Source organism: Leopardus geoffroyi, chromosome B1, assembly GCF_018350155.1.
Source record: "Leopardus geoffroyi isolate Oge1 chromosome B1, O.geoffroyi_Oge1_pat1.0, whole genome shotgun sequence".
NCBI lineage: Eukaryota > Metazoa > Chordata > Mammalia > Carnivora > Felidae > Leopardus > Leopardus geoffroyi.
Window position 1 is genome coordinate 137881499 of NC_059327.1, and position 144179 is coordinate 138025677.

Below are 144179 nucleotides of genomic sequence, written 5' to 3' on the forward strand. Positions count from 1 at the left end.
TTCCTCTACGGAAACCCTTCTCTGATCCAAGCACTCTCACCAGCATCCACCTCAACCTTTTCACATTTTCCAGGTAAGTGAGACATTAAGGAAATACCCCTTTGCAAGTCCTACATAGCGGTCCTGCACCTGCTTGGAATGTGAGAGGGGTTGACAGATATTATCTGGGTCCTCTGTCAAAATGGAAATGAAATAATAGCTCCAATTTAACATCGTGTTACCAAATGTATTCTCATTCTCTTTCTAATTACCCCTATAAAGTTTCTTTACTAGGTAGACGTTGGAAAAGATCAAATGCCATTTCAACGAACTTTGCATGATTCTATTGTTTCTCAGAGATTACTTGAATTATCGCTGGTTGGAGAAGGGTTGGCAATAACTTTGTTATACAGAGATTTTTATTATAACACGATATATTGGAATTCAACCAGCAGCAAGGATCCCACCACCCTGGCAGCGTTATTTATAAATTGTGCTTCCAGTCCCTTTTTCCAACCTAATGAGGAAAGTGATTTGAATCATAAACAACAAATTGGCTTCCTAAGAGAGAGGAAATGAGCAAAATATAGAATTTCTTCATAATCCTAAATGTTTTGTTGTGGTTTCAGCCAGATAACAAGTTCTCTTCTATCAGAAAAACCATCACCCCTACTCAGATAGATGGACACCTGTGCTGTTCACCTGTTTGGTCAGCGGATTTGCTGGAGCAGCATGGTGTCAAAATCATGGTGCTGTGGAGCGATTATGTCTCTGTGTATTGATTTCCATCCTACCCCCATGGCGTTTATAGTTGGCATCTATCACCAGACCTTAAGCCCTGTTTGTTCTGTACTTAAGCCCTTTCCTCAAAGCCTGAAGCATTTTGGAACACTGTCAACAAATCATTTAAGAATACAGGATGAATCTTTCTATACATTTTTTAAAAAGACAACCAGTTCTAGGAAAGTATTTCGATCTTACACCCATACATGATTTAAAACATCGAAGGTCATATTGAGTACACAGAGAACAAATTTTAATGGGTAGGATTCCAAAAGCAATAAAAGAAAGATAAAAGCATAGGTAAACTTATGTTTTGTTTGTCATCCGTTCCCTCGAAACTTCACTAAAACTCTCATGACGTTAACAGATCTGCTTATAGCACCCAGCTCTCCTTCATGGCCAGTATTTTAACATAATATTTCAGCTGTCAATATCACTGTCAGGAATACAATTTATTTCATGCTTTGGGTTTATCTGGATGGACATTGTGGAGATGAAGGTGTCAGTGATTTAGTGCTGTTGACAAATGGCACTGAGCCTGCTATCCTCACAAATTCCAGTTAGTTTCGTAAGCAAAAGTGGGCCTGGCTCGAAGTGAAAATGAAAATGTTCAAATAAATTAAACATAGTGCAAGATTTCTCAATCTTTCCATGGAGGAAAGGAAAAGTGAGGATATTTTATAAATTGGGGACCCTTTTTCCAGGAAAGGCAGTGACTTTAGTCATGGGCAGGTCAGAATCACCCATGGCTCTTTGTAAAAATACCCATGCCTCTCCCCTCCCAGCCCTCCCCGCCTCCCCAGGTTCTGACGTGTGTATCTGAGGTGGAATCAAGCACTTGTCTTTTTTAAAGCCCTCACTGGTGATTCTGATGTGCAGACACTGTTGAGAGGGACTACCAATTGTCTGGATGGATCCAGAAGTTTTTAAAAAATGGACTGGAAGAAGGTCTGGCTAGAGGGTTCTTCCAGGTACTGTAGAGAGAAATGTGTGGCATAGAGGGGATGGAGTGGGGAGGTTCTCACATCAGAGCTGGGGTTCATTCATGGATGGGACTCAGGCAATTCTTTTTTTAAATAATTATTTATTTGGGAGGGGGAGAGTGCAAGTGAGGGAGGGGTAGAGAGAGGGGGGCAGAGGATCCAAAGTGGGCTCTGCGCTAAGAGGCTGACAGCAGTGAGCCCGATGTGGGGCTGGAACTCACCAACCGGGAGATCATGACTTGAGCTGAAGCCTGCCACTCAACCAACCGAGCCACCCAGGTGCCCCAGGACTCAGGCAACTCTTAACTATGAGGACTCACAGATCACTTTGAGAGTCTGATGAAAGATATAGTTACTCTCCTCAGAAAAATACACATAGGATAACCCCAGAAAAAATGTAGCACATACTCTCAAGCGCTTCTAGATGAGACTTCAGTTTTTGTTTTTGCTGTTTTAACAAAATGGAGAGAGAACACTCTCATTAGTTAAGGTAAGGTCCTTGGCCTCAAGAAGCTCACAGTCCAACAGCCAAGAGAAAACAGTAACAATAAATCAATGTACACATAGGTAAGCAAGGATTGCAAGAGTTATGGGGGGAAGGGAACGTTCTGGAATGTTGGAGAATTTGAACCGTGTGCTTTGAGAGGCAACAACAGATGAAGAGACGGGCGTGCTAAGGGGGGGGGTCCCCCCAAAAGAATGGCAGTCATCCTAAGGCAGGTTGATAAAGGAGGTCCTATTGTGGGAGCTCCGCAAAGCTGCGTTTGGAATAGAAATTAACGGTGAGCGTGCGATAAAAATGGCATTGATCCACGCTTCTTCTGGAGGTCACTGACAGGGTACCACTGGTAGGTTGAAGTCTGAGGTGGGGAAACTATTAAAATGCCGATGAATACAGTTTTATAACAGACGCAGACGAGACACCGGGAAGAAGAGAGCAAGCTGGCGCTGGGAGGGAGGCCTTGGAGTCCACTGTTCCTTGCAAGGGTCAGAAGTTGGCCCGGTGTTTGTTCTTTACGCTGAAAGAAAACCGCGGGAGAGCGCAGAGTGGCGGAGAACTACATTCAGCCAGTGGATATGAAAATGAATTTTAGCTGCTTTGTGCAAAAACCCTAGGTGTGTAGACAGAAGGGAGCCAGCCAGAAGGTTACAAGAGGTCAAGAATAAATAACCACCAGGCGGAGGATCCCAGATTCTGCCCTTCCTTTTGTTGGGTGAGGAGCGCCAGGCAAACGCGTCCACAAAGGCTTTGGAAAGAAGCGGTCCGGCGGTCCACACGCAGCTCCAGTCCCGGGTAACTATTAGGGGAGCCGAAGGGCGGCGGCAGCCAGAGGCGCGGGGGCGGGGGTGTGGGGGACTCCGCTCTCAGCGGGAAGCCTCGCGGCGGGGACCCCAGAATAAGTCGGGGGCGGGCCGCGGCGCAGCGGGCGGGCGGGGGCGGGCGGCCGAGCAGATCCCACCCCTTCCTGAAGGAAGCGCCCTCCTCGCAGCCGCTGCCGCCGCCGCCGCTGCCTCCGCCGCAGGTCACGGCCCCGCGAGGCGACCGCGGCCCCGCCGCACCGGAGCAGGTAGGCGCGGCGCCCGCGGCGCCCCCTCCTCCGCCCGGGCCGCCGGGCAGCCAGTGGGGGCGTCGGGCCCGGCTCCGCGCTCAGCCCGGAGGCGGAGCCCGGGAGCGGCGGGCGCTGCAGCGGGGCTCGGGCGGCGGGGTCCTCCCGGCCGCGGGGGCCCTGCTCGGCTCGGGCCCCCTCCGGGAGCGCCCCGGGCGCGGAGCCGCCCGCCCGAGCCCCCGCGGGCGAGACGCGAGTGTCCGGTGGCGCCGCGTGGTCCCCGCCGGCTCTCCCCCGCGCGCGAGCGCCGAGCCGACGCGCCTCGGTCCCTGCCGCCGCCGCCGCCGCCGCAGTGCTGTCCGCCGAGCCCCTGCGCCGCCCGCCGGCTGCGGTTCCGTCCCGTCCTTTGACAGGTGTCCCCACCCGCCGCCCCCTTCGGAACCCCGGGCCTTTTGTTGTCGGGAGGACTCCGGTCAGAAGCGACCCCAAATTTGGCCCCCGGGTCTCTCTGCCATTCGCTGTTCACTTTACCGTTAGCCAAGTCAGGCTGGCTCGGGGAGCGAGGTAGCCGGGAAGAAGGCACTAACTTGCTTTGCCCTGTGCACCGCCCTCCACTCTAAATGCACAGTCTTGCTTTCCTCTCCGGGGTGCACACTTGGAAAGAAATGGGGTTTTCGGTTTCTTCGCAGAGGCAGCGGTGGGGCGGGGATGGTTACCGAGGCCGTTTGGTCATCCATTGCAATAAAAAAAGTGATTAGCTTTGGATTATGGAGAAAGACCTTATTTAGTGGTTTCCTCCTCCATAAATGAATCAAATCGAGAAGAAGAGTGTTTTTCCCATTTTAAATTACATATTCCCCTTTTCTCTACCCATCCCAGTTCTCTGTCCACTCTTTCCTCCAGAACACTTTATTATATCACAAACGCTCCACTGATTTTTTTGTCAGGTTTATTCCGGCCAGACCGTCTTTCATGGCTGAGCCAGGATTTTGACTGCAAATGGGAGAACATAGCCCAGTTGGGATGGAAGCCTCTCCTCGAGTGATCCCATTCCTTCTTACTACATGCAAGGTCTTGTCTGAGAACCAAATATAATGATATGTTAAAAAAAAAAAAAGTATTGGATCCATTACAACATAACAAAGCCAAATGGTAATATTAGTTTCTGCTTCTTCATTTCTCTGCTCGAATCAAAGGCAAGTTTTTTAGTGCAGGGCTATAACTCCATTCTGGGCTGCAGTTCATCATAAAGATAGGCGAATGTGAATATATAAACTCCATGGTAGCAGTTAATAAGTTGACCTACTTAAAGTTTTCAAGGAAAAATTGTTAGGCTCATATATGTGATATTTGCAGATCAAAGAATTTTTGTCTTAGCGCTCATGCATTAAATCTGAAACTTTTTTTTTCTATGTGTCCTAGAGACACCATGTTTCTAAGATTAGCTATAGCTGTCATCTCTTAACTAGAAATGTGAGTTTAATCTTCAAGGCATAAGCACAGGAATTTTAATGGTGTATCCTTTATTTATACATTATTTAATAAATGTTTTGCAAGCTCTCCAACTTGGAAGCTCAAAAACTGGACATGGTAAATAAAAGGATAAAGAAAATTTGCTACCATTAATAACTGGTTGGTAGATGTTATGACATTGAACAAACATATTAAAGGATTTGGAAAGTGCATGTTTATTAAATCTGCCTTTAGCCATAGGCAATTTGTTTGGATTATTTAAACTGATGTTGGTGTCTTTATAGCAATTGTTTAACTCACGTATTTCTCATCAAATGCCTTTCACAGATTGCTTTGTGGAGGAGATAGTTTGCTCTGTGGAATAATTTTTTGTATGAACATAATAATGCCTAATGTTTAGTCTTTGTCATAGAACGACCACAATCATGCTTACAATGACCTTGCAGGGTTGTTGTTGTTTTTTATACTCATTTTACTGGCTTTATGATCAGAAACAGGGACAGCACTTTGCTTTACACTCTTGTCTGCACCCCTGCTTTGTTTCCCCTGTGACCCAAGCACACCTCTGCAGTACAATGGCCAGATTAATAGGGCAGCCCTCAGTCATGAAAGAGGAAAAGCTAGCTGGCCCCTGCAATTTTAGCCATTTGCTTTCACTATAATCTGGCCACTAGGGATCATTTCAGTAACCAATTAAGCAAGACAGACACTGACAAGATAATGTATTACCTCTCAGTCTTCCCCTTCACCAGAAGGATCTATAGCACTCAGAATCCACACTCCAGTGGTTATTAGGTTCTGTGAGGCTCAAATAAGATATGTACTAAAGTTCTCAAAATGAGATACAAAGACCATTACCAAATCTGGGTCTAAATTCATGAGAAGTCTAGGAACAGACTGAGGTATGTAATACATATTTTCCTTATCCTAAGGGTAACAACAGAAGTGCATCTCTCCTTATTGTAACTGCAGACTTTTCTTCCTGGATTGGACGGTGCTGTGTGTCTTTATGGTTTTTCATAAACTGCTCTAAGTACTTTCAAACTCGCTTATGAGTTAGTAGCACTTTAACAAGTCGTTGCTGTCATCAAACAGCATTTCCTGTCACGTTTGGATTTTAAAAGATAACTTGCAGCAATGGAAAGTCTTAATGCAAAGAGATTTTAGGCCCATTGGAATGGTATTTTGAGATAATAACAGAATCTTTGGGCAGTAGCCTTCAAATTTAATCCCACAGTGGTTTAAGTCAAGCCACCTCTGCTGAGTAGGGCTTAGAACTCTTTTCCCAAATAAATGAATCGTTTTCTTTAAGCATCTGTAAATGGTCTTTCTCTATATCAGTGCTGTCCCATAAAACTTTCTGTAGTGATGGAAATGTTCCATAATTTGTCCAAAGTGCTAGCCACGAGCTACATGTGGCTATTGAGCACTTGAAATGTGTCTAGTGCTGTTGAGGAACTCAATTTTAATTTTTATTTAACTTTATTTGAATAGCCACACGGGGCTAGTGGCTATCATACTGGATAGTCCAGCTCTGAATTGTCTTTACCTGTTTCCTGTAGAGATAACATTTGATGGTGATTATTCTTTAGACGAAAGTGGAAATAAGCAGTGATAGAACCAGGAAATAAGATTTCACTCTGTCATCCTGTTATTACAAAAAACACTAGCATCTACTCTAAAGGATGTGTTTGCTGAAGTTCCATTCCACTCTAAAAAAAAAAGTTTCCCTGTTTAATTTATAGATATTTGGTAGCCACAAAAAAAGCATCACCCAGAGTTGTTTAGATGCTTGGCCCTGTGTGTCTGTGTTCTTGAACTTGCTTAAATTTGCTCTCTTGCACATTATAGAATCACTTATTCTTAAAGTCAGTTTCTAGGGGTGTCTGGGTGGCTCAGTCTGTTGACTTTTGATTTCTGCTCAGGTCATGATCCAGGGTCATGAAGTCCAGCCCCACATCAGGCTCTGCACTGAGTGTGGAGCAATCTCTCTCTCTCTCCCCCTCCCCCTCTCTCCCCCCTCCCCCCTCTTCCTCCCACTCCCCTCTCCCTTTCCCTCTCCCTCTGCCTCCTCTACTGTGCATGCACTCTGGCTCTGGCTCTCTGGCTCTCTCTAAAATTAAAAAAAAAAAGTCAGTTTCTGCACTTTTAAATTTTTCCAGGGGAGGGACATTTGGAGAGAGGTAGGAGGTAGACAGTGACGCACAACCATTCCCCCTTAAAATTCCCATAAATCTGATAAATGAGTACCCCTGCCTCAAGGAATGCCTAGAGCATCACTTAAGGATGCTTGAATACACTTAGGAAATGTTCCATATAATCCTTTGTTTTTTTGAGATTTACAATGCACAATAACATGGTGAAGCCTCTAAGATGAGATGCATATACTCATTTAACTTTTTTATTACTAGTGTTTCCAAAAATTTTTCATATAACACTTACAGTATTTTTCAAATCATGTGTCATAAGTCATGAAATTGATTTAAAAGGTTAGAATCAGCATTTTTATTTTTTTACTAAAAAAAATTTTTTTTAATGTTTATTTATTTTTGAGACAGAGAGAGACAGAGCATGAACGGGGGAGGGTCAGAGAGAGAGGGAGACACAGAATCCGAAGCAGGCTCCAGGCTCTGAGCTGTCAGCACAGAGCCCGACGCGGGGCCCCAACTCACGGACTGCGAGATCATGACCTGAGCCGAAGTCGGGTGCTCAACCGACTGAGCCACCCAGGCGCCCCTAGAATCAGCATTTTTAAAAAATGAAATGGAATATGTAGTAGTAGAATAGGAATTCTCACTATGCATCCCTCTGAGTAGGAGCTGCTAGCGATTAACGAAATTTTTGGTTCTCCCACATATGGCAAATACAAGGCCACAAGGAGCATAGTGGTTAAAAGCACTACATTAACAGGACCCTTGGGTTCAAATCCTGACTCTGCACTGCCCAATCCATATATAGTAAGGACTATATAAGCAGGCCCAGTGTTTGTAGTATTAATATATAAGTGTGTGTATCCTAGATCATGATGTAAAATACTGCCTCTGAAACTAGGCTTGGGACCCACTTTTGGAAAACACTGATCTGAGACAAATGTGATCATCAATTTTAACAAGCAACATCACTGAGTACTTACAGGGCCCCATGCTGAATGCTTTACATGTATTATTTTGTTTCTCACCACAGTCCTTTGATATATATAAGCACTGCCACAATCCCACAGTACCTATATTCCAGGATGTCATAGAAGCAGAATCTGGACCCCGGGCAGTCTGGTAACAGAACCCATTTAGTTCAACCCCCTCATCTCCCGTATTGCAGTGTGACAGTGATACATAGACGGACATCTGCAGACCTGTGAGGCTCAAGCATTATACAGCATTGCACAAGTACAGAAATGAGCAGACCACAGGTGTTTTCTGTGGAAGACAGGTCCTAAATGGTGAGAGGTGGTCATTGCATTATGTGTAAACTAGGGGAGACCTCTCTGCTGCCAGTCCATGGCCTCTGAAAGCTAATGCCCTTGGTCAGGCAGCCTGGTGACCAAAGAAACACGAATGACCCTGAGACTGCCTACAAATTGTGCAGGCTTCCTTCCCTCCTAACCACTTGCTAACTTCTACGTACTGGTTGTAGCAAATAGTCACAAATGGTCTAAATAGATATGTCCATCCCATAAATCCCCCACTTTTTGCTGCATTCTAAACTTTTCAGAATCACTTCTTGCCTGTAGGTGCTTCATGGTGTGTATGTATATTTTATATATAATTGGCATATAACATTATATTGGTTGTGATGTGCAACATATTGATGAGATATTGGCATATATTGCACAATGACTAAGGAAGTCTAGTTAAAGTCCATCGCCACATACAGTTACAAGTTTTCCTGTGGTGAGAACTTTTAAGATCCACCCTCTTGGCAACCTTCAAATACATACAAACAGTTTTATTAACTATAGTCACCATGCTATATGTTATATCCTGAGGATTTATATTTACTTATAACTAGAAGTTTGTACCTTTTGATTTAAATTTTAATATAATAAATGGAAAACAATATTGTTTTAAGAATTTTATATAAAAGGAGATGTCTTAAAATTGGGTCTGGAAATCTTTTTTTTCTCCCCTAGTGTAATCTAGAAAGTAAAACTAATTTCATTTTGGAAGTAGATTTCGGTTTTCCCTAAAGGTCAGACCAAATATAAGCGATCACATGCCTGTAGACTTTGTCAGGTAGAATAGGAGAGGCAACGGCTTGTCATTGTGGTTACTTTTCTTCTTTAAAAAGTACCGAATGTCCTTGAGACATTCAAATTTGTTCAAGGCTGCAGAGTCGTCCATCTCTGAAGACAGTGATACAGACTCTACCTGTGGAAGGCAAAGGAGTTCAGTCTTTGAAAAACCACTGAAGGTCATGTAACACTTTTAGGCAAGTGTAGACAAAGCTTAAGAAGTAATTGTGGGGGCGCCTGGGTGGCTCAGTTGGTTAAGCATCCAGCCTTGGCTCAGGTCATGATCTCACGGTTCGTGGGTTCGAGTCCCACATTGGGCTCTGTGCTGACAGCTCAGAGCCTGGAGCCTGCTTCAGATTCTGTGTCTCCCTCTCTCTCTCCCCTTTCCCTGCTTGTGCTATCTCTCTCTCTTTCCCTCAAAAATAAGTAAACATTAAAAAAATTTTTTTCAATAAAAAAAAAAGAAGTAATTGTGATTAACTGTGGCAGTAGAGGAAATTAGCCTGTAGTTTAAATGGTGTTATTTAATTCTGCAATAATTATAATGAATTATAATGGTTTTCAACTGATTGTAAACATAAATGTCTCCAGAAATAACATAGCCTTACATCAAACATTTCATTTATTAACAAAGTAGACTTCTTCCTGGGTTTTTTTTTTTTTTTTACACTTATAATGGCTTAGCTGCCAAAGAAATACTTTAAGTGTTACCACTTAACACTAATTGGAAGTTTTAAAGAATAAATTAAAACTATACATAGCCGAGGTCACCTGGCTGGTTCAGTCGTTAGAGCATGCAATGCTTGATCTCGGGGTTTTGACTTCAAGCCCTATGATGGGGGTACAGAGTACTTTAACAAAAAGACAAAAACAAAACTGTACATAGTCAAAATGGACATTATATTATTTAAACGGGGCTGGTTACTAAGACAGTCTTTCAAATTAGTTTTCATTCTATTGATTCATGAGTGGAAGGTGTTAAGAAATATTGATGTCATTGTACAGCATTTCAAATAGAAATATTATTTTTTACTGAAGTGTTTTGTAAATTAGAATTCTGTAATGAAATTGTCCTGGAATTTCTAGGGGAAATATATCTCCTGGAATTTCTAAATTCTACTTTTCACTAAAACTTAAATTATATTTACATATAAACACTAGTAACTAAGATATACCTACATGCAGTAGCAGGAACATTCACTTATGGATGACAGTTTTTCTTTCTTGTGGTATTATGTTCCCACATATCTTAGACTTATGTCATTTTGAAAATTTCACCAGTCCTGTCAATGACAGCAGTGTTCACAAGAACAATATTTATCGCCCTGTAATTTTAGCAGCTAATAGAATTGTTCCTGAATGAGCAGATTATTTTTTCTATGACATTTTGATTGGTGTTTTTCCATTTTCATTTGAGCTTATATGTGGCATAAGAATTGACTTCTATGAAAAGGGGAGGGTTGCCATTTGTATACCAAAATTTTGATGGTCTCTGTATGCGTGTGAAAATAAAGACAACAGTTTTCCATTAACTGATTTGGGGGAAGGGATACTGTTGTGATCAAATGGTGGCCACATGATCATCTTTTAAGATCAGACCACTGAACCAAGTGAGCGTACAGTTACAGGGCCATAAATTTGGCAATTCGGAAATGGTGTTCTTTATTAGCTGTTGGTCACCATTTGTGAAATCCTTAGCGTGGCCCCTGGCCCAGAGTAACCTTTTTATTTTCACTGTTACGGCCCATGCATATTTGACACTAGTTCTTGACATACTGTCTCTGTTAAGGCTGACTTAACAGGACTCTGATGTTGAACCTAGGCTGACTTCAGTTTCGCGTATCTCCTGGTTTCCTTGCTTGTGGCATGTGTACCTTGACTTTCCAGTTTAATCATTGTTTCTTTTGTGTAGAAATTATGTCACATAATCTTTTTGTATCCCACCCAGTTGTCTGAGGATGGAGGTTGGCAAACTATTTTGTAAATAAAGTTTTATTGGAACACAGCCGTGCCTGCTGGTTGCATATTACCTGTGACTCTTTCTGTACTACCGCTACAGAGTCAAGTAGTTGAAACAGCCCATCTGGCCCATAAAGATGAAAATCTGTACTATCTGGCCCTTTATAGGAAAAACTTATCAACCCCTGTTCATATGATACTCTTCTTATGGGATCCGTGAAGAAAATGTGGAAAAAATGGCCTATCATATATAGTTAATTATACACAGTTAATTGCTTCCTGTAGGAGCAGATTTCACATGTGAATGACTAAATGAGTAACAAATACTTCTCTCTTCCTATTGCACTGTCCATTGCCTATGCAAGAAGGTGTCATCATCATAGGCTTAGGTATCATATAGACCTGGGTCGCTAGCTGTGTAACTTTGAATAAATTGCCTAATCCTTTTTAAGCTATTATAGGTACTGTGGCACCACTGTTGGAAGATAGTCCTCTGAGCATCCTGTGCATTTTGACAGGTCTTTACAAAGAGAGGCACGGACTGTGCTTTTGTCCTGGGTTGCCTTTTCAAGGATGTTTGTGTAATGAACAGTCTTGGATATAGAGGTAGTGTTGCCCTCAGAAGCAAGGGGCAGGCATGCTTACATCTAGTATAATAGATTTGAGTTTCCCCAGGTCAGAGTTCCTCTCCAGGAATGCTGCTCGCTGTGTGTGCAGGTATCACATGACCCTCTTTGTGGCACCTTGCAGGAATTGAGCTGGAGAACGGTACAAGAAAATGCAGGTACTCCAGCTACTGCTATTGCTGAGAGTAATAAAGTCCTTTGTCCCTGACCTGGGAGTCTTGGGTCTTATGCCAGCATCCATGAAACTGTGGCAGATAACTTGTACAAATAGCATAAAATCCCAGACCTTCCCAATTCTCAGACACCTATTCTGTGGGGTTATTATGAGACTTGAATAAGGTAGTGAATATTAGACATTTAACACAGTGCCTGGCAGATAGTAAGTGCCCAATAAATGTTAGCTATTATTTTCTAGCTGGTTATTAACTCTGAGGTATGAAGTTGAGTCCCAGTTTTGTGTGGACAACTTATATCGTAAGATAGTGGTTTTTCAAAATGTAGGTCGACAGAGCTGCGAAAACAGTGAAGTAGATTAATTTTTGTAATGAAACAAAATACAATACAATAGAATATATTAAAATATGCAAGTGAAAAATATGTAGTAAGGATAAATATTGATTTGTAAAACCTTTAGTTTCAGTTATGTGTGTGTGTGTGTGTGTGTGTGTGTGTGTGTATTTGGGGCTGTGATATAAAATATTTTTGTTTACTGTCAGTCGTGGTCAAAGAAGTTGGAAAGCCACTGCTGCCCTAATACATATATGGAACTATACAGAAAAACTTTTGTTCATGAGAGCATAGAATTCCTGTCTTAGTTCTCATTCTGGAAAAGGGGCATAAAAGGCTACTCTCCCTCATCTAGGTATGACTGCTGAGAAGGAATGACCTGAAATTCAGTTTGTTTACCGTCTGCAAACCATGTGGTTCATTTTGCCCATGATAGCAGAAAATGAATATAGCCACAGGTTATTTTCAGAAGGAAGGGTTTTTTTGTGGTTATGTTAGCATTATCCAATAGAACTTTCTATGTTAATGAAATTGTTCTGTTTCTGCACTGTGCAGTACAGTAGCCACTATGTTGAGCACTGAAATGTGCAACTGAGGAACTGAATTTTTAACTAAAAATTAAAAAATTTTTTTAAGTGTAAAAAAATTTTATTTTTGAGAGAGTGAGAACAAGACCATGAGTGGGGGAGGGGCAGAGAGAGAAGGAGGCAGAGAGAATCCCAAGCAGGCCCCATGCTGTCAGCACAGAACCTGATGCGGGGCTCGAACTCATGAACCGTGAGATCATGACCTGAGCTGAAATCAAGAGTCAGATACTTAACCAACTGAGCCACCCAGGCACCCCAACTAAAAATTTTAATTAGGATTAATTTAACTTTAAATAGCCATGTGAGGCTGTTGGACAACACAGTTTTATTTAGACAACACAAAGTTGTGGTTTCCTCCAGTACAATTAACCATGTGGTTTGGCTTCTGATACCGTCCTAGGGCACAGCACCCTTCCACTGGGTTGTTCAAACAACCATTGACTCTTGCCCATGGCTGGCTTGGGCAATCATTTGGGTGAAGAAGAGCTTGAGGAGTTGCTACCTTGGACAGCGCCACACACCAGGAGAAAATGTGAAGGAGATGTAGGTAGAGATTCTCAATCCTGGCTGTGCAGTAGAATCATCTGAAGAGCTATAAAAATTCAGGCTGCATTTCAGACCAAATCAGACATTTTTAAAAAGTTCCCTGGGTGCTCTTTCATTCCGTCTGCTGGGCAGCCTGTGCACTTCAGTGCTCCATCACGCTATCACAGACTTGCCTGTGGTCATATGGGCAGGGAAATGGGCACACGAAAGACAGTGGACCCCTCCCTTATCTTAAACAGAAAGACTCCAACTTATCTTTGGTGTTGATTGCTGAGCTGTTTCCCACCCGGTTGCCCTTGCAACAGAGGTCCCCTTGCTCAGTGGGGCCAAAGTGCAGATTTGTGCATGACAGAATTGAGCTTCAAAGAAAGAAAAATATAGGCTCTTATTGACCAATTCACATGTGCAATGCTTTCCATTTATATATCCAGCAAACCTTTATAGAGGCCCTACTGTATGTTTGAGGTAAAGTGTGCTTGCTCAGTCTCATGGGAGAGACCGACATGTAAATAGTTATCCTACAGCAGGGTAAGCATAATATGGAGAGAAGAATCACTATGTGCCTTGAGAGCACCCAGGAGCACCCAGGGTGATAGAGATAGTGACACCCAAACTGAGTCTTACGGATAAAAAGGAGTAGTCACATGAAGAAGGGGGAAGATGAACAAAAGAGCAGATACAGCCTGGGAGGAGGCCCTGGCTTAAATTTTCTGTTCCTCTAAAGGATGCCTGTTGGTTAAGTGTCCAACTGCAGCTCAGGTCATGATCTCACAGTCAGTGGGTTCAAGCCCCGTGTCAGGCTCTGTACTGACAGCTCAGAGCCTGGAGCCTGCTTCGGATTCTGTCTCCCTCTCTCTCTGCCCCTCCCCCACTCATGCTCTGTCTCTCTCTCTCAAAAATAAATAAATGTTTTTTTTAAGTAAAAAAAAATTTTCTGTCTCTCTAAGACTGAACCCCATAAGACACCTTCCTCATAGAGAAGACCCTCCCTGCAGTTTTGCAAACCTCACGGGATATCCTTATCCTAACTGGGCTTTATCATTTGTTCATTCACTCACTCATTTATTCATTCATTCAACAAGTATGGCGTATTGAGGTGTTACTATGTGCAGACATCATCTAGGTGCTGGTTATAGAACAGTGAACAAAACAGCATCTCTGCCCTCAGGGAGTTTTATTGTCTATTGGAGAAGACCAACCAGAAATAGATAAATAAGGAAATAGTATAGTGTGTGACAAATGTGTTATGGAGAAAAAGAAAGAGTTTGGAAATACCCAAGAAAGTGCTCTGAGAACTAGAAGTCTCGTAGCATGCTCTTTCTCTACAAACTTACTAGCATTTCTTACCTCTTTTTTGAAACTAGACCTGGATCCTTCAATCATTTTCTTTCATTCAAGCCTGGCCATCCACCTGTGTCCATAACCCCATGACCTCCTACCTCTTCCACCACCTAACTGTGTCAACAAGACGTTTCACACCCACCTCCCCTACATATCACATCTTGTGTTTTCACTCCCTTTTAATGTTTTCTGGTCCTCTGTTCGTTCCTCCCATTCTTTTCCTCTGCCCCAAGAGAATCCATGTCTAATAATGACCTTGACCTTTTGGCTGACTGCTCTCTCACTCTTCCATATGGGCCACTGCATGAAAAGGTGTGTCATGCAAACATGGTAGAGCACCTTCCACCCCTTCTCAGCACTCCTATCCATCCAGTTCCTAGTCACTTCATTCATTCCTTGAGGAACTGAGGACCAGGTTCCACGTCTCTGCCTCCCTGGCTCCCCAACTCTTGTCATAACCCTTGACAATGATACCATCATGGAACATCTGACCATAAATCTGGCTTCAAAATCCCCAGGATCATTTTAATAAGTTCATCTCCAGCTAAACCATAGCTGCTCACTCCCAACCCTCCACACAAATTCTTGTTCAAAATACTTTTCACATCAGAAATCTTTTTTTTTTTAATGTTTATTTAATTACAGAGAGAGCACGAGTGGAAGAGGGGCAGAGAGAGAGGAAGGAGAAAATCTCAAGCAGGCTTCATGCTGTCAGTGCAGAGCCTGACGTGGGGCTTGAACCCATGAACGCTGAGATCATGACCTGAGCCGAAATCAAGAGTTGGAGGCTTAACTGACTGAGCCACCCAGGCGCCCCCTCAGAAATCTCAACCTCAGTGTCCCATTCTCTCTGAACATCACTATACATCCTTCTAGCTGTTCCATACCCTACTCCCTCCACCTCTTTAACATCACTGAGGCATCCAGTCTCTTGACTTCCTTCAGCTGCCCTAATTCTTCCTTATAAATGCAAATAGAGTCATATCTGTCTTCATGTCCTTTCCTCAGAGGATGTGGTATCCTGTTTTCTGCATGTTTAAGGCCACCACATTACCTGAATCCTGAGTACCATCTCCTCATGCTTCCTTCAAGACCTTTGCTCTGTATTCCTCTTTGCTGTGGTCTTTTATCTCTTCCCTTTACCGTCTCCTCCTGTTAGCGAAGCATTCGCGGGTTACTTCCATAAAAATAATTCTCTTATGTTTAGTACATTAAGATCTCTACAAGAACATCTCTACAAGAACACTATACAGTCTTGTGAAATATTGTTGGAGGTATATAAATGTATTTCTCACACGGAAAAATGATCACAAAAATAAGTTTAAAAAGTATTAAGACAGGGGCGCCTGGGTGGCTCAGTCGGTTGAGCGTCTGACTTCAGCTTGGGTCATGATCTCACCGTTCGTGAGTTTGAGCCCTGCGTCAGGCTCTGTGCGGACAGCTCAGAGCCTGGAGCCTGCTTCGGATTCTGTGTTGCCCTCTCTGTGCCCCTCCCCAGCTTGCGCTCTCTCTCTCTCTCTCTCTCTTGAAAATAAATAAAACATTTAAAAAAAAGTATTAAGACAGATTTATTGATTTTGCTTTAAAATTTTTTTTATTTTTGTAGTAAAATACTCATAATATAAAATTACAGGGGCACCTGGGTGGCTCAGTTGGTTGAGCACCCAACTATTGATTTCGGCTTAGGTCATTATCTCACGGTTTGAGACTGAGCCCTGTGTCGCATTCTGTGCTGACAGCCCGGAACCTGCTTGGGATTCTCTCTCTCCCTCTCCCCTACTCTCTCTCTTTCTCTCTCAAAATATAATATAATATAATATAATATAATATAATATAATATAATATAATATATAAATAAAATTACTATTTTAACCAATTTTAAGTATACAGTCAGTGGTGTTAACTGTATTCACATTGTTTCACACTCAATCTCCAAAGTTCTTTTTTTTTTTTTTTTTTAGACCAGGAAGGTGGTATATATTTAAATCATGAACAGGATGCATTAGCTATGGATTCTAAAAACAACCTAATGAAGTGGGAACTCTTAATCCCATTTAACAGATGACTACACAGAGTTTTAGCAAATGTAAGAAATTTTCCAAAATTTGCAGAGCTAGTAAACGATAGTGCCAAGATTCAACCCTATTTTTTTTATTTGTTTGTTTTGTTTTTTGTTTTTTTTAATATATGAAATTTATTGTCAAATTGGTTTCCATACAACACCCAGTGCTCATCCCAAAAGATGCCCTCTTCAATACTCATCATCTCCCCTCTCCTCCCTCCCACTCCCCATCGACCCTCAGTTTGTTCTCAGTTTTTAAGAGTCTCTTATGCTTTGGCTCTCTTCCACTCTAACCTCTTTTTTTTTTTTTTTCTTCCCCTCCCCCATGGGTTTCTGTTAAGTTTCTCAGGATCCACATAAGAGTGAAAACATATGGTATCTGTCTTTCTCTGTATGGCTTATTTCACTTATTAGCATCACACTCTCCAGTTCCATCCACGTTGCTACAAAGGGCCATATTTCATTCTTTCTCATTGCCACGTAGTACTCCATTGTGTATATAAACCACAATTTCTTTATCTATTCATCAGTTGATGGACATTTAGATTCTTTCCACAATTTGGCTATTGTTGAGAGTGCTGCTATAAACATTGGGGTACAAGTGCACCTATGCATCAGTACTCCTGTATCTCTTGGGTAAATTCCTAGCAGTGCTACTGCTAGGTCATAGGGTAGGTCTATTTTTAATTTTCTGAGGAACCTCCACACTGTTTTCCAGAGCGGCTGCACCAATTTGCATTCCCACCAACAGTGCAAGAGGGTTCCCGTTTCTCCACATCCTCTCCAGCATCTATAGTCTCCTGATTTGTTCATTTTGGCCACTCTGACTGGCGTGAGGTGATATCTGAGTGTGGTTTTGATTTGTATTTCCCTGATGAGGAGCGACGTTGAGCATCTTTTCATGTGCCTGTTGGCCATCTGGATGTCTTCTTTAGAGAAGCGTCTATTCATGTTTTCTGCCCATTTCTTCACTGGATTATTTGTTTTTCAGGTGTGGAGTTTGGTGAGCTCTTTATAGATTTTGGATACTAGCCCTCCAAAGTTCTTTTTATCTTGCAAAATTGAAACTCTGTACCCATCAAACAACTTCCTCCTTCCTCTTCCTTCCTCACTCCCTGGCATCCACCATTATGCTTTCTCTGCAAATTTGTCTAGTCTAGGTACCTCATATAAGTAGAATCATGCAGTATTTATCTTTTTATGAGTGACTTATTTCATGTAGCATGATGTCCTGAAGGTTTCTCCATGTTGTTGGGTGAATTAGAATTCCCTTTTTAAGGTTCAATAGTATTACATTGTATGTATATGCCACACTTTTAAATGATTCCATTTTTGAAATTAGTAGTAGTATAAACACACATATATAAAACATTATATATTGGAGCGCCTGGGTGACTCAGTCAGTTGAGTGTCTGACTTCGGCTCAGGTCATGATCTTGCGGTCTGTGGGTTTGGGCCCCGCGTTGGGCTCTGTGCTGACAACTCAGAGCCTAAAGCCTGCTCCAGATTCTGTGTCTCCCTCTCTCTCTGCTTCTCCCCTGCTCACGCTCTGTCTCTCTCTCAAAATAATAAACATTAAATATCAATATAATAAATCAATATTATATCAATAAATATTAATAATATCAATAAATATCAATATAATAAACATTATATATCAAAGTTTTTTGGTGCAGAAAGATGACTTTACTAAAGAATGGGGACAGGACCCAAGGGCAGAAAGAGCTGCACTGGGGTTGGGAAGAGTGACTGTATCAAAATGTTAATAGTGGTTAACTCTAAATCCTGGAATTTTGAATACTTTTCATCTTTTTCTTGATCTGTACCTTCTAAAGTATTTATAGTGAGCCAAGGAGACAGACCTTCATCAGCTACAGTGGAGTCACCCCCATGATGGGTACCTGCCCTGCCCCCCTGCCCCAGCTCATCTTCCACCACTCCGATCTGAACACCACAAACCCCTGCTTCCTGCATACACAGTGGTCGGATGCCTGGGAGCCCCTGCCCATGCCACTCACTGCAGCTGCATAGGAGACTTCCACATCTCTGAAGACTCAGCCCAGGATCATTTCCTCCTTGCTTGCCCACCCCCTGCCCTCAGTGCTGGGTCACTTTCCCCCTTTGGAGCTCCCTAATTCCCCATACCAATCTCTGGTGCTGTGGTTTTTTCCTGATTAACTATGAGCTGCTTAGGGGCCGTGACTCTGCATTTATCTGTGTATGCTCAGCAGTGAGCCTGGCAAACAAGCTGAGCAGCTTAGGGGGCTACTGGTCATTCAGAGGGGCTGGATCACGGGATGCTCAGAAATGAGGTTGGAAAAGTAGATGAAAGACTGGCCCTTTCTCCAGTACACACTGCTGCCCCTTGGATAAACAATGTAAAGATTTAAAAATACTTTACATTTTCCTAAAAATAAATTTGATTTTAATATCATTGTAAAAGACTACATTTTTATCTTAATGATACTGGTGAACTCTGGCCCCTGTCCTTGGTCACATCGACCATGCCCGATCTCCTATAGTGTTGGGCTTATAAACGTGTGTTTGGTAAATACCTGTTAACCTCCTTGATAACCCTCCTAGCTCCCTGTGATCAAACCTCTGTTCCTTAAATTCAGCTACTTTGACGGGCTGGAACAGGAGTTATTTGGGGGCATGGGAGGCCTTTATCCTCATCCCCCACGTCATATAATAGTGACTAGCTGCCTACACTACATGTGTGACTGATCCCAATCAGGACCCTTAGGAGACATGAAGAGGTAAAAAGATGTACACCTGGCATGGCTTTGAGCACCCTGGTGAGTAGAGACAGCGAATGAATGCTTGCTACCCTTCATCTTGTCAGCTACCCTGGACTGGCAGCTAACATCGTATTGTAAGCAGCAGCTGTTCACACTAAGAAACCTTAATGGGCCACACAAATTTGGTAAAACACATTTCACAGGCTGGTAAAGTTAAGTAGTTTTGGATAGCTCTCTTACATATAAAAGGGGGATTGTAGGCCTCTTTTAGGGGGCATGAAAGGGGCAGAAGGAAAATGAACAATAGTTACAATTACTGGGGACCTTAATCAGTTGGGGCCACCTTCAGCTTCTCAGCCCACAAGGATTTATATGGGTTTTCTTAAGGAAAATGGCCCAATGTGAGTGATTCACCCAAAGCATCTGAAATAATTTTAGCAAAAATTATTAATGATAGGACATTTAGTGTTTGAAACGATACCTGTTTCAGCTGTTGAACCAATATGTGGTTCACTGGCCTGTGCTGTTTGCATCAGAATCACAATAGGGTCCTTTCGTGTTTCCATCTCATCCAAATCAGGCTCTTTTAGAGAAGCTTGGCCAGACTAGATAGCCCTGGTTATGATATTGTTGTATTGTTTTCTTTTCTTTTTGCCCAGTAGGCAACTAAAGGAAGTAACATGACTCAGATGAAGCGTTAGACTTGGAGATGTTAATGGCAGCCTTTAAGTCAAAGCCTAACTGCTCTCTATACCAGCTGCGTGCTTGAATAGGTTATTGAATGTACAGAAACTTAGAGTTTCTGTTGTTCATCAGTAAAATGTGGATTTATTTGTCTGCCTTGCCGAATAGACTGTAAGCTTCTTCACAGTAGGGGTTGTGGCTCATACATCTTTAGCAAATCAGTACAGGTACTTACCTGCTAAGGTAAGAATTCTGCAAATATTTGTCGAGCAAATCAGATTCATCTTCCTTACTTCATAGGTTGTTTTGAAGAGCAGGTGGGATGAACAGCAATTTAGTGTAGTGTTGACAGCACAGGCTCTGGAGCTAGTCCCCTGCGTCCCCATCCTGGCTCCAGCATTCCCAGGAACATGACGTTGGGCAGGTTACTGTCCTCGGTACATCTGTGATGGTACCTGCCTCCTAGAGTTGTGCCTGGTAAGCACTGAGCAAATGCTCCATACATACCAGCTATTGATATGACATGTGAAAGGCTTTTCAAATTGCTGTTCATATAAAGGTGATATTTATTCAATGAGGTCTTGCCATGTATTGGACGCTCTGAAATACTTTCAGTAGTGTGTCTTTCCCTATCTTATCTAGTGGTGATTCCATTACATTCACATTTTCTTTTTTTTTTAACATTTATTTATTTTTGAGAGAGAGAGAGAGAAAGCACGCAAGAAGGGTAGGGGCAGAGAGAGAGGGAGACACAGAATCCGAAGCAGGCTCCAGGCTCTGAGCTGTCAGCACAGAGCCCAATGTGGAGCCTGAACTCACGAACCACGAGATCATGACCTAAGCCGAAATAGGACGCTTAACCGACTGAGCCACCCAGACACCCCTATTTCACATTTTCTATATCCCAAGTAGGGTGTCTTTCATGTGGACCCTTCTTTTTTTAATTCATGTATTTATTTGGAGAGAAAGAGTGTGCACGAGTGGGGGAAAGGGGCAGAGGGAGAGAGAATCTTAGGCCGGCTCCATGCTCAGTGCAAAGCCCAACATGGGGGCTCAAACGTAGGAACCATGAGATCATGACCTGAGTCAAAACCATGAGTCGGAAGCTTAACCGACTGAGCCACCCAGGCAACCCTCAGGTGGACCCTTTTAATGACACCCATGATCACCCTGATATAAAATATAAGGTTCAAAGAAAGGCTGCCTTGACCTAGAACTGCTGTTTGCTCTCTTTTTCCATTGTCTGTTATACAGAAATAACTGTGGCCAAATCCCAGGCACTACACATTTTTAAAATTATGTTAAATAACAATGATTTCATATGTGAAAACACTGCAGTACTTTCCACACTGGTTTCCCTGCTTCCTTGAGTCTCTTGTGCACAGTGCTGTCTGCTCATCTTCCCAGCATTTCATTTTCATAATGGTCTCACCCACCCAGGAACCTTCCTGAGAAAGTATCTTATTTATATGACCAAACCCAAGTACTCGTGTTGACATTCAAGGCCATGCATAATCGGAACTCATGCTATCTATCCATTGTTTTATCTGTTGTTTTTCTTCCCATTCCTCTCTACTATAGATTTTTTCTGCCCACTTTCCTGAACACAGTCTTGACTTCTTACTTTCATTTTCCTGGTTCTCACTGCAAAATGCCCTGCCTGACCCGTTCTATTAAGTCCTACCTGCTTTTTCAATCCTACCTCTTGCTTTTTATTTATTTTTATTTTTTTATTTTGAGAAAGAGTGAGTATAAGCAGGGGAGGGGTAGAGAGAGGGAGAGAGAGAATCCCAAGCAGGCTCCATGCTGTCAGTGCAGAACCCAACACGGGGCCTGGATCTCAAGAACCATGAAATCATGACCTGAGCCGAAGTCAAGAGTCAGGCACTTAACTGACTGAGCCACCCAGGTGCCCCAATCCTACCTCTTCTTGAACATTGATCAGCCTCTTCCTATATTTTTGCATTTGCTTATATTTAATTTAGAGCTTTATTAGGTGCTGTTTAAAAATTCTCATTGATGACTCAGATTATTAACTTAATAATATTATAAGGTTACCAGTTAAGCATTGAGGAAAACTGTACTTGTTTTATATGCATAAGTAAAAAAAAATAATAAATTAACATTTTCCTTTTGGCAGCTATAACTCCACCCCACTGCACATAAATAAAGCCCTGGAGCCCAGACCATATGCAGTAAAACAAAATAATATTGTAGAGCAAGCAGGGCTACTATTGCTATTATGGGACTCATAAGTCACTACTTCCTGACTTTTATAATACATGAGACTATGGCTGCTTCAGTATATCAACATTTCTTCTCTATTAAGCCATGGATAGAGTATAGAATTAAGAGCCAGAACCCTGAAATCATTTAAGTACATAGTGGGAATCCACTAAATGTTGTGAACATGTTAGTCTGTGGTTTATTTTTGGGTCCTCACTGATGGAGTCTGATTTATATGTGTCCGTTCACTTCTCTGTACTAATATAGTACATCTTCCACGATACCGATATTTTATTAAACTTAAGATATAATGAAATAAAATTGTATTGCTAGAGGAGCGCCTGGGTGACTCAGCCGGTTAAGCATCTCACTCTTGATTTCGGCTCAAGTCATGATCTCACGGTTTGTGACTTTGAGCCCCTAAGTAGGGCTCTGCCGTGACAGTGCAGAGGCTGCTTGGGATTCTCTCTCTGACCCCACTGCGCGTGCACATGCTCTCTCTCTCCCCCTCTCAAAATAAATAAACATCAAAAAAATTGTATTGCTAGAGTACATACATATTCCGTGAATCATGAAAAATCAACATCTTCCTCTCCTTTCTACCCCCTCCCCCCCACCACACACACACACACACACACACACACACACACACACACACACACCGCGGTCTATTCTTTTTCTTCCTCTCTTTCTCATCAATGGGCATCTGAAATGCAGAGTTGTGGGCTAGGAGCTGTGTGGATGTGTGGAGGAGTAAAATAGTGCCTTCTCTCTCTAAGAAATCACAGCCTAGCACAGGAGACACACATGTGAACAACTGTGTTCTAACCGGAATATGAGGTTGAATTAAATAAAAGTAAATAGTTACATACACAAACCAGGGAAAATAGAGAGAAAGGGAAGCCTGGAAAGTATATAATTTACAACAAATCATACTTACTAAGTTTCTGGTATGTGCCAACCTCTGTGCTAGTTAATAATTTGTGGCTGTATCCTCACAGCAAATATTGGAGGTAAGTATATTAATCTACTTTTCAAAAATAAGCTGGAACGGACTGCAAAAGAGGCACAGCTGGGATTGAATTCTAGTAAATTGAAAGCTTTCAAGGGGTACTTTTAAGTAGCCACAAAGCCTTGCAGGGGCTTACATTGCCCCAGGGGAAATTAGGATTAAAAAGGAATAAAATGCAAAGAAATAACAGGCAGAAAAAAACAACTTTTTAAAGAAAATATCCTTCAGTTTTGAAGCCTCCAAAGTAATGAATGCTAATCTCTTCTTTATTAATTTAATAGCTGAAAAAGCAGGCAGAGACACTGAATGACTTGTTTTGTAAATCTCCAAATAAAACGAGTTTCTTCAGGATTATTAAGTAGATTTTAAAGAGGGGCATAGACACAAATTTCTATACGTAGTTGTGTTTCAACAGCTATTCCAGATGAACTTTAGAAACACTGTCAAATTCCAAATTAATCCCCTTGAGTTTTCTTTTTTAATTGAATTCTGGATATCTCTAAATTAATGTGGCGAGAATGACTTTCTTCACAGTTTTCTAATTAACCCTCCAGGAACATTTATTTAAGTTTTTGTGTGTCTCAGAGTTTTGTGGGGTTTTCCATGTACATCTCTTATTATAGATAGTCTTAGATATTTTATGGTTTTTTAATGCTATTATAAATCTTTTGTTTCCATTTTCCTGTATAATTAAAAGCTGTTTGAATTTTCATCTTTTATCCAACCCTTTATATGAACACTCATTAATTCCAATAATATTTTAATTAATTCTCTGATCCTGTACTAATTTTATTACAGAAAATAACTCTATTTCTATATTTCTTATAACTAGACCCCTTATTTCTTTCTTCTCTTACTGAATTGGTAAGAACTGCCAAAACATTGTTAATAATCATGGTAACAGTATTCATTCATGCTAGTTTTGCTTAATGGGAACGCTTTCTTTTAACACCCAAGAACCATATTGGCTGATGGTTTGTAAGAGATATTCATTATAGAATCCTTCTATTCCTAATTTTCCTAGATATTTTGTAAGGGATGGGCACCAGATTTTATCAGGCGTCTTTTCAGGATCCTCTTAGGATTTTTCTTAGTTGATTTATTAACATTTGTATTACATCAATAATAACAATATATCCTGGGATAGACTCTCCTAAGTTATGATTTATTTTTCTTTTAGTACATTGTGGGTTTTATGTGGTATTTTCCATTTGGGACTTTTTGCTGACATTATCCATCAGGATTATTCATACACCTAAGTATGCATATTATAACACATGTGTATTTGGGGGTCACATTGTATATATACTTTTTGTATTCTGAATTGTCTATTTATGTACTGTAACCATTTTCCTGTCGTGTTAGATATTTTTCAAAATGGGTGCCTGGGTGGCTCCGTCGGTTGAGGGTCTGACTCTTGATTTTGGCTCAACTCATGGGGTCATGGGACCAAGTCCCGTGTCAGGCTCTAGGCCGAGCATGGAGCCTCCTTGGAATTCTCCCTTTCCCTCTGCCCCTCTCCCTTGCTCATGTGTGCTCGCTTGCTCTCTCTCTCTCTCAAAAATAAAATAAAATAAAATGCTGTAGTCTTAAAAAAAATCAATTCTTCAAAACATTTTAATGCCTGTAGAATATATTATAGATATAGCTTATTTAACCCTTTCTCTGTTTTTTATTGCTTTAAGTTTTTCCTAATTTTTGCTATTATAAATACTGCAGAGATAAAGATCTTTATATATAAGCCTTCATTCATATTAATGATTGTTTCCAAAGTATATTTGTTTCCAAGTGCCACCACAATCTTAGTGGCTTAGGAGAGCAGAAATGTACTCTCACATAGTCCCGGAAGCCAAAAATCCAAAACCAAGGTGTCGGCAAGGTCATGCTCCCTTTGAAGGCCCAAGGGAGAGAATCTCTCCTTGCCTCTTGCAGCTTCTGGTGGCTCCTGGCATTCCTTGGTCTGTGGTAGCATCACTCCATTCTCTGCCTTTGTCTTCATGTGGACTTCTTTCCTGTGTGTGTCTCCCTGTGTCCCCTCCTTTTCTTATAAGGACACCAGTCATTGGACTTAGGACCCACCCTAAATCCATGATGATTTCTTCTCAAGGTACTTAATTACATCTACAAAGTCCCTATTTCCAGATAAGGCGACGGGTTAGGACTTGGACATGTCTTTTTTGAGGAAGACACATTTCAACTCCGTATACAATCTGTGAGTAGAAATACAAAGTGAAAGGATAGGAACCTTCTGAAGCCTCTTAATACTTACGACCAAATTGTTTTCCAGAATGTGTAAGAGGGCTTTGTTCATTTATCATCAGTGGTATAGGGAGTACCCGTTTATCTACATCTACGTCTGCATTAAGTATTAACATTTTTTAAAATAAAATTGCCTCTTGGATAGAGTAAAAATGGAAACTCACTGTTTTTAAGTTTTATTACATTAATTGTTGGGGAAGTGGACAAAATTTTTATATACTTAATATGGATATTTGTAATTATTCTCCTACAAAATCTTTCTTCAAGCCTTTTGCCCATTTTCCTTCTGACACATTAGTTGCTTTCTTATTGATACTGTCATCATATATGAAGAGTATTAGCCCTTTGTCATATTGCTTGTAAATATTTTCCCAGTTTGTCACTTACCTTTTAATTTTACAAAAGTTTAGCCTTATGTAGTGTCATGGATATCAGTATTTCTCTTGTGGTTTCTTCTTTTGTTGCTAAACTTCAGAAAATGCTGGGGCACTTGGGTAGCTCAGTCAGTTGAGCGACTGACTTCAGCTCAGGTCATGATCTCACCACTTGGGTTTGTGCCCTGCTTCAGGCTCTGTGCTGACAGCTCAGAGCCTGGAGCCTGGAGCCTGCTTCAGATTCTGTGTCTCCTTCTCTCTGTGCTCCTCCCCCCCCCCCCCCCCCCCCCACGATCTGTCTCTCTCAAAAATGAATAAACATTAAAAAAAAAAACTAAAAAAAAGAGAAAAGAAAATGCTTCCCTATCCAGACATTGGCTAAATATTAACCTAAATTTCCTAACTATGCTGTAGTTTCAAGTTTTATATTTTACTCTTTATTTCACCTGGAATTGATTTATTTCACCTGGATCTAGATATGTGGGTGTTGCCCCCATTGTATTTATTTTTATCTTTAATTTTTTTTAATGTTTGTTTTTGAGAGAGATTGAGAGCATGAGCGGGGGAGGTCCAGAGAGAGAGGGAGACAGAGGATCTGAAGCAGGCTCTGAACTCATGAAGTGTGAGAGCATGACCTGAGCCAAAGTTGGATGCTTAACTGATTGAGCCACCCACGTGCCCCTCTTTGCCCCATTTTAAAATTGATTTTTCCCAGCACATTTATTAAATAATTCCCGTATTCCTCACTAATTCCTTTAAAGCAGTGCTTCTCAAGCAGAAGTGATCTTTGCCTCTCAGGGACATTTGACAATGTGAAGAGACCTTTTGGGTTGTCATAACAGGGATAGGAATGCTCTGAGCATCTAATAGCTAGAGGCAGGGATGATGCTGAACATCTTACAGATGCATCCATCTGCCCCCCACGGCAAAGAATTATCCAGCTCAAAATGTCAATATGTTTATTTTTATTTATTTTTGAGAGAAAGAGAGAGAGAGAGAGAGAGGGAGGGGCGGAGACAGTGGAGACACAGCATGTGAAGTAGGCTCTGAACTGTCAGCCCAGAGCCTGCAAGCAGGGTTCGAACTCTCAAACTGCAAGATCGTGACCTGAGCCCAAATCCAACGCTTAACCGACTGAGCCACCCAGGTGCCCCAAGAAACCCCTATTTTAAAGCTTATCTTAGACAAGCAGGCTGTCACCATATTAGATATTAGATGTTGGGGTGCCTGGGTAGCTCAGTCGATTAAGCATCTGACTTTTGATTTCAGCTCAGGTCATCTCACTGTTCATGGGGCTCTGGGATTCTCTTTCTCCCTGTCTCGCTCTGTCCATCCCCTGCTGGAGCTCTCTCTCTCTCTCTCACTCTCAAATAAACAAAAATAATAAACAACTCAGTCCCCGATCAGTGCTTACATTTCCTCCCGCCTTTCTTTCTTTTTTCCAAATTGGAGCCCCTTTTTGATGTTTCATTACATCTTTTTACATATACAACACATCTCCTGCCTGGAAATTTCATGGCCTGTCTCTGCATTCTGGTTTTAATGTGTACCATATTGTGAATGTTTTCATCTTCCTATTTTCCTGGTGCCCAGCATTCCCACAGACAGGCAGTAGGAACCCTGCTGAGGCGACCGGCTTAGTGCTGTGGGCCGGGTCCCTGCCACACGTTCTTTTCTCAGGACCTCCCCTGACTGTGACCTAGCGCAACCAGACGCTCAACGAAGTTCCCTCCCGCCTTTTGCTTGTGCCCTTCCGTCTGACCCCCAATAGCGGCACCAGCCGGCAGGTCCTCGCTCCCTCTGCACCCCTGGGGTGGTGGAACCGCTCCCTGGGCTCCCTTCCCACGCGGACACCCGCAGGTCCTGCCGCTTCCCTCTTCTAGGATTTGCGCATGTTATCAATCTCTTTCACTTTCATACGCCTCTTCGTGGTGTTATTCCACGTCCGCACCAGGCTGATCGTCCCCCGTCCCGGGGAGGGGGGGGGGGAGATTTCAGTAACAATAATAATTCCTTACAACACAGTTGGCGAGGAGGATGGGCCGTTCTGAGTAAGGACGGAAAACCCCACGGAGATGCCCTTGGATGCTCGCGGCCGAAGACGTGTATGTGGCGTCTGGGCCCCACCTTTTGGGAAGACTGTGGGTGTTTTTGAGCTCCCGTGCGCTGCCTGGTGTCGCCCGGGGCAGTGCTGCCCGCTGCCCCCGTCCTCCTAAGGTGCGGATTCTGCCCCAGCCCCAGAGGAAAGTCCCAGGATCCCGCTTTCCAGCCTGAGCCCGGGCAAGGCGAGGGAAGGGAGGCGGGGGAGGGGGGGGGGTGGAGTCATCTTGCGGCTCCGGGACTCAAAGCCGCAGAGCAGATCGCTTGCAGTTCCCGAGCTTGGACTTGTTAGGGAAAAGCCCCTGCACGTGTCTTGGTTAGGCCCCTGCGGAGTGGCGGGAGTGCGGAGTGTTGGGTGTGTCTAGAGTGCGAGCTGGTGACCGCGTCCACGCCGTCTAGTGTGTCTTTGAGTGACACTCGTGAAGGGAGAGTGCTGCTCCCTTTCCATTGGGTGTCAGACGACCCCCCCTGGGAGAGTCCACGCCTCTGGGGTTGGCAACCCCTTCTCGGCTGCGTCCCACGCAGCTGTCCTTTCCGGCCGCAGCCGCGGGGTATGAGGGATCCCATCCACGCAAACTGGTGGTTCAATGTAAAAAAAGAAAGGAGGTGGAGGAGGGGAAGGAGCGCGTTGATCCTGTGTCCCAAAAACACCGGAGGAGGAGGTGTCTCAGCCCACGTGAAATTACAAATCTCAGTGCCTGGGCACTTTCAAGTGCTGCTACCTGTTGACCTGCTGAAAGTGTCCTTAGAATGATCACAACACAAAGCATTTAAAAGACCAAGTTGAGGCCGTGAGTACTCTACTTGTGGATCCTAGCCCCTCCGAAGTTGATTGGGACCCCCTGCGGGAGATCGTGACAGCAGGGTTCACTGGGGACCACCAGGAACTTGTCAGGTAAACAGCCAAAAATAGAGCAAAAAGTTTGAGCTACCTAGAGATAGGGAGATTTTGTTTAACAAAACAGAAGGGGGTGGCATACAAAGACTGATTATCCTGTGGTTGGAGTGGGCTGTCCTAGAGAGAGGGTACTGCCTGGAGACACCCTTCCCTCTCTCTGTCTTTCCTCTTATTCTTATCAACCAGAGATAGAAACTAAAGACCTAGGCTTTCAGGTGGCTAAAAGCCTAAAATGGGGGAGGGGGGGAAGGGGGCAAGCAGAGGTGGGGGGAGAGGGGAAGAAACTGCACCCTTAAGGTAGCTACAAGCCCAAGGGAGGAAAAAAAAGAAAAGAAAAACAGGAACTTTAAACCTTTTGTACTGAGCAAATGGCAGGTCTAGCAAACAGTGCTAGTCCTGGATTACTTATTTAAAAAACAAACAAACAAGAACAAAAAACCCTAAATACAGGAAAAAAAATAAATTTAAAGTATTATAGTAAATAATGTGTATGTGTGTGTATAACTAACTTAAAACAAGTTTCTATAATTTGATGCAATTGGAAATCCAAAATTTGTATATAGTTTCTATATACAGAAAATTCTCTGTAACAGAAAGATAAAAAGGGTGCTGATTGGCTTTCATGTATCTATAACCTACGTTTTTCATTAACTTTAACATTTACTAAAATGCACCAGTTGACAAACTTCTTGGGCTTAATACTGGGGCTCAAGTTAGAGTTATACCTGGGCATCCTACTGAATTTAAATATATTCCCTGATAATTTTTAAAAGGTAATAAATAAAATAGGTAACTAAAGATAAAATAGAGGAAAAAATAAGGATGCAACACTTTAACTGTAGCCTTGACTAAATTTCCCATACTCATTGTACTCAGTGCCCTAAAATATTCCATGTTAGACACAGATGCTCTAATATAATGAATAATGAATTAAAATTAACATAAGTTTTTGTCCCTTTACACATTGGCTTGATATGGGAATGCAAGCTGATGCAGCCACTCTGGAAAACAGTATGGAGGTTCCTCAAAAAACTAAAAATAGAACTACCCTACAACCCAGCAATTGCACTACTAGGCATTTATCCACAGGATACATGTGTGCTGTTTCAAAGGGATACATGCACCCCCATGTTTATAGCAGCACTATCAACAATAGCCAAAGTATGGAAAGAGCCCAATGTCCATCAATGGATGAATGGATAAAGAAGATGTGGTATATATATACAATGGAGTATTACTCGGCAATCAAAAAGAATGAAATCTTGCCATTCGCAACTATGTGAATGGAACTGGAGGGTATTATGTTAAGTGAATTAGTCAGAGAAAGACAAAAATCATACGACTTCAGTCATATGAGGACTTTCAGAGACAAAACAGATGAACATAAGGGAAGGAAAACAAAAATAATATAAAAACAGGGAGGGGTACAAAACAGAAGAGACTCATAAATATGGAGAACAAACTGAGGGTTACTGGAGGGGTTGTGGGAGGGGGGATGGGCTAAATGGGTAAGGGGCACTAAAGAATCTACTCCTGAAATCATTGTTGCACTATATGCTAACTAATTTGGATGTAAATTTTAAAAAATAAAATTAAAAAAAATTGGCTTGATAAATGGAACTCCATGGATCACCATTAGGAGAGTTAATATAGCCCAAAATAAATTAAAATAGGACCTTCAAGGATGAAAACTTATTATATAAATCTTAATAAATAAAGGAGTGATTATCCCCACTGCTTCTCCATTTGACAATCTAATTTTGCCTGTTCTTAAATCTGAAAAATAACTAATGGTGCCTTCTGATGGATTACTGTAACCTTAGTGCTGTGGTCCCATCCACCAAAGCCAATATTACCCAATATTATTGAAGTTACTGATTCTAGAGACACCTGGGTGGCTCAGTGGGTTGAGCATCCAACTCTTGATTTCAGCTCAGGTCATGATCCCAGGGTCATGGGATTGAGCTCTGTGTGGAGCCTGCTTGAGATTCTCTCTCTCTCTCTCTCTCTCTCTCTCAAATAAAAGAAAAACATTACTGATTCTATTTAATCAACAGTTAGTAAATATTTTGCTCTTACAGATGGGCTAACGTGTTCTATTCAGTGCCTATTCAACAGTCTCCCAGTGGCAGTTTGTGTCACCTCAGAAGGGACACAATATACCTTTTCTGGGTTGCCTGTGGGGTAATTTAACAGCTTTGCTATCACACAGTCTTTGCAGACCTTAACTACATCCACCTTTCTCCAGGACATTAAATCAATAGCATCCTTTTTCTTTTTTTCTTTTATTTATTTATTTTTTTTTTTAAATTTTTTTTTTCAAAGTTTATTTATTTTTGGGACAGAGAGAGACAGAGCATGAACGGGGGAGGGGCAGAGAGAGAGGGAGACACAGAATCGGAAACAGGCTCCAGGCTCTGAGCCATCAGCCCACAGCCCGACGCGGGGCTTGAACTCCCGGACCAGGAGATCGTGACCTGGCTGAAGTCGGACGCTTAACCGACTGCGCCACCCAGGCGCCCCTTATTTATTTATTTTTTAAAACGTTCATTTATTTTTGAGACAGAGAGAGACAGAGCATGAGTGGGGGAGGGGCAGAGAGAGGGGGAGACACAGAATCCGAAGCAGGCTCCAGGCTCTGAGCTGTCAGCACAGAGCTCTACTCGGGGCTCGAAGTCACAGACCGTGAGATCATGACCTGAGCCGAAGTCAGTCGTTTAACCAGCTGAGCCACCCAGGTGCTCCAGATAACATCCTTTTTCAAGAAGATTCATTCATTTGATACAAATATTAACGACACTTAGGTCTAATATCATTTAGTACTTTTGGGGTTCTGGTAACAACATATTCCCTTAATTAAAATCGACAGGGGGATGCCTGCCTGGCTCAGTTGGAAAAGCATGTGACTCTTGTTCTGGGGGACATGAGTGTGAGCCCCATGTTGGGTGTAGAGATTATTTAAATAAATATAAGCTTAAAAAAAAAAATCAGCAGGCACTTCTGTTAGTGCCTTCAAAAACTCCTTCACTGTAGAGGCTCCAGGAGGCTCTTTTCACACCTCCTGGAGTCTCCGGACCATTTATGATGGCCGCTGCTTGACCCAGGGTTTCTGATGAAAGAAACTGCCCCTCTCAGTCTCATGTTGTACACAAATGACTGGCTACCTACTGGGCTGTCCTGGAAATAGAGACTGCCACAGACCCTGAGCCTGTGCCCCACCATACTCAGCGGCATCTTATGCTTTGGATTAAAACAACACTCCACAAGCTTGCCATGTCTACTGAGGCCTCCTTAAGACAAGATGGAGCCAAACCTGGACCCTCTAGCATATTCCACCTGCAGGAGGGAGTGGCCCCTGACCTCAGTTTCTTGCCAGATGCCAGGGTGCTAGAGGAGGGCACCATTCCCCAAACCCCTTGGCTACCTGGAGAGCCTCTTGGGATTAACTGAGTGAACAGCAGTGAGAGTTCATGTCCTATGCAAATGGAACTGCCAGGCATCACACATGCTGGATGTCAGTGGAATGTTGATGCTTTCTATCCCTTAGTCAGAATGTCCCTGATGAAGAATGGGACCCAAGGAACAATATACTTAGCCAAACTTCAGGCAGTCATCTTAGCGCCGAATGCCATGGCCAATTATGGCCCCATCTCCACATTTATTATGAGCTGTTGAACCTTTGTCTAAAAATTATCTCCTTCAAGGAAAATATTTTAGAAATCTCTTGCCTCACAGATAGCCAAAATATAAACCTAAAAACTCGTGTCTCTGCATATATTAAGGCCACAGTACACAGCTTTGCCAGGACACTCCTTGTTCCCTTCAGAGTTACAGACATTACTGGTAGTAACTAAGACACATATTTTCACTTTTCAGAATACGTAATGCTGAACTCTTGAAAGAGGGCAGTCAATAGAATTTTCATGATAGGTGCCAGATAATTGGTTTAATTGAGAGGCATATGGTCTTCTCAAACAACTCCTTCTCAAATACAAGTACAACAAACTCTAAAGTTCTCTATCTTGCCCCAGACCTTAATTTATTTTTTTATTTATTTATTTTTTAATTTTTTTTTTCAACGTTTATTTATTTTTGGGACAGAGAGAGACAGAGCATGAATGGGGGAGGGGCAGAGAGAGAGGGAGACACAGAATCGGAAACAGGCTCCAGGCTCTGAGCCATCAGCCCAGAGCCTGACGCGGGGCTCGAACCCATGGACTGCGAGATCGTGACCTGGCTGAAGTCGGACGCTTAACCGACTGCGCCACCCAGGCGCCCCAATTTATTTTTATAAATGTTCAATCTCACCCCCATCTTATAGGGTTGGAGGCCAGATCAAAGGCACATACTCTCCTGGGACTCATTGACCATAGATTGTCCCACTGGCCAGACAGCTGGCTCCTCTGATAGGGGACCCGTTTCAATCTGAACTTCGACCAAAAACTAAAACAAAATCCCTGCCAGGTGCAGCTGTACCCCCATTCTGTTGACTGTTGGTCTGATTATTGCTGGTCTGGGTGCTTTCAGTGGTTTACAGACTGGAGACTCACAGTGATTCCAATGGATACCCCCTTGGAAAAGAGAGCCCAACCCCACATGCCAGACATCATTGCCCTGGCCCAGAATCTCACAGCTAGAGACGACATGGCCCCAGGTGACATTGCTCCAATCCAAGACCTCACCATTGGAAGTGATTTCACTTCTTACACTAAAATCTCCACCCCGGGGACACCTACGGCCCACCTCTCCTATGGCCCACCTCTCCTATGGCACAACGTGGACACAGGATATTTTTTGCTTTTCTTCCTGAGTTTGCTGTCTCCGTTAGCCCATGATTCTAGTTTACTCCTTGCTCTCTCCTAAAATGTACACCCTGCATTTCCATGCCTAAAGGAAAATTTGGCAGAGGTTACTAAAATTGATGGAGATCCTGCTTCCCTCAGAGGCACCTGCCAGATATCAGTCACTCCCCCCTTGACTCCCTGGGGAGAGGACCACCCACTCCCTGATGCCTTTTCCTTTTCTATCCACCCCTGCCCTAGCTTTCCACCACAATCTCTTGCCTTGTGTCTCCAGCCGTGACCACCATAAGCACTCTTTCCCCTGGGTTAAGCACAACACCTCTTGCTCACAGGTACATTATGCTCTAAATAATGACACCTTTCGGTACTATTGAGGTCCAAACTCATAGGCATAGCACCTTATGTATTTTTCCTTGTTGACTCCCCTGCTTGTTTTCCCTAATTAAACCATACCGCAGGGTACAGTGGTTTCACTGGGTATTCCCATAGTTCTTTAACTACCAGGTACTTCCCCATTTCCATCAACCCAAGAATGCCAGGCAAAACAGATGATATTTATTCCCATCATATTAGGACTTATAACCACAGGAGCAGCCAACATTAGCACCAGTATAGCAGCCTTTCTCAAACAAAATCAGATTATAACTGCCAACCAACACCTTTCACCAGTCTTTTCAAATCCTTCAAAGGCTACACAACACTTTGTCCTTTATGCAACAATTCCGTGAGTCTCTAACCCAAATGGTAACAGACTGGCCCTAGACTATTTACTAGCTAGGGAAGGAGGAGTTTGTCCATTCGGGGTACCTCTTGCTATAGGACATTATTAACTCTGGGCAGTACAGGCCAAATTATGAGAAATGGGCCAAGAGGTTAAGATTCCTCATAATGTAACCAACATCTTCCAAGAGATTCTCTTAAAATCAGAGATGACTGCTCTCTTGGCTATTGCCCATAGAGTGGGGTGGCACATATTCTCATCATATGCCTCATAGGACTTTTCCTAGCTGTCACCTTTATCAAAGTGTGTCTTCCAGTGGCTAAGTCAAGCTGTCCCACTCACTTAACATCTATCTCCACAACCCAGATGCAAGTGTTATCCATCCCAGTTACTATTGTTAATGATGTTAAGGCATCATAAGATCAGTTGCATTATAACTTTTAAAAACTTCATATTTTCCTGATGCCTCAACATCCCTACCAACAGGCTATGAGTACCGTGCCCGGGCAGCCAGGTACACATGTGTGATAAAGCTAGCCCCTTCTCACCCTCCCGACTGTGACCTAGTGACATTCAAATGCACCAGTGAAATTCCCTCACTCCTTTTGCTTTTGATCACCCCTCTGACCCCCAATTAAGGCACTTGCCTATGGGTTCTCCCTCTCCCCGCTTCTTCTCCCTGCTCCCCACCTGCTTGGTTGAGCCAACTCCCTGGGCATCCTCCCATGTGGCCTCCTGAGTGGAGTGCCGTACCTCGGTTTTCTGGGATCTGTGAGTATAATCCGTTTCTTTCATTTCCATTCTTCTCTCCATGGTATTATTCTGGGTCCACACTTGACTGATTAAACAAAACAAAACAAAAACCATTTAAGTGATATAGTTACTCCTTACACACATGTACCTGTGGTCTCCCCAGCCAAGTTGTTTTTATTTCACGTAGCATCAGATTATTCCAAACACATCCTCCATATTGCGTTTAAAAAGATGCAGCCATTTTCTGGAGATGCAGTAATTGACACATGGAAACAATTTGACTCCTGTAACTTAATGCAGAAATCTGTCTTGGGACTCCTCTGTTAAGTTTGTTTGTTTGTTTTTTACAAAAGACCACATTATTTTTATTACTGAGCTTTATGATGTACCTTATATATGTACTTTAAGTGTATGATCTACTTGACACATGTTAGGGCAACCCCCTTATTGGCTTTCATTCTAGATGAAGTTTGAATCTTATTGAAATTTTATGAAACCTACATAAAGCTGTGGTTGCTAAGCTTTAATGTGTACTAGAATCACTTGGAGAGCTTGGTAAGAAGACAGTTTTCTTGAAAACCTACCCTTCCTCCTCTTGTGATTCTCTTAAGTCTGGGTTAGCCCAAGAATCTGCACTTTAGTAAGCATCAAGGGATTTTAAAACAGTCATCCCTACAACCCCATTTAGAGACAAACTGCTGCGAGTAATTTGCACAGAATTGACAACTTTTTACTGTCTCTTCATGTATTTGGGTCTTCCTTTTACCTTTTAGCAAAGTTTTTCCTTCAAATGTTAACATCTTGCACACTGTGAATGTGGGGTTTTTTTCTATTATATCTTGTAATTGTTATTGCTAGTACACAGGAAAGCTATTGATTTTTAGATGTTTGTTTTTTATCCAGCCATTTTGTTCACTTCTCTTGTTAAATCTAATAGTTTTTCAGTTATACCTTATGCGTGGGTGAGGTGAGGGTGAGAATGGTAAACCAGCCCAGCATCAGGGAACACTTGATTTTGCCTCCTCCTTTATAACATTATACCTATTATATCTAGTTTATGTGTCACTGCATTGTCCAGAGCTTCCAGAACATTGCTAAATAAACACTCAGAGTCCACCCTTAGTTTGTTCCTGATTTTTAAGGCAATGCCTTATTATGGTTCCATGGTTAAGAATGGCTCTGGCTATTGATTTTAGAAAGATCTTTTAAAATTTATGTGAAGGAAATAGCTTACTATTCCTGATCTTAATGCTGCTGCTGCTTCTCCTCTGTCTTCTTTTCCTTCTCCTTTTCCCCTCTTGGGTTCTTTTCCTGGGGCCCTATAAATTGGGATGACAAAAGGTTGATGAACAAAAGAAAACAAACCAGTTTATTAGCATGTGAATCCCACTTACCCTTGGGAGGTCGCAGAGATGAGTAACTTGAAAGGGTGGTGAGAGCTTGACGTCTAATATAACATTGTATGTCATGTATACCTCAGTAAGAAAAACAAATTCGGGGCCTATATATCTAACCTCCTAGAAGAGGGGAAGAAGGGGCATTTCCAGAAAAGCAAACAACTTTTTGGGAAGACCAGGGGGCCCTGGGGAGAATAGACAGGAGTCCTGCTAATGTGTGACAGTGTCTGGGTGTGGAGTCACTCCTGGTAGGGGATTTATATGACAATTGAGTTCTTTGGGGAGGCTCTTCTTGTAGGCAGATAGGATTTCAGGAAGTCCAATGCCTTCACCTTGAAACAATTCTTATGTAAAACAGTCATGGTTTGAGGTGGCATATCCTGATCCCCTTCAAGTCTTACTACTTAGTGCCTTTCAGTGTCTAAGGAATAATACTGTTTTTCTTTTTTTTTTTGTTAAGGATATTAATAAAATTCTTAACCCATCTTCACCCTTCTGAAATAACTCATACTTAGTTGTGGCTCATTCTTTTCATTTATTCTGAATTTTATTCCCTACAGCTGCAGTCTCTAACTGTGAGATATTTTCATTCTAAAAAGTAGCTTGCCTGCCAAACTACAGTTGTCAAAACCAAGGTTTTAAAGATTAGAGTAAGGCACTGGCTTCAGTTTTGAATATGAACTAAATTCAGTAAAGGGAAAGTTCTAGGTGGCAAGCTCTTCCCAAACAAACCAAATTTGGTGATATTAAAACCTGTGCTGATAGAATGGCTAAAATTAACAACTCAGGCAACAACAGATGTTGGCGAGGATGCGGAGAAAGAGGATCTCTTTTGCACTGCTGGTGGGAATGCAAACTGGTGCAGCCGCTCTGGAAAACAGTCTGGAGGTTCCTCAAAAAATTAAAAATAGAACTACCCTATGACCCAGCGATTGCACTACTAGGCATTTATCCAAGAGATGCAGGTATGCTGTTTCAAAGGGACACATGCACCCCAGTGTTTATAGCAGTGCTGTCGACAAGAGCCAAAGTATGGAAAGAGCCCAAATGGCCATTGATTGATGAATGGATAAAGAAGATGTGGTGTATATATACAATGGAGTATTACTCGGCAATCAAAAAGAATGAAATCTTGCCATTTGCAACTGCATGGATGGAACTGCAGGGTATCATGTTAAGTGAAATTAGTCACAGAAAGACAAAAATCATATGACTTCACTCATGTGGAATTTAAGATACAAAACAGATGAACGTAAGGGAAGGGAAGCAAAAGTAATAGAAAAACGAGGAGGACAAAACGTAAGAGACTCTTAAATACAGAGAACAAACTGAGGGTTACTAGAGGGGTTGTGGGTGGGGGATGGGCTAAATGGGTAAGGGGCATTAAGGAAGACACTTGTTGGGATGAGCGCTGGGTGTTATTCATAGGGGATGAATCACTGGAACCTACTCCTGAAATCATTGCTCTATATGCTAACTAACTGGGATGTAAATAAATAAATAAATAAATAAATAAATAAATAAATAAATACAATTTTAAAAATAAAATTAGTTAATAAAAATTAAAAATAAATAAATAAAACCTGTGCTGATAGGTAACTTTCTTCCTGATTCATGTTCTCTAATTGTTCAGAAAACATTTTTGTGATTTCATAATTCACTGAGAAACTGCACATGCTTTGAAATCTCCCTTGTTTGTTTTTACAAGTTTGGCTAAATATTCCTTAAACTATGGCCATTTAAGAAAATTAGTGAAAAACTTACTGGCATATTTTGCAGAGACTGCCTGATGAAAGATCCATGTATAGAGAAGATGGAGTGAAGAGATCTTTCTGGTCCACTCAATAGACGTACCTATAAGATCAAAAAACAACAGTTGTTGTTGTCTAGTTTTTGTCTGTTTGTTTGCTTAAGGGCGTAAACTGTGGATATGTTAAAAAAATAAAAAAAAATTGTCATTTTTAGCAAAGAATTATAAAACTTTATGAATTTTTATATCAAAAATACTTATTCAAATACTTATCCAAAAATGTGAGAGTTGGTATCTTCTTATTCAGAAATAAAATTAGTCTATAGTTTTTTTTTGTTTTGTTTTTTTTTTTTTTGGAGATGTACTCACAGTTTTTGGTATCAGAAGTATTCTATTTCCAAAAAAATCTGGGCAGCTTCTCATATTTTTCCATGTTCTAGTATAATATATTTAGCCTTAAAATTGGCTTTTTCCTTAAAAGTTTGAAACTGTTAAAGGGTAATATTTAGAGTTTAGTAAATTCATGACTCTCTTAAAGATACAAAAAGGAACACGTGTTACAGACTTTATTGCAGTCATTAATCAGTAATGGAACCAGGCAGGTGTTATAACCAGCTCAAAGAGAATTTTTAAAAATGTATATAGACCAACAATGTTGAATTATAGATAAGCAATATTGAAATGAATGAGTAAATGTGCAAATGGACACAAAAGTGGTTTTGTCACAAGGGAATCAATTGAACTTCTACCAGACAGAACAGAATCTGCATGTCTATAGATAAGAATTATTTTGCCTTGCTCTCAGTTACTTAGAATTTACAGTTGTAAGATAGCTCCCGTAGAATCAGATAACAAGGGGAGCTCTTCTCTAGATGATGCATAGTTTTCCACTGAACTATTTGTTTTCCTACAAAAATAACACATCAGCACAGCTAAAGAAATCATTCATTCAACAAAAGTTTGCATGTGTATCTAGTGCCAAGTAACTTTTCAGTTTCTTCCTGAATTTAGTCCATTTGATTCTGATGCCTGCTAAAATTTGAGAATCCTGGAACTAGTGAGTTTCTTATTCATTCTTCATGGCCCAGCGTCAGTGTTACCTCATGTGCAGAACCCTCCCTGATCCTCTCAGACAAAATTAATGACTTCCTCTTCTGTTTGCCCATAGTACTTTATTCATGCCAATTATATAGCACTTATTTCTTTATAGTTAGCTAAGAGTCTCTCCTCCTCCACAGGTTATAAATTCTAGGGTTATGATTGATCTTTTTATTTTCTTGCAGCAAGCACAGTGCCTGGCATGAAGTTGACATATGTTACAGTATCACCAATAACTTTTATTTTTTCTGCTTCCATGACCTCTTTTCACTCTCTCTTACCTGTTCTTTCTCTTCCTTGATCTTGGCTTCTGGGTATGAATAAATCATCAGTATGAGATCTTTCCATCCAGAAGCAAAGTTTTCATTGGATTCAAGGTTTCAACCCCTTCATGTCTGTCAGGCAGGGTTCGAAGAGAGAAGCAAAACCAGAAATGGAGATGTATGGGTGCAGAGATATATTAAGATCGATTAACAGGGATTTATACAGAAATATATTAAGATCGATTACAAGGATTTAAACTTGCACAACTGTAGAACTGGTTGCACTGTCTGTGCAAAGCTATTGTCTTCACTTCCATGCTGAGCATGACGTCCACTGGGTAGACACTGTGAAGGGAAAGGTTCATGAAGATGGGGTGTTGGGGAAGTCAAAGGAAAACTTGATCCCAGAGGTGCACCGTGGAACCCATGAGGACAGACTGGGGACCGGGTCACTTCTCCTGACTCCAACCTTGATGAAGTGGCTGTCCCACCAGAGAAGCCGCTGACTCCATCATGGGAGTAACACACTACTGACCCAGCAGTTGGAAGAGTTGAAGGGAGATCTGGGCAGACGGGAGTAGCTGCGGGCCCAGTGGCTGTCCTGCAGCAAGAAGGGAGCCACAGATGAACAACCATGTGTGGGAGCTACAAACGCACCTGTCCCAACCTTCCAACATAAAAACAGAAAGGCTCTGTGCATCTAAAATTATCCCAGAATAAAGGTTTTTTGTTTTTTGGTTTTTTTCTGATAACTACTGCTTCATTTTCACCTCTAAATCTTGTGAAAATATCTCTTGTGGCCCACTCTTACTCAGAAACCTTCAGGGAAGGGAATTCTGGAAAACCTAAAGCCACCACAATATCCACGTCTCTGCTTCTGAAATACCTGAGCTTTACTCCCTGAACTGAAAAACCTGAAATATGGGCAATATTTTTCCCCAAAACCCACTGTGAGCTGGTGGTGAGGGAAAACCTTTTGCCGATTGGCTGGTTCCAGAAAGATGGGTTAAGAATTACGTGGGGGAAGGCTAAGACATCCCAGAGGAGACAAATCATGATTCTCAACAGAAGACCCTCAGTCACCAGTTAAAGGCATTATTTTGCTGAGTATATTGTCTTTTCTGAGGTAAGATAGATTTTTGAAAGATTATCAGTAAGATTTAAAAGCAAAGCCATCAAAATTAATTAATCAGAACATCATCCACACATGATAGTTCACGGAGTGTTTTCGGTAAGTGGTGAGTGAATTTAGTAGGATGTGGTGGACAAGTGCTGGAACTCAACTACTTACTGGCTGTGTGACCCTGAACAAGATATTAAACCTTTGCAAGCCTTTGTATTCTCATTTGTAAATTGGCAATAGTAATGGTCTCTACCTCGTAGAGTTCTTTTTTTTTTTTTAATTTTTTTTTTCAACATTTATTTATTTTTGGGACAGAGAGAGACAGAGTATGAACGGGGGAGGGGCAGAGAGAGAGGGAGACACAGAATCGGAAACAGGCTCCAGGCTCTGAGCCATCAGCCCAGAGCCCGACGCGGGGCTCGAACTCACGGACCGCGAGATCGTGACCTGGCTGAAGTCGGACGCTTAACCGATTGCGCCACCCAGGCGCCCCTACCTCGTAGAGTTCTTATGAGGACTTGTGAATTCATATAAAAGGCTTAGCAGAATATTAGGTGCATATATATTAACTGCTGCCTATATCTTATCATCATTGTTGTTGCTATTGTTATTTTATTATTTACTTAGGAAATACTTCCCAGGCAGGTTGATTCCAAAATCTCACTGATACCTTTGATCACTCAAAAGTGGCAGGCCAAATTAGCAGATAGGACCATTAGAAGAAATTTGCTGTATTTTTATGGTTCCTTTAGATTCAAATATAGTTGCCCTTGTCTCCTCAGCCCCAACCCCAAAATGCATTCCTCCACTTGCCTGTGAAAGTTCTCTTTCCCTTGTCTAAGAAACGGGCTTTGCAGCTTTTCTGTACCACCTGCTTTTACCAGACGTTGAGCAAGGATGGTTTCAGGACCCAGAGTGTAAGGGCTGGAGCCACAGCCACCCTGCCAGTTCACGACGTGGGCAGCTATGTGCGCGGTCGCTGCAGTCACCTGACCCACTGTCAGGTCCCAGCTGGAAGGAATGAGATGAGGTTAAAGTGATGATCGATGGCCACCCTGTAGCAGAGTTTGGGGACTTGTGAGGCCACAGAAAAACAGACTGGTGTCCACCCACAGCCCTGGGTGTCATTTTATCACAGTAAACAGGAGCTGTTAAGCACTTGTCTGCCTGAGAGAGAGAACTGGATAGCTCTTTATCTTTGTTGAACAATAAAAAACAAAGAATGGAATGTTATCCTTTAATTAAAGAGCTATTCTAACCCCTTTCCTTATCCTATCACTGAGTCTTCATAAATCTTTATCTCCTATGAATGAATCTACAGTCTCATTTTCTTCTCCCACCCCCATCTTAATTAGGTTTTCTGTTTTGTGACCATTTTAATTGTAGAGAAATCACTGAAGTATAATTTGGAAATGATAGTCCCTTCTGGTTTTATCACTCAGTTTCAGTATTGATTGGATCCCCAGAACATACTTTGATTTACATACCTCTGTTTTAGAACAAAATCTATGGATCCCATCAATGTGACAACTTTTTCTCCTTTACCAAGCCCAAGCTGACTTGACTTCAAATGCAAAAATCCCCTCAGTGGAAATAAATTAACAGGTTTCTGTTCATCTTACCTCGGATATGTGTTTATGAATGAAACACATCAAGCATTCTTTCTGCTTTTGCCTCTAGACCCACCCCTCCCCCCAAAGTATTTCTGAAATCCTGAAGTATAACTGAAATCCTCCTCACTGGCAAAATAGGTTCATAACTGAATTGTGTTTCCATGGCTTTGTTCAAGCTCTCCCTCTGCCCAGAATGCCCTTTCAGCTTTGTCTGCTTGGTGAATTCCTCGAAGACCATCTTAAATGTCATCTCCTCCTCTAATCTCTTCCCAGCTTCTTCAGTTGGGAGTATGCAGCCTTACTTTGCGCCCGGTAGCTTGTTTGGATTACAGACATTGTTACATTTGCATTTGTAATTATTTAATTGTGTCTGTCTTCTCTCGATGCCTTGGGCAGAATCCTTGCCTTCATAATTGTACCTTCTCCAGTCACTACCCAGGGCCTTATCTGACGCAGGGAGGCACTTGGTAAATAATTGTTGGGTGGATGTAAATACAATCTCCTTCTTTTAGGTAGGTATGTAAATAAGAAGGAAAGACATAATAAAGAAGACAATGACTTAGATATTTTTCTGAAGGAACTAGAGAAAGCTGCAAGTAATTCGTTTGCAATTTAAAAGAAATGAGCTATTCGTTCACAGCTAGAGGATGAAATTCAGGGCTCCCAAGACAGGCTTCTCTCTTTGCAAATGTATACTGCCTACCTAAATGTATAATGAATGTCTTGAAGAAAGTAAAAAAAAAAAAAAAAAAAATTTTTTTTTTTGTGCTGTCCCCAAAAAAGAAAATCAAAGAATAAAATGGTACTTCAGAGAAAATCTTAGCTTCTGCAACCTAATTTTAAGTTACCGCCATGGTTTAGTTATTGTGTTTTAATAAAATAGGTCATTTTGACCCAACACACTCTTTGCCCTCATTCTTTTTTTTCTTTCTTTTTAGTTTATTTTTAAGAGAGAGAGAGAGACAGAGAGAGAGCGTGAGTCGGGGAGGGGCAGAGAGAATCCCAAGCAGATTCTTCGCTTGCCACCAGCAGGAGTCCCACACATTGTTTCCCCTCATTTTTTTTTTTTTTTGGTTTTTTTTTTTTTTTTTTTTAGAGAGGGAGAGAGCATAAGCAGGGGAGGAGCAGAGAGAGAGGGAGAGAGAGAGAGAATTCCAAGCAAGCTTCACACTGTAAACATGGAACCTGGGACGTGGGGCTTCAATTCACAAACCATGAAATGGTGACCTAAGCCGAAATCAAGAGTGGGTCGCTTAACTGACTGAGCCACCCAGGTTCCCCTTTCCCCTCATTCTTTTAACATCATGTAGAATGCTTCAGGACCAGGCAGTTGGGGATCCAATGGCCTCTCAAGACAGTACATATATTGATTCTATGCATTAAGATGCCAAAATTTCTTTGTACCCCAACTCAATGTAAACCATCTCTTTATCTTTGTAAATCTTCCGTTTAGTTCTCATCAGGAAAGAAAATTGTGCATGTTAGGGACCCCTAACTGATTTCCAGAACATATTTGGTGTTTTATTTGGTTCCAGAACATGTGGTGTTTTATTGGAGCTTACTCCCATCATGTCAGCCATTCCAAGAATCTTCAATGTTGTGGTCTCTCTACCTTGTCTCACCTTTGGTCAGTTGTGGATTTTGGTGAGGTAACAAGGACCGGGCACACCATGGCTAGCTCACCATTCCCAAGCAGAGAACTCCCAAAGAGAAGTGTCTTACACACAGGCATGGGAATCCTTCCTGTGGCCTCCTCACCTCTTACTCTACCTGCCATGTCTTTATGTTTCTGGACAATACTGTGAACATACAGTGAAGTTAATGCTCCTGAAACACTGTTTTCACCTTCTTGCTCAATAAGGTGATGCCCATCCCCTCCCACGTCCACCTCACCTAAGAATGTATTCCCCACAACCCCCTTCCCAAGGTGCCAGGCTCCACACAGCTTGACTACAGATGCCTCCCCACCCCCCAGCCCTGCCTCCCACCTCACATCTCCTCAATCAGATGCTCCTCACATCAGTCCTGCTGCCCCACAGACTCTTCTTCACAAATATTTTCTGTTCCCTTTCAGGCAGTTTCTCTGTTAAGAGCCTTTCATTCCCTCTCAGTATATTGCAATTCTGTTTGTCCAAGACCCAGTTCAGATGCCACTCTCTCCACAGACCCTGTCCAAATCCCCATTGTCAGAATTAATCACTCTTACTGTAGTGTAGACATAGATCTTTGTTTTCAGTGTATGCATAGCAATGATCAGGTTACTCCTTATCCTGTAGTTATTTGTGTCCATGTTTATGTTCCCTTGAGCCAAGATTGCTGCTTTTGTTTTTGCTCTTTTAATTCTGATATTTCCCATTTCCAAGCATAGCGCTTCTCATTCATTCACCAGATATTCATCGAGCACCCTACTACGAGCCAGGCCTCGCTCTAGACACTGGGGATAAAACAGGAAACAGAAGATAAAATTTCTACCCTCACAGAGCTTACATTTAGTGAAAGAAGAAGGTTTGTTAATAAAATAAATAGATAAAATATAGTACCAGGTGCTGTAGAGAATAAGGTAGATAGCAGTCCAGTGTAGGAAATTCATGACCTGGTTTAGGCTCAGGTCATGAGCTCATGGTTTGTGAGTTCAAGCCCTTCATCGGGCTCTGCACAGGCATCGCGGAGCCTGCTTGGGATTTTGCTCCCTCTCTCTCTGCCTTTCCCCCGCTTGCTCTCTACTTGTCTCTCAAAATAAATTTAAAAAATAAACTTTAAAAAAATAAATGGGTTTTCAGGAAGGCCTTCCCCAAAAAGGTACCACCTTGATGACGATTTGTGGGGGTAAGAGATCAGCCATATGCATTTGTGGGAGGTAGTGTAGGGAGGTGCCAGAGATATCCAAGGTCCTCATGGAGGCCAGAGTAGCCGAGCCAGGGGCAAGTAGTGGACGAAGTCAGAGGGGAGTGCACTCTGAGGTTGGGGCCTGGGTGTTTACCCTTAACAGGGAGTTGAGCTAAAGAATGTCATGATCTACCTGATCTGTGTTTTAAAAGGATCTCCTTGGCCACTGGGGTGCGAAGTAGCCAAGTTCAGGATCATTTTTAGATCAGGATTTCCTGGCACATTAAATGTGGGTGTTCGAGAAATTGAAGTGTCTAAGGTGACCCTGCGGCTTTTGGTCTGAGAAGTAGGAGGGATGGAGCCACCATTAATGGAGAAGTAGAGACTGCAAGTTTGAGGGAACAAGATCAAAAGGACATCTGTGTCTACTGACTCTTAAAGGTGCCCACAGTTGGTTAAGTACAAGATTTCACACGTACAGGTATGGGGCAACAAGCCTGGGAGGATGTACATTTAACTGTTAACAATTAACTGTTTCAGGCATGGCATTGCTGGGGACTTACACTTCCCATTTTCTGACTCTTAATTCCACATGCATGCAATCCCCAAGTCCAGGTGGTTTGAGGGGAGCAAGATGCGTAAGACTGGCCTGGGCCTCGGTGTGTGTAGGAAGAGGGCAGAGAGCAGAGCAGGTGAGGGTGAAGTAGGGTGACCGCACCCCATTAGTCTGCCCCCGTCCCGGGCCTCGGCTCTGAGCCTTGCACGTTTCCTTCTTCATTCACCAGAAAGCTCAAACCCTGGACGCCAACTGACAAGAACCACCAGAATAGAAATGTATTCACTGTGGATTAAAGTAACATTATTTGCTTAGGAAAATCCTGTCTTGGCAGTAACTCCATCCAGAAACCCATATTGTAGGCCCATAGATGACTTGGTAAATTTGGATTGGTAAGTGAGGATATTTCTGTCAAGCAAGACTAGTTTGGCGAATTGCTATTCTTTACTGTCAGGTTGTTTATCATCCTCAGAATCAGGGCAGCTTTGCCCCTGTCTGGCAGTGTTCAGACACGCTGAGAACTCTAATGGTTCAACCTTCTCAGTGAAAGGTCACTGAGTTCATTCACACAAGCAAGGAACAATTCACGATGTTAGGGGGAGTGTGGCCGATGTGAGAATCTGAATAACATGCTATAAATTCCTTCTCTATGGAAAGAGAACAGGCTATTTCCTGATGAGCTGTTTCTGAAAGAGAGCTGTTTCTGAAAGAAAACTGTTTCCTCAGGCCTTCCTTTGCAAGGGGACCGAGGACTGTGGAGCCGGTGAAGGTGAACTACAGGTTCCAGAGCTGGAAGAGAGAAGTAGCACAGGCAGGGGGCAATCCCGAAAGGTAGAACCGTGTTCTTCAGTGCTCGTTGTCCTGCACCCGGGCAGCCAGGCCATGGTGGGGGAGAGGTTGTTGGTCCAGGTGCCGTGAAGGGACAGAGAGAGGAACTTGGGGGAGACTGCATGTGTGTCTCCCCAGTTCCTGTCCCGGGAGAGGAGGGGGGGCTTCATCCGTGACCCATCTTCATGGGAAGGGAGAGACGTGCCACAGAAGGGAGCTGGCATGTGAGTGGCCAAAGCGACCGTGGGAGAGCAGCGTCCTGCATGGCTAACGCAGGACCAAAGCCACGGTATCGTCGGTCTGGTGACGGGACACTGGATGGCCACCAAGGGGCCCCCCAGCCGCCGCTTTGGACAGTTGAGAAACATGCCGGTCTTCTCAGCGGCACACTGGCAAGCCTTTGGCTGGCTTGTGTTACGGCTCTGTGTGCTTCACTTCGTTGCTTAACTGAAGAGCCACCTTTATCGGTCGTTTTTGTCGTTTTGCTCTGAATCCTGCAGGCACATCCTCACTTATACCCTGTAGCCTTACAGTTAACGTCAAGGGACCTCCTCTGTGGGCACGAGGGGTCAAGGAAGACGGAGAAGGCTGATAACTTTTGAGGTCTGGTCCAGGTAGATTTTTGGACAGGGAACTGTACGAAGTGAGAAACTGCTTTAGGTCACCTTGTACAAGGTGCGTGGATGGCAGCCTGGCTGCGGAAGAACAGGCATCAGGCGGTTAACTACCATTTTACGAGTCCCTGGTTTCCCTGGTTTTCATTCTGGTGAAGTTTCGGGGAGTCTGGGCTCTTGAGGTGTTGATTCATACTTCCGGCTGCGGGAGGGCTGCGGGATGACGTACGAACTTCTTCAGCACCAGTCCAGACCCCGCAAAGTAACCTCTGGCCCCTTATCTTTCGTGTGGTTGTTGTCTTTCTAAAGAAGTCATCAGCATAATTTCTGAGGGACCGTTTGGAGGATTTTTGTACAAGGGCGCACCCTGCGTCCCCGACAGAACATAAAAAGCCTCTCCTACATTCTCTTTCAAGTTCCTCACTGAATTCCTAGTCACCGTGAAGCTGGAATAAATCTATAGTTCTCCTTGTTTCTCTTGGATCACAAATGGGTTGGACATCAGTGATATTAAAACAGCTATTTATAGTAATAGACTTCCAATTATTGAGTGCTTGCCATAGGCTTATAAAAGAAACTTATATGTATGTATTAATGCCCTTAATCCTCATGGCAGACAACCCTAGGAAATAGGTACTATTATGATCCCATCCTATAGAGGAGAAAATCGAGGCTTAGGGAGGGGAAGCACTTGGCACAACATCCCCCCGCAACTAAGTGGCAGAGCCTGGATTTGAAACCGGAGAATCTGGATCCAGGACATGGGTTCACGGTTCTGGCTGTGTTCTGCATTCCCACTCCGTTGGAGAGTGGCTGAGTTATCATTAGGGCCATCACCTTTGGTGGAAAGCATCCACTGAGCAGCTGCCGATCTGCTGGACGAGGACATCCAAGTTCAGGGTTTGGGATTTGAGGGTCACGTGCAGTAGCCTAGCGTTTCTCCGCGTTAGCATTGTACCACTAGCCGTATAGGATTCTGCCTGAATTTCCTTCTCAGGCCCCCATCTCTTGAACTTTGTGGACCTATCTGTCCTTTAGGGCTTTCTTGTTTGCTCTGGTTTGTATAGTGTTTAGTTGCATCTCTTCATTGAACCAGCCTGAGGCGCTAGTGTCAGAGAGTAGCAAGAGAGAGTCAGCATCCTGAGGAGTCATAGGTTTTTTTGGCACTTGGAACTGGGACTGTGGGCCAGAAAAGTTTGCCGTGATGCTCTTTCAAAGCTGTAGGCTGGGGACTTTTAGGCACAAAGATTTCATTTTCAATTAGCTGTAGTCGGACGCTTTAGAGAGTTTTTGTGTGTTTGTATTTTGCCTTAGGGATGGGAAGGCACATGAAGTAATTGCATATGGTGGAGGGTCTAGAAAAGAGTCTTTAGAGCTGCTGCATTAGGCATGTTGAGAGTAAACACCTCATTGCCATCTGTGAAGTAAAATTAATAATGTTACCCAGCCTTTTTTATTCATTTGATTCCAGATCTATAAAATGCAGCTAGACCTAGCTCTTTAGGGGGAAGGTATGTGTGTATTTATAAAACTTTTGTGATAATTATATATGAAAGATAGGTCACTGCTAAGTAAGGAAGCCATTCCCTTCCTTAATCCTTCCACAGACTTAGAGGAACCACCTCTTTGTTCGGAACATCTTATTCACCAGGGAAGAATTCTAGTAAATTATTCTTGCCTGAGAATCCATGTATCTCTCGAGTTGCTCATGGACAGAGTGACTTTGTCATTTTTATATGGAATACTGTGGAGTATTGGATAAGGTATTTGGCCTGTAAACAGAGCACCTCTAAATGTATTCAGAGTATCTGAATGTCAGCTGGAATAAAAGATTCAGCTGTTGTAACAAGCTGAACAAGAATATTGTGGCTTAAAAATGAAGTTTGTTTTCTTTGTGTGAGAGGGTCTCCTCTCACTGGAGGAGGAGAGGTTCATGACCGCCAGGCTATGCTCAGCATAGCTTTTTTCTTGCAGTCATCACCATCTCAACCCGAGGAAAATGAGTGTTTGGGAGGTGTGTGTGCCGGGCTGGGAAGTGACACACATCTCTTCTGCTCCCTTCCCATTGGCACGAATTTAGTCACATGGTTGCCTCACAGGGCAGAGGGCTTGGGGCAGCTAAAGGCCTTGTTCTTCTTCGAACACTGGGGAAGAAGGGGAGAATAGATTTTCCTAGACAGCTGACAGTCTGGGCACAGTCAGTCCCTCCAGCCACCAAATATCAGTGAACATCCTATTTCCCAATATAGAACACACTCACTTCATCCCCAAGGAGACAAACAAAATCCATCCATTAATGCACCACCTGAAAATCCATGATCTCTGGGTAATGCACTGTCCTTTCCATCAGGTTTGGGTGTGGTTCCTAATGATCTGGCAACCTGTGAACTGAAAGGCAAGTTATCTCCCCTCTGCACTCACACTCACAGTCCGTGTCCGATGGTAGAACAGGGGGTAGAAAACCACGATTAAAATTGCCATTCAGGGAGAAGATATTTGCAAACGACATATAAGATAAAGGGTTAGTATCCAAAATCTATAAACTTATCAAACTCAACACCCAAAAAGCAAATAATCCAGTGAAGAAATGGGCCAAAGACATGAATAGACACTTCTCCAAAGAAGACGTCCAGATGATCAACCGACACATGAAAAAATGCTCAAACATCACTCATCATCAGGGAAATACAAATCAAAACCATCAGAACCACAATGAGATACTACCTCACACCTGTCAAAATGGCTAACATTAACAACTCAGGCAACAACAGATGTTGGTGAGGATGCAGAGAAAGAGGATCTCTTTTGCACTGCTGGTGGGAATGCAAACTGGTGCAGCCGCTCTGGAAAGCAGTCTGGAGGTTCCTCAAAAAATTAAAAATAGAACTACCCTATGACCCAGCGATTGCACTACTAGGTATTTACCCAAGGGATACAGGTGTGCTGTTTTGAAGGGGCACATGCACCCCCATGTTTATAGCAATACTATCCACAATAGCCAAAGTATGGAAAGAGCCCAAATGGCCATCAATGGATGAAGGATAAAGAAGATGTGGTATATATACAATGGAGTATTACTCGGCAATCAAAAAGAATGAAATCTTGCCACTTGAAACTACATGGATGGAATTGAAGGGTATTATGCTAAGAGAAATTAGAGAAAGAGAAATGACTCCTATGACTTCAGTCATGTGAGGGCTTTAAGAGACAAAACAGATGAACATAAGGGAAAGGAAGCGAAAATAGTATAAAAACAGGGAGGGGGGCAAAAACATAAGAGACTCATAAATATGGAAAACAAACAGAGGGTTACTGGATGGGTTGGGGGAGGGGGGATGGGCTAAATGGGTAAGGGGCACTAAGGAATCTACTCCTGAAATCATTGTTGCACTATATGCTAACTAATTTGGATGTAAATTAAAAAAAAATAAATTCAAGGGGTGCCTGGGTGGCTCAGTTGGTTAAGCACCCAACTTCGGCTCAGGTCATGATCTTGCGGTTTGTGAATTCAAGCCCCGCGTCAGGCTCTGAGCTGACAGCGTGGAGCCTGGAGCCTGCTTTGGATTCTGTGTCTCCCTCTCTCTCTGCCCCTCCCCCACTTGTGCTCTGTCTCTCTCTATCAAAAATAAATAAATGTAAATTAAAAAAAATTTTTTAAATAAATCCAATTAAATGATTTTTAAAAATTGCCATTCAAAAGAGGGGAAAGGAATGCACACAGCAGCCCCCAGCCCATAGCAGTGCTGGAATCCTGGAGCAGGTGATGGGAAGGCTCCCCACCCTGGCAGAGGAGGAGGTTCCTGATGGTACCCCAGATATGCCCTTCAGGGGGACCCCCTTCATCATGGCTCTGTGTGCCCCTTGGCCTTGCCCTTGGGGAGCATCTGCCTATCCTCTTTAGCCAAATCTAAAGTGGGTGTTGGGATATGCCCCATCTTTGGTGACTGTACAGCTTTTGCAATGCTTCAATTGCCTGCTGGTGCGAATTTGGAGGTCTGAGAGTGTAGCGGTCACACGGTTTTATTGGCTTGGCTGTAGCACCTTCACAAATACCACAATTCCCTCAGAAACTCTGCTGGCTTCTGATCTGTTAATTTTCAGGCAGTTCACATACCAGCAATCTCTCCCAAAGTTCTTTCCAAGTCATGGGTCTCAAGCTTGCTTTATTTCTTTGCTTCCATGCTTCCTTCCTTCAATTTAATGGCAGCTGTACTGGGGTCTCTGAGACAAAAGACTTTGGAAAGACGGCAACATGCTTTTTCTCATCTCTAATCTCATGCCATTTGAGGTGCAGAAGCCACTGGCTTTTCCAGCCTTTCAAAGCTCCAAGTTTCTAAACTCCTTCCTTCTTTTGCATCTGTCTCTCTGCAAAGCAGTCTCTTCTGTCCTAGGCTAGTCTCTTTCTTATAATTCATACTAAGAACAAGAACAGATAATTCACACTAATATGCAGGCTCTTTTCAGCCATTTCTCACAAAGTTATAAGCAAAATAAGAAGATGATCTGCTTTCCAAGTCAGACATATCAGATGACAGTTTTGTTTTCTTTTCCTCCGTCTTTCTTTCTTTCTTTCTTTCTTTCTTTCTTTCTTTCTTTCTTTCCCTTTCTTTCTCTTTTCCTTCCTTCCTTCCTTCCTTCCTTTTCTTTCTTTCTTTTTTTTTTTCTTTCTTTCTTTCTTTCTTTCTTTCTTTCTTTCTTTCTTTCTTCTTTTTAAAGAATCAAGAAACTTTGTTTTCTCAGATCAGGGTTTTTTTAATGTTTGTTTATTTTTGAAAGAGAGACGGAGTGTGAGCAGGGAAGGGGCAGAGAAAGAGGAAGGAGAGAATCCCAAGCAGGCTCCATGCCTTCAGCACAGAGCCTGACACAGGGCTCTATCTCACAAACCATGAGATCATGCGTGACCTGAGCCAAAATCAAGAATCGGATGCTTCACGGACTGAACCACCCAGGCGCCCCCAAGACCAGATTTTTGCAAGACATTTTCCTTGTGTCTATTTTTTTTTAATTGTGATAAAATATCATAACATAAAATCTACCAATTTAACCATTTTGAGTGCGTAGTTCAGGGGCATGAAGTACATTCACACTGTTGTGCAACCATCACCATCACCCGTCTCCAGAACTCTTTTTGTCTTACAAAACTAGAAACTCTGTACCCATTAAACGTGAACTCCTCGTTCCCCCTTTCTCCCCAGCCCTTGGCAACCCATTCTACTTTCTGTCTCTATGAATGTGACTACCCTGGAAGTACCCTAGAAGTGCAGTCATACATTCTTTGCCCTCCTGTGACTGGCTTATTTCATTTAATATAATGTCCTCAAGGGTCAGCCATGTTGTAGCACGTGGCATAATTTCCTTCCTCTGCAAGGCTGAGTAACATTATATTGTATGCATAGACCACATTTTGTTTATCCATTTGCCCATCGGTGGGCATTTAGATTGCTTCCATCTTCTGGCTCTTGTGAAAAACGCTGCTGTGAATATGGATGTGGAGCTATCTCTTCAAGTCTCTGCCTTCAATCCTTATGGTATATAGCCAGAAATGAAATTACTGGATCATATGTGAATACTATGTTTAATTTTTTGAGGAAGTTCCACGAGGAACTTCCACGCTGTTTTTCACAGCAGCTGTCCCATTTTATTTTCCCAGCAACAGTGCACAAGAGTTTCTTTGCCACCGCTTGTTATTTTCTGGGGTTTGTTTTTTTTTTTTTTTTTGGTGGTTTTTTTTGATAATAGATATCCTAATGTGTGTCTTTTTTTGATGTGCTATTTTTTATACTTATTTTTATTATGGTGAAATATATATAACGTAAATTCTGCCATTTTAACCTTTTTTTTTTTTAATGTTTATTTTTGGGACAGAGAGAGACAGAGCATGAACGGGGGAAGGTCAGAGAGAGGGAGACACAGAATCTGAAACAGGCTCCAGGCTCTGAGCTGTCAGCACAGAGCCCGACGCAGGGCTCGAACTCACAGACCGTGAGATCATGACCTGAGCCGAAGTCGGACGCTCAACCCACTGAGCCACCCAGGCGCCCCTTAACCATTTTTAAGAACACAACTCAGTGGCATTAATTACATTCATAAAGTTGTGCAACCATCACCACTCAATTTCAGAAGTTTTTCATCACCCAGTTGGTGAAGTTTTTCAAAGTAAATTTTAGACATTGTTACAGTCAATCCCTAAAGGCTTCGGTATGTGTCTCTAGAAAATAGAGACCTTTTCCTATATAACACAATGCTATAATCGTATGATGCTACACTATTATCACATGAATACTATTCACTCATATCCATTGGAGAGAACCTACAAATAGGCCCCTCCCCCCCACCCTTACTTGAGAGGGAGGCTGCTAATTAGAGTGTAGCTGAGCAGTCACTTGCCCAGTTATAATGGAAGAAGGGAGAATGGATTCTGGTGCTTTCCAACCTACAGTAATAATGTAACAAAGGCTTACTTGATTCACATTACAAGAATTTTGGTGTCTTGTGATATCGAGAGCTTGGGGCAATGTCTCGATGTTGTTATCGAGGAGTCCGTTCTTTTCATCTTCTCCTCTGCCATCGTCAGTGTGTCGTCTTTGGATCTTCGTGTTTGTTGTCTTATGGCTAACGGCTCTATGGTATATTTTAACACCAGCCTCCCAAGTAGGAAAGGAGAAGAGTGGAAGAAAAGGAGCTTTTCATTGTCAGGGATGCAAACCCTTCCCATTTGCTATTCAGTAAGTAGACTTCCCCTTGACTCTTATTGGCCAGGTTCAAGGGGTCTGGGAAGATACTCATCACAGGAGTGAGATAGCTATGGTTGGCTTACACCAGTTATGACTTACACCAGTCAGGGATGAACACATTGCACTCCTGAATAAAAGAAGACTCTGTTAGCTAAGAAAAAGAGGATAAATGACTGGTGGGTTGGCAATAAATCTGTCACGTGGGCGATATTTTGAAATACTGTTAAAGACATAAGTGGACTCCGGGGAGAATCTTGGCATAGAAATTCTGAGAAGATATTATCAAACTGAAATACTGGTAGGAGGGGATTCTTTCTGGGATTACTCTATAAATGGTGTGGGGACAGTGTCAACCATCTATTTCTGAGAGAAAGAGTTCTTTGGGCCACTAGCATGAGAGGATCCCTGTAGTGATCTGTCAGTTGAATGATGGTGATTGCTTTTAGAAATCAAGAGAGCACTGGGGAAAAACCAGTCACCATGGTTTTACTTACAAATCATCATATTCTTGGGCACCTGGGTGGCTCAGCTCTGGTGACCGTATGATTTTGTCTCAGGTCATGAACTCGCGGTTTGTGGGTTCAAGCCCCGTGTCAGGCTCTGTGCTGACAGCTCAGAGCCTGGAGCCTGCTTCAGATTCTGTACTCCCTCTCTTTCTGCCTCCGCCCTGCTCGTGCTCTGTCTCTCTTTCTCTCAAAATTAAAGAAACATGAAAAAAATAAAAAAAAAATCATCGTGTTCTTTTGGAGATGGTAATATTTTGTAGAAATCTTTTACTAATTAATATATCGTCTCTTGCCAATGCTCATGAAAATTATTTTGGGACAAAATTGACCTCATAGATTGAAAAATATTGTGTACATCCCATTAAAGGAAGTCATATATCTTAGGGTGACACCAGGTCACTCAAATTACGCTTTCCCAAACTTCGGACTTAGTGAAAGCAGAATTTACTGTCAGCATAAGAGCTGGTTGCCCATGCTGATTTCTATCTGAGAGCCTGTAAACATTTGAGCAAAACAAAACAAGTAGTTCTTGTCATTACCCTTCATAATTGTAAATGAATTACAAAATAACACAAGCCTTTCACATTTCTCCATGATACAACTGGAAAATAAGATTCCCAGAAGGTTAAAAAAAAAAAAAAAAAAAGCAAGGATGCTCATGGTTCACAGACACTGTGATAATCCCAGTTTTTAGTGGGTGACTCGTTAATCTTTCCTGTTCCATTCCAGCTGGCCCTGAGAAGAGAAAGAAAAATTGCTTTGGCAGGGAGCTCATTTCCTGATAAATTACCAAGTGAAAAAAAGATTACTGAAGATCCCAAACATCACTTGCAGCAGAATATAGTTAACATTTATTGAAAAGCCATCAAATGCTAGGTAGTTATCAGTGCTTTACGTATATCTCCAACCCTCATAAAAACCCATGAGTAAGTACCATTATTATTCCCACTTGAGTGATGAAGAAACCGAGGCAAAGAGAGGGCTTAACAACCAAGCCCGCACAACCAGTAGGTGGCAGGGCTGGAATTCAAAGACATGGTGAATCTGGCTCCAGAGTCCTCGAACTATAGCTACCTCCTCACTGTTAGCCTAGGTTGTGCAAAATCCTTCTGAATCATAACAGACAAATCCTTTCCAGCCCCAGAAAATATTATCTCAACTTTAGGGTCATTTTATTATAAGTGGTTTCACACCAGTAAGGTTTCAAAATGTATAAGTGAAGATGATCCAATTGGGCTTTACTTTTTCGTTTGTAGATTGGAGGGGTTTTACCATCGCCTGATAGAACAGGAAATTTGTCTTCAAGGCGTATCACTGGGAACAGAGTGGTATATTCTTTGACTTCAGTAGCTTCGTGAGGTTCTACTGTAAGAACCATCTGTTTGGAATTTGATGATAAAAGTACATCATAATTATATGACCTCAACTTTATCAAGACCCCTTTTTCGAATCAGTTAAAGTAGTCGGAGTCTTAGGCGTCCGAGTTAAAGTGTGCTTAAAGTAACACTTTGTTTGCTTCCGCGAGATTGTAAATTTTCAAATGGCCAGGTATTCTCTTGAGAGTTTACAGCTAGAAGACTTACAGAAGAACAGAAGTGTCAGCAGTGGGAGCCACCACAAATGTTTGATACAGTTCAGGTTCTGAGGAAGAATGAAAGCTTCAGGGGGCAGATGGGGATTTTCAGCTTCTGACTCTGTGTTGAAGAGTCTCACTCTTGCCACAGAGTGGGTGAAAGAGAGTGAAGATCACTCAAACTTTGGGAATATTTATTGGGAGAAAAGAACACACAATAGAAATGTACAGAGAGTACAGAGAGCTAGTATTGGCTCTCTAGGAGGATTTGACCATCTGGATAACAGCTTTGCAAATCATTTGGATAAATGATACCATTTGGAGGAGAGCCTCCCAAACCAAATCTAAATGCCAGAACCCTTTCAAGAAGGTTTGTGCAATTTTGGCTCTTTTCCTCCTTTTATTAGAAACTAATTAGGTGCCATTGTTCCAGATATACTTTACCATTTTGGATGTGGGAACAATCCTAAATTTTTTACTATGAAGTATTATTGGAATATAACATCATTGGAGTAAATAGAACACAGAAATAAAAAAGAAGTATAATTCAGAATGCAAAGATAAAACTCTCTTGGGAGTATGGAGTATTCCTTCCACACCCCCCCCCCCTTTCCTTAAAAAGTCAAGGTAAAATGTACTCTCTTAGCTGGTAGGTACTGTGTTGCTACAGCTCAGGGAAAAGAGTGGAATGTGCCCTTGCTAGGAAATGTAAGTAAAGTTTAGTGACATTTTCTAATGGGACTGGAAGCAATGGACCAGTTTATTTTAATGGTGTCTGGACGGAGAGAAGAAAGAGACTCATCTCAGTTTTAACTTCTAATTCTCAGATAAGATTGAGGCAGTGAAGAGAGTTAATTTAATCGATCTACTCATTTATTCTTAGCAGAGGAACTTCCAGTCAAATATCGAAACTTTTCGATCCAGAACAGCTCACAACGTATTAGGAAACCTAACCAAAGCAAATGTTATTTCCTGGCATCTCCAGAATCCTCCTCCAGCACCGAGAGTAGAGAATGTGTCGGTGTTGTTTCTGTACTGCAGATTCTTTGGTCACATTATAAGCTGCGTATGGGCTAAGGAAGGACAAACAAATTATTTTGGACAAGAAAGGAAAAATATATGTAACAGAGTCCTCTTCTTCGGTTAATACAGCCCTACCAGGGAGGGAGAAAGAAGTAACGGGACCAAGATATGTCAGATGGGGCACTGATAGGTTAACAATACCAGCAACTGGTCCGGAAAGCTTTTTCCTCTCATCTTCTGGTCTCCATGATAACACAAAGATGGATAGGAAGGAGATATAGGGAAGAGAACTTTCCCCACCTTCACATACACACTTCATTGTTCTGTTCTTAAGCTCATATTTGTCAGTTGCCAAAAGAACCTGGCATAGTAGAGTGTATATGACTAAAGTATATGTTCTTCATTACGAGAATCTTCCTTTACTTATTTCAGAAAACTGACTTGGATCATCACATATTTCCTAATCCTTGTCAAAGTCATTTGTAAACTGCCTAGGGTCTAACCCACTTCAGTAAGACAATAGAGATCTAAAGTTTAAAAAGACACAGCTAATGGTGCCTGGCTGGCTCAGGCAATAGACCATGTGGCTCTTGATCTCAGGGTCATGAGTTCAAGCCCCATGTTGGGCATAGAGCTTACTTAAAAAAAAAATGTATGGGAATGCAAGCTGGTGCAGCCGCTCTGGAAAACAGTATGGAGGTTCCTCAAAAAACTAAAAATAGAACTACCCTATGACCCAGCAATTGCACTACTAGGCATTTATCCACAGGATACAGGTGTGCTGTTTCGAAGGGACACATGCACCCCCATGTTTATAGCAGCACTATCAACAATAGCCCAAGTATGGAAAGAGCCCAAATGGCCATCGATGGATGAATGGATAAAGAAGATGAGGTATATATATACAATGGAGTATTACTCGGCAATCAAAAAGAATGAAATCTTGCCATTTGCAACTACATGGATGGAACTGAAGGGTATTGTGCTAAGTGAAATTAGAGAAAGACAAATATGACTCCACTCATATGAGGACTTTAAGAGACAAAACAGATGAACATAAGGGAAGGAAAACAAAAATAATATAAAAACAGAGAGGGGGACAAAACAGAAGAGACTCATAAATATGGAGAACAAACAGAGGGTTACTGGAGGGGGTGTGGGAGGGGGGAATGGGCTAAATGGGTAAGGGGCACTAAGGAATCTACTCCTGAAATCATTGTTGCACTATATGCTAACTAATTTGGATGTAAATTTTAAAAAATGAAATTTAAAAAAAAATGTAAACTTTTGCTCTGCAAAAGACCCTGTTAAGTGCTAAGACCATTCAATGGGGGAAATGAGTCTTTTAAACAAATGGCTCTGGAAATGCAAATGAATGAAGTTACTTGCACCATATGCAAAAAATTAACTCAAAATGGATCAAATACCTAAATAGCAAGAGCTAAAACTATAAAACACTTACAATAAAACATAGGGCGAAGTTATGTTGGATTTGACAATAATTTCTTGGATAGAATAGCAAAAGCACAGACAACAAAAGAAAAAATAGATACAGTGGACTTCATAAAAATTTAAAACTTTGGTGCATCAAGGGACACTATCAACAGAATGAAAAGGCAACTCACATAATGGGAGAAGAATTTATAAATCATATATCTGATAAGGGATTAATATCCAGGAATTAATGAATATATGTTAATATATAAAGATCTCCCAGCACTCAACAACAGTAAAACCAAACAACCCAATTTAATTTTTTTTTTCAACGTTTATTTATTTTTTTGGGGACAGAGAGAGACAAAGCATGAACGGGGGAGGGGCAGAGAGAGAGGGAGACACAGAATCGGAAACAGGCTCCAGGCTCTGAGCCATCAGCCCAGAGCCTGACGCGGGGCTCGAACTCACGGACCGCGAGATCGTGACCTGGCTGAAGTCCGACGCTTAACCGACTGCGCCACCCAGGCGCCCCAAAACAACCCAATTTAAAAATGTGCAGGGGCACCTGGCGGGGGGCTCAGTCGGTTAAGTGTCTGACTTCACCTCAGGTCATAATCTCATGGCTTGTGAGTTTGAGCCCCGCATCAGGCTCTGTGCTGACAACTCAGAGCCTGGAGCCTGCTTCCAATTCTGTGTCTCCCTCTCTCTCTGCCCCTCTCCAGCTTGCTCTCTCTCTCTCTCTGTCTCTCTCACACACACACAAAGATGAAAAAATTTTTAATACAAATGTGCAAAAGGTATGAGTCGACATTTTTCCAAAGAAGAAATGTAAATGGCAATAAGCACATGAAAATATAATCAGCATCACTAATTATTAGGGAAATGCAAATCAAATTCACAATGAGATACCCCTTCATACCCATTGGGGCAGCTACTACTAAATAAACAGAAAATAAATATTGCTGAGGGTGTGGAGAAATTGGAGTCCATGTGCATTGTAAAATGATGCAACAATTCTGGAAAAAGTTTGACAGATTCTTTAAAACTAAACATGCCGTTATACAACCCAGTACTTGGCAATCGTGGGCATTTAGTCCAGAGAAATAAAAACTTACATTGGCACAAACACCCATACACTAGTGTTCTATAGCTTCTGTATTTGCAATAACCCAAAACTTGAGGGGTGCCTGAGTGCCTCAGTCAGTTGAACGTCTGACTCTTGATTTCAGCTCAGGTCATAATACCAGAGTCATGGGATCCAGCCCCATGTTGGGCTTCGTGCTGAGCATGGAGTCTGCTTGAGATTCTCTTTCCTTCTGCCCATCTGCCCCACTCATGTGTGCTCTCTCCCTCTCTCTCTAAAATAACATGGGGCGCCTGGGTGGCTCAGTCAGTTAGGCGGCCGACTTTGGCTCAGGTCATGATCTCGTGGTCCGTGAGTTCAAGCCCCGTGTCGGGCTCTGTGCTGACAGCTCAGAGCCTGGAACCTGTTTCAGATTCTGTGTCTCCCTGTCTCTCTGACCCTCCCCCATTCATGCTCTGTCTCTCTCTGTCTCAAAAATGAATGAACGTTAAAAAAAATTTGTTTAATAACAAACAAACAAACAAACAAAACTTGAAACAACCCAGATGTCCTGTAATGGATGAATAAACAAATTTGTAGATCCATACCATAGAATAGTACCCAATGATAAAAGGTACCAAACTACTAATGAACACAAACCTTAGATGCATCTCCAGGGAATTATGTTGAGTGACAAAAGCCAATCCCAAAGGTTGCATATTATATGATTCCATTTGTATAACATTTTGAAATGATAAAATTATATAAATGGAGAAAAGATTAGTGGTTGCCAGAGATTAGAAAGAAGGGTGTGGGAGAGGAAAGTGTGTGTGGTTATAAAAGGGCAACAAAAGGAATTTTTGAGGTGATGTAACTCATGTCATATTGGCTCCCCTTTTAGGAACAACTGTATGTTTTATAAGTTGACTGTGGTGGTGATCGTACATATCTACTCATGAAAAATTGCATAACACTAAATACACACACAGAAAGGAGTACATATAAAACTGGTGAAATATGGATGAAGTCAAGGATTGTATCAATGTCAATATCTTGGTTGTTGTACTGTAGTTATACTGGATGTTACCATTGGAGAGATAGAGTGAAGCATATACGGGATCTCTGCGTGTTATTTCTTACAATAGCATGTGAGTTTGCCATTACCACCACCTGCCCCCCAAAAAGGCATAACTAATGTGAAAATTCTGAAGAAGCTCCTAAGTAGTTCCACTGGAAGGTAGTAATACAATTATCTATCGACTTACTCTTTTCACCTCCGAGGCATCCCTTTAAGTTAAGAAAGGGCAATTTCATCTATCATTAGGCAAGCAATACAGTATGGTTTTCCCGGAATTTGGATGCAAGTTTGCTGTATGAGAATTAAACTAGTAAAGATAAAATAATTTAGGAGGGTAGCCATTAGCCACCTTAGATGCTTTCACGATAAAATAACAAGAGCAATGCATATTGAAAGATATCAGTTCTAGTTGGCCGGGCTGCCCCTTACAGAGCACGTGTTATGTGTGAGGTGCTCTACCTGTGTCGTCATTAATCCTCAGCACAACCCTACCAAATAGAAGTCATCACCACAATTACAAAGGCTTAAGAGATGACATAACTTGCCAGAGATCACACAAGTACTGAGCGACAGAGGTGGATTTCAGTCCAATGCACTGCCATACCGTTTCCGTTCCACTAAACTGCTTCCCTTTAAAGGAAATGAGCGCATAAAACTATTGTAGCTTGATGCCACGGTCTTAGAATTATCTCGATAACTCTCTTCATTCTACTTTCCTGCTTCCAAATTTTCATTTCCCATATAGCTGTTCCTATAAAGGAAACCAGTGTGAGTATCTGTCCATTTGGCAGTTGCATTTTTCACTGTAATTAACCAGTTGGCTTTGGTTTATTTACCAGTCTGTTGTAAAAATGGTTAAGAAGGGTGAGTTCCTCATGGACTGATGATTCTGGGTACATTGGAGCATTCTGTTACTGCAAAAATATTGGGCTTGGGTTACCTCCAGAGTACTACCACCCTGTGAGGCCTCAGTCTTTGATGCCTCTTTTAAAATTCGGTCTTCATGCAGCAAGATGGGGAGATGGTATTACAGATTTAAGTAACTAGCCAAGGCCCATAGAGTTGATTATGGGCAAAGCTAACGTTGAAAACTAGGTCTCTTGACTCTTATTCCAGTGTAACCATTTCATCTGTACTCATCCTGTCAGAGCATCCTATTAGGGGCAGATCTAGAATAGTTGGTTGACATGCTCAATCAACATTCCCATTTTCTGTACTCACTCTACTTCTTGGCTAATGATTAAATTATTTTTTGTTAGCCAAATGGATAGCTTTGTTATAAACCCACGATTTTCTGGACATAAATAAATGAATAGATACTGACTTGACTAGCCATAGTGGGTATACTTAAAATGTTCATCATCCTTCTACATTATATAAACTGGGTAGCCACGCCTCATCAGTTCATACAATAGCTTTTATATATTGTATAGACTGTTGTGTATAGTTATATTCATTAGACTTTACCTCAGTCATGTCCACCACCTGGTGTCGTACCTGGCACAAGCAGAATGTCAATACTCGTGAATTGGATTGGATTGGATTAGACTGGATTAAATTGATTGAAAGTGGCTCTAATGTCTTTCAACTCCTAGATTCTGTCATTTATTTAACATCCCTACCCAGATGGCTGTTTAGACTACAGCATGACTGTTCAAAGGCATATTATTAGGGTCAGGTGTCTGTCCCCTCACCTGAAAGATCTGCCTTATCAGGTAGGTCAGTTCTGATAACCAAGACCTTTCTGGCACCTCATGGCTATCCTCAAGGGAGGGCCATGTTTTTTTCTCTGACCTCAGTATTTGGAAGGTCCAGGGAGTGTCAGCATGCAAAAGCAAATATCAGGGAAGCGCTCAGATATGTGGCAGTGCTGGTTCAAACTTGTAACAATCTGTTACAAGTTGTGGTTCCCTATAATAATCACCCAAAATAATGAGCAGTGATACCTCTTTAGAGAAACCTATTAATTACATTATTCTTCTGTGTGTCGGGTCTGTGTGCCAGGTCGCTTTCTCATAGACACTCTTAGAGCTTAGCTTCTCTTACTTCATTTTTGTGGGGAATTTTTTTATTCATTTATTTTTGCTTTCAAATATAACATCCAGAATGCCTGGCATCTGCTCTTTTTCCCCACTGTGTTCGTTGGAGTTCATTTAAAATTATACACAATGCACTGTTTTCCAGAACATTCATCTTTAGAGTCTTCTGAGATAGTTGCTCAATAACATACCATGAGAAAAGTTCAGATTTGCAAAGCATTTGTCATTTCCTCCTGAACTGCTAATTTATTTAGTAACCATTTGTTTCCAGGACTCTTGTCTGCCAAGCTGTAGACATATGTACATGCCAGATCCATAGAACCATAAATCCATAAATGTTAATAATAGCACTAAAAGTAGATTGGAATAAGCCTTTGGTACCTAGCCCTTCTGAAAGTCCTAACCCAAGCCCTTTTGTCCTTTTTAAAAAACATTGATGCTTGTATAAGGATAAATGTGTTTGTGAGAAATTTCCCCTTTGTTTCTCAACTAAGGCTCTGGAATATTTAAGCCAATTCTAGATAACAATCATCCACATTAACTGCTCAAGGGATTTCCACATGAGTAAGTGGCAGTAATTGATTTGGATCATGATTTCATAAAGTACTTTCAGTTTTTATTCATAAATTCTTTTCAGTTAGAGTGAACTTCCTTTCAGTCCTGAACGATTGAGATAAATTTTTGCCTTGGTTGTTAATACCTGTTGATTTCATTTCAGTGGTACAGGCATGGATGGGAAGAAATGCAGTGTATGGATGTTTTTACCTCTTGTATTTACTTTGTTTACTTCAGCTGGATTATGGATAGTGTGAGTATTCTCTTCATTCATTACTTAAGGACTTGGGTTGCAATGTAGATAGGAATGTAGTTTTGATGTAGAAACGCGGTTAGAAATACTTTAAAATAATGTTTACTAATTCAACCTTGCTAAAGTCTCCATTTCTCCTCCCTCCTTCAGTCACCCAAAGTAAATAGCTAGAGTGAGTAATAAATAATGCAAAGCAGGTAGTGAAGACTGCTGGTCTTATTTTGTGTTCCTGTGTTCTTTCAGTAACGAACATTCTATAAACTGATGATACGGATTCATTATTTGCAAGATTTGCTCATTATACTAACATGCCAAGGATTCCACTCACAGTCCAGTTCATAGTCTAGTGATTGTGTGTGACTGGGCTTGGTATGTTTATAAAATGGGTATCATTACATTATAAGTCTTGGCTTATCACAGAACACTCCTACACTTGCTTATTATTTCAAGTACTATTTCCCTTCCGGCAAATTATTTTGGTTCCTTGCAGTTCACTAATAGAGGTGAACATGTACTCCTGAGAAATTAGAAAATTTGAATTCTAATTGTACTTCAGTTTGCCCAAGGTTATAAGGTCTCATTTCTTTGTTTTCCAGTTTCCAGATTATAATGATTACCATTAATTTGGGGAGTGTTTTAAAAATTAAAGAAATAGTGTTAGTAATCACATTTGAACTTTAAAGAGCTAAGTGATCTATAGGTAAACATAGTAAAAGGTGAAAGAGTCATGCGATCTGAAGAGAAACCAGAGTATAGGTAAACATAGTAAAAGAGATTTTTCCCAGTTAAAAAAAAAAACAATGAATATGATTTAATGTGGTTAGTCTAGTCATTCTGGGAAACAAGTCTTTTTTAAAAAATGTCTTTGTTTTATAAACTTAGGTTGTTTTTTCTTCACAGATACTTTATAGCTGTGGAAGATGACAAAATTTTCCCATTAAATTCAGCTGAAAGGTAAAGTTGATCTCTGGGTAATTGATTATTTATTAATAGACTTAACAAAAATTTTGCCGCTGGTGAGGTTAGACTCTGCACTGACTGTACTTTAACTTATGTTTTTTGTTTTCCAGGAAACCTGGTGTGAAGCACGCACCATATATAAGGTAACCTGATAGCTTTCCTCCGATCTGTAGGATCTTACAGGTTGAGAGAGTGTCTTAGTTTGGGCTACTGTAACAAAGTAGCATAGACTGGGAGGCTTGTCCACAAAAAGTTATGTCTCCCAGCTGTAGACACTGGAGGTCCATCAGGGTACCAGCAGTCAAGTGTCGATGAGGGCCCTCTTCTGGGTTGCAGATGGCCATCTTTTCATCGTGTCCTCATGCAGCAGAAGGAGGATGAGACAGTCCTCTGGATTCTCTTTAAAAAATTTTTTTTTAACATTTATTTATTTTTGAGAGACTGAGAGACAGAGCGACAGAGCATGAGAAGGAGAGGGGCAGAGAGAGAGGTAGACACAGAATCTGAAGCAGGCTCCAGGCTCTGACCTGTCAGCACAGAGCCTGATGTGGGGCTCGAACTCATGAGCTGTGAGATCATGACCTGAGCTGAAGTCGGACACTTCACCGACTGAGCCACCCAGGCGCCCCTGGAATCTATTTTACAAGGGCACTAATTCCGCTGGGAACGGCTTCTACCCTCATGACCTAAGTAACTCCCAAAGTCCCCACCTCCTGATAGTATCACATTGGGAGTTAGGATTTCAACATATGAATTTTGAAGGGACACGCAGACATTCAGTATATTGTAGGTGACAGATTTTAATACAATAATAATAAAACATGTCATAATTTTTAAGTATTGCAGGTGATGAACCTCCTGCAAGCTGTGTGTTTAGTCAAGTTATGAACATGGCAGCATTCCTAGGTAAGAAGAAAGTAAAGAATGCTTTATATGCTTTGGTACATTTCTTCTTTATTTCTCCCAAACCTATATCAAAAGCATGGTTAGCTTAGTTGATAATTGGGTATCATGTCAACATGCTGAAGCTGGCTTTTTGTTTTACCTTACATTTTCACCATCTTCATCGTTTCAGTGTATTCTTGACTTTATTTCTTTTGCCGCATGAAATAATATATTTCACGTGCCATAAAATCCAGCATGAGAAGAATATAATATTGTATAATACATTTGCATTAAAAAGAATGCCACACTTATTTCTTCACTGGCAAGGATGACAAATGCATAGGCTTTGTGATAAATCTTGATGTGTGTAGATATGGTCTTTAAATCTATGGGGCGCCTGGGTGGCGCAGTCGGTTAAGCGTCCGACTTCAGCCAGGTCACGATCTCGCGGTCTGTGAGTTCGAGCCCCGCGTCAGGCTCTGGGCTGATGGCTCAGAGCCTGGAGCCTGTTTCCGATTCTATGTCTCCCTCTCTCTCTGCCCCTTCCCCGTTCATGCTCTGTCTCTCTCTGTCCCAAAAATAAATAAACGTTGGAAAAAAAAAAATTTTTTTAATCTAAAGGTCAGCATTAACATGGGTGACTCAGTCTCCCGTACACAGATGCATACCAAGATGGCAAATGGAGATGTAGGTTTAAAAAAAAAGGAAAGAACCTTTAGTACTTATGTCTGGTCCCAGTTCCACACCTTTTCTTCAGGGCCCAAGACCATCATTTCATATCCTGGCCCCTTTGTTCTGTGAGTGCTTCCCTGAGGGTCGAGGGAACCAGCCATGCTCTCTGTCCTTGTCCATGTTGACCTTGTATACCATTTCCCCAAGGCCAGTCTCCTCAGTGTCTTTCAAAGCGTCAGCTAACTATCACCATTGGCATGCTGTGGGTGATGGGCCAGTGAAATTTTCAACAAAAGTTTTCTGGAAATGGTTCTTTTGGATGGTGAGAGTTTCACTCCAAGTAAGAAAGAAAGATGATGTTATTCCTGAGGGAATCATCGGCGTTTGTGGCATCTCTCCCCCAAAAGGTGACCCGTTATTTATTTTATGTAGAACTCCACCCGCAGAGAGTTCCACTCATTCTTAAGATGCTATTTTTATTTTTTAATTTTTTTAATGTTTATTCATTTTTGAGAGAGAGAGAGACAGAGCATGAGCGAGGGAAGGGGAGAGAGAGAGGGAGACACAGAATCCGAAGCAGGCTCCAGACGCAGCTGTCAGCACAGAGCCCTGCGCAGAGCTCGAACTCATGAACTGTGAGATCATGACCTGAGCTGAAGTTGGATGCTTAACTGACTGAGCCACCCAAGTGCCCCTTAAGATGCTATTTTTAAATGTTTGCTTTGGGAAACGAAAGTCCTATAAAACCCACTGGAAAATCAAGGGAGACAGTTGGTCCAACATGCAACACAGGCACAATCTTAGTTTAGAAGGCTCAAGACATGAGACACATGGAGAATGTTCCCAGTGAGGCCCAAGAGGCCTCTCTGGAACCTGCAGAGTTCGACGAGAAGCACACTGCAGGGCTTTCCTGCAGTTAATAAGATTCCTCCCCAGACCTAACTCTATTTGGGTCAAAGCCTTTCACCACCCAGGCTTCCCCAAAACATATAGCCCATTTGTCTAAGCAGGAAGTGTCTATCAGGCATGGGCTGCTATGCCACCACTAAGGAGAAGGTTAGATATAACCCTAATGCTGACATTGCTGAGTCTTTGAAGAAGCTCTTCTCTTCATGCCCTCAATAGGCAGCATTAACAGGATTTTAGCTTTAATAGGATTTTCATGTCCCAGCTATTCCCCAACTCTTCAAAGGGCGGTTCTTACCGCAGCTGGTGCCCATGTGGGCACCAGTGCCTGCCCCAGTCAGGCGAGTTTTGTCTTCACTGCCTTCAGCCTCAGCTACCATGAGCTTTAACACTCACTCTTTTTTTTCTACCCTTGACACCACTTTTCTGAAAAGACCTAATCATACCAAAGCATAAGTGACTGCTGAGGAGATCTCTGCATTTAACAGAATGCAAAGCCCTGAGAGAGGATCTTGAATTGCAGGGTCAGGGACCTTTCCCAGCCAGTCTGCAGTCACACCACACAGGCCTGCAGGTTGGTACCTAGTCATATGGTCTTCCCCACGGGGTGCAATAATACCAGTAATTAATAGCAGTCATTTATATTCCAGGCACAGTGCTAAGTGCTTTGCAAATACTACCTCATCTAATCACGATACACAGGAGACTGTCCTTATTAAAAGCTGTCACAAGCTGTTTGTCCTCCATTTGGGCTTTAAAGAAACCAATGAACATGTTGGAAGCTACATATTGCTTCCCTCATATTCTTAAGACAAATTGATACTTCCCAGTTGTCTTTAGTGTGTAATCTTAAAAATGTCAATTTGCACAGCTCGCACATTTATCCAGTGATAAAGCTTATGATTAACTAATTGTAAAAGCATTTCCAAAAACAGAGTAATGAAAACAAGTTCCCCTCTTCCAGATGACATTCGTCATCATCTTATTCCCTGGTCCTCCCCTGTTCCAGCAAGAAGCACTTAATAAGCCTTTACTAGCTCTTGCTCTGAGGTATTGCAGTATCCAGGGTTTATTCTTTATTATCTTCCATCATTTGTAGTGCCATCTGGTAGACACGAAACTGATGAAGATTAGTGTGCAGTGGGAGGAAACCAACAGTCATTTATTTATCAACTCTGGGAGTGAGGAGGAATCCATTTACAAATGATTCTTGCTCGAAATGGCGGAGGCCTTCCATCTCCCCAGGGCTGTCCCTGCCAGACCTCGGACTATTACTTTAGACGGCATAACTGACTTTAAGAAACAACCTGGACTGCCTATAAATCATTGCTTTTTTGGCAGCCGTATGGATTATAATTTACAGTCTACAAATGAGCCAGTGTAGCATTTGTTAAAATCAGTTAGCAAAGATCTTCTGTCTTTTTGATGTACTAATCAAAGATCAAACTCAATTGTTTTCTCTACGCAATTAGTTTTGCACTTTGTCCTGAATCCACGCTTTCGATCTCTCCTGGGGAGAAAAGAGACCTGAGACAAATTTCTTGAAAGGAATATTCTTTTCTGCCAGGGAGAGGTTGTGAGGATAAAGCTGAGAGCTGAATGATTTCAGTCACCCAGCAGCAGCTGTTCCCCCTTCTTCAGCCGAAGCACATTGATTCCCGTGTTCTATTGCGGTCATAAATAGGAATTATTGATGCATAAACAATAAAACTAAACAAATCAGAAAAGAATTTGGCCAGGCACCAGTTTAGAACTGCAATGAAGAGCTGCTATTTTGAGTTTGAACTTTAAAAGCCCAACAAAGGGCGCCTGGCTGGCTCAGTTGGTGAATCATGCAATTCTCGATCTCAGGGTTGTGAGTTCAAGCCCCACATTGGGTGTGGAGCCAAATAAATAAATAAATAAATAAATAAATAAATAAATAAATAAAACCCAGTTAGCCTCAAAAGAAAAAGGTTAGTAAAGAAAATAAGCAATTATTCTAATATCTGTGTTTTTTTTAAATAGATAAACAGGGGACACATACAGCAAAGGACTGTTCTAAATACCATAAACAACAGAAAGGTGGGTTTTAAAAATCTTTCCCGAGGCGCCTAGGTGGCTCATTCAATTGAGCCGCCTAGGTGGCTCATTCAATTGAGCGTCAGACTTGATTTCGGCTCAGGTCATGATCTCACGGTTTGTGAGTTCAGGCCCCATGTCTGGCTCTGCACCAATGGTGTAGAGTCTGCTTGGGATTCCCTGCCTCTCTGCCCCTCCCCTGCTAGTGTTCTGTCTCTCTCAAAGTAAAAAAATAAAAACTAAAAAACTTTAAAAATTTTTAAAAATCTTTTCTAAAACTATTCATGAAATCTAAAATGTTTAATGAAACTAAAAGATGTATCTTCTGATTAGAACATCAATGTAGTTAAAAAAAAAAAGTCATCATATATAAAGACGGCTTTGAAATCACCCCACTGCCAGTAAGTCTTTTTCAAGGGTGTATAAATCACTTCTTGGTTGAAAAAAAGACTTTGTAACCAATAATCTGAATCTGCCTCCATTAAACCTGTTAATAAAACTGTTAAAGGACCAGAATCTTACTAATTCCAGCACCTTAAACCTTCACCTAGAATCTTTTTTTTTTGTTTTTTTTTTTTTTTAATGTAACCCTCTATGCCCTTCATGGAGTTGGAACTCACAATCCTAAGGTCAAGAGTCATATGCTGTCCTGACGGAGCCACCCAGGCACCCACAGAATCTATTTTTAAAGGAAATTTTGCCTAGTCCAAGGTGATTAATAATGGGGTTAATAGGTAAAGAGGGCATAGTGTGGTGTTGGGACTGTTGTTCTGGAAGTTAAGAGGGTTGACTCAAATTCATGTCTCCGAGTAGGTTTCTGTTTCCTGCTTAATTTCATCATCTGTTCATGATAAAATGATTTATCATCATATTACAATGGGAAGGCTACCAGTGCTGGGACCAAAAGATGATACATGTCCTGTGTTTCCTGGGCAGAAATGACTAACAGAGAATGGCCTGACCCTCATCATCTGGGCACAGTGGACCAAATTGACTGGGTGGGTCAACATGAAGAGCTTCTGTGTCTGCTTCAGCCATGTTTTAGGGCTTAAGCCAAATTCTAGTACAATCCTATCCCCCCAAACTGAATGACATCAAGATGGTTGCCAGAGCAAAACTTTTCACTAGTCATTTTTAAAAGAAATGAAATGTGCTGCCTTGGTATTTTGTCATTAGGCCCTAATATCCATACACAATTAATAGCAAGTGTCTCCCATGGTGCCCTGTGTTGAGGCTTCTGGTCTTAATCTAGTGACCTCTTTATCTGATGATCACTTTGTGTCAGAGGGCTTACATGGAATTTCTCCTCTCCTTACTTCCTCCTCCTATTCCCATCCTCAAAAGTAGCAAGACGTTGTGCTGATTTTTTTCATCCTCTAGGATAGTTGTCACTATTAATAGACTTCAGATATAACTTCTAACTAGGTCACTCAAACCATTAGGGTTGGACTATTGTCAACTCAAGTGTATCATTTACTAATTCTATGACCACTAGTGGGAATTAGATAAAATGTGAATATACTAAAAGCTAAACCAGAGCTAAACAATTTGACATTTAATAAATTATGGTTTATTGTTATTTTGTTTCTAAAATCCAAGTATTTTTTAGAATGTTTATTTATTTATTTTGAGAGAGAAAGAGTGAGCAGGACAGGGGCAGAGAGAGAGGGAGAGAAAATCCCAAGCAGGTACCATGCTGTCAGCACAGAGCCTGATGCAGGGCTCTGTCTCATGAACCAGGAGATCATGACCTGAGCTGAAATTAAGAGTCGGATGCTTAACTAACTGAGCCACTCAGGCGCCCCTCTAAAATCCAAATATTAACCAAGTTGCATACCACTCTTTGATCGAGGTACCTGGAACTGAAAATCAACTTGCTGAGCTTAACTTTGTAGCTTGAAACTATGAAATTCAGTAGATTTAGGAAATGCAAATTTATGGATGGGTTTTCTTTATTAATGACTATTAATAAGGGCCTATAATGAAGATAAAACATTTAGCAAATAATTACTTACTTAATTGCTGTATCAATAGGGTAATTCTTGGATTTCTGTCTTCCCTGCTAAACTTTAATGTCAAAATAAATTGCCTTAGGAAGTAGTAAGTTCATTTCCTTATATGTAGATATAATTTATATTAACTGCAAGTATTTTTTGTCTTGTTTGTAGACTAACCTCTCCCAGCACTTTGTACAAACATGAAAGTATCTCTGCATTAAGCAATTAATAAAAGGGGATTCTTACATGAGTGGCTTGAGTATGGGCTGCCCTCAGGGTTACTATTAGAAGTCAGGCTTGAAATTTAGGTAACTTCCTTCATTCTCTCTCAGATTCCCTCATAACAATATGCTTCAAAAGATGGGGTGGTCTTTTTAAATGAGTAACATCATAGAAGAATTGAGCTTTATTAGTATAATCAGTGTGATTTTTAGTACATACCAAACTCCCAAATCGGCCATGTTAAAATTCAGATTTCGTAATTTGGTTACCGTAACTGCTCTAATTTAGGTCAACTATCTTTGTCCTTTGACAATGGATACCTCCGGTAGAATTAGAGGGAAGAAGGGATAAAGCAGTAATGAAGGGAGCTGTACACTTGCCTTGTCTTCCTTCCTGTCCCCGAGAATGATTTCTGGTGCAGGGACCAGCAGGTTTGTCTAGAGGTGGAACCATGTCTTCTTTCCTCTGCTTTCCTGCCATGTCTGTTCTGACACGGTTAAACTTAAGGGTGGTTGAATTAGTGAATTCTCGTGCCAGCTGTCTTTATCCCTGTCTTATTTGTTGTGTCAGGCCTCTGCGATGTTCTCCTAAGCCAGTGTGTCCTGTACTGACCTGGTGTTGAAAACCCCGAGGACAACGCTAATAGCAGCTTGTCACCCTTGCACCGCCCGATAACATACAGCCCCAGCGGCTTCAGCCCCTCTCTCCTTCCCTCTTGTTAGGCATGATAAAACATCCAAATAATCATAAGCATTGCATGAAAAATTTCTTTTAACAATTGCCTATCGGGGCGCCTGGGTGGCTCAGTCGGTTGAGCGTCTGACTTCGGCTCAGGTCATGATCTCACGGTTCGTGGGTTCGAGCCCCGCGTCGGGCTCTGTGCGGACAGCTCAGAGCCTGGAGCCTGCTTCGGATTCTGGGTCTCCCTCTCTCTCTAGCCCTTCCCCGCTCATGCTCTGTCTCTCTCTGTCTCTCAAAAATGAATAAAGTTTAAAAAAAATTTTTTTAATTGTCTGTCACTTCAGAGACTTAAAAATGTACCTTGACGAGGGTCGCCCGGGTGACTCAAGTTGGTTAAGCATCCGACTCTTGGTTTTGGTTCAGGTCATGATCTCACAGTTGGTGGGATCGAGCTCCACGTCAGGCTCTGCACAGAGTGTGGAGCCTGTTGGGGATTCTCTGCCATCTCTCTGCCCCTCCCCTGCTCGTGCTTTTTCTCTCTCTCAAACTAAATAAATAAACATCTTAAAAAATAAATACAAAATAAAAATGCACCATGACAAAAACTTTAATCTTGCACGTTGTGGCTTTAGAAGAACTCTGCCTCACAGTCTGGCTGTGTGACTGAGATTTTTAAACTTTAACATTTTGTTTTGTCCCCAGCACTTGTGGTAGCTGTTCTGCGCTTCATACAACTGAAACCAAAGGTTTTAAATCCATGGCTGAATATTAGTGGATTGGTGGCGCTGTGTCTGGCTTCCTTTGGAATGACCTTACTTGGTAATTTTCAGGTACTTCCTTTGGCCTTCTTCACCTCTTTCTTACCCTTCACCTATATGGGTATCATAGCCGCGGATTCTGCACAGATCTTTTCAAAAGTGCTAACGGTGGTTCCTGATAAGCACAGATTCTCCAGCAGTCAGCCCTTCTGGTGTTCAGCCTGGCCTGCCGACATTCGAACTGCGTATGTGAGGGTGCTTGCCGCATGGCTGCGGAAAAAGGAGCTACTAAAATAGCTGTGCAGGGGCACCTGGGTGGCTCAGTTGGTTGGGCTTCCGACTTCGGCTCAGGTCGTGATCTCGGGGTTTGTGGGTTCAAGCCCTCCACCTCGGGTTCTGTGCTGACAGCTCGGAGCCTGGAGCCTGCTTTGCATTTTGTGTCTCCCTCTCTCTCTGCCCCTCCCCCACTCGCACTCTGTCTCTCTGTCTCTCTCTCGAAAATAAACACTTAAAAATTTTTTTTAAATAGCTGTGAATTTTATACAAAGGATTTCAAAGTGCTTTATGCTTTTTTTTCATAACAAATTGTCTCCTAATGTAACTTTCTAGAAAACTAATAGGATCATTGCCTTTCTAAAATTAAACACTGAACATCCTTTTTGGATGAAAGCTTGCATTTCATATTGGCAAGCTCGTGTGGGAATCAAGTTTGAAAACCCAGAATTTTGGGGTGTCTGGGTGGCTCAGTCGGTTGAGCTTCTGACTTCAGCTCAGGTCATGATCTTGCGGTTCGTGGCTTTGAGCCCCACGTCAGGCTCTGTGTTGACAGCTCAGAGCCTGGAGCCTACTTTGGATTCTGTGTCTCCCTTTCTCTCTGCCCCTCCCCTGCTTGTGCTCTCTCTGCCTCTCTCTCTCTCTCTCTCTCTGTTTCAAAATACATAAACTTTAAAAAAAAAAAAAAAAGCCTAGAATTTCTCTAGAACATCTATGACTTGTGTAAAGACACACTAACTCTTCTTCCCAGAAATTTAGAAGCCCAAGGTCACTACATTTAAGAATAATTTCCCTTGCCAATACCATTATCCAACTCTTGACTCGAATGACTCCACTTGTGAGATAGACAACCAACTGGAAGAGTACTTGTCTGGTTTCCCTGCCTGCATTCTCTTCCCAAAGTCCTCCAGCCTGTGCTTTATACTGTGTTTAGAAACCTCTTCCCTGCAGTCAAACATGAATCCTGACACTTCTCTCCCTGTCTGTGGAGTGAAATCCAGATGGCACAGGCATTCAAGAAAATATGCTAGTGGACTTTCTAAGACTGTCTCTTGTTCGAACCCTCAGTCCTGATAATTGATTAAACCAGGAAAGCTCATTCCCCAGCACTTCTCCTGGCACACAGTAGCAACTGAATGAGTATTTTTGAATTGATGGCTTCTTTGACAGGCCATCCCACTCGTTCTGTTCTAGGTCTCATCCCGTATCAAGCCAGACTGACTGAGCTATTGCTCTGCTCTGTGCTGCCGGTTCTGGATGTTGTAAGGTGCTCACCATCCATTCTCTCAACCAGGGCTTGGATGGAAGTTACTGAGTAGACATTTTGTTCTTTCCTAAAGTCCAGAAACTTGAAGTGTTTTGGTGAACCACAGATGCTCAACACCACTTATGAAGAACACTTTCTAGAATATCTACAGAGAATACATAGGAAACCACAAGTTAGTTGCTTGTGAAGAAGCCAGGTGGCTAGTCTATGGTGTAGACAGACTTTTCCATCCATACTCTTTTTATAATTTTTTAAAGTTTGAACCAGGTAATTATATTATCTATTTTTAAAATCAAGTTTAAACTAATAAGTGAATAGACTGTGTATAGTGTGGACAACCAATTTCCTAAAAGTAAAATTTAATTTGAGGAATCATTATTTAAAATGAGTTTTGAAAATATGCCTTCTGAATAAGAAAGAAAAAAGTGGCTTCTTCCAAAGAAGAGGAAAAAATACTACAGCCAAAAACAATAGAAAAAGTTGTCAAAGGAAAGCAATATTGACCTGAGGCAACCATTATTCCCAGAAATGTCAAACAATAAAACATCTGAAGGCAATGGCAATTCAAAACAATATTTTACCATGTTGTAAGAACCATCTCTTCAACTATAGATTTTATTTTCCCACGTGTAATTAAAAATATATATATAAAACAAGGTGCCTGAGTGGCTCAGTCAGTTAAGTGTTTGTCTCTTAAACTCAGCACAGGTCATGATCTCAGGGTCATGAGTTCAAGCCCAGCATTGAAAAAAACATACAGATGATAGAGAGATAGAGAGATTATATAGATATAGATCATTGCTAAAAGTGTTTTAAGTGACCAGTATATTTTTTAGTGTTTATTTATTTTTGAGAGAGAGAGAGAGCAAATGGAGAGAGGGAGACAGAGGAGCTGAAGCAGGCTCCAGCCTGAGCTGTCAGCACAGAGCCCGATGCAGGGCTCAAACCCAAGAACCGTGAGATCATGACCTGAGCTGAAGTCAGGTCTTAATCAACTAAGCCACCCAGGCACCCCAGTGACCAACATATTTTTTTAAATCAGTAGGTAATGGAGAGTTTACATTTTTAACCTTCAAATGAAATAACCCGAATGGGTCTCCTTTAACCTATTCATTCTATAAAAGCCTTGACCAGGAATCGTCAAACACTAATGTCGTTTAATGGGTCTACAAATATGGCAAAAGCTATTAGGTGGCAATTTCCTTATAAGAGGAAAATAAAACAAAATCCCATTAACAATGAATTGATCACATTACGTAGGAATAAATGTTATTAGCTGTCTATGACAGTAAAATCTTGACCTTCTTAGAATTGGTCCTCTTCAATCATTAAATACACAGCCAGATCCCAAGTCTCATTTCTCAGTCTGGAAAACAAAGTTTGCAGTGTATGTTTGTAGAAACTGACATTTCTCTTTTTTGTGTAACTCTCCTGCTTTTTTCTTTGACTTCTCCACGCTTTTCTGGAAATTAAATTCAAGGAATAGATTACCACTGCCTGAGTGGTTATTCTAAACAAATGTTTTGAGGTTTGGAAGTACTGTTTATCTCCCTTTCCCCCTCAGAGTTCAAACCATTTGAGAACAAACACAAAGAGCCAGTAGAGATGAAGGATACTACTCTTTCCAAAACCTATCATCCCGTTATGGAGATATCACTTCACCTATTTTTTCTCCCATCATGTCTTTTCTAAATGGGCCTCCTTGTCATTATCTGTTCATCCCTTAGCTCACGAATGATGAAGAAATCCATAATGTTGGAACTTCCTTGACCTTTGGATTTGGCACATTGACCTGCTGGATCCAGGCTGCATTGACACTCAAAGTCAACATCAAGAATGAAGGGCGGAAAGTTGGTATTCCACGAGTTATTCTCTCAGCATCTATCACTCTGTGTGTGGTCCTCTGTATCCTTTGAATGTGAAAAGATTCTTTGGTAGGGAGATTAAAACACACATATGTAGATGAGAAAACTGCCATTTCCGATTAGTTAGCATGTACTGTCAGATTATCTCAAAATCTTAGACAAAATAGGTAAATGGATATAAAAACAAAAACTCTCAGACCTGAAGAGATAGAGAACTAAAATTAAAACAAGCTCTGCCTTCTCAAAATTGTTTCTATCTGTAGGAATGGTGTCATGCATTCTCCTTGTCATTAGTGATGGAAAAGATTCCCTGTCTGAAAAACACAGAATGCGTAATGGGAATTGTGATTTTTTTTTCCCCTTCCATCTTAAAAAAAGTTAATTTATGACTTTATTAATGGCCCTTTTATTTAATTTAATTTGTGAAGGAGAAAGTGTCAGGCCTCTGATCTCACACTCTGGGATTCAACTTACCCATTAAGTAACAAGGAAAGAAACCAAAAAAAGGCAGAGGAGAGCGCTTCTGCTTAACCCCAAACAGATCCCAGAGAGACTAGTCCTGGAGGGAGCTCAGTGACCCCACCTACTGGTAACATGACCCAATAGAAGCTGGCCAGTTCCGGGACGCCTGGGTGGCTCAGTAGGTTAAGCGTCCGACTTCAGCTCAGGTCACGATCTCACGGTCCATGGGTTCGAGCCCCGTGTCGGCCTCTGGGCTGATGGCCCAGAGCCTGGAGCCTGCTTTCCGATTCTGTGTCTCCCTCTCTCTCTGCCCCTCCCCCGTTCATGTTCTGTCTCTCTCTGTCTCAAAAATAAATAAACGTTAAAAAAAAAATTAAAAAAAAAAAAGAAGAAGCTGGCCAATTCCAGTGCAACCAGTCAGATCAGCCGATCATTCCGCTGGGAGGCATGATCTCAAGTGTTCACTCCAATAGGGTCTCCTCAGGAAACCAGAGAGGAAGGGAATAAGGTTCCTAGGTGGTAGAATGTGTAGCTAACCCAATTACACATCTTCGGTCAAGTAATAGCTAACATTATTGGGCACTTATAATGTGCTAGGCATTGTTCTAAGCACATTAATACATTAAATGTATCAACCCTTTTAATCCTCATTTAACAAGTATGATAGTAAGAACAGAGATTAATTTATCCAAGATCACACTCTGTATGCAGTGATCTCGACTTAAACTCAGGCACAGCTCTTGAACTCAACCCCAAACCCTCTTGCCTTAGGGAAAGTGGCTTTAAAATGTGAAAATATTTATTGTTCAGAGACATCCTGTAGTTACTGGAGTATTGGGGATCTTTATTTCTTCTTCCCTCACTAACTGCCAAACATTTAATTGTTTGTTTGTTTTCAAGTTCTTCAGCACATTAGAGAACATTCAAGGGCTGGAAAATCAAGCCAAAAATCTTGCTGACTGCTAGGCACGTGATGAAATATTTTATGAGTAAAAAGGTCAGAATTCTGCCAGGGTGAGATTTGAAGATCTATCCTTTCCTCATTAAGTAATAATATTGCTTTGCCAGTACTTTGAGCCCTCAGTGGGAAGAGAATGTACAGACTTTAAATCATTTTGAGTTTTCAACTTATACCAAACAATTCTGCTCCATGTTGTTTCTGAACATTTGGAACCCTGTCTAGGTTCCCAGGTGAATGGATCCAGGCCTCGTCAGGAGAGCAAAGTTTGGCTGAAGTAGTTTCACCATATTCTTTTGCTCTCTGAAAATTTCCCAAGATTTTAAGTCTGGAGATAGCACTAATTCTAAGGGAGCATTTCTGATTTTTCTTTAAAAATGTATTTAGTCTTTGGCCTCTTGGCTTTTCGCTGAAACATGCTTTGAAACATTTTCCTTCCTAGCTCCAACCTCATGTATGCTGTGTGTGTGTGTGTGTGTGTGTGTGTGTACACTCGATATATACTCAGGCATAGGAGTCTCCTTTGTTTGTTTTAATAGTGAAAACGAGACAGAAGAGGAAAAGGAGCCACTTACACATTAGTAGCACTGCAGAGGTAAAGCTTATATGTAGGTAATTGGTGATTTGATATGTTCAAAATTATTTCTGCAGATAAAATGATGACTATAAAGCCATAGTCATTTGCAGTGATTTTTTTTAAAATGAGAAGTTTATTTTTCTGGCCAACTAATTTCTTTGGAATTTTAATCCTCTTGCTAATCTCACAGTTTAGAAGGTAGCTGTAGAGTTGAATGCCTGGCCTGGCAGCCAGAGTCCTTGTATTCGAATCCCAGCTGTCCCAGTGAACATCTTTGTGACCTCAGGCAAGTTACTTAACCATTTGGCCTCAGTTTCCCTATTTTTAAAAAAATTTTTTTAATGTTTATTTATTTTTGAGACAGAGAGAGACAGAGCATGAGGGGGGAGGGGCAGAAAAAGAGGGAGGCACAGAATCTGAAACAGGCTCCAGGCTCCGAGCTGTCAGCACAGAGCCCGACGTGGGGCTCGACTCACGGACCATGAGATCATGACCTGAGCCGAAGTCGGACGCCTAACCGACTGAGCCACCCAGGCGCCCCAATTCCCCTATTTTTAAATGAACTGATAACAGTAGGATTGTTGTGAGGATTTAGATTTTCTGTGAAAGCACCTAGAAGCACGTCTGGCACAAACGAAGAGCTCAGCAATGTTATTTCGTATTATTCATGCAAGTGTTGCGTTCAGGAAGCTGTCAGGCTAAGTTTTGCTGATGAGGGGGCGGAGAGTAAGACTTTTCTTGTAACCTGTCCTTGTCCAGAAAAGAGCCCGGTTTGAGTGTGGCTTATGGGGTTACTTTCCTTGACTGCTCCTCCCCAGATTTCATCCTCATGGCCCAAGGCATCCACATGTATGCAGCCAGGGTCCAGTGGGGTCTGGTCATGTGCTTCCTGTCTTATTTTGGCACCTTTGCTGTAGAGTTCCGGCATTACCGCTATGAGATTGTTTGTTCCGAATACCAGGAGAATTTCCTGAGCTTCTCAGAAAGCCTGTCCGAAGCCTCTGAATATCAAACCGACCAGGTGTAACCCACCAGTTTTTCCTTGCCAGCGAGGTGGGTGTGGTGGAGGGAGGGGCCAGCAAGATACACCCGCAGGACTTGGTACAGAGCCTCATAACACATTTTACACACACACACACACACACACACACGTTCTTGGCCACATTTGCCAAATGAGCTTTTCAGGGCAAGTTGTTTCTTTAACGAAAAAGCACAAGCCCTTATGTGTCGAAATACACGCTGTTACACTGAAAATATATGCACGACAGAGCAAGAAGCTTGTGCATGATCACTTCTCTTTTCCCTCTCTCTCCCAGTTCTCCCTGCTCTTCTCATTCTCTTCACACATTTCAGGCATTGTGTTCCCCCTACCACAGGGTAGGGCAGGCCAAATGTAACATGGGAATAATGCCAACTCCCAAAGTTGCCTTCAGATCCAAAGGGCTTGGAACCAGCTCATGAGGAAGTTCTGCATCTGGCACTTGAATGGATTATCATCTAATTGGATGGAAACTGTACAGAGACGTGACCCCGTGTAACCTGTTGAATGGCATGGGGTCAAGAACTTCCCCACGAAAACTCCCTTCCATCATTGTTCGGTGGTTGGCTGTGCAGAGTCAATGAAAGGAATAGGCTGCAAGCCCACTACCATGATTTGGACTTTATTGTGACTGAGAAATATTTCCAAATGTGAATATTTGTAGGGACATGGTCTGCCAGGCACGGAACAAGATGGGGGCAGCGAAGGCATGGTTTTGTTTTTGCTTCCATAGTATGCTAGGCACAGCTTTTGTTTTATATTTCATGGTTTGCCTTCTTTTTTTCTTTAAGTAACTACCATGGGTCTCTCAAGGCCTCGTGGACAGAGAAGATGTAGGCCAAATGCAAGAGCTGAACTTGTTTCAGGTTAACCATGATGAAAGGAAAAAAAAAAAAAGGTCACCTGCAGGCTTACTTCGCTGCTTTTATGTTTGAAGCTAAGAAAACGTTCACAGAAAAGCACAAAGAAATATTTGTGGAGGTAATAAAAAGAGCTCCTGCTGGACATTATAAAAAGAGTCTTAGAACACTTGTTACAAGTCAAGATCAAGGAAAAGCTTAATATGTATCTATAGCTACGATTTAGTGTTTTGGTGGGGGGTGGGGGAGTTAAGGGCTTTTTCATACTTGGAATTTGTAGAAACCAATTAAAAGATTACCCTTCCCCCCAAAACAGACTGGCATAGCTGATGCTCTACTGCCCAGCACACCTGCTTTCTACCTGCTAAGAGTTTAGAACGCAGACCGTAGGCCTGGGCTTCATAAAGAGCAGAATTCTTAGTTCAAAATGTCTTGGAATGGGCCAAGTTGGCGGACCCTGTGTGAGTGCGCTTTGTTTCAAGAAGTCCCCACATTTACTTCACCGGGGGCTGGAATCTCGTGGAATATAATGTGAAAAAAAACCCAACACAAAACAAAACTGTTTTTTAATTCAACCCGAACTCAGATTCTTGAGGAAGGGGTCCATGACTTTGCATCTCTGTAATGTCTCTCTGCCTCCTAGCCCTGTGCCTAGCACATATAGGTGCTCAGCAAACGTCTGTTCAGTAGAATTACTGGTCATTTAAGCGTGGGAAAAAGGAGTATCCGAGAAAGATTCAAAGATGAAAGAACAGATGGCTGCTTCAAGCGAGACAGGAGTGGAAGAAATCCTCGAGAAGGGGCAGGCGGGGGGTGAGAATACCTACAAGAGACGGGTAACACGTGAGGAAAAGAATCAAGCAGAGAGCATCCTCCTGGGAAAAAGGCATCTTACTGTAAATAGTCCAAGGTGACATTTATTATTTTGGAATACTGCTTTTGGGTTTGTTTTTTTCATTTTTGTATCTTAAAGATTTTACCAGAAAACAAAGATTTCTGAAGTTTTCTTTCACTCTACACAATCCAAATTAAACAGCTTTTGGTGATGCACTGTACATTTTCTTAAGAGTATATCTAGGGGCGCCTGGGTGGCGCAGTCGGTTAAGCGTCCGACTTCAGCCAGGTCACGATCTCGCGGTCCGTGAGTTCGAGCCCCGCGTCGGGCTCTGGGCTGATGGCTCGGAGCCTGGAGCCTGTTTCCGATTCTGTGTCTCCCTCTCTCTCTGCCCCTCCCCCGTTCATGCTCTGTCTCTCTCTGTCCCAAAAATAAATAAACGTTGAAAAAAAAAAAAATTAAAAAAAAAAAAAAAAGAGTATATCTAATAGCACATTTTAGCAGAATCAAGCAGTGACTGGCATTATTCATCGGGATCTGACCACTAAATAAAATTCTTTTATGCAGAAGTATGATTTGTCTCGTACACCAGCATTTCTTCTGTAATGTCGAAGCATGTGTAAACTCCATCAGTCTGTTGAAAATACACTTCTGTGTTATGTTGGTAGCCTATTTCTAAGGTGTTTTCCAACACCAAAAATCAATTCTCTGATTCTTTAGACATCAACTGGATGCCCTACAGTTCAGTTCAATTCTGACACAACCCAGGGTTATTGTTAGACCCTTCAGGTTTAAGGGCTCCGTTCCACAAGACTGCCCTCACTCACTTCAGATGCCAGTCACAAGTATTAGGTCCCAGGCTACCCACACTTCTGTCCAACTTAACTGTAAAATTAGGGGGGTTCCCGCTACTCCCTTCTCTTTTAAGTTGGATAATTTGCTAGAATGGCTCCCAGAACTCCAGAAAACGCTACATCTATCTGCCTGCTTATTGTAGAGGCTATAACCCAAGAACAACCAAATGAAAGAGACAAATAGGGCAAGTAAGGGGAGGAATGCGGGGCCTGCCATCTTCCCAGCATTAGGATGTGTTCACTGAGCCGGAAGCCCTCTAAATCTCCCTGTTCAAGAGTTTATAGAGCTCGGGTGCCTGGGTGGCTCAGTTGGTTGAGCGTCCGACTTCAGCTGAGACAATGATTTTGTGGTTCCTGGGTTGGAGCCCCGCATTGGGCTCTGTGTGGACAGCTGGGAGCCTGGAGCCTGCTTTGGATTCTGTGTCTCCCCCTCTCTCTCTGCCCCTCCCCTGTTCACGCTCTCTCTCTCAAAAATAAACATTTTTAAAAATTTGAAAAAGAGTTTATAGAGCTCAGTTTCCAACACCCTCCTTCCATCTGCTTCTAGAGGCCGGTCAGGAGGTCTAATCACTTAGTCTTTCTGGTGACCAGCTCAACCCTTATTGTAGAGCTGTTTGGGGGCCCCACCATAAGTGACCTCATTGGCATAAACTCAGGCTCCTTATGAAACAAAAGTCACTGCTATCAGGAGATTTCAAGTTTTAGCAGCTCTAGGGCAGGAACCTAGGACAAATACCAAGTATATTTTTGTGTTATACCACACATATAAATACAGATCAAGATTACAGAACCTTCTAGGAATTAAGAACCACAGGACTCCTCTTGGAGGCCAAGACCAGGGAATCTGCATTTGGAATGAGCACCCCTGGAGTATCTAACACAGATGGCCTGGAGAACAAACTTTGAAATACACTGAACTTCGTTTTGGTAGTCTGACTAGGTCTCTTGAAGAAAAGTTCTCTCCTAAATTTTTTTTTTATTGATTTGAGAGAGAGCATGAGCAGGGAAGGGGTAGAGAGAGTGGGAGAGAGAGAATCCCAAGCAAGCTCCATGCTGTCAGCCCAGAGCCCAACTCAGGGCTCGATCTCATGAATCATGAGATCATGACCTGAGCCGAAACCAAGAGTCCAATGCTTAACTGAGCCACCCAGGCGCCCCAGGAGAGAAATATTTTTGAAACAATGTTAACGTTTTAAAGGTTCAGTTGTTTTTTATTTAATGGAGAACTGACAGCGAGATTAAGTTTTACCACCTGTGTTATTTCCTGGGTTTTCTTTGCTGCTGGGATGGGAAAGTAAAACTTTCATATCCTGGATTTTGTAGTCTGTTGGTTGTAATGGAGAGTGGAACACCAACGTTTATTTTTGCTTAGACGTTGTGTCAGTCCGGATAGGTTGGGTTTTGCTGTCCCAAAATAAAACGAATAAAACTAAGGTTCGTTTCTCCTACTAGATGTGTTTACGGGGTTAGCAAGGGAGCCCATGGCTAGGACTCAGACCCTGGCTGATAGGGGCTGTATCTCAACATGTGCTTCCACAATTGCCAACAACCAAGAAAATGTGGCAGACTGCTCACTGGTTCTTAAGATTCTGCTACCAAGTGACATCACTTAGCTTACATTTCATTGGTTAGGGCAAATTGCACAGTCGTATCTGAGAGTCGCTCTCCCATGTGTCCAGATGGGAGGAATTTCTGTGAACAGCCCAGTGACTGCCACAGGGTTCACCTTACGTTTTTAAGACTTCTTTGGTCATTGTCATTCCCTTGAAGCAGGAGTAACAAAGAATCAGTAAAGAACCATCATCATACAGAAATAGGGGAAAGGCGCTATCTATGGAGTTGACATAGAGCACCAAATTACAAATATGAAGAACCATCCAAATAATAAATGAGAGAAAAGCAATTCCACTGAACCTAAGGACAGTCTTGACCCCATCTACGTCGTGTTTCTCCCGAACAATGGGAATCAAGAGTTGGGGGGAGAGAAGAATTCTGCATATGAAATAAGTTGGATTTCACAATCCTCAGCTTCATATCAGTTCAGATTCCAATTATACTCTTCCAAGAAATAGCAAATATCCAAATATGAAGTCCAAAGAAGGGAGTGTGGGTGAGAAGGCTAGGTCTCTCACTGGAAAAGCAAAGATCTTTTCATCAGCATAAAATATGCTTTTATTTCTCCTATCTTTAAAGATAAAAAAATCCCCAGGGCGCCTGGCTGGCTCGGTCGGTGGAGCGTGCTACTCTTAATTTCGGGGTCATGAGTTTAAGCCCCACGTTGGGTGTAGAGATTACTTAAATAATAAAACTTAAAAAAAAAAAAAAAAAAAGTCCCGGGGAGCCTGGCTGGCTCAGTCGGTAGACCATGCAACTCTTGATCTCAGGGTCATGAGTTTGAGCCCCACTTTGGGCATAGAGATTACTTTAAAAAAAAAAAAAGTCCCTATTTGTTGTCTCTAGGCCCTCTGTCCCAATTCTCTCTTGAACCCACTCCAATCATTGGAGCTTGCTTCTATCACTTCACGGAACTGCTTTACTCAAGTTCTCCAGAGATCTTGTGATGTTACATACGATGATTAGTTCTTTTACTACCTTATCTAGACCCATAAGCAATACTTCACAATTTGATCAATCCCTACCTCCCTTCTCTGCTTAAAACATGTTCTTCACTTGGCTTCCAGAAATCGTTGCCTCTTAACTTGCCTCCCGCTTCACTGTCCACACCACCACCTCCTTTGCCGGGCCTTCTCCCTGACACCCTCACACTGGAGTGTCCCATGCCCCAGTCCTTGGAACTCTTCCCTTCCTTTCTACGTTCATTGTGGTGACTTCAACCAGTCTTCTCGTTTTAAATATCACCAGATGCTGACCTCTCCCAACTTCACCAGCCCAGACTTCTCTCCTGTATATTCACCTACCTGTGTGACATCTCCACTTGTCATCTAGAGTTTAATAAGCCCTGATCTTATCCCCTTAACCTCATTCCCCCAGGATCTTCCCATCTAAGTTAAGGACAGCACATCTTTTAGTTGTCAGAGTGAAACCTTAAATAGGTAATCTTAAAGTAGCTCTTCATTCTCTCAGACCCCACATCTGTCAGCAAATCCAGTCTGCTCAATCTTCACATTATTCTAGAATCCATGCACTGCTACCCTGTGGTCCAGGAACCTCCCATCTCTCATGGGCTCTTATAGTAGCCCACAAAAACTGGTCTGTCTGCTTCCATCATTTGTCTCCTTCAGACTGTCCTCAACACCACAAAATGGTCTTCTTAAAAGCTAAGTGAGATCATCACTCCCTTGCTTACAACCTTCCAATGGCTTCTCTTGTGCTTAGACTAAAAACCCCAATCATTAAAATGCCCTGCAAGGGCCAGTAAGACCCACCTTTCCACCTTTCATTCCCTCTGTTCCAGTCCCTCAACCTTCTTATGTTTCTCCAACAGCCAGGCATGCTCTGACCTCAGGACTTTTGCACTTGATGAAATCTCTCACCCTCTTCACCTCCTCCAATGTTATCCTCTCACTGAGGCCTACTTGACCTCTAAAACTCAAGCCCAAACCAGCACTACTACTCTTTCCAGCTTTATTTTGCTTGCTAGCATTTTCTAAATATGGTCCTGGGTTAGTTAAAATTCTAACATGCAGAGATAGCACTGTTTAACACATTTTACTTATTTTATTATGTCATTTTCTCTACCCCTAAAATGTAAGCTCCATGAGGGCAGGGATTGTGTTTGTTTGTTTTGAGGGCACAGATTTTTACCTGTCATGTACCTGAGGTAGAGCAGGGCCTGGACTCAGATCCCCTCAACCCTAACCACCAAAATCCAGCATTCCTGCATAGCCATGCCCCTTGAGTAGTACATCCTCTAGGATAGCTAAAACTCTATGCCCCTTGATCAGTAATATCTTGCAGGAATGCTCACTATGGAGACTCGTCAAGACTGGACCAAACTAGGGGTGCCCGGGTGGCTCAGTCTGTTGAGCATCTGACATCGGCTCAGGTCATGATCTCACAGTTCGTGGGTTCAAGCCCTGCATCAGGCTCTGTGCTGATGGCTCAGAGCCTGGAGCCTGCTTCCAATTCTGTGTCTCTGGCTCTTTCTGCCCCTCCCCCACTCAAGCTCTCTCTCGCGTGCGCTCTCTCTCTCAAAAATAAGTAAATTACAAAAAAAAATTAGGCATAAAAAAACAAAAAACAAAAAAACAAACCCAGACCAGACCAAACCAGTCTGTGCCAAGATGGACCCCAGTACTGAACTTTTACCTACTTTCTCCCTCATGGTAATACTAAATATCATGCCCAGATCTAACATGCTAATGAGACATAAGCCGCATGTAGAAACATGTTCTGTCCACTGTGCCTGCCCACCCAACCTCCTATACCTCCCCACCCCAACATGTTTTGATGTTACCCCTTTCCCACCTCAGTCCCTTGGAAAACTTTCCCCGGCCTTTGTTCTGAGAGTCAGCCTGAAGGACACTTTCCCTTTGTGCCGTTTCCCTCATGCATGAGCCCTAATACAAGCCTTGCCTGGAATTCCCTTTTGGCCTCTTGTCAATTTCTGCTGCTTTAGAGAGCCCGGGACCGAGTCTGTCACACACCTAGTAACTAAAACAGTGCCTGGCACAGAGTTAAGTGCTTAATAAATACTTGCAAAATAAATGAATGACAGTAGCTGCCCTCCTCTTTTCCTTTTCTCGCTCTCTTTTTTAAAGATTTAATCTCTTAAATATGGGCTGCTCAACAGGGCATTTAGGAGACAATGGTAATGTGGTCAGATTTCAGAGGATGCAATTATCCTCTGGCTTCTTATAGCAAACAGCTTTCTGTGTCTTAAGGAGGAAGTTCTAGATTATAAAAAGGGTTATTTCTTATAATGTCTGTGGTAACTAGCACATGTTAAATACCCACGTTCTTAAGAGGGCCTGAAATAATCCTTACACAACTCTGTGTGAGTACTGGACTTCCTCTCGTGCAGCTTCACAAAAAAAAAGCGGCGCTAGCTTGGTTCGTGCCTGATGAAAACTGCATGTATTTCATGTTTTTAAGACAAGATGCTGAGCTGACCCTGCAGGCTCTACTCAGATTTTTAAATTGAACTCATCAAAAACTCTCCCTCCAAATGCCGTTTGAGTCAGGGCAAAGAAAAAGCTGTGAGTTGTTGAATGAATATTTCCATAGAAAGCAGAACAGAGGGATTTATTTAACAGTCACAATTAGAATACTATCTAATACCACTCGATTTCTGTAAGCCAAATTTAGATTTGCAGCCAGGGAGACTTAAGAGGAGCCGGAGGAAAAGGGCTTGGACTGAACACAGGGACAGTCGATTGATGGGCTAGCAATATTTCAGAGAGAGAGACCGGGCAATTCACATATTGCATTGCCCTGGGAGGAGACAGTGGTCTCTAAATACAGGGGACTTTTGTATCCTGTCTATAATTCTGTTAGGAACGGGATGGAAGGAACACATTTGTGAGGCACTAGGAAAAAGACAATGGGCATCACTTGTTGCCTTTGTCAAAAGGGGGAAGGGAAAGGAAAAATCAGACACTCTGCAGTTCCAGTCCCGGATGATTGGGAAGATGGCGACACTTGTAAAATCTAGAACAAGAGATGCCACTGTGTGGAGGGAGGGAAGGGTGACTAATGAGATCATCTCGATGCTCCTAACCGCAACTTGAGCACAGCCTTTTCACAGCCCAGCTACACTGAAAGGGATGAAAAAGGCTGTCCGCTGCCTGGTACCATTTAATTCACTTGGCGACTGTTCCAGTTACTGTTGATTGCTGAACAAATTACCAGAAAATGCAACAGCATAAAATAACTATTTATTATGCTCACAGATGCTGTGGGTCAGAAATTCAGACAGGGCACAGCGGGGACAGCTCATTTCTGCTCCATGATGTCTGGGTCTCAGCTGGAAGACTTGAGGGCTGGAGGCTGGAAGTGTCTGAAGGCTAATTTATTCCTGTCTAAAGACTGAGTCTGGCCGTCAGCTTGGGGCCCTGGTTCCTGTTGACCTGGTCTCTCCAGGTGAGTGAACTTGGGCTCCCTCACAGTGTGGTACCTGGCTTCCCCAGAGCAAGTGTTCCAACCCTGGCTCCTCAGAAAGGGATATGGGAGCTGTAGCCTTTTTATACCCCCGCCTGGAAAGTCACAAAGCATCACCTCAGTTGTCCTCTTTTGGTCGGAGCAGTCCTAAGCCCCCACCCAGACTCAAGGCGGCAGGAGACACACCCCCACCTCTTGGTGGGAGAAGTGTCAAAGTCAACGTGAAAAGAACATGTGGGAGGACAGCAGTGAAAATAGAGGATTAAGGAACACCAAAGTCCTGCCCTCCAAAACACCAGTATATACACTGGCAAAAACCACCAAAATCAACGTTTTCAGAATTCTGCAAACTAAGTAAAAGCTCACAGGAATCAGGGGCATGCTTAATCAAGAAAAGCTAGCTGGGGGCACCTGGGTGGTTCAGTCAGTTGAGCATCCAACTTCGGCTCAGGTAATGATCTTGTGGTTCGGGAGTTTGAGCCCCACATTGGGCTCTGAGCCAGTGGTACAGAGCCTGCTTGAGATTCTCTCTCTCCCCCTCTCTCTCCTCTGCTCCTTCCCCACTTGTGTGTGCTCTCTCAAAATACATAAATAAATTTAAAAAAAAAAAAAAAAGCTAGCTGAATCTCAGTAAAAATAGCTTTGTGGTGTTTTAACTTACCCTGGTCCCATTCCAGGCCCCCGGCTCAGTGGTGGCCTCAAAAGTAACAGTCTGTATTTCTAACACAGAAAAGAGTACCAGGAGGGGCTACTGGGTGGCTCAGTGGGATAAACGTCCCATTTCAGCTCAGGTCATGATCTCACAGTTCGTGACTTCAAGCTCCGCTTCGGGCTCTGTGCTGACAGCTCGGAGCCTGGAGCCTGCTTCAGATTCTGTGTCTCCCTCTCTCTCTGCCCCCAACCCATTCTCACTCTGTCTCTGTCTCTCTCAAAAATAAATAAATATTAAAAAAAAAAATTAGAAAAGAGTACCAGGAGAGAAATGGACCTTATTCACTAGGAATTGTGGTTTTGAACTGTGTGTGTTAGGTTGAGCTGCTCTAACAAAAAACCAGAAACAGGGTGTTTTAAACAACAGGAATTTGTTATCTCACACTTCTGCAGGCTGAGAAGTCCAGGATCAAAGTTCTGGCTGATTTGATTTTTGGTGAGAGCTCCCTGGTGTCTCTTCTTCCTCTTTTAAAGACATCAGTCCCATTCGATTTGGGCCCCACCCTTATAACTTCGCTTAACTTAAATTACCTCCTAAAAGCCCTATCTCCAAATAGTCACATTGGAGGTTAGGGCTTCCCAACACACAAATTTGAGAGGGGTGGAGGTGGGGGGCACGAGAAACCCAGTTCAGTCCATAGCGGCCTGTTCGGTGGCTCCTTGGAGGACAGGCTCAAAGGGTTTACCTTCTATCTTAGGTGACTAAGAATTCTCCCAGTGCTGAGGCAGCTACCCTCAGGCATTTGTCAAAAACATTTAAAGGCAGATGTGCTAGTCACAGCTACCCGGAACAATGGATAGCAGTTGGGGCAAACAACGGACTAATCAAAAAGCATGAGAGGAAAGAGCAGAAAATGAGATGCTTTGGCAAGTAATGGCTTTGGAAAGCTCTGACATATCTCTGGTGTTACGGGTTGAATTGTGCCACTCCAAAAAGACAAGCTGAGGTCCTAATCCCCAAAACTTCTGAATGTGTCCTTCTTTGGAAACAGAATCATCGCAGACGTAATTAGTTAAGATGAGGTCATGCTGGAAGGTTAGGGTGAGCCACTAATCCAACACTACCCGAGTGCTTACAGGACAGCCATGCAAACAAAGATGCAGAGAAATGGGGAGAATGCCTCATGATGATGGAGGTGGAGACAGGAGCAATGCCTCTCCGAGCCAAGTAATGCTAAGGATTCTAGCTGTCACCAGAAGCTCGGAGGCATGGCACAGATTCTCCTTCATTGCTTCCAGAAGGAACCGACCCTGCCAACACCTTTATTTTAGACTTTTGGGATCCAGAACTGTGAGAGAATACATTTCTGCCTCTTTAAACCACCCTATTAGTAGTACTTTGAAGCTCCAAGAAACTATACAATAGGTCAATATTAAAAGAAAGTATAAATGTATTTGTTGCTTGTAACTCCTTTTTTTCTTCAGATTTAAGACACTACCCAGACCAGTAATTATAAATCTGGCGATGGGCACACAATGTACAAAGATGTCGCGAGGCACCCGGGTGGCTCAGTCGGATAAGCGTCCACCTCTTGATTTTGGTTCAGGTCATGATCTCACGGTTCGTGAGTTCGAGCCCTGTGTCACTGGCAGCATGGAGCCTGCGAGGGATTCTCTCTCTTCCTCTAACCCCTCCCCTGCTCATGTTCTCTCTCTCTCTCTCTCAAAATAAATAAAGCTTAAAAAATTTCAAAGATGTCACCTGGAACACCACATAAGCAGTGGGTGAGTAAAGTTGGATGGGAGCAAACTTCTGTATCTTATTACCAGACAATATTGAAGGGAGAAATATGTCAACAATAAGAGATGGAGAATCCAGTATTCCACACTCAATGCTGGACCAAAAAACTCCATAGAAGATCAGTAAGGAAACAGAAGACTGAAACTCCACTATAAACCAACCAGTTCTGACAAACACCAGAGAACACTGCCCAACAGCGGCACAACACACGTTTTTCTTCAGTGAAAAGAACATTCTCCAGTACAGACCATATGTTAGGCCACAAAACAAATCTCAATACATTTTAAACGATCAAAATCACACAAAGTATGTTCACTAAGTAAGTGGCATGAAATGAGAAATCAATAACAGAAGGAAATTGAGAAAATTCAGAAATACGTGGAACTTAGACAACACACTCTTCAATAACTAATGGGTCAAAGATGAAATCACAAGGGAAATTAGAAAACACTTTGAGGGGGGCACCTGGGTGGCTCAGTCAGTTGAGCATCTGACTTGGGCTCAGGTGATGATCTCACAGTTGGTGAGTTCGAGCCCCGGCTTGGGCTCTGTGCTGACAGCTTGGAGCCTGGAGCCTGCGTCGGATTCTGTGTCTCCCTCTCTCTCTGCCCCTCCCTCTCTCTCTCTAACTTTAAATATATATATTCATTTTTTAAAAAAGAAAGAAAACACTTTTGAGGGGTGCCTGGGTGGCTCAGTTGGGTATGTGTCCAACTTTTGATCTCGACTCAGGTCACGATCTCACGGTTTGTGAGACAGAGCCCCACGTCTGGCTCTGCACTGACAGAGAGGAGCCTGCCTGGGATTCTCTCCCTCTCTGCCCCTCCCTTATACACACTGTGTATGCACGCACTCTCTTGCTCTCTCTCTCTCTCAAAATAAATAAATAAACCTAAAGAAAAAAACTAGAAAACACTTTGAGACAATGAAAACCAAAACACAACATACCAAACCTATGGGAGGCAGGTGAAAGCAGTGCTGGGAGACAAATATAAAGCTAGGACTACCTTGAAAAAGAAGAAAGATCTCAAAGCAATAACCTAATCTCCCACCTGAAGGAAACGGCCAAGAGCAAACTAAATGCTAAACAAGCAGAAGGAAACAAAGATTAGAGTGGAGATAAATAGAGACTCAATAAAACCGAAAGTTGGTTCTTTGAAAACAGAACTGATACAAACAAAATGGATAAACCTTTGGCCTCACATTCCCTTCTCAACTTAATTTTTGTTCCCACCACTCGAGACTGCACCTGTCTCATCCAAGGACCACTGCTGTTCACAACTTACTTGAACTCTTACCAGCATTTGAGCACCTGAGCACTGCCTTCTTCGTTGGACTGTCCTGCCACTCTCTTGGTTTCCGTTCCTTGATGCCCAATCCTTTCGTATCTCCTTTGCTGGCTTCTCTCCTTAGCCTGTTCCCTAATACTGGAAACCAAGAGCTCTGCCTAGGCTCTCTATCAACAGACTCTTCTTATGTGGCCACATTTCATGGCTTTGTTTTTGTTCACTGTTTATAGACTGCCTCCCCCAAGGACGGATGTACCTGTAGAGTAGGACAGGACTTTGACCCCTGACAGCAGATCCAGGGCACAATATAGATGTCCTTAAATCGAACAAATGTTAACAGTTCATGCATTTCTCCCCCAGGATTTCTTTTATGCATGCATTCACCAACCCCCCAACACACACATATATATATATATTTTTAACACATACCTATCAATATCTGAATGAATAACTTGGCCTAAATCTAAGTAACTTGGGCAAGGAAGGTGAATTCTACTTCTCTTGGTTACTCTGATGTGTTAGCAAAAACTGCAAATTATTCTTCCCCATCTGGGGCTCAAGTGGTGGGATAATAAATTGGGCACATATTATATTCAACTTGGTACTCTGATAGGAATTTTAAAAACCTGAAAACAAGTTCTTTTTAACACTACCACTGGAAAAACTAGCTATCCAAAAATGACCATTTTGGGCTTTTGTTTTTTTATGTGACTTGCGGAATAAAAGGAGAAGAGGAATGTTAGTGGGTGGATTTCATTCAGGATTATTGCCATTTTTTCCAAACTATTCTGACTCTTGCAACATCATGCTACAGGCTTTTAAAGATAATGAACTATACTCGTTATTCTAAATGCCACCTCTTAGCTCCATCTGCTGTATCTATCTGGTGGCCTCACACTTGACAGGGTCTCTGGGTCAACAGCACCATCTGCTGGGCAAAGGCTGCTGTGCATTTTTCTCTGCAATATGCCAGTGGCTCTCAATCTTTGTGCAATTCTAAACTGGACATCAGTTAGAGTTAGCAACTAAGGCTAGTCTTCCAGGAAGCCAAGCAAGAAGCCCTGATACTCCACAAATGCTGATAAGATTAGAGAAGCCCCTTTGTCTGAGGATTCCCTTCTAAGAAATCAATTTAGGTTTTTGGGATGCCTGGTTGGCTTAGTCAGTAGAGCTTGCAACTCCATCTCCGGGTTGAGTTCAAGCCCTACGCTGGCTGCAAAGTACTTTAAAATCTTTAGGGGCACCTGGGAAGCTCAGTCAGTTAAGCGTCAGACTCTTGATTTCGGTTTAGGTCATATCTCATAGTTGGAGCCCCATCAGGCTCTGCAATGGCAGTGCAGAGCCTGCTTGGGATTCTCTCTCTCTCTCTCTCTCTCTCTCTCTCTGCCCCTCCCCGACTTGCACTCTCTCGCTCTCTCACTCTCTCTCAAAATAAACTTTGAAAAGAAAATCTTAAAAAAAAAAAAAAAAAAAAAAACCTTTAGGAAATCAACGAGTTTGGATCATGGACTGAAAATCAGTGCCATTGTGAGAAAGAGCACGACTGAGGTAGATGTGGATTAACAGGAATAAAAAGGGCCACAGTTTTAAGAGGTCTTTGTTCCCTACATTCTCCGCAAACAAAATGTTGACAAAATTTAGTGCATTTGTTCTCTTCTTGGATATTCCAGAGGTGATATTTTTCCTCCTTCCCTTCCTAAGGACCATGAATTTTTACGGATGCACCATCTACTTCACTATCTTCTTCCTAGGCAGTTTCCTCCCTCACGACCTATCTACTTTATACCTCAAGTTCTTCCTAAGATCTTTTTTCCATCACATTTAACTGTGAATGAGTTTCTTAGGGTCTAAGAAATATTCCACTCATCTTTTTCCCTTCCTTTCACTTGCCCTTTTGACAAACTCAATCTAATATTGGAACTTTCTCTTTATTCCTGAATCTATTTCCACCCTCAATTACTCAAAATGAATTATAGTTTTTCTGGTACCCTTTTCATCATGGACAAGAAATGCTTCTTGCTGTAGACTGAATATCTGTGTCCCCCTCAAAATCTGTATGTTGAAATCTAACCCCCAAATTGATGGTATTTGGAGGTGGGGCCTTTGGTGGAGCCCAAGGATAGAATTTGCACACCCTTATGTATGTATATATCTTAAAGCAATCTCTATGCCCAACGTGGGACTCCCACACACCACCCTGAGATCGAGTCTCATGCTCTACCAACTGAGCCAGCGTGGCAGCCCAGATTAGTGCCCTTTTAAAAGTACCCCAAGGTACCTGGGTGGCTCAGTCGGTTAAGCGTCCAAGTCTTGATTCCAGTTCAAGTCATGATCTCACGGTTTGTGGGAACGAGCCCCACGTCGGGCTCTGTGCTGACAGCTTGAAGCCTATTAGGGATTCTCTCTCTCCCTCTCTCTCTCTGCCCCTTCTCTGCTCACACTCTCTCTCTCAAAATAAGTAAACAGTTAAAAAAAAAAAAAAGTAGCCCAAGAATGCCCCTTTGCCCTTCCACCACATGAGGTTACAGGAAAACGACCTTGGTCTGTGAGGAAATGGGCTCTCACCAGACAAGGAATTTGCCAGCACTGGGATCTTAGACTTCACAGCCTCCAGAATTGTGAGAAATAAAATTTTGTTTATAAGCCACCCAAGTCCTGGGATTTTGTTAGAGCAGTCCAAACAGACTAACCTCTCCACCCCAACTTTCTGTCAGCTACATAGTGAACACCCTTTTCCTTTAATTCCTTTGTCATCTAGACTCTGGTGCATAATTTTCTCTCATTTCTTCCTTACTTTTCCAATTATTCCTTTACTGGCATTAAGAGACATCTTACCTGTCATCTTCTCATGAGCTTTTTCAAAAACTGTAGGAAGTTCATCCTTTTATTGTCATTTGTAGCTTTATCATTTACAAATTACTACCATTTCTAAAATTTACTTAAACTCATTTCCCTTTTATTACCCTTCTATATTTTCATAGTCCTTAGACTTCTTTAGTTAGTTACTGGAAGATAAAAATTATCAACATAAAATCTTTTATATTCCCTGTCCTCTCATATTTGTAATCTTTTTCTTATTCAAAGCATTTCCCAAATTATTCCTCCAGGATTCATTACAGCTTTTCTTAATTAAGAGAATACTTGCCTCCTTCTAACATTATTTTATATACCTCAAACGTAAGAGTCTCAAAAATCTAAGAAAACCCACTCATAACATGAATGCTTACTATCCAAATGGAATAATAACCAGTGAGGTCATGTATGTGTATATAACTCAAATAGTAGTCAATGACTTTTCACGGGCAATGCATTAAAATACACACAAACACACACACACCTCCCATCCACAAGATTCAGGCAAAAACCAGAAGTTCTTATTTTTTCAATCTCTCTTCAGTTTCTCTTTTGCTTACGGCAATAGGTGGCATGATTCAGGAACTTACACAAAACTGAGTGAAGAAGAAAATGTTTTTATTAATCACAACATGAAATTGACATGACATCCCATTAGGATTGAACCAGGATAAATAATGCTGTTATAAAATGTACACTCTTCATATCCATTTCAGAGGAAAATATTACATTATTAGGGCTCTTCTAGAAGGGTCTTACAGAATGATTTCAGTAAACCTTTTGCTTTTCAATAGTAAGTAGCAACATATATTCTCAAACTGCTAAAAAGTAGTTAGAAAGGCAACCAGAAAACGTATGAGGATAACAACCGGCAGGATTAGTGCTATTCTGTTAAACATTAAGAACCACATTCCTATTTTAGCTGTTACATCAATGCACCTTTATCATTGGTAAGGCAACCGTTTGCTGGGGCCGCCACAATGATGAGCAAGTTTCCTTGGTAATGGATGCTTGCGTCATCAAGACTCAAATGAGTTTCCTTTCCCAGGTTTGCTGTCTTTTGGAGCAGAAACAAATGGCTTTGACTTCTGTAGAGAAGGAGGCTAATACTTTGAAATTTAGCTGTCGCAATCTTCTAACTTATAATTCGAAAGGGGAATGAATTATTATTAGGAGTAAGTCTGTGAAACACTTCCAGTTTTTAAAATAACAAGGCTTCTGAATAACTTCTCAACCCTACCTTTCCATGTTGGTACACGACTTGATAAACCTAACACGTGTGATCTATACTGCAGTAATTCTTCTATCAGCTATAGTTTGCTTTCAGCTGGGGTTAGGGTTGTGGTTTCAAACAATTTCTACATAGAAAGCATCTTTAAATAAGTTTCCTTTTCACTGAACTGAGACTTTTTTTTCACTTATGTGCCCGTGGAAGGCAATTTAAACATACACATATATACACGCGCGTACCTGTGTGTGTGTATATATGTCTTTTTTAAGTAAGTTACTTTTACCATTGGAATACAACTAGACTGCAGGGACGACTCTGTGAAGACAGGCTGGTCTTCCCTATGAGTCGTCCTCTAGGTTGAGGAAGGCAGGTATAGTTCGCTGAAGGATGTGATGAGGCTGTAGTAAGTCTTTTCATCATCCGTCAGTCCCGCATTGCCGGGTCTCACCACCACAGCGACATGAACATCTGCTTCCTCAGCAGCACTGGCCTCTGTGAAAATCAAAGTATGTGTCAGAGACATCACAATATGATGTCTGAGATTTGCTTCAAAGTAATTAGGGGGATGTGGAAAACTAGGAAACAGGTTTGGCCCTGATTTGATCATTGTTGAAGCTAGAAGTTGGCAACATGGGGGTCTGGCCACATTATTCTCTTTTATGTAACTTTTAATGTTTCCATAATAGAGTTGCTTTTTTTTTTATTCTTACTATAAAACTATACCTGACAGACTAGAAGGGTTTAGACTTCCCTGTCCCAGTGTATAGTGTATAGCGTACCCTAGACTTCCGAGCTTTTATTAAGTACTTATGAATGCAGAAGGTAAAGGCCATGTTCTGTCCACAACTCTCCTCCATTCCCTCTCATCAGTCCCACATAAAACTGAGGGTTTCCCAAAAGGCAGGCTGTCCGTAATAATACCAGTTAGGCAGAGATGGGACAAATGGAAGCCCATGATTCAATCAGGCCAAAATTCCTGCTGTCACTTGCCTGGAAAATTCCTACTCTTCAAAATTCAGCTCAAATATCTTATCTTCCAGATAAGATATCTTCCAGATAAGATATCTTATCTTCCAGATAAGATTCCTACCATGTGTATTAGAGCATCCCATGTGCTCCTTTAACACCTTGTATTTTGCTCTCTAATGACTATATGAATTGACATGTTATTATCTGTTGTCTCTCTTCTCATTAGACTTAGTGACTACCTTAAGATCAGTGACTGCATGTGGACAGAAGTGAAAATAGGACTAGTAAAATGAAACTAGGTAAGCTAGGTATAGCTCTAATATGCCTTGGGTTACAGTCCTCTCTCCATTGTTTCCATGTGAAAGATAACAGCTAATACCTTATATTAGTTTAGCACCTACTATGTGCCAAGTACTATTCTAGGAACAGACATATGAACAAAACAAAGCTCCTGTCTTCATGGAGCTCCCATTCTCATTTAAATCTTCACAACAACCCTGAGGTAGTTAGTATTACTATCCCTATTCTACAGACACAGAAAGTGAGAGCTAGCAAGTGGCAGAGCTAACGTTTCAAAGTGTCAACCTGACTCTATGGTCTCTGCTCTAGAACAAGGGCGAAAAAATTATGACCTACCACCTTCTTCTGTAAATAAAGTTTTATTAGAACACAGCCATGGCCATTCATTCGTGCATTGTCTATGGCTGCTTTTCCACTCCCAGGACAGAGTTTTAAGAGTAGAAACAAAGGCTGTAGGGCCTGCAAAGCCTAAAATACACTACTGGCCCTTTACGGAGCAAGCTTGCCAACTTCTGCTCTAGAGCAATACTACTCCAAGTGTGGTCTATGTACTTATAGTGGGGCAACCACCTGGAAGCTTGTTAGAAATGCAGAATCTCGGGGCGCCTGGGTGGCGCAGTCGGTTAAGCGTCCGACTTCAGCCAGGTCACGATCTCGCGGTCCGGGAGTTCAAGCCCCGCGTCAGGCTCTGGGCTGATGGCTCAGAGCCTGGAGCCTGTTTCCGATTCTGTGTCTCCCTCTCTCTCTGCCCCTCCCCCGTTCATGCTCTGTCTCTGTCCCAAAAATAAATAAACGTTAAAAAAGTTTAAAAAAAAAAAGAAATGCAGAATCTCAAGTCCCCAACATGGAACTACTGAATTAGGATCTGCAATTTAACAAATGACTGACTTCTGAGCACACAGGGTAAGTTTTGATCAGAAGTCTCAAGGAAAGAAAACTGGCAAGAGAGGAGGCATTCTGGTCAGACATAAAGCCATGTATAAACATTGGAAGAATAGAGCGAGTGAGCGAGGGAGACAGCACACAGGTCAGACAGAGCAAAACTGGTGAAGAATCTGAAACACATTCTCTGGAGTTTAGATTTGATGTAATACGAAACCACAGTCATTTCCTATCATTTGGAAAACAGTTGCACCATCAAAATGGGTTACAGGGCAACAGTGCAGAGAGAGTAAGAAGCTCCCAGAGGGAGTGAATGGGGCAGAGCCATCTCTTCCATGTCCAGCTTCTGCTCTTCCTGTGAAAGGGCTGTCACTTCCCAGAGCAAACAAAGTGCTCAACAATCCCCTCTTCGTGTGGAAATCCCATCCTCAGGCAAACTCTGCAGACCCCTTCACCCCCAGTTCCCAGCCTGACTGCTTCAAGCAAAGCTTTCCTCTTGACTAGCAACCCAGGATCTCAACTGAGTTGAGCCATCACAATCCACGATCCACGTGGGACCTGACACTAGCCAATGACTTTTGCACATTCAGCCTCTTACCGGCATCACCACGGGGCAAGTGTTGTCCTTGTGCATCTGTTGGCCCTGCTGGCACAATACTGACTTGAAACCCTGGGCCTCCTTCCTTTCCTCCAAGAGGAAAAAGCCTTTCAGGGTCTCTTTTTCATACTTGGATGTTATTTGGGATACCAAATAGTTAGTCTTCCATTCTGTCTTGGCAGTGGAGTCTGGGCATGTGGTACCAAAAACACAGGATCAGAAATAACAGAAAAGAACAAGGCAAGCAGCCAGCTGCCTGGCCGCATCCCAGCTACACATGAGCCCAGTTCTGGCCCTACTGCTTCACTGGGTGTGGAGCTGGCAGAAGATGAGGGACAAGAACAAAACCTCCGTGCGGAGGCCTTGGAGAAAGTCAATTTTGTTTTGAGGCCAACTTGGGGATTATCTCTATTCGCTAAAGTTAAGAATAGTTTCTGGGACTGCAGCCTAAGGAAATCGCTTCAGTGAAAAGAGAAAAGACATAAAATTATAGATGTACTATGATAACAACTAGAAAAAAAATGTGGCTACAGACAAGACTATGAAGAACCTGTATGCAATCTTACTAGGGCAGGGATTATAATTATTAATAGTAACCATAAAGTGAGGGAGGGGGCAAAGTCTGGAGATCATAACACATTCAATCCCAGAATGCTCGAGACAGACTCCATGCGGAGCTCCAGCCACAAAGCAGATCTCTGATGCGAAGCCGGCAGAAACTTATCATCCAAACTGCTAGGAAATTAAATAGAAGGCAAACCATTCATTTATATGAATGACAGAAAAGCAATTCACAAATTAAACCAGCTAACCTCAGCAGAGCAGGGCCTATCTCCTTTCCATAAGGAACAAAGCAAAATAAAAGGTATTCAAATTATCATTCCTCACAGAAACTGCTGGCTTTCATACCCTTAACCTGTGTAGACCGTAGAGCAACCTCCCCACCCCACCACTCTAAGTCCCCAAAAGCCATTCTTAAAAGAAGGTAAATCATAACTTTAAATCGGAAGAAGTTTCTGTACAGAAATAAGATAGGCGAATATTTATAGTACATTTATAGTCCGGGGGGAGAAACCGGGTAAAATGGCTGTTATCAAGGTTGATACTTGTCGATGGTACATTTATGTGGCCTGGCTACCTAGTTACACAGCAAACGTTGAAACATCTGTCTCTCTTCTCCTCGGTGCAGTCAAGCAGTAAATGTAAAGTTTTCCAGGACAGGGAAAAACAAGACAACAGTTTGTAGGAACCCTTGGACTTTGAACTGACCCAAGCCAGGATATGCAAGACAGGGGCTGATCCCCACAACATCTGCTGAGTTTTCAAACTCGAGATAACAAATGGCTGTGATCTGGTACCATCCACCTGGATCAAAATTTCAGTCTACATTCACCAAGGCTTAAAATTTAACAGAAATATTAACAATTACTATATGTCTACCGCATGCTAGGTAAAATTAAGTTCCTCTCTCTCTAGAAAGCATTATTATAACTTTTGGAAGGCATTATATGTGATCTACGCTGGTTAGGATTTTTTTTTAACCGCTTAGCAAATTAGTACTTGCTTAGATACCTGTAACTCTTGCCTAACAGAACAGACCAAAAGCTGGAGGGTCGGCAGCAGAGAGAGAATATAGTTCATACACACTTCTTCTGCTAAGATACCTCTGTCAGCAGCTTGGGTTTGCCTTTGGGCCCTATCTCTGAAAGTCCTAGTGGGTGGGGGTTTCTCGAAGGACTAGAGAGAGGGATTTGGCCTGCAGACTATTGTAGCTGCCGCCGAGGGGCTCTGGAGTCACACGGAGCCAACTAGGCAAGAGAGCACCCAGCCCTGCACCTCTTCTCCCTGACGCCCTTCCCAGCCCGCTGGGGAACAGTGTGTCAGGGCAGCCACACAATACACAAAGTCTTGTTCTGGGGATAAACGGAAGATGAAACTTCCAATCCAAGGTAAACAGAAGAAACAAATATAAAGAACTGCCCTTGGGGCACCTGGGTGTCTCAGTCGGTTGAGCATCTGACTTCAGCTCAGATCATCTCAAGGCTCATGAGTTTCAAGTTCTGCATCAGACTCACAGCTATCAGCGAGGGAGCCTGTTTCAGATCTTCTGTCCCCCCTTCCCCCCACCCCCCGACTCAGGCTCTCTCTCTCTCTCAAAGATAAAAAGACATTAAAAAAAAAAAAAGATGGGGCACCTGGGTGGCTCAGTCAGTTGAGCATCCAACTTCACCTCAGGTCACGATCTTGCGGCTCATGAGTTCGAGCCCCGCATCTGGCTCACTGCTGTCAGTGCGGAGCCCGCTTCGGATCCTGTCCTCCCTCTCTCTTTGCCCTTCCCCACTTGTACTCTCTCTCTCAAAAATAAATAAATCTTAAAAAAAAAAAAAAAAAAACTGCCCTCAAATACAGGTGCAATTATAAACACACCAAAATTAGGTCCCCTGGAAGACGCACAAACTCTAAGGACAATGAGCATGCAATCAACAGCTGGCACCAGCTGAAGGCGTCCGGGCAAGTCTTACCAAGCAGAGGCTTTCACAGAACAACCAGAGACCAACCTTCCCCCAGCACCCACTATCTCTTCACCTGCCACTGCTGGTTTCCTCATTCACTACCGTTTCCTTCTGTAAATCTCTAGAGGATCTACATTCGTACACAGAAACTGGAGTGTGAGCTTTCTATTCTGACCCAAAGTACTCTTGAAGTCACTTATACTACCAGTACGGTACAGTATATACTGTTACGTGGATTCAATCCTTAAAATAATAATGCATCTGGCTAACGTACCCCATATAATAAAGTACTATTATAATGGGTAAAAAAGATGTGTATCTTTAAACAGGTGGATCATGCCAAGAAAGTCATGAGGTTCAGAGCATGACGGGTGCCTGGGGACTGGGGTCACCTGAGGGAAGGTGGAGAGGAGGCTCCTAGTCACCAGGGGGGAGTGCTTATCAACTGGAACAAGAATGACACAAAAGCTCTCCAACCATTCAGAGTTCTCCTCCCCTCTAGCTTTTTGTTTCTTTTTTTGGTATTTTTCTGAGTGTGCATAGCTCATCTCAGTGCTGTTAAATACATATGATCATGTCTACTATAAGCTGATATCCCTCACCACGCACCTACCCTCATACTCGTGGGCATGTTCCATCACCCAGTGACACCCCTTAAGTTGTCCTTTGTTATTTTGCCATTTCATCCATGTGTGTATATACAGAAGGATGGGTGGGAGACCATGGATAAGAGTTACAGTGAGAAGATCTAGTCCTTCCAGTACCACTTGCCCATGCATAACCCCCAAGGAAGGGTAAATGGAGAGAAACATGGGTCATTTGATTCACTGCTCCCTTTTATAAACCTGTTTCATTTTTTGAGGATCCACACAAACTTTCTTTACAGAGGCCACGTGTTTGCAGTGCCAGGCCCAGCTCTTACCCTGGAGTATACAACAGAAGAAGTCAGATTACTCGGGGCACCTGGGGAGTTCAGCCGGTTAAGTGTCTTAACTCTTGATTTTGGCTCAGGTCATGATCTCTCACGGTTTGACAGTTCGAGCCCCACATCAGGCTCTGAGCTGACAGTGAGAAGCCTGCTTGGGATTCTCTTTCTCCCCCTCTCCTAACCACAGCCCTACCCCCCGTCTCATACATGCATGTGCTTTCTCTCTGTCAAAAAAAAAAAAAAAAAGGAGTCCAATTACTCACCTAGAGTAACATCTGTCAAAAACAAGATGTTGTTGGTTGAGCACCCAATGCTGTTTGCAATCTTTCGGTAACTCTCACTCTCCACTTTGTGTCCAATCTTGGTATCAAAGTGACCATCAACAAGCTGCACAAAGGGAAAGAAAAGACTGACGTCATAAATACACTTGCAACCCAACTCCTTTGTCTTTCCATTTTCTACTTGCAACCCAACTCCTTTGTCTTTCCATTTTCTCGGAGATACGTAACAATCATAGCGATTTCGTCCCCTCAGTAAATAATCCCTGAAAGCCTTATGGAGGCTACAGAAATAAAACATAAGGTAAGATTTTATAGAAATAAACATTTGGAAGAAGTAAACAATTCAATGTATATAAGATCATGTTTTAATTTACTTAGTTTTCTTTGAGAAGCATTAATTTTATATCCAAAATCTTTTAAAACACACATGCCCTACTTTCTATCCTTAAAACCCCATTTATACTCAAAAACTACTTATTGGACTGGGTTTCACTCCTGATGACAGGTCCTGTACACTGTCCTCTGATCCCAGAATGAACAGATCTCTCTAACCTGTCTCACTAATAAGCTGTAACTTAACTTTCAAGAAACTTTCATTTTTTACATTTTGAAATTCTACCCAAGAGCTAGTATATATATCCTTCCTGTCTTAAAGATAACTGGGATCAAAATATGTAACTTGCTATTTAACTAACATGAACCAAAATAAGTCCACATTTAGGATCAGCTATTATGTGATACTTCGAATATTGTCAGAACTTTTCACAAACTAAAAACAAGCCTAACAACACTCAAAGACAAATTAAGGTAATATTAATACTATGATTTTTTAAAACTTTTAAAAAGTTAAGATCGGTTTTATAGATTTTCTTTCTTTCTCAAGTCTGCCTCACTTAGTGCTTTTTTATTATTGAATTCAGTAATTACTGTGTCTTATCTACTATCCCCTTAGTGTCTGTTCCACTAGAGAGAGCAAAACGGTAGTTTACATCTGTATTCAGAGATACAGATATCTGTACACCAATAATGCAAGGGTTTTATTCCTGACTTAATATTTGATTTAAACTAAAACACAGGGAAGTACTAAAATGAGAATATGACAACCTCCAAAGCCAAAGTATTCTCTGTGCACAGTAGAGACTCAATGAATACTTGTTTAAAAGATAGCTGGCTGGATGACCTACTATGTATCACTACATTCGGCCTGTATTTGGTTAGCTGGCATTTCTTTTTCAGGTCCTAGACGCCCTGCCTTCTTCCACTGACCACCGTATCCTCCAGAAGGTGTAGGGATGGTGGGACAGAGGAGCCAGCAGGAATTGTCTCATCTACAAGAAACGTAATAGGTGGCCTGCACGTATCACTCGTCAATAACATGCCCAGTTCTCTCTTACAGAGAATGAAATTTCTGAAATGTCTCTCCAAATCGCCAGAAACAAATGAACTCACACTGCACTCTGCTTCATGAAAGAAGTTTATGTGTGCATGTGTTTGGATGGGGTATGTGCCACTATGGACCACTTACCTGACTTTAAAATTTTTTTTTTTTTTTCAGCGTTTATTTATTTTTGGGACAGAGAGAGACAGAGCATGAACGGGGGAGGGGCAGAGAGAGAGGGAGACACAGAATCGGAAACAGGCTCCAGGCTCTGAGCCATCAGCCCAGAGCCTGACGCGGGGCTCGAACTCACGGACCGCGAGATCGTGACCTGGTTGAAGTCGGACGCTTAACCGACTGCGCCACCCAGGCGCCCCAACTTACCTGACTTTAAACAACCAAAAGAAGCGGGCCATTGGTGTCCTCTGAGTTGACAATTTTCTGATGTTGGCAAGGTAGCTGATTTATAAGCCAGCTCCTATTTTATTAGCTGTATTACATATACATCTATATATAATATACATTCATATATTCCTGACCCCATCCCAGACCTGCCAATTCAGATCTGCTAGGAAGCATGGCCCAGGGATCTACACTTTTAACAGACTCCCAGGCGATCGTTATTCACAATAGCTTAAGAACCTCCAATGCCAAGACTGGCTCCACAGAAACAGTTTATCCTTCCCTCGAATGTATTCTCCAGTTTATCCACGTCTCTTTACCACCTGCTTAGCATATATGCATGCAATGATCTGATTGTTGATTTAGCTTATAACTGTAGAATATTCCTTTAAGATTCTTTATTTCATGCTTTGATAGTGTCAAAAAACAAAGTAACCTACCTCAGTTAACCTACCTCAAGAATATCTCCCTCTGTAGAATGCCCAAATAATAGCTTCTGGGCCTCTACACTCCCTGAAGAATAGATATACACCTTCATTCCAGCCTCTCTCCATTTCCTGACTGCTGGAACTACATCTTCAAAGAACCTGGAGGGAAGACCACCAAGGTCAAGTGAGGGAACACATTATTCAACCAGATGAAAACCGGGCAAAATAGTTGGAACAAGTTTCTCTATTTGTGCCCATGAGAAGCACCTCCAAGAGACTTCGAGTCCGGTCTGATAAGCTTGTCACTAGAGATTCAGGATCACAGTGGATTAGAAGCAACAACTTAGGTGGAGAGGACAGTTTTGGGCAGAAAGCCACACTAATGACAGTAAAAAGTGATTACAAATAAGGGATGAAATAACAGTGTTTTTTAAAGTTCCCAAGGAACTCCAAAAAGCAAATAACAATCATGGAATCTTTGATGTAATCCATGACAAGAAAAGGTTAAATTATGTCCAGTGTGTCTTCACAAAGCATGGCAATGCCTTTAAAAAGATGTGCTTCCAAACAATTAAAAGAAAAACATTTGCGGGTTCAAAGCTATTAATATCTGATCAGCTAGAAAATGGAACTTCACTTCTTGAGAACTAAGAAAACCTAAAGTTTTACTCTATAGAAAAAAAATTACAAAATAAGCCAGTTAAGAGACTTGTACTATCTCACATTAGCAGGTCAGCAGAGTCTAGCTTTTGATTCCTGACACTAAGTCCTGCTTACCCGTTCCACAAGGTCTTCCCTATCCGGTGGTGGAAATAATATCGCAGGAAATAGGTGCAAAGAGAAGCCCAAGGAACTTGGAATGTGGAACCAATCATCTCTAAAAGATTAACTGGAAAATGTCAGAGAAGTCTCCTACTGGATAAAACAGCTTAATATGTAATACTAATTGAAGGAAAAAGATCAACTAGTTCAAAACCAGTATACATAATTATGGGTTACTTTGTGCATTACTTTATACTCCTAGAGACAGGATTTCTTCCACGTTGCCAATGCAGGGCTTAGAAGTCTAAGAGAACTTATTTCACGTCTCTGGTTCTATAATTAAGGAAACCAGACCAAGAGAAGAAAGGACTAACTACTTCAAGCATTCTCTCCTGGCTCCACTCTTGTGTTTTACAAAGTGAACCAGCAGACATTCCCAGATCATTGGTCGATCTGGAAATTCTTTTTTTTTTATTTTTTATTTAAAAAAAAAAATTTTTTTTTTTTACATTTGTTTTTGAGAGACAGAAAGAGACAGCGTGAGCAGGGGAGAGGCAGACAGAGAGGGAGACACAGAATCAGAAGCAGGCTCCAGGCTCTGAGCTGTCAGCACAGAGCCCGACGCGGGGCTCAAACCCACGAACTGTGAGATCATGACCTGAGCCGAAGTTGGACCCTTAACCGACTGAGCCACACAGGCTCCCCGGCCTATCTGGAAATTCTAATGCAGCCTTTAGAAAGTGGAAGCCACTTGTAAAGTACATAAAGGAATGGTATCTCATTTGACAGAAAAACAAAAGAAATACAACAGCTAGAAGTAGACTTGGATCTTAGGGTTTACATCAGGCAATGGCCTAAAACCCTTAGTTGGCAGTGTCTAAGAATTTCTTGGGTGCCTGGGTAGCTCAGTCAGTTGAGCGTCTGACTCTTGATTTCAGTTCAACTCATGATCTCATGGTTCGTGGGTTCAAGCCCCAAATCTGCCTCCATACTGACAGTGTGGAGTCTGCCTGGGATTCTTTCTCTCCCTCTCTTTGCCCCTCCCCTGTTCTCGCTGTCTCTCAAAATAAATAAACTTAAAAAAGAATTTCTTAGCAGGGTGCCTGGCTGGTTCAGTCAGTAGAGCATGAGCTTCTTGCTCTTAAGGTTCTAAGTTTCAGCCCTACATCGGATGTAGAGATTACTTAAAAATAAAATATTGAAAAAAAAAAAAAAGAATTTCTGAGCAATACAGGACTCCTGGTCTCCTTTGGCAGGAGCGCTCCCAGACCACAGCCAAGACTCCAGTCAGAGTGGTACTCCTAACACCCTGAGTAACCCCAAAGTAACACGTAAATAATGGCACCCGGTCCTGAGACATAGCCCGACAGTGCCGCCACTCATATGCTAAGGATCAAACAGGACTTAGTTCAAGGAAGTCACCATCTTCTAGGAAGCTGTTTTACACTGGGATAAAAAGTCCTTCGGCCATCCCACAAAGCCAGGCATGCTGGTCTGGGGAATTTAGCCGGATGGAACGCTTTCCCCCAGCTCTGAAACAAACAAAACAAACCCTCACTTGTTAAAATAAAAAGAATGTTGACTTTATCTATTTTATGAATCACACAACGAACACTGGACAGAGAGGACTAGTGGAAAACGCATTCGGTTTGGGGCTGGTGAAATGTTTTGAGTTACATACTCTGCTTTCATGCGCCCAGCTGCGAAAGCCGCCCTCCACATGTGGCCCTGCAGCTGTTTCAGCGCCGTGGTCTTTCGATCCAGAGACATCTGCCAGCGCACGTTATCCACCACGGCCTGGATCATCTGCTGCAGGTCATCCGCTCCATTCCCAGATGCAGCAGGGATGGGAACAGCCCCATCCAGGTGGGAATCCTCTTCAGCCTTGAAGTCGTAAACAAGACGTTTGGTTCGGACTTATTTTTAAAAAGATCACTTAAAATGAGACCTGAAAACCAAGCTGAACAATTTTCTCCAACTATCATTAGCACCTAGCACTGTGACAAATTAAAGTGTCTTACACTTTGGGGGAGGATAGTGAACGATTCCTAAAGGAAAAGTGGATTCTAATTAATGAATTTACATTACCTTTCCTATATTGCTAAAGCTGAAATTTAAATCAAGAGGCATGTTGTACATGAGAAAAGACACAGCATATAATGGTAAAATGATATATAGTAAGACCCAGTGTGTTGACTCACTTACTGGGATCAACAAACCAGGACTTTAATTACATCTGATCATTTTTTCTGCACTATAATGAACTGAGGAAGAAACAAAATCTCAACAAAATCCGTTTCCACCTGGAATTCAATGAAAAGAAGCTAGCGAAGCAATGTCTGGGGTTGGTTCTTTTTCAGTATCTGTCAATACGAAAGGAATTTTTTCTTTGCAAAAAAAAAAAAAACCCTAACAGCTATTTAGAACAATGACTGTGAGTAAGCATATTCCAATGATTTACACACTACAATGGGGGAATATGTATGTATGTTTCAACAACAAGAGTTGTAAGACAAGACAAAGCTGAGGGAGGGGAGTTTCAGAAAAACCCTGAGTTATCTAGAATATTTAACAAACCCAAATACTCCGCGGCCCAAAGGAAGGGACTGTACGTCCAATCCCAAATTCAACCATTAAAACATTTCCAGAGCGTTCCACATTGTCCAATGTAGAAAACTAACTAGAAAGTAACTGCCAGAGTTCACCCTGCACAGCATATAAGATCTTTGCCACTAGGGCAATTTTAATAAGGAAAAAAAAAAGCAGCAACAACAGAGGGGTGGCTGGGTGGCTCAGGAGGTTAAACGTTTGCTTTCAGCTCAGGTCATGATCTCACAGTTTGTGTTAGAGCCCCGCATCGGGCTCTCTGCTCTCAATGCAGGGCCCACTTTGGATCCTTGGTCTCCCTCTTTTTGCTCCCCCTGCCCCCCGCTCGTGTGCGTGTGCGTGTGCTCTCTCACTCTCTCAAATAAATAAACGTTTTAAAAAGAAAGAAAGAGTCCCATATTGAACTTAAGTTGGAAGAGGCGAGTCTGGTCTCAAAATGGAGGTAAAACCGCCGCCCAGCCGCCCCCAGCCCAACTCTGTCCGTCGCCGCTACCACCGGGGGGAGGAGGGCCATGATCCAAAGGAACCAGAGCAGTTGAGAAAACTGTTTATTGGTGGTTTCAACTTTGAAACTACAGATGATAGTTTCAGAGAACATTGTGAAAAATGGGGCACACTTACAGACTGTGTGGTGATGAGAGACCCCCAAACAAAATGTTCCAGAGGTTTCGTTTTGTGACTTACTCTTGTGTGGAGAAGGTGGATGTAGCAATGTGTGCTCGACCACACAAGGTTGATGGGCATGTAGTGGAACCAAAGAGAGCTGTTTCTAGAGAGGATTCTGTAAAGCCTGGCGCCCATCTAACTGTGAAGAAAATTTTCATTGGTGGTATTAAAGAAGATACAGAAGAATATAATTTGAGAGACTACTTTGAAAAGTATGGCAAGACGGAAACCACAGAAGTTATGGAGGACAGGCAGAGTGGAACAAAGAGAGGATTTGCTTTTGTAACTTCTGATACGGTTGATACAACTGTTGTTCAGAAATACCACACAATTAATGGGCATAACTGTGAAGTGGAAAAGGCCCTTTCCAAACAAGAAATGCGGTCTGCTGGATCGCAAAGAGGTCGTGGAGGTGCATCTGGCAACTTTATGGGTTGTGGAGGAAACTTGGGAGGTGGTGGTAACTTTGGCCGTGGTGGAAACTCTGGTGGAAGAGGAGGCTATGGTGGTGGAGGTGGTGGCAGCAGGGGTAGTTATGGAGGAGGTGATGGTGGATATAATGGATTTGGAGGTGATGGTGGCAACTATGGTGGTGGTCCTGGTTCTAGAGGTGGAGGAGGCTGTGGTGGTGGTGGACCAGGATATGGAAACCAAGGAGGTGGATATGGTGGTGGTGGTGGCGGATATGATGGTTACGATGAAGGAGGAAATTTTGGAGGTGGTAAGTATGGTGGTGGTGGGAACTGTAACGATTTTGGAAATTATAGGGGACAACAGCAATCAAATTACGGATCCATGAAGGGGGGCAGTTTTGGTGGAAGAAGCTCAGGCAGTCCCTAAGGTAGTGGTTATGGATCTGGTGGTGGAAGTGGTAGATGCGGTAGCAGAAGGTTCTAAAAATTTTCAGAAGGGCTACAGTTCTCAGCAGGAGAGAGAGCGAGGAGTTGTCAGGAAAGCTTCAGGTTACTTTGAGACAGTCGTCCCAAACGCATTAGAGGAACTGTAAAAATCTGCCACAGAAGGAACGACGCTCCATAGTCAGAAAAGTTCCTGCAGCTTCAACAGGAAACCCTTCTTGTTCAGGACGATCATAGCCACAGTTGGCAAAAAGTGCAGCTATTGATTAATGCACTGTAGTGTCAATTAGATGTGTATTCCTAAGGTCTTCTTTCTGCTGTAGCTTTGTCTTTTTCTTTTCATTACATCAGGTATATTGCCCTGTAAATTGTGGTACTGGTACCAGGAAAAAAAAAATTAAGGAATTTTTAACTTTTCAAAACAATAAAAATAAAATAAAAAGAGAGAAAGAAAGAAAGGAAAAAATCAGTTCTTTCCCAGTTCCACAATGTGGAAGGGAAAAACGGACAGTAAACCGGAGGGAGAATAGAGCAGAGCACCACAAGAGACAGACGCTGGCCCATGAGCAGGGAGACAGGTCTAGAGGGCTGTGTGGATGTGAAGCCCGAGGAGGACTGTGCGGAGGGCGGCACGGCTCCTACCAAGAGGCAGAAGAGAGTGGAGAATGAGGTGCTGAGGTGCTGTCACTGGGAGACATTAATGAAAAATGTGACAAGACAGCACAAAACCTTTTACACACTACCCAGAAAAAGCTTCGTTTTAAAAATACATGACATTTTTATGCTTCTGGAATAGCTCCAGAGAGAAGCAACTGTAGAGACAATGAACTGCCATGATCTGCCCGCTTAATTATGTACTGTGAATTCCTAAGCAGGCAAGTCACTGCAACTGCCATACCCTGCGGGCCCAGAGAGCTTCTTTTACAATATGCTCCGAGCGCATTCTAAGTCTCCAGGCATCCTCAATTCTCAGACACTTGGGAATGTGGAAGCAATGGAAGAGAAGTGTCCCAACCTGTTTCCTCAGAAGATTGACATCCTGCTGGCACTCCTCTTCTTCCCAATGTGTCTGCAGATACTCTTTAACATTTTCTTTGATGTAAGGAAATAAAATGTCCTGGGTAAATGAGTTTAAAAAAAAAAAAAAAAAAGAATTAGCTTCAGTCATTTGTATGAGATCAAGTTCTTCAACAATCTCACTTTGCTAGTTGTAGCATGTAAGCCATTGAAAATATGAAAATTACTACTGTGGATATAGGTGTGAAACAGAAACAGAGACCAAGAAACAAATGAATTAGATCGAGTCAGCAAACTATAGCCCATGGGCCAAATCCAGTCTACCTCCTGTTTTTGTAAATGAAGTTTTGTTTTTTTTTAAGTAACCTCTGTGTCCAACATGGGTCTTGAACTCACAATCCCAAGATCAACAGTCATATGTTCTACCAACTGAGCCAGCCAGGCGCTCCTGTAAAGCAAGTTTTATTGGAACACGGCCACTCTCACTTGCTTGCATTGTCAGTGGCTACTTTGGGGCCACAATGGCAGAGTTGAATATCTGTAACCAAGACCATATGGTCTGCAAAGTCTAAACATTTACTGTTCAGCCCTTTACAGAAAAAGTCCACTGACTCCTAAACTAGATTGTTGACCATAGGTCCTTGAGGGTAGGGATCAAATATACTTTGCTCACAGCTGTTATCATCAATACACACACACTATTTGGCCCATGTCCATGGATGACAAATATTCCAAAAAAAAAAAAAAAAAGACAATTTGATCACCATGATTTTTTCTTGGTAATCAGACTACCTATAGAATACCCTGTAAGACAGTGATGGGCAAAATAATTCAAAAATAAATACCCTGTCAGTAATCCATACACTAGGACCATGATTTCTCTTAGGTCAAAATTTTTATTTACTTACCACTGAGCTTATGTATCTTTTCTTTTTTTTTTTTTTTTTTTTTGTTTATTTATTTTGAGAGAGAAGTAGAGTGAGCAAATGGGAGGAGGGACAGAGAGATAGGGAGAGAGAGAATCCTAAGCAGGCTCCATGCTGTCAGTGCAGAGCCCAACTCGGGGCTTAACCCCATAAACTATGAGATCATGACCTGGAGCCGAAATCAAGAGTTGACATTTAACCTACTGAGCCACCCAGATGTTCCAAGTCTACGTATCTTTTCAAAGTAAATGTGGTACATTCAATAATGTTTTTTTGTTTTTTTTTTTGTTTTTTTTTTTTTAGTGTCTACTAGTGGGGCACAGAAAAGGGAACTGAAAAGATAAAATAAATCAGAGTCCCTTTTCTCCAAAAGCTTAAGAATTTAGTGGGGGGACAGGAGGATGGCAAGCAAACAAAAACTTGTGATATGGGGCAAAGGGTGAGACAAGCAGAGTATAAGCAGAATGCTGTACAAATCCAGAGTATGATAACCTGCAAGAGTCTTAGCAATTACCAGTATTTTCTAAATATTGTATTTTTCTAAAAACACAGAAAAATTAATATACACTATGATGTACACCCCAAGTATACAATTCAGAGAAGGTCTCATACTTTAAGGAAAACTGTATAATCAAGTTGAACTCAATAAGTCAGTTTATTGGGGTGCCTGGGTGGCTCAGTTGGTTAAGCATCCAACTTCGGCTCAGGTGATGAACTCAGGGTCCATGGGTTCAAGTCCCATATCAGGCCCTGTGCTGACAGCTCAGAGCCTAGAGCCTACTTTGGATTCTGTGCCTCCCTCTCTTTGTCCCTGTCTCTGTCTCAAAAATAAATAAACATTAAAAAAGAAGTCAGTTTATTTAGGGGCACCTAAGTGGCTCAGTTGGTTGAGCATCCAACTCTTGATTTTGGCTCAGGTCACGATCCCAGGGTTGTGAGATAAAGTCCTCCATCAGGCTCTGTGCAGAGCATGGAGCCTGCTTGAATTTCTCTCTCTTTCTGTGCTCCTCTCTATTGCTCGCATGCTCTCTCTGTCTCTCTCTAAAAAAAATAAAGTTTTTTAAAAAGAAGTCTGTTTATCTAAACTCATCCACTTATCTTTTTAATGTTTTTATTATTTATCTTTGAGACAGCGCAAGTAGGGAAGGGGCAAAGGGGGGGTAGAGGATCCGAAGGGGGTTCTGCACCAATAGCAGCGAGTCCTATGTGGGGTTCAAACCTATGAACCACGAGATCATGACCTGAGCCGAAGTTGGATGCTCAACCAACTGAGCCCCCCAGGTGCCCCTCACTCACTTATTTCTTTACTCAAATATTTACAGAATGCCCTTATAACTTCCAGTTACAAAATAAGTAAGTCACAGGGATATAAAGTACAGCATGGGGAATATACTCGATAATACTGTAGTAACTTTATATGGTTATGGATGGTAATTAAACTTATTATGGTGAGGGTTTCCTAATGTAAAAAAATGTCCAATCACTATGTTGCAGACCTGAAACTAATATAATATTGCACGTCAACTGCATTTCAACAGAAAAATAAATGAAGAGTAGGGCTGATGTGTGTACCTCTCTTCATAACACATTATTCAAATTTCACCTGGCCTAGTAAAAATAAAGTCACTCAATTTTGCTTGTTCCCACATGGCATTCCAGTAAGTAATGGATCATTCAGCAGATCCAAAAGCGTACAGTGTAATCAAGCAAATTGTTCGGCATACTTGATAGAACAGCCTTGTTTAAACTCAATAAAAACTCAATCCTGATCTAAAAGAAGGAAAATGAAGAGCTGAGATTGACAGCTTGCTTTTTCCGCAAGAGACTCCTTTTACCATACTGATAGGCTTCTGTTCTTTAAATACTTGGTTTTCCCATCATGCCCTACATCGTGCCCCTCCTTATCCTTCCTTTCACCTACTAATTTCTCCCCGACTCATGTACTGTAGCAGGACTGCAAGCTGGCCCCCTACTCAAGAATGCTGAGAAGATACACAAAAACTGAAGGTACACACAGCCAGTCCTCTCCTAAGCATATATCATAGACAAACTCTAACACAGGTGCACAAAGAGAGATGTAAAAAAAAATGTTTATTTTAGTACTGGGTGTAATAACAAAATCAATGGAAACAATCTAAATCTTTATTAGCTAGAGAATAAACTCCAGTATATTCTTTCATTCTCTAAAACAACATATAAATAAATAAATAAATAAATAAATAAATAAATAAATAAATAAAATAAAAAATACAACAACATACAGCAGTTAAAAACTCAATGTACTGATGGGGCGCCTGGGTGGCGCAGTTGGTTAAGCGTCCGACTTCAGCCAGGTCACGATCTCGCGGTGCGTGAGTTCGAGCCCCGCGTCAGGCTCTGGGCTGATGGCTCAGAGCCTGGAGCCTGTTTCCGATTCTGTGTCTCCCTCTCTCTCTCTGCCCCTCCCCCGTTCATGCTCTGTCTCTCTCTGTCCCAAAAATAAATAAAGGTTGAAAAAAAAAAAAAAAAAAAAAAAAACTCAATGTACTGAGGGGCACCCGGCAGGCTCAGTCGGAGAAGCATATGACTCCTGATCTTGGGTAAGTTTGAGCCCCACGTTGGGTGTAGAGATTACTTAAATAAAAAAAATAAAATACTTGAAAAAACATCAATGTACTGAAATTATGATTATAAACGTGAATATAAACCCTAATGTATAAATAAAATTCATACAAAATGAGAGGTACTCAAGAGTCTCACTTATATTTATAACGTTTTATTTCTTTAGGATCTAAAACAAAATAGTCTCAAATTTAAAAAGCTTTGTGGTGGATGCATGGTCATTATATTAATCCGTATTCTTGCTTATTTAAAATGTTTCACAATTAAAACACAAGGCAACTTTGCTCCCTCATCCTCTACCTGCTTCTTTCTCACTTGGTCATCCTCCTCCAATGTCCTATCTCCATTATTCCTCAACTCCCAAGCAACTGGAAACATTCCTGGGGAAAAACTATTGGGTTAGATTCATGGCCTCTCAGTAACTGAAAAGTTGAAGTACTTGAAAGGTATAAAAACAGATACAATGCTATAGTACTTTGTGTTTCACAAAGCCCAATTTCCCATATCCAGCTTTACTGACCCCAAGAACAATTTATGGAGAGCCTGTGAATCCTGAGAGCCCAAGTCTTTAACCTCTCTGGCAGAAGAGAAGAAATAGACTATAGGCAGTATGCCAGGCCAGGGGGTCCTACCTCTGCTTTTTACTGCCATATTCAACTTACCCCCTCTGAGCCTCAGTTTTCTCACCTGTTAAATGGGAATGATAATACCAAGCAGTCACTGCAGAAATTAGACACAATTAGATAGAAAGCACCTAGACCTTACCACTTATCATATTCTCCAGCACAGACAAACATTTAAACTGGACAAGGATCACCTTTGACCCAAACTGAGTGACAAATAATAGCAGAGAAGTTCCCAGAGGATAAATCACAAGCACAATCAAGTCATACATTCAAGTTTTACTGAGGACCTACTGAGTGCCAGACGCCGCTGATAACAGAGTTATGAACCACAGCCTCGCCTCAGCGAACTCACAGGTGCAAGGTTTCAAACAATTTTGAACTTTTAGGAAAAGCTTTAAAAGTTAAACATTACTTTGGAATTCCTGTTCATCCAATTTGCCCCTTTCCTCTAGACATAAAACTCCCTTCTGCACTAAGTACACATGCAAAGCTAGGCAATGAAAGCAGAACTTAGTATGACACATGGAACAACAAGACCACCTGGGGCTGACATGTTAGCAGACTTCTATTTTGGTGCAAAAGTGTTACTGCATCGTATAAAAGTACATGGGGCACATAACTAAATTGTGAAGATGTTATCCTGTTCTTTCAACATACTTTCTGAGCAATCTATTCTGTGAGACAAATAAAACGCCTTCAAGTTGCTTATTTTTAAAGTCAGTAACGGGGCGCCTGGGTGGCGCAGTTGGTTAAGCGTCCGACTTCAGCCAGGTCACGATCTCGCGGTCCGTTAGTTCGAGCCCCGCGTCAGGCTCTGGGCTGATGGCTCAGAGCCTGGAGCCTGTTTCCGATTCTGTGTCTCCCTCTCTCTCTGCCCCTCCCCCGTTCATGCTCTGTCTCTCTCTGTCCCAAAAATAAATAAACGTTGAAAAAAAAAAAAAAAAAAAGTCAGTAACGATATCAATTATATATGCTATGATAACATATAAGAAAGCTCTAAAAATAGACTTCAAAGAGCTAGTGCTTCTTGCCCAACCCTGCCCATTGAACATTTTCAGGCTTTAAAAGTAATTCCAGAAAGAACTGTAATGATAAACGCTTTAACTTCAGTCATAATCCATTTATGGAGAATTTCAGAATATTATAGCATGAGAACAATGCTGCAGTAAACCCAGGATTCTACAAGTGTGTGAATGTTTTTAGTCCACCAGGCACCGAAGGGGCTGTTATGCTTTAGTAGTACATATAACAAAAGGCCATAGAACTAAATGAGAGTATTTGTCTTTCAGGCGACTATGATTAAATTCCACTAAATGCTGGAGGGGATACTATGCAAGCAACAATTTACATTACTCTGCACAGCTCAATGGTAGCTTTCTGAAAGAGCTCCATTAAGGCTCCTGAAGGGCCACAAAATTTCTGAACATCTAATTAAAGAAGTTGCCTCATTAATGTTTAGAAGTCCAAATATGGATTTGCTTTACAGTCAAGTGGTCTGGTCGTTTTAATAAAAAGGTCATAGAATCAATAAAAATAAAATAGTTGCTATAATGTTTACTCAAGACTCCTCTGAGGAAAATGGGTAATAAAAAGGTAATGGGTATTACTTAGAGTACAGCTATTTAAAGAAACTATTTTAAAAGCCTTCCAATGAACCACATAGTACGACAAATGATTCAAAGTATTTGAGAACTTAGAACTTTTTTGGCCAGAAAATTAAACACGAAGGCAATACTTTTAGGCTACTATTTTTCTATTAATCTCAGAAGATAAAAAACAAAGGAAAATTAAGTGGGGTCTTAATTCTCTAAGCAAATCACATTCTCTAAATAAGAAATAAAACAGGTAAAAATAAAGAACATAATCCCATTCTGGGGAATATCTAATGCACAGAAAAAAATTGAGGGGAACATGGACATTTACACTACATTACATTCTCACTGGGTCAGGAGGTCATTTTCTACAATGAGAGCGTATAATCTTTTTTTAACATTGAGATATAATTGACATATATTAGTTTGGAGCGTACAACACAGTGATTTGATACATGTATATAATACTGCAAAATGGTCACCACAATAAGCCTAGTTAACATCCATCACCACACAGTTATAAATTTTATCTTGTGATGAGAACTTTTAAGATTTTTCTTAGCAACTTTCAAAATATACAGTACAGTCACCATGCTGTACATTATATTCCAGAACTTACTTATTTTATAACTCTAAGTTTGTATCTGCTTGAACACTTCCAATGTTGGGAATTTACTACTTCTTGGAGTGGTCCATGCCACCTGTTAAGACAGCTTCAGCAGTGGTGGTATTAAAATTGCTACTTCAATATCTTTCCTGAAGACCCTACTAGGAGCTACCAAAAGTTTGGTGCTCTGGCTGCTACATGGGGCCACAGGAGCTCAGAAATTATGACTTTGGTGTCCCTATCTTCAGTGGGGTATGAAGGGATGTAACCATTCCTCTTTGAAAGCAGAAGCCTTTAGGAATAAACATTAGATTTCATCACCTGAATTCAAAGTGATTAAATATGTTGCTGATAAAAAAAAAAAAGTGATGGGGCGCCCGGGTGGCGCGGTCGGTTGAGTGTCCGACTTCAGCCAGGTCACGATCTAGCGGTCCGTGAGTTCGAGCCCCGCGTCGGGCTCTGGGCTGATGGCTCAGAGCCTGGAGACTGTTTCCGATTCTGTGTCTCCCTCTCTCTCTGCCCCTCCCCCGTTCATGCTCTGTCTCTCTCTGTCCCAAAAATAAATAAACGTTGAAAAAAAAAAAATTAAAAAAAAAAAAAAAGTGTCTTCTAAATCCTGTTAAGGAGATTAAACTGTAATTAAAGAAAGATAAACTACAATCTAATTAATTGCAATGAATCACATCACACAAGGGAAGGTTGTCATTACAAGGGGCTAGTAGCTGGGATAAGGTTTAAAAAAGACGCACAGAGACAGAATTATCAGTATCTCATGAATTTCAGAGAAGGAAACCAGATTGGCCTGGAGTCCTAGCCCCAAACAGTAGAAGGGAAAGGAAAGGAATTGACAATTAGCTTTTTGAATCCACCTACCATCCCTGATGGTGACCCCTCTGAACACATGATGAAGCCTGGGTTCTAAAAGGTTTCATTGCTGGTACAAAGTAAAGGCACAACTCAAACCCAGGCCTATGAAATCCCAATGCCTGAGTCTATCCAGCTCTGTGGGTAGATGACGTTGGGGAGCACTACTCTTGGGATCACCCAACACCCTGGGGATTGTGATATTCTCTACAGATAATTCTAATATACCTTTGGTTTCTCAAAGACATTTGTACAAAGCAAATGAGAGATTTGAGGGGCACCTGGGTGGCTCAGTCAGTTGAACATCTGACTTGGGCTCAGGTCACGATCTTGCAGTTTAAGATCATGTGAGTTCAAGCCCCGCATTGGGCTCTGTGTGGACAGCTCAGAGCCTGGAGCCCACTTCAGATTTTGTGTCTGTCTCCCTCTCTCTCTGCCCTCCCCTGCTTGCGCTCTTTCTCTCTCTCTCAAAAATAAATAAACATTAAGAAAATAAAAAAATAGAAAAAAAAAGAAAAAGAAAATGAGAGATGTGAGTTCACCTGGCAGTTCTATAACATTTCTAATAAACAGTAGTAATAATATAAGTAAGTTTTATAATAGTGGGAGTAACTGCCAACATTTACTAAGTCCTTATTATTCCAGGCACTCTCTATCTATAGTCAATCTTTAGTGACCTCTCATCTAATTTCATGATTTCAAATACCATCTCTTGCTACTGACCCTCAAATCCACAGCTTTAGCACATAACTTCTCCCTGAACTACCAAGCACTCCAAATTTATTCAATGGATTAATGAACGGTCTGAATGATCTCATTTCAATTCTCTTAATAACCCTAATGAAACAAGTATTATTATTTCTCCCATTTTACACAAGCACATAAAGGTTAAGTACAAATTAATAGACTATGGTAACAGTTTATCAATCAGGTCTTGTTCTGTTTTGTTTGAAGAACCAGATCCCAGAGCTTCATCACCCTGGCTGCAGGGATCTAATGAGCTTAACTGAACCTACAGTGACTTAGACCCACACAAGGTCCAGCCCAGGAGTCAGCCAGCCTCTTGGAGCATACCAAGAGAACTGTGAACACTGGCCTGACCACGGCTCCTCTTCAAAGTCCCACCCAGGTCCCACTCTCGGGATTACCACTAGTTTCCAAACTATGTGTCTTAGTCTCTTTCCTCAGTGAAGGGTGTTAGCTCCACACTTTTTAGACTTAAGAAAAGGAATTTGTCCAAAGGTCACAATAATGAATCATTGGGAAAAAAATCAAGTTAATGAACCCCTCATATACACACCCAGAAGACAAAGAACCTTTTTCTGTATTTAAGACTTCTGTCTTTGAAAAGAAATCTGTGTTTCTGAAATAGAATCCCCTGGGAAGAGGTCCCAAGAGGTTCCAGGAGGGCCTCTAAGGACAGAGCTATTGACTATGTTCACATTCTTTAGAGGAGTGATGGAAAACTGGGTACAACAGGCTCACCGGGGGTTGCCTTCCACCCCTCTCTGACCCCTACATACACCAAAGCCAATTTTGAAAATTAAATGAGCAATTAATTATGAAAATCAAAAGTATGATACAAAAATAAGTTTGGTTTTTTTTTACTATAAAAAGAATACCTTTTTTTCTTTAGTAAAGGAGTAACGTGGGGGTAAGCTGTAAGAATGGAAAATGTTAAGAATCATCAAACACGGGAGGGCGCCTGGGTGGCTCGGTGGGTTAAGCGTCCAACTTCGGCTCAGGTCATGATCTCACAGTTCAAGGGTTCGAGTCCCGCATCGGGCTCTGTGCTGACAGCTCAGAGCCTGGAGCCTGTTTCAGATTCTGTGTCTCCCTCTCTCTCTGCCCCTCCCCTGTTCATGCTCTGTCTCTGTCTCAAAAATAAATAAACATTAAAAAATAAAACTTAAAAGAATCATCAAACAGAGAAGGACTTCTCAGAGCTAAATACAGGATATACTTAAAAAGTTTATCTGGGCAAGATAGAGGCCTACCTACATATTTAAAAAGTGGGAGTTAGATATTATAATTGGTGCCTTTTTTTGGAGTAGATCAGACTACATTTATTTCAATAATCTCAACTGCTCTATGCAAAGGAAAAAATTCAGAAGGAATAGTCACCAAATTCTTAACAGTCATCTCTGGGTGGCAGGAGCAAAAGGAGACATTCACTCTCTATATTACTATATTATACTCTTCCATGATGTGTGCAATTTATAACAAACATGAATTACTTTGAGAAAAACTTGGGGGGAAAAGACTTTCCTCTATTCTCACAATAACAGATACAAGTTTCCATAGGAGAATATATTTAACTTTTAAACTTAATTTTTTAAATGTTTACTTATTTATTTTGAGAGAGAGAGAGAGAGAGAGAGCGCACAAAAGCTGAGGAGGGGCAGAGAGAGAGTCCCAAGCAGGCTCCACACCCCCAGTGCAGATGTGGGGCTCGAACTCATGAACCGTGAGATCATGACCCGAGCCGAGATTTAAGAATAGGATGCTCAACCAACTGTGCCACCCAGGTGCCCCATAGCTTTTTTTTCTCCAATTTTTTTTTAAGTTTATTTATTTATTTGGGGGGGCGGAGAGAGGGAAAGAAAACCAGTGGGGGAGGGGCAGACAGAAGATCTCAAGCCAGCTCTGTGCTGACAGCAGTGAGCCCATTGCAGGGCTTAAACTCAGGAACCATGAGATTGTGACCTGAGCTGAAGTAGGATGCTTAACCGATTGAGCCACCCAGGTGCCCCAACCCCACAGCCTTTTAACTTAATTTCAATTGTTAATAAAATGTCTACCTTTCATTTTTTTTTTTTTTTTTTTTTAAGTAAACTCTATCCCCAAGACGGGGCTCGAACTCATGACACCAAGTCATTACACCGAAATCAAGAGTCACATGCTCCCCGACTGAGCCCACCAGGCGCCCCTTTTTCATAGTTTTTAAGGTCCATTTTTTGCTGATTTCTTCCTTCGGACTTCTAGGTTTTAGAAATGTTGGGGCGCCTGGGTGGCGCAGTCGGTTAAGCGTCCGACTTCAGCCAGGTCACGATCTCGTGGTCCGTGAGTTCGAGCCCCGCGTCAGGCTCTGGGCTGATGGCTCAGAGCCTGGAGCCTGTTTCCGATTCTGTGTTTCCCTCTCTCTCTGCTCCTCCCCCGTTCACGCTCTGTCTCTCTCTGTCCCAAAAATGGATAAACGTTGAAAAAAAAAAAAAAAAAAAAAGAAATGTTGATCAATGAAAATTCTAATGTCACTCTAGAAACACTTCAGATAAGTTATATGCTGTTCAAATGAGATAAAGTACTACCTTGAGGAAATGTGAAATAGCAAGGACAGACAAGGTGGGGAAAAACTCAGTCCCAACCCTGCCCATGACCATTCTGGAACACATCATACCACCATCACAGAGCATTTACTGAATGCCTTATGTGCCTTTTTTAAAAATTCTTATGTTTTAGATTGTATTGGGCCCCAATCAATTCATACATACAAAGTTACGCTATGTAATTGTCGACCATTACCTAAAAAACCTACCAGGTTTTCCATCTAAGAAATAAGTAAATTAAACAGTTGCTATCAAAATTAAAAAAAAAAAAAAAAAAAAAAAAAAAAAGGAAAGAAAGGCTTCAGTCTCTGTCCATGAGGAGCTCTCAACATTGCTGGGAGACAGGACACAAATATAACACCAGAGGCAGCATGTGCTACAGTGGCAAATATACGGCCCTACAAAGGAGGGAGAGGATTCTGAAATTCCTGCTCAAACAAAACTCCTTTGAGAGCAGAAGCAGATCTTACTTCTGCGTTTCCATAGCCTAGCACAATAAATATTTTTTTTAAGTTAATGAGTACATGGAACCAACCTGCACTTGGAGAGGAAAAAGTATTACATTCTAAGCTGAAGGAACAGTGGTGGCATGAAAGGGCATGACCTGAATGGGCATTTTCAGCTATAAAACGTGTAACAGAATAAACGGACAGGAAATTGGAAAATCCTGTTCACTGAAGTGCAGAAGCTGAAACTTTATCTCTCAGCCAACAGGAAACCAGAAAGGATTTCCATGGTGTCAAGACAACCTATTTATGTACCTGTCCTCCTTACCAGGTTCCGTGAGGGTGACGGCTGGGTCTTAAGGATTCTGGATCCTAGAAGAGCCTGGCACATGATTGGCATTTAAATAAATGTGAGAGAAAGGAAGGAAAGATCATACAAGTGCAGTGACACAAAAGGTTGTAGAGTAAGAGACCAGAAAGTCAAGCCAGGGGTGCTTTCCATCCACTTCTTGATATACTCAGACCTAATACAGTGATTCTCCAAAGCCTCTTCCCTTTGTTTCTGGTTGAATCAACAAAAATCCTCTCATGTACCAAACATGGGTATATGTCCCTTTCGGAAACAGAATGAAGCAATGGGGAAGGTTTGGGAGAATGTTAAGTAAACCACCCAACAGCTACTTATCAAGACAGTCCTGCCATTCTAGTGCTTCCATAAATTCTTTGAAAGTAGATACAGTGGTCTCATTCTTACTGTATTTTTGACTAGAGCCATAAGGAGTAGAGGTGGAGGTAATCATGGTGGGGAAAATATGTGGAGCGGGTGTCAGTAAATGTTAGTTGCCCCTTTTCCTTACTGAATCTTCACAAGCACTCTTTGTATCCCTTAGTCTGATACTTCTTGCATTATCATCAGTGTTTCTACAGAGCTTTATAATTTTTCAAAGTGTTCTATGTTCTATTCCATTCAGTCTTCATCACCACTTGATAAGCACACCAGATCCTACTATCTCATCCTTGCAGATGAAAAAGCCTAAATTCAGAGATTCAATGAAGACGGGGAACGTAACTCAATTGCAGTTACTGGTGTCAATAATAAACAGTAGGGGCGCCTGGGTGGCGCAGTCGGTTAAGCGTCCGACTTCAGCCAGGTCACGATCTCGCGGTCCGTGAGTTCGAGCCCCGCTTCGGGCTCTGGGCTGATGGCTCAGAGCCTGGAGCCTGTTTCTGATTCTGTGTCTCCCTCTCTCTCTGCCCCTCCCCCGTTCATGCTCTGTCTCTCTCTGTCCCAAAAATAAATAAAACGTTGAAAAAAAAATTAAAAAAAAAAAATAATAAACAGTATAGGTAGAAGGAATTTTCTAGTTTGCTGTCCCTTGAGGGCTGTCTTCTAGCCGGTTTCATATTGAGGGCAGAATGGGCATCATATATTTCTCAGTGCTAAAAACGGTAGAAGTGACAATACTTATCATTTGGATGTTTAACCAAAGTTGGGATATACTGCCAGACAACACAAGCTCTCTTCCCAGAAAAACTATAAAATTAACATAGCAGTTGGGGCGCCTGGGTGGCTCCGTCGGTTAAGCGTCCGACTGGCTCAGGTCACGATCTCACAGTCCGTGAGTTCGAGCCCCGCATCGGGCTCTGGGCTGATGGCTCAGAGCCTGGAGCCTGCTTCCGATTCTGTGTCTCCCTGTCTCTCTGCCCTTCTCCTGTTCATGCTCTGTCTCTCTCTGTCTCAAAAATAAATAAACGTTAAAAAAAAAATTAACATAGCAGTTTTCATGAGAAAGAAATGTCAACCTCAACATTTCTCAATTATTATCTTTTAAAATACACTGCTGAAATATAAAAGAACATATAAGAGTAAATTACAAGCATCGGTAAACAATCAAGAATACATCAGTCATTTCTAAAAGTGTTTTAACCTAAAATATATTTCAAAAATATACATATTAAACTAACACTAGAAAAGTATATAAGCAGGATTATGTTTCCAAAGGGAATCAAGAAGCACCTGGCTGGCTCAGTCGGTGGATTGTTCTATTCTTGATCTTGGGGTTGTGAGCTCAAGCCCCACATCGGGTGTTGAGATAGCTTAAAAATAAAATCTTTAAAAATAAATAATAAATAAGTAAATAGAATCAAAACCTGTATCATTTTGATCTCAATCATTTGCTCTCAATGGGTATCTGCTGGGGCGCCTGGGTGGCTCAGTCAGTTTAGTGTCTGACTCTTGATTTTGGCTCAGGTCATGATCTCACAGCTCATGGGTTTGAGCCCCGAGTCAGGCTCTGCACTGAAAGCACACAGCCTGCTTGGGATTGTGTGTGTGTGTGTGTGTGTGTGTGTGTGTGTGTGTGTCTCTCTCTCTCTCTCCTTCTCCCCTGCTAGCATGTGCACATGCTCTCTCAAAAATAAACTGAAAAAAAAAAAACAAAAACAAAAAAATGGGTATCCACTACCTCAAACAAATATTTATACGATCAAGGATTTGTCTGTTTAATTCGTATTTTCTAAAACACAGAAGGTTTAGTTTGAGATCTTTTTTTTCCCTTAATCTAATTCAAAACCTTGCCAAATACCTCATTCTCTGAGGTAAAACTCTAGCTCTTACACAATGTCTTTACCAACCTCCATACCAGCACAATCCTTAAACACCAACACAATCTTTAAAACAAAAACTGTCAGGGACACTCGGGTGGCTCAGGCGGTTGAGTGTGCGACTTTGGCTCAGGTCATGATCTCATGGCTCATGAGTTTGAGCCCCACATTGAGCTGAGCTCAGGCCGAGCTGTCAGCACAGAGCCTGAAGCCTGCTCAGATTCTGTCTCCATCTCTCTCTCTCTCTCTCTGTCTTTCCCCTGCTCGTGCACACTCTCTCTCAAATATAAATATTAATAAAAATAAGAAAAAAACTGTCAAATCTTAAAGAAAACATTATAGATTGTATCCAACACCATTAATGATAAATTTGACAAGTGGAGCAAATATAAATTCTAATTCCTTTATAGCCTAGATCCTCTAAAGGCATCTATTAGAGATGTTTGTGCTAACCAAGCATGGTAGAGGGGAAAATTCCCCCACCCTCAGATGTCCATATCCTAAACCTCAAAACCTATGAATATGTTACTTCATATGGCAAAGGGACTGTAGATATAATAAATTAAGATTCTCAAGATGGCAAGATTATCTTTGGATTATGTGGTTGGGCCTGATGCAATCCCAAGGGTCCTTATAGGTAAAAGGAAGTAGGAAGGTCAAAGTCAGAGACTGAAAGGCTGGTCTGAAGATGCCATACTGTTGATTCTGAAGACAGAGGAAAGGCCCAAGAACCAGGAAATGTGGGCAGCCTCTAGAAAGTGGGAATGGCAAAGAAATTTTTCTAGAATTTTCTAAAATCTTCAGAAGGGACACAACCCTGCCAATACCTTTTTTAACTCCGTGAGATCCACTTCAGTTGAGCCTCTAGAAGTAGAACATGATAAATCTGTATTGTCTTAAACCACTAAGTGTGTGGTAATTTTGTTACAGCGACCGGAGGAAAATAATACAACAGGTTTAGCAAGGCACTATTTACCTGCCCCTCTGCCAGGATATCCAAAGGCTTATTATACGCAAGTCTCTATTATACATACACATTCAACTAAATAAACACTTAAGTGTACTATCTAGTTACTCCTCTAAGTACACATAACTCCTTGCTAACAATTCTATTTGTCCTTTAAGAAAGGGGCTTTTGCTTTACAGTTCAGTTTTGGAAGGCGATTTGCAAAAAAAAGCTGGGGAAGTGGCGACCTGCTATTAACCCTTTGGTGTCTACCAGGCTTACTGCATGACCTTGTTCCCTTGTATACAGCCTTACTGATTCATAATCAATTTATTTAACCTCTCTCTCAGAGGTTGTGGTTCTGTTAATGGTGATAGATCTCTAATTCATCTATACTCTTTCTTGGTCTGCTTTACCATATCAAATGGGCCATCAGAAAAGAGCAGTGCTAACAGGCCTACACATAGGTATAACTTGCAAATTTCTATGACGCCTAAATCCTTAAAAGTGTGGTACATAGAACGGCAGCAGTGGCATCACCTGGGCATCTGTGAGAAACTCAGCATCAAGTCCCGTTCCAGATCTTTATACCAGAAACTCCATTTTAGGGGCACCTGGGTGGCTCAGTTGGTTAAGTGTCCAACTCTTGATTTTGGCTCAGGTCATGATCTCACAGCTCATGAGTTCCCCACACCGGGCTCTGCACTGACAGTGTGGAGCCTGCTTGGGATTCTCTCTCTCCCTCTCCACCCTAACCCCACTCGTGCTCTCTCTAAATAAATAAATCTTTTAAAAATTTTTTAGAAAGGGGGGTGCCTGGGTGGTTCAGTCAGTTAAGTGTCCAACTCTTGATTTCGGCTCCAGGAGATGATCTCACCGTCTGCAAGTTCAAGCCCCATGTCAGGCTCTGTGCTGGCAGCACAGAGCCTGCTTGGGATTCTCTGTCTCCCTCTCTGCCCTAACCCCACTCATGCTCTCTCTCTCTCACTCTAAATAAAAATAAAAAACAACTTTAATTTAAAAAGGGGGTGGGGCACCTGGGTGCCTCAGTCAGTTAAGCATCCAACTCTTGGTTTCAGTTGAAGTCATGATCTATAGGTTCATGAGTTCGGTCCCCGAATCAGGCTCTGCACTGATGTGCAGAGACTGCTTGGGATTCTCTCTCTCCCTCTCTCTCTGCCCCTGCCCTGCTTGTGTTCTCTCTCAAAATAAACTGGAAAAAAAAAATGTTTTTTTTAATAAATAAATAAATAAATAAATCTTTAGAAAGAAAAAAAGAGCCAACTACATTTTAGCAAGGTCCCTAAATTATTTGTATACACATTCAAGTCTGAGAAGCACAAATACAAAGAGCCTCTGGCAAGGGTACCCACCATGCCCCACTTAATATATTTTAGGGACAAAAATCCCAATCAGGTTCTTATTTTCAGTTAATGGAATCTTCTTAATTACCAAGATTTTCTTTTCAAGCACAAAGTTTTCTTAAGGCATAAATGAAAAACATGCTCCCTGCCCACTATTCACTACTACGATTTGTTGCAGTGGTAGGATGAAATATTGATGTAAATATATTCATTTATTTTACAAAGTTTTTTCAAGGGTTAAGCATTCATTAAACGTTGTCAGTAGCCTTATGAGGTAGAGATCCATACAATATAGCTGAGGAAATATGTACCTACACCCAGAGACATTAACTAACTTGTCATAAAACATTTGGGAGAAGCCAGAACGCTAATCCAGACCTGTATAGTCTCCAAACCTATTCCTGTAACTACTACTCTATACTGTCAATCCTCATTATTTGTTGGTTCCGTACTTACAAATTCTCCTACTCGCTAAAGTTTATTTGTAACCCCAAAATCAATACTTGCTGCACTTTCCTGATCATTCAGAAACAGGTACACATGCAAAGTGGCAAAAATCTGTAAACACTTGATGTACACATTCCCCCACACAAAGTGACGATTTGACTTGTTTCACCTCTCATAGTTTAAACAAGTGTCCTTTTCAGAGTCGATTTACTGCCATATTTTTTGCATTTTGTGCTTTTTGTTGGTGACCTTGCACTTCAAAAGGGCTCCCAAGCAAAGTGCCTAAGTGCTGCCTAATGTTCCTAGGCCCAAGAAACTGTGATGTGCCTTAGGGAGAAAATACAGGTGTTTAGATAGGCTACACTTGGGGCGCCTGGGTGGCTCAGTCGGTTGGGCGGCCGACTTCGGCTCAGGTCACGATCTCGCGGTCCGTGAGTTCGAGCCCCGCGTCGGGCTCTGGGCTGATGGCTCAGAGCCTGGAGCCTGCTTCCAATTCTGTGTCTCCCTCTCTCTCTGCCCCTCCCCCGTTCATGCTCTGTCTCTCTCTGTCTCAAAAATGAATAAAACGTTAAAAAAAAATTAAAAAAAAAATAGATAGGCTACACTACAGCATGAGTTACAGTGCCACTGGCTGCGAGTTCAATGTTAATCTATCAATAATATATATTAAGGGAAACAGAAACACACATAAGACAAGGTTACTACTGATCAGCTCACAGAAACGCTATGACCAGAGGCTCACAGGAACCTAACCCTGTATTTTCTCTAGGGGCAATGATTCATTATTTGCTAATATAAGATTCTCGGTGACTTTATAGAACATAACTACATCAACTGTTAGGTGTACAGATTCAGCACGTAACAACAGGAAACCCACCAAATTAAAGAGTATTTTCAGAAACGAGAGGATAATTGTCTCCAAACCCAGAAACAATAGTTGAAGGCTCTTGACAGGATAACCACAGAGACAGGTGATGGTGTTATTTCACAGGCTTATAGATTAAAAACACTGGAATAATACACCATGCAAAGTCAGAAAGTGAGTATTACAACACATGGACAAAAATCAAGTGGTGGCTCCACGGCCATGCAAGATGATTCAACAGGGTAAGGGAACAGAGTGTAACAACCTTTGTTTACATTTATTACTTTAATCTCATCTTCAAATTCCAATGTGTTTTATAACTTCATAATTAGACCATAAAATGTGTTCACAATTTATAAATTCTACTGGCAATGCATGCTCCAATTCTGCTGATGGTGTATATGACCAAAAAATGTTAGGAGATCAGCACTGTAAAGGATCAGAATCAGCACCTGAAAAGAAAACAAACTCCAGAGGCATAGGGCCTGCAGTGAGGGGCGGGGCTAGAGGCTTTGAGAATTCAGATGCACTGTGAATATCTAAGGAAAGCTGGGCTCTACCGCTGCTCTGCCTCCAACAAATTGTAATGATCTTCACACAGGACATCCCTCCAGGCATCAACTCATGAGAAATTAATTAGTCGGTTGAACATTCACTGCATGATTCCATCTAGGAGCCCCTCCTGTTCTAAAAATTAGACAATGCTATGACTCAAGAGAAAATAAGATACACTAGCTGGTAAATAAAACCATTGTTTTTGTTGTCTGACACCTAAGGGCTGAGGCATGTCGTAACAGAGCAGCAGGCTGTCCAGAGAACACCATTTCCCAGACTGGGAGGAGTCTAGGGAATCCCACGAGTTATTCCAAACTGTTAAGTTTTATCTTACATAGGAGCGCCTGGGCGGCTCAGTTGGTTAAACATCCGACTTTGGCTCAGGTCATGATCTTGCGGATTGTGAGTTCGAGCCCCACATCGGGCTCTGTGCTGACATGTCGCTCAGAGTCTGGAGCCTGCTTCAGATTCTGTGTCTCCCTCTCTCTCTGCCCTTCCCTCTCTCACACTGTCTTTCTCTCAAAAATAAACATTAATAAAATTTATTTTTAAAAAGTGCTATCTTATATAGTTAAGGTACATCATATACACATTTAACTGTAAGTGCTCAGCCCAAAAAAAAAAAAAAAAAAGGAGAGGAAAAAATAACCAGAGCCAGTGCTGGCAATCTGTTATTCCACTTAATGGGGGCGTTCTGTTGCCCAATGAAACAGTCTCAGTTTCCCACTGTCTCTTACAGTGTGAGTGGCTCAGTATGAGGCCAATGTTTGACACAACATATTTTTCATTTATATCACCTAATCCCAAACCAACTACTTCCTCTGATGCTAAAGGGAAGAAGCAGGGGTATGTTTCCACCCTAAAGGAAAAATGAATGCATGACTTACTGAAAATGGAAATCAGCCTATAAAGAGGAATGACTTCCTAAATTGCTTCCTAATTCCTAATTGCTTCAAGAGCAATTTTTGACAATACTCAATTTTCATAGTATATTCAACTACAGAACCAAATCTGCAAATAAAGACTCAACTGTAGTTATTATGGTTCAAGGGTTCACTCCTAAAGCTATCACCAAGAGGCAGTATATATTTTTTTTTACATGCTTATTTATTTCTGAGACAGAGATAGACAGAGCATTGAGTGGGGGAGGGGCAGAGAGAGAGGGAGACACAGAATCAGAAGCAGGCTCCAGGCTCTGAGCTGTCAGCACAGAGACCGACGTGGGGCTCGAACTCACAAACCGTGAGATCACGACCTGAGCTGAAGTCGGTCGCTCAACCAATTGAGCCACCCAGGCGTTCCTCCAAGAGGTAGTATAAATTAAAATTTGTTACCATATCCTTTTATGATACTTCGTGTTGACTGAAGTGTTATCATATCAATTGTGTCATTTAACATACACAGAAGCCAAGCAAAGACACGGAACAAGCACTGTGGTTTCCATTTTAGAGATCAAGTGCAATAATGTAAAATGTAAGAGTTTCTCAGACAGACAATCTGGGTTCAAATCCTAGGTATAATAGTTCAACTTTTAAGAACCTTAATTTCCTATCAGTAAAATGCAGACAGTGCACACACCTCAGAGTTTCTGAGAATGAGTCAAGTATACAAGTCACCTATATACAATACTCAATGTTTGTTTCCATAGGAAGTGGGGCTACATATTCCATACACCTAATGTGACTAATAAAGTCCAAAGTAAATAAAGTCTAATTCCCACCTCCATCCTCAGAGATTCACGAAGGACATAATTTAGTACCTCTTTAAAAGATGTTCGAAAACAAACAAAAATAAATAAATAAAAGATGTCCAAAAGTTAGTCTCTGACATAGTCTTCAAAGTTTTTTGTTCAAGTAAATTTGTGAAATGCCACTCTCTTGAAGACTTATAAAACATATGTGTGTGTGTGTGTGTGTGTGTGTGTGTGTGTGTGTGTGTGTGTGGGTACGTATGATAGAAAAGCTCAGAGAAGCTGTGCAATGAAGAAACCTAGTTGAATATGTATAGCCTAACATTTCCCAAAAGTGCATTTAATAATGGAATCCTTTTTGCATAGTTACTATAAATATCCACACAGACTTAACGCTCTTCTTAACATACTTTTATACTTGGGGCGCCTGGGTGGCTCAGTCGGTTAAGCGTCCGACTTCGGTTCAGGTCATGATCTTGCGGTTTGTGAGTTCGAGCCCCGTGTCAGGCTCTGTGCTGACAGCTCAGAGCCTGGAGCCTGCTTCAGATTCTGTGTCTCTCCATCTCTCAGCCCCTCTCCTGCCCATGTTCTGTGTCTTTCCATCTCTCAATAATAAATGTTAAAAAAAATTTTTTTTAAATAAAAAAAACACAACATACTTTTATACTTGATCTTAGCCAAAAGGCAGAGAAGTGATGAACATACTTTTAGAAACACCAGTTTTGATAAAGTAATGTGTAACAAATTAATAACAGGTTATTAGACTACAATAGATCGATAATCATTATGAAAAAATAATAATAGATTATAGGACAAAGCACAAGAAACTATCCTTTGAATAAAATCCCCAAATCATTTTTGTAGCCTGCCTTGACTTTACCTATAGATCAGTGTCAAACTTAAAAAAAAGAAAAATCTATTTAGGCCATGAAGGCATTTTAACTCTCAGGAAGATGTCAGAATAAGTCTACCATAAACAAAGATTTCAAGAAGTGGCTCATAATGTCATCTGGCAGAAAACAGGATTGGGAAGAGGTGGGAGAGGCACCTATATTTTGTTATAAAATTGATTTGCATGGGGCTACCTGGGTGGCTCAGTAGGTTAAGCATCCGACTCCTGGTTTCAGCTCAGGCCACAAACTCATAGTTTGTGGGTTCAAGTCCCACATTGGGCTCTGTACTGGCAGCACAGAACCTGATTGGGAGTCTCTCTCTCTCCCTCACTCTCTGCCGATTCCTTGCTCTTGCTCTCTCTCTCAAAATAAGCATTAAAAAAACTGATTTGCATGAAGTATCCTATTCCCTAACCAACTTTCCAAGAATGGTATGTATATATCTTATGCCACATCACTACCTCTCCTGTGATTACCCTTGGTGGAGATAATAAACTGTGAACTACAAACCACAAATATGAGGAATCATTTTTTCTCTGAAAACTCTAAGAAAGCAATGGTTCTGTCACAATCAGTAGGAAAAAGAAAGTCAACTCCATTATCAGCATTTGGTCAATCCTGAACATTTCTACAGAGGCCTCTGACATGATTAAAAACTGAGAAAAAATGTCAAATTAGATTTCTTAGGAACATGTGCTAAGATGGTATTGTGATTCTTCTAAAAAATTTGCAAGTGGTTCTATATTGAAGTCCTAAAATGTTTATTTGATTGACATCAAGAAAATCATTCTTCACAGGTAATTTTCAAAATAAAACTAACTTGGGTGCCTGGGTGGCTCAGTCAGTTGAGAGTGGGACTCCTGTTTGGCTCAGGTCATGCACGATCTCAAGGTTGTGAGATGAAGTCCCATTTCCAGCTCTGTGCTGAACGTGGAGCGTGCTGAGGATTCCCTCTCCCTCTGCTCCTCTTTCTCTCTCAAAATAAATCAACATTTTTTAAAAACAATTTTAATGTTTATTTGAGAGAGTATGAGCAAGGAAGCAGACAGAGACACAAAATTCGAAGCAGGTTCCAGGCTCTGAGCTGTCAGCGCAGAGCCTGACGCAGGGCTCAAAGTCAGATGCTTAATGGACTGAGCCACCCAGGTGCCCCAATAAGCATTTTAAAATAAATAAATAAATAAATAAATAAATAAATAAAACTAACAAAAAATTTTAAAACTCACGGGGTGCCTGGGTGGCTTAGTTGGTGAAGCAGACAACTTCAGCTCAGGTCATGATCTCTCGGTTTGTGGGTTCAAGTCCCGCCTAGGACTCTGAGCTGACACCTTGGAGCCTGGAGCCTGCTTCAGATTCTCTCTCTGTCCCTCCCCTGCTTGTGCTCTCTTTCTCTCTCTCTCTCTCAAAAATAAAAAAATAAAATAAAATAAAATAAAATAAATTTTTAACTCAGGGTGCCTGGGTAGCTCAGTCAGTTAAGTCACCGACTGGATTTCAGCTCAGATCATGATCTCTGTGCTGACAGTACTGAGCCTGCTGGGATTCTCTCCCTCTTTCTCTCTGCACCTTCCCTACTCTCTCAGTCTCTCAAAATAAACAAATAAACTTAAAAATATTTAAAACTCAGACCAATTTGTTTGTTGAAAGATGGGTTTTTCCTACGTTGTAAGTAACCTATTACTGTATGTAAACGCTTCTAGTTAATGCTTTTATCTTAAACCTCTAGAAATCAAATAAAGGGTAGACTAGACCAAGGAATTCTTTTACAAATTACACTAATGCTTGCTACTTACTCTGATAGAATGTATGTATTTTTTAAAACTCTGCTAAAAGCAGAGCTATATGCTTATGAATTACGTGTAGGCAAGTGTTTGGTTAATAATGACACTCTAGAAGAAAGGCTCTGTGTAAGAGCTTCAAGTTTCCATGGTGTTCAGAGGAAAATGAACGGAATCTAGACATGTTTGATCTATAGCTTAATAAATCAGCGCTACATTCCACCTTGCCCAATCCAATAACACGAAGCGTGCAGTTGGCCACTAATGTTGCAAGAGTGGGAAGGGGCGAAGAATAACCACCATGGTCCAAGATACCAGGGTTACCTGAAAAGTTATCTTGACACTTCACTCTACGTTTTGCGCGACTAGATGTCTCCAGGACCACTCCATCGCAGTCACCGCCTAGCCAGGCCCAACCTAGAGCCAAGCAGGCGCTCACCTGCGGGGCGACAGGGAGCACACCTGGCCGGCGGGGGGCGCCCACCTCGCCTCTCCCAGTCCGAGCGCATCTGCCCTCCTCCACCCTTTTTCGCCACCATCTCCACCCATTCCCCACCCATCAGCATCTAACCAAGGACAGGGAATGGCGAGGATGATGAACAGGGTGCGGTGATGAAAAGATCCCCGCAACCTGCCGCAGCCTTTCTACTTCCTCCCATCTCAGAGCGGCGCAAAGCCACACCACCTTTCCTACGCCTCGCGTCTGTGGTACAAGGCCTGCAATACCTAAAAAAAATGTTTTTAATGCTTTTAAGTACAAGTCACTTCCCCGCTCCCTTCCGCCCCTCACCTTCACGAAAGCAATCGGGGTTGTGGTACCTTCGATATCTAACAGGATCACAGTGACTTCGGCGGGCACGGAAAGCACGACCATTTCCCTACCGGATGCAACTACCAGAATCGGCCTACTGGTAGGTAGGGCAGAGGGCGGCGCCGGCTGCGCCCTCAGCACCGTTCTGGGCTTCCGACAGCCCCGCAAGAATCGCCCACCCGGCAACCGCGTGCGGCCCGAAGCTTAAGGTACAGGACCACCACCACGCCCCTAAAGGTGGATCACACGGCCGTACAGGGGCCCAGAAGTACAGAGCTGCCAAGGGCCAGAGGACGAGACCACGTGGGCAGGGAAAGGGGGCGGTCCTCGCAGGGTTCCGAAGGGGTGGGGGGAGGTAAATGCGTCGATGCCGATTGGCCGCCAGAGGGCCTCGAACCCGATCCGTCAAAATGGGCCTCGCGTGGGCGGGAACAAAGAAGCGAACGCGGGAGCCGGGTCCGCGGGCGCGCGCGCGCTCTCCGCAGACTGGTTGAGCGAGCGGGAGAGGCCCGGGGCACGTGCAGACGGGAGCCCCGCGAGTGGCGCGCCGGGGATGTGAGTGCCCCTTGCCCTCTACGGCACCTAGCCCCCTCCCCGCCCACTGCCTCCGCTTTTGCATATTTACAGTAACCTGACCGGGCTCGCGCCCCTCCTCCCGTCCTCAGCCAGCAAAAGAGGCCGTACCGGGACTGGTTTGCCTGACTACGTCGGCCCGGGCTCCCGCCGATCGGTTAGGGAGGCCCGCCGCGCTTCCTCGGCCCGCGCGCCTGTGGCGGTAGCGGAAGAGGCGCCCGCGCCGCGCCGCTGTCCGGAGGGGCCACCGCGCGCCCGCTTCCTGTTCGGCTGGTTCCAGCCAGCTCGAGGACAAAACACGCGTGCGCGCGGCGGAGCGCGCTCGCTGTCTCAGCCGCCGGCGCCGGGCGCAGTCCGCCTTTTTCTGGAGCGACCCGGCCACGGTGCTAATCGATAGCAGCAGCCGCCACCGCAGCAGTCCGCACTGGGGGACCGAGGGCTTTGGAAAAAGGCGGGGTTGATGGCTCCGTACTAGGAGTGGGCTGGACCGGACGCCAGAGACAAAGGCTCTCAAGACAAGAGGGACTGTGGCCCTGCGACGGCACTGCTCGGGATTTTTGACCCCAGGACTTTTCGCCCCTTCGTTTTTCTCTTCTGACGCTTCTCTCATCTTAAGCCCGCGTCCCCTCACCCGCGACCTCGCTCCTCACCGGGAGGGCCGCGATGGAGGTCCCGCCCCGGCTCTCCCATGTGCCGCCGCCATTGTTCCCCTCTGCTCCCGCTACTTTAGCCTCCCGCAGCCTTTCCCATTGGCGGCCGCGGGCGCCTCGGCAGCTCGCCCCGCTCCTCCCTTCGCTCGCTTCCAGCTCCGCCCGGCAGGGGGCGCGCCGGGCCCAGCGCCACGTCACCGCCCAGCAGCCCTCCCGATTGGCGGGAGGGGCGGCTATAAAGGGAGGGCGCAGGCGGCGCCCGGATCTCTTCCGCCGCCATTTTAAATCCAGCTCCATACAACGCTCCGCCGCCGCTGCTGCCGCGACCCGGACTGCGCGCCAGCATCCCCCGGCCGACAGCTCCACCACCATGGAGGACATGAACGAGTACAGCAACATAGAGGAATTCGCAGAGGGATCCAAGATCAACGCGAGCAAGAATCAGCAGGATGACGGGTACCGCACGCTTCTCTCTTCCCCCTCCCCCAGCGCGCCGCACGCGCCCTTCATCCTTCGGGAGCCGCGCGCTATCCCGGTTCTTGCCCCGAGTCGATTCCTCGCGTGCCCGCCGGGCCCCACTAGCTTAGAGGAAAGAGGAAAGTAGGAAACGGAGGGGTGACTCCAGCGGAGGGTGGGGGAAGGGCGGAGGAGTTGGAGGAGGAGGGCGGCGGCGGCGTCTGTGTCCCGAGTGCGCAGGCGCCGCGTGGGGCCCGAGGGGGAGGGGCCGGCCTCGCTGCGCCACATGCTGCAGCTGCTGCCGCCTTTTCATTGTGTCTGTGCTAGGGCCTCGCGCAGTTTTCCTGGGCGGTGTTACAGAATTACTCGTTTGGAATCGGTGTGTGAGTGGTACTTGGATCCCCAGGACGTGTTAAGAGTTCTTTAGGTGGCATGTTGGCTTGACAGCTGTGAAAGAGGATGAACCTAAGTTGTGAGGGATCAGCTTAGGAAGTTGGGGTTTTTAAATCTTAAAGCAATCGAACGTACTTTGCTGGTCTCGTTTAAACTTCGTATCATGAAGCATGGCGAGCACGCTATCCACTGTTTCGAATAAGCGACCTCGATGGAATTGGGGAGAGGGGTTGTGTTTTTTGTTTTAATACTTGATCTGTAGACCCGGATTGAATTCCTTGCATAAACAGTTAAACTTCCCCGTGCTTGGTTCGTAGTTAACGTAACTCCAGGACTGAAGTAATCGTGTGAGGCGCTGCTAATCTTTCTTAAAAAAATAACTTTATTTCTAGTAAAATGTTTATTGGAGGCTTGAGCTGGGATACAAGCAAGAAAGATCTGACTGAATATTTGTCTCGATTTGGGGAAGTTGTAGACTGTACAATAAAAACAGATCCAGTGACTGGAAGATCAAGAGGATTTGGATTTGTGCTTTTCAAAGATGCTGCTAGTGTTGATAAGGTAGGAGCAGGTTTTGCATTGTAGTCCTTCTGTGTACTTTTGCAAATTGTCTGGGGGTTTTCCTTGCATAGCGTTGTCAGATTAAATTTGTCTTCTAGGTTTTGGAACTGAAAGAACACAAACTGGATGGCAAATTGATAGACCCCAAAAGGGCCAAAGCTTTAAAAGGGAAAGAACCTCCCAAAAAGGTTTTTGTGGGTGGATTGAGCCCAGATACTTCTGAAGAACAAATTAAAGAATATTTTGGAGCCTTTGGAGAGGTGCGCTTTATGACTACTTTTGTGTATGTTTATGTAATAATCCCCGGCTTTTTACAGAAAAGAACATTAACCGATGTGGAAGAGATTAACTACTCAGGTCCTTTTTAGTCACTACCTTAATCACTGTTTACTGTGCTATGATGGAAACCCATACTGAATTTGTTTTGGCCAAATCACAGGTGCTTTGGTGTGGTCAGTGTTTGGACTTCTACCAACGGCATCTATTGGGTACAAAATAATAAATGAAGTTTTGCTCTCCTTTCTAAATGCTTCACAGACGAATCTTTGCAGTTTGAGTTGACAGTAAAGTAGGAGCTTTTATACAGATGTAATGTGACTAGAGTAACATGCAATATGTGTTTGAAACTTGGAAAGGACCTGGGGTATTCTAACACCTTTTGGTAGCTTTTATCGTTACTGGATGATCGTGAGTGTGCTTCTTGATTTCAGATTGAAAATATTGAACTTCCCATGGATACAAAAACAAATGAAAGAAGAGGATTTTGCTTTATTACATATACAGATGAAGAGCCAGTAAAGAAATTGTTAGAAAGCAGATATCATCAAATTGGTTCTGGGAAGGTAAAGCCATCTTGATTCTATTAAGTGAAAATGTTGAGGGTGGTTTTTGTTTTGTTTCTTTTAGTGAATTTCTCAATTTGTTTTGAGAAGAATAAAAGGGATTGACATAGTAAAAATTCTATTTGTTTTTTTAATGTGTTTGTAGTGTGAAATCAAAGTTGCACAACCCAAAGAGGTCTATAGGCAGCAACAGCAACAACAAAAAGGAGGAAGAGGTGCTGCAGCTGGTGGACGAGGTGGTACTAGGGGTCGTGGACGAGGTGAGACTTCATTCTTTGAAGATGGCTCAGTGGTTTAGGCTGCAAATTGCTAAATAGGAATAAGCCCATAAGAAAGTAAAGCTAGTTTTAAACTGTTCGAATATGAAAAATTCTCAGGTTAGTGGGTGGGTTTTTGTTAGTTTACTGGTTTCACCTCTTCAAAGAATGGCCAGCCTGACAGGGCCATTACTAATGGAGAAATAATACCACTTAATGTGGTTAAGATTACATGGTACATCATGGCATGATAGGGTTTTTTTGGGCAGGAGTCCTTGTTTTAAAGCTAAACAATCTACCTGTTTTCACCTTCTCCTGATTTTCCTTCCTTTTAAAGTTTATTTATTTTGAAGGACAGTGCGCACCTGTGCGCATGGTGGAGGGGCAGAAAGATAACCAAAGGCAGGCTCTGCTTGAACTCAACAAACCTTGAGATCATGACCTGAGCTGAAATCGAGTCTGTTGCTTAACCAACTGAGCCACCCAGGTGCCCCTGTCCTGATTTTCCATTACATGTAGGAAGCTTGATAACTGGCACAATTGGACTTTCTGCCCCCTTTTATGATAATTAAAATAATAATTTTCTCCAGTCAGATAGCAATATAGATGTACATTCTGCTTGTTTAAGATTTGTGGAGTGAGAGACAGGAACACAACATTTTATGTTAGGATTGGGGGTCAGAAGTTGTCTCCTAACAATCACTGTGCATTGTTTCAGGTCAGGGCCAAAACTGGAACCAAGGATTTAATAACTATTATGATCAAGGATATGGAAATTACAATAGTGCCTATGGTGGTGATCAAAACTATAGTGGCTATGGCGGCTATGATTATACTGGGTATAACTATGGGAACTATGGATATGGACAGGGATATGCAGACTACAGTGGTAAGAATATTTAACTTAATTTCATAAACCAATGGTATTAAAATTCAGTGTTAAAAGTGCAATCCCATTCTGCAATTGTGTGTGGGTTTTCCGTTTTTTGAAGTGTTTGGGAGTTTTTGAAGTATTTGATAGTCATAGGATGGTTACTGACAAAAGACTTTGGTTAGAAATGTTCTGGAGTATGTGATACATGACTAGTTTATAATAGCTATTTAAAATACATGATTTTGATGTTTTGGCATGCAGAGTATTACACATTTAATAGTTTTCTGTTAATATTTATGATGAAACTTATAGAAAGCATTCTTAATGTAATTTTTTCAAAATAGGCCAACAGAGCACTTACGGCAAGGCGTCTCGAGGGGGTGGCAATCACCAAAACAATTACCAGCCATACTAAAGGAGGACGTTGGAGAAAACAGGTGTGTATAAGAGTACAAGAAACCAGTGGAAATGTCTAATTTAATTTAAAGATCAATAGACAAATGAAAAATAAGTAAAAACAAAATATTATGTAGTCTGTTTTTACTAAATTGTTAATTTTTTAATTGCTTTATGAGCCTGTTTTGCCTAAAGTGTCTATAGATCTTTAACTTTAAAGTCTTATCTCACCTTCTTTAGTATTACAGAAAAACTTAAGAGTTTTTCTGTTTGCTTTGTGTACCAGGTGGTCTAGAGGAATAATTAAACATTTTTAGAACTATTAACAGGTAAAGTACTGAAATGGGTACAACTTAAGGAAAACAAGAATGTTGTCTTCTAACTCTGACATTATACCTTGTTTGTACCCGCCAGCGGGAACTTCATTGCAGGCCGTGTGTCACCCTGACCACGTCTATCTCTGGGGGTCGCACGTTGCGGGCAGAGCGCAAGGCATACACCAGAAAACGCTGTCCTGTGGTATGGTCTCTTCCAACTTCATGTACCAGCGTAAAGATTAAAGTGGAAAACTTCAGACTTTGGCTTCTTTTTTAATCTTTTTGAAGATTAAGTGTCTAAACTTAACTTAAATGGTTTTTTACAGGAGTTAAAGTACATAAATGCCTTTTTACAGCTTAATCATTTTGGTCTTCTGTTTAGTGTTGTATTTCAATTGTGGAGCCTCATTTTAAGTGTTCATTCTTTAAGATTTAATGCTTGCTTTTTCTTTTTATAGCTAATAGTGAAATCTACAAACCAAAACAAGAACTTTAAAATCTGGGATATAAATTAAAGATCATATGCACACAGCAATTCGTTTTCTTATAATATAATAAGCCTATTAGGAATTCATTTTTGTAAGAGCATTTTTTGGCTTACTAGAGATGCTTCTAGTAGACCTAAATCTAGTATACTTCAGTCTGAATATGGGAACATTGCATTCCCTGATTCCTTACTAAATTTAAATTCACTATCATTTGGGAACTGCAGGGTGAATATTAATTACCCAATCTACATTTTGCAATTGAATATGCATGTGATCTTTAATTATTGAAGAAAAGAATAAATTGAGGACTTAAAACAATTCATGAAAGTGGACCTTTGAAAGCTTTCAGAGTTACACAAATCTAATTGCTATTTTGTTTTTGTTTTTAGGAGGAGATTGCTAAAGTTAACCCATCTTGCAGGACGACATTGAAGATTGGTCTTCTGTTGATCTAAGATGATTATTTTGTAAAAGACTTTCTAGTGTACAAGATACAACTGTGTCCAACTGTATATAGCCGCCAATTAGTTTTCTTTGTTTTTACTTTGTCTTTTGCTATCTGTGTTATGACTCAATGTGGATTTGTGTTTATACAAATTTTATTTGTATGATTTCATGTTAAACCTCAAATAAATGCTTCCTTATGTGATTGTTTTTCTGCGTCAGGTACTAAATAGCTCTGTAAAAGTGTAATTTAAAATAAGCAATAATTAAGGCACAGTTTATTTTGTAGGGAATATTGGTCCATAGGGAGAAACTGTGGTCCTTTTACGAATAGCCAGCTACAGTGTGCCCCTGTTCCCCCTTTTTGTTAAATGTAGTCTATGCTCTAAAGCTTCATTTCCCTGCTGAGGTTTCCACCACACCTGTAACGTTACTCTGTGTATTTGGAGACCTTGTCATAGTGTTGTCATTAGTGGAAGCTTTCTAGCAGACCATCAGTCTTCTGGATTATATTTTGAAGAACTGTACCTTTTTAGCACAAAGCATGTTGGTAGTTCCTTTTCATAAGTAGAAGTGATTGTGCTTTGTTCCTGTCTCTGAAAAGCCATTGATTAGGGTAAGCTCATTCAGAATCTGGTCTGTTAGAGCTTTGGCTAATTGTAATACCATGACTTTACTTGTTTTCTTGATTAAAACATCCAGATATACCCAGGGAAAAGGCACTGTTAAACAGTGTGTTGGAGCTACAGTTTGAGTATCCGAAATCGTTACAAGGATTTTGGCAGATAGGTATGAGGTGGTTAAAATTTGAGCAAAAGTTAGATGCAGATATTTGAAGTAGTGACTTGAGGAAGTCAGTTGTATTCTATTGGTATTGTCACAGCAAGCACCAAACTGAACAAAATGTTTTCTTTTAGGGGGTTTTTAGGAAGCTATATTGGGTGTTAACTGTTAATGTGGTGTGAGTTTTTAGAAAAAGTCATGCTAGTAGATTCCATCATTTTTAATGCATTAGTGCATGAGCTGCATAGTTAAGCATTCCATATTCAGGCATAGGAGTAGTGAGGAAAAGTAATTTAAATTTTATGTATGTCAATGCAAATCTAAGGTGACTGAGTCATTACAACAGATTTTCCTGGTGAATCAAGCAGTTTTAGCTCTAGGTTTTGGAGAAATTCCTGGGTAAATCTAAGCTTCAAATTTTACATTCAGTGTAGTTGGATTTAAGGGTTTTTTTTAAGTTTTGTTTCTGTGGTTCTACATCAGCCTTTAGGATTGGCATACGTGTTCGTTCATATGCAGAGCAGTTGACCTCACCTTCAACCAAATGTAAATTTTTTATGCTGATGAACCTGCCTTTTGTTTTATTTGGTGCCTGCAGCTTTCTTTGATGATGTTTGTACTCGCTGGCTATCAAGTTACAATGCACTTGGCCTTGTTCTGCTCCTGTTTTGCTATTTGACCTTAAACCTAGGCCAAGTACCAATGTTGGTTATTGCAAGGGACTGTTTATTCTTTCAACATGCAACCTTAGGGAACAAGGGAGATTTTCATTTTAAGTTATGTTGTCAAAGTCTGTAGGTGCAGTGTCTAGGGCAGTGAATCCTGTTAAGTTCAAATTTATGATTAGGTGACAAGTTGACATTGAGATTGTCCTTTCCCTGATCAAAAATGAATAAAGGCTTTTTAAACAAAATCCAAACTCTTCAATCAAGTCTTGGTATATATGGCTTTGAAGAAATACACTACATCTAGAGATTATTGTCTGAGGTTTACAAAAAACAATGTGCTTGGTTTTTTACCCCCTTGAGGCTTTGGACTCTTATTAAGAATTTAGGCTCTGTAAGTGCCAAATGATGTAAATTTTAAATAAGCCAAGAAAAGTGCTCTAGGCACTTGATTTTGATGAATGAAAGTTATCAAGATACCCTGAAGTATTCATTTAGAACTAAGTAATTTGATAAGTTAATTGAAGGGGTGAGGATGGGAATTCTGAAAGCCTATGACAAACATTCAAGTAGCCTATTTTGTTAAGTATGCTATCTGAATGGTTTTGACCAAGTTCTGTGTGGTGTTCCTCATCCTAATAGAAACTTGATTTCATTAGTTTCAGTTAAATTTATATAATTGGGGATATTAAGAATTAAGATGTGTGTTGGGGTACTAATGTGGATAAGCAGAGCTTTTATTCCATTCTCAGATGCATCATTCAAAATGGTGATAGGGACTGGACTTCTTGATAATCTTACACTTTAAATTTTTTGATATATGAAAACTTCATCACTACCCAATACCAAGATTTGATAAGATGTCAACCACGGGATGCTAAATTTCACTGAATCACTTTTAAGGATGCTGCAGTTGTATAAACTATTTTTTTATTGCCTTTTCTATGAAGTCATTCATAAAATATGGTCTGTTAGGATTAGATGGGGTTTCGTATTTTTGTCTTGGGTTGGATGTGGAATTTCAACAAATTTTGGTTGAAATGGTAAGAAACCACCTATAACACTTCAACCACTGCTTTTTATAAACTAGGGTAGAATATAGTGCTGTCCTGGGGATTACAGGAAAATAAACATTCTGAAGATTTGTGTTTATGTGGCAGTTTGACCCCTGGTTTTATTCTTTTAGGAGTCATTTAAGAGGTGCACCCCTTTGGGTTGCTGTCTGGCTTAGGCAGTGGAGCATGTGTGTTGATCCCAGGGTTGTAAGTTTTGAGTGCCACGTTGGGGGTAGAGAAAACTTAAAAATCTTTTTAAAAAGGTGTACCCCCATTTGGGGGGAGGTATATTGTCAGAGGGTGTTGGGAGTAAGTTGTAGGGTGTTTGTTCTTTTAAGTTTGAGAGAGGGGAAGAGAGTCCCACAAACCGTGAGGTCATTACCTGAACCAAAATCCAGAGTCAGACACTCAACCGATCGAGCCATCCAGGTGCCTGGAGTTGTAGTTTTAAAAAGGATATTCAGTATAATTTCTGATTTACTTAAAACCTAGAAATGTTGAATAACAGAATGGTTAGAGTTTATCAAAGGCCAACACAAATTAGAAATATGTAAGAAAGTATCTTGCAGGGGTGCTTGGGTGGCTCAGTTGGTTAAGCATCCTACTCAATTTTCAGTTCAGGACAGGATGTCAGGGTTTGTGAGATAGAGTCCCCTAACAGACTCTGCACTGACAGTGTGGAGCTGCTTGGGATTCTCTCCCTCTTTCTGCTCCTCCCCTGCTCATGTGCTTGCTCGCACGTGCTCTCTCTAAAAAAAAAAAATTTTCCTTATGCTGTTCCAGTGGTTATGTCCTTTCGAGAATCTGACCAAAAATGAATTCTCTTCTGACAGAAAAATGCCTATCCATACATAAATATTTTAAGGGTGGATTCAGAGAAATTCTTTGAAAGCTATCTACTTTAAAAGGCTCTTGCAGTTGGTGGCTTTTATGGTAACTGACTAAAATTTACTGAATTTGCTATCATTGATGAGGTTGCACAAGGGGTGTCTTCAGATGTTCTCTACTTGGGTATTTGTGTCTTGGGTTGTCAACACTTACATAGGGTGATAGTTTTATTAAAAGACAGGAGCTGCCAACCCCACAAAAGGCCCTATGCAAAATTTTGGTTAGCTAATTAAAAAAGTTAGCTAATTAAAAATACCAACTCACAGGGCACCTGCGTGTCTCAATTAAGCATCCAACTCTTGGTTTCGGCTCACGTCGTGATCTCACAGTTAGTTCAAGCCCTGTGCGGAGGTCTGGGCTGACAGCACGGAGCCTGCTTGGAATTCTCACTTGCTGTCTGTCTCTCTCTCTCTCTCTACCCCTTTGCCGCTCGTGTGTGCCTGCACTTTCTGTCTCTCTCAAACAATCTTTAAAGAAAAAAAAATGCACTACATTTTGGAATCTTAGATTTCTATTCCCTTAAGCATCTCTTGAGTCCTAGATTTTGAACAAGCTTTTGCCAACTATGGGAATGATCTGTTACCATTAAGATTGGTCAGCAGTCTTTAATACAATTAATTTGTAAGTACTGAGATCTTTTGTAGGAAAATAAGATTTTAGTACAATTGATTCTTTTTCCTCTGATGACACTGAAGCGTTGATAATCTGTAGCAAACTCCTTATTCTCATGAGAGATCTGTCCAATGGGATTGACAGTGATTATTTAAGTTGTCTCTTGAACCATGAGACATTTGGGACATAAGTTTCTCATAGACCATGTAAGTGGAAGGATGAAAGAATGATGTGATAGTGGGGGCTAAGTGGTATTTTAGGATAGTTCCAACATTTTCCATTACCAGGACAAGTCTTTTAAATATATTCTTCCATGGACTATATGTTTTGAATACATGTTATCAAGTATATTGCTCTCATGTGATGATACTTTTTTTTTTTTTTTTTTAGAGAGCGAGTGCTCGCACAAGCTGGGGAGAGGGGCAGAGAGAGAGAGAGAGAGAGAGAGAGAGAGAGAATCCCAAGTAGGCTCTCTGCTGTTGGCAGATCCCGAGACTGCTGCAGGGCTCAATCCCATGAACCTGTGAGATCATGACCTAAGCCAAAATCAAAAGTCCAATGCTTAAACAACTGAGCCAATCAGAATTTCCATAGTGTGATAATCAGCATCATACCACCAAATTTATTGCCAGTCAAAATCAAAGCAATAATATTTTCATTGGCTTGTGCAGATTTTTTAAAATCTGTGATTTCTATCAGACTTTTAAAATACTGAAAATAGGGGCGCCTGGGTGGCTTGGTCAGTTAAGCGTCTGACTTTGGCTCAGGTTATGATCTCATGGTCCGTGAATTTGAGCCCCGCGTCGGGCTCTGTGCTGACAGCTCAGAGCCTGGAGCCTGTTTCAGATTCTGTGTC

General features: G+C 42.0%; 3 protein-coding genes, 1 non-coding gene and 1 pseudogene across 9 annotated transcripts; 4 read left to right on the top strand and 1 right to left on the bottom strand.

Annotated features, from left to right (window-relative positions):
• The first annotated feature begins 2944 nt into the window (after positions 1 to 2944).
• TMEM150C (transmembrane protein 150C) lies at positions 2945 to 81021 on the top strand. 2 transcript variants are annotated; one of them, XM_045473583.1, is made up of 8 exons: positions 2945 to 3039; positions 63434 to 63523; positions 64424 to 64477; positions 64594 to 64626; positions 65322 to 65389; positions 72610 to 72737; positions 75933 to 76110; positions 78886 to 81021. In XM_045473583.1, the coding sequence occupies exons 2-8, from the start codon at positions 63444 to 63446 to the stop codon at positions 79092 to 79094; spliced, it is 750 nt and encodes a 249-aa protein (XP_045329539.1). In that variant the 5' UTR covers positions 2945 to 3039; positions 63434 to 63443; the 3' UTR covers positions 79095 to 81021. The 2 variants fall into 2 exon arrangements, with proteins under 2 accessions (XP_045329539.1, XP_045329538.1); XM_045473582.1 differs by lacking the exon at positions 2945 to 3039 and adding an exon at positions 3219 to 3313.
• On the top strand, positions 72019 to 72103 carry TRNAR-UCG. Its single transcript has one exon. It is a non-coding gene; the product is annotated as a tRNA-Arg (tRNA).
• Positions 81022 to 94906: 13885 nt separating the features above from the next.
• ENOPH1 (enolase-phosphatase 1) lies at positions 94907 to 133769 on the bottom strand. 4 transcript variants are annotated; one of them, XM_045473590.1, is made up of 6 exons: positions 133754 to 133769; positions 110127 to 110228; positions 106663 to 106865; positions 104246 to 104378; positions 101994 to 102117; positions 94907 to 96032 (listed from the first exon to the last, which is right to left on the bottom strand). In XM_045473590.1, the coding sequence occupies exons 3-6, from the start codon at positions 106785 to 106787 to the stop codon at positions 95893 to 95895; spliced, it is 522 nt and encodes a 173-aa protein (XP_045329546.1). In that variant the 5' UTR covers positions 106788 to 106865; positions 110127 to 110228; positions 133754 to 133769; the 3' UTR covers positions 94907 to 95892. The 4 variants fall into 4 exon arrangements, with proteins under 4 accessions (XP_045329546.1, XP_045329542.1, XP_045329545.1 ...); XM_045473586.1 differs by lacking the exon at positions 133754 to 133769 and adding an exon at positions 133049 to 133391; XM_045473589.1 differs by lacking the exon at positions 133754 to 133769 and adding an exon at positions 133078 to 133390.
• LOC123595773 lies at positions 108003 to 109159 on the top strand (annotated as a pseudogene).
• Positions 133759 to 141016, top strand: HNRNPDL (heterogeneous nuclear ribonucleoprotein D like). Of its 2 annotated transcripts, XM_045473584.1 has the most exons (8): positions 133759 to 134748; positions 135534 to 135702; positions 135801 to 135962; positions 136413 to 136544; positions 136690 to 136804; positions 137520 to 137690; positions 138020 to 138112; positions 139266 to 141016. In XM_045473584.1, exons 1-7 carry the CDS (start codon positions 134306 to 134308, stop codon positions 138088 to 138090), a joined length of 1263 nt encoding a protein of 420 aa, XP_045329540.1. In that variant the 5' UTR covers positions 133759 to 134305; the 3' UTR covers positions 138091 to 138112; positions 139266 to 141016. The 2 variants fall into 2 exon arrangements, with proteins under 2 accessions (XP_045329540.1, XP_045329541.1); XM_045473585.1 differs by lacking the exon at positions 137520 to 137690.
• Positions 141017 to 144179: the final 3163 nt, after the last annotated feature.

Excerpts from the sequence above, each read along its gene's own strand:
- HNRNPDL (XM_045473584.1), top strand. The coding sequence starts at position 134,306 with ATGGAGGTCCCGCCCCGGCTCTCCCATGTGCCGCCGCCATTGTTCCCC. Across the intron at positions 135,963-136,412 it reads ATTTTGGAGCCTTTGGAGAG|ATTGAAAATATTGAACTTCC; the intron begins GTGCGCTTTATG and ends TCTTGATTTCAG. Across the intron at positions 137,691-138,019 it reads GGGATATGCAGACTACAGTG|GCCAACAGAGCACTTACGGC; the intron begins GTAAGAATATTT and ends TTTTCAAAATAG.
- TMEM150C (XM_045473583.1), top strand. The coding sequence starts at position 63,444 with ATGGATGGGAAGAAATGCAGTGTATGGATGTTTTTACCTCTTGTATTT. Across the intron at positions 64,627-65,321 it reads AAGCACGCACCATATATAAG|TATTGCAGGTGATGAACCTC; the intron begins GTAACCTGATAG and ends ATAATTTTTAAG. Across the intron at positions 65,390-72,609 it reads GAACATGGCAGCATTCCTAG|CACTTGTGGTAGCTGTTCTG; the intron begins GTAAGAAGAAAG and ends TTTTGTCCCCAG.
- ENOPH1 (XM_045473586.1), bottom strand. The coding sequence starts at position 133,132 with ATGGTCGTGCTTTCCGTGCCCGCCGAAGTCACTGTGATCCTGTTAGAT. Across the intron at positions 110,229-133,048 it reads CCCCGATTGCTTTCGTGAAG|GACATTTTATTTCCTTACAT; the intron begins GTGAGGGGCGGA and ends TCATTTACCCAG. Across the intron at positions 106,866-110,126 it reads TCAATCTTCTGAGGAAACAG|GCTGAAGAGGATTCCCACCT; the intron begins GTTGGGACACTT and ends TACGACTTCAAG.